This window comes from Ixodes scapularis, unplaced genomic scaffold (assembly GCF_016920785.2).
Source record: "Ixodes scapularis isolate PalLabHiFi unplaced genomic scaffold, ASM1692078v2 PGA_scaffold13__105_contigs__length_92229423, whole genome shotgun sequence".
Taxonomy (NCBI): Eukaryota; Metazoa; Arthropoda; class Arachnida; order Ixodida; family Ixodidae; genus Ixodes; species Ixodes scapularis.
The window spans coordinates 22,754,191-22,898,369 of NW_024609839.1; the positions used below are offsets into that span (position 1 = coordinate 22,754,191).

Sequence of the window (144,179 nt, forward strand, 5' to 3'; positions counted from 1 at the left end):
AAAACCAATTTGCACTTTGTAATATACCTTATGACTGCTTACTACAATTAAAGTTGCAAAGAAACATTGGCCACGAGAGGTGACTCGGCCAACGTGGCCGACAAATTCCTTGCATAATTTTCTGTTCGGGTCATTTTGGATGTTGGCCAATTTTCTTGTGAATAATGAGTGTTATGCACATATGTTTCTTCTACTCTTCAGACAGATACTTCAGTTAGATAAACCCCAGCAAAGGCAGCAAGAGAGTCTCATAGGGTCACACCAAGGATAACGGTATTCTTGTCCGAGTCCCGGGTCTTCTCACCGAACTTCACTGAACATAATGGTACATTCCCTTTCCTTAACTTTGTGGGAGCCAAGGGTGAAAGACTAGGTAGAGGGCATGACAGGCGGTCGGTGGAGAAGTCACGAGCTGGCGTGAGACAGTGCGTGGTGAGCGAGGCTGGAGCTGGGCAGGAACATCGGAGCCGGGCTGCCTGGCCTGGCCCATGCCGAACCCCGGAGCGGTCCACCAGCGAGGTTCGAAGTCCGGACCGGTAGAAACGGCGAGTCCTGGCCATCTAGCCTAGGCCATGACGATCCCAGGGTGATTCCACAGCGAGACTCGGGCACTGATAGCCCGGGACAGCCAGTCTACGCAGCGCTGGAGTGGCAAGGACGATCCGCAGGCCTGGACACTGACTCCGACTGTGAGCTCTGATCGACGGGCGACAACAAGGGTCGGCGTGCCTGGACTGCTGGCTCCGAACGACGGGCAACCGTGAGGTACAGTCATCTTATTCGCGGTCTTCTCGTTGCTGTATGTCACTCCCTGGGTGACGAGCGGAGCGCATACCGATTGGGCGGTGATTATTAGTAGCTAAGCGAACTCCATAAAGAAACCAACATTAAAATGGAAAATCCAACGTGGGGCTCGTTCGGTATGCCTCTGCTTCTAGCCGTCCCCAGGGTATCTCACGGATTCGTTGAGCGGGTTGTTCACTAACGCTAACGATGCCCGTTAAGAGAAATATGTTGGAATTTTGGCGACTTGTCTCACGGCAGAGCTCAGCGGGTGTCTCCTCGAGTCGAGTACCTAAAGGGCTCGAAGAACGAGGTTGTAGACCCGCTTTCTCGGGTACCCTAGATAAGTGGTTGGCAAGAGACGTGGAGCGCGGTTAAGATGTAAGAAAGTTGTCTTCAGAAGCAGAGGAGAGTCACGGCATGTTCGCTGGAAGGCAGGATAACGAGTGGCAGGAGGGGAAACAGCCAGGACTCGTTGCAGATTTAGGATTTAAGCTTGGGGTGATGCGGTGGGCAAGTAAGTGCTTGGCGAGGCCTGGAGTGCAGATGGGTTTTGTCAATGGGTGTTGGAAAGATTGCGGAAATGGCAGTTGACACCGGGAACACTGGCAGACAAGATTGTCAGCGGGTGTCGGGTAAACTGGCGGAAATTGCGGTTGGCACCTGGAATGCTGGCAGGCGAGTTAATGAGCACTATTATTTGTAACTGCTGGGCCAAGACGGCTAGTTGCTTTGCGTCAGTCCAACAATCGACGAAGGGCGGAGGGACGACTCTCGCTTGAGGGGGGTCGTTCCAAGAAAGCTACGAAATGATTTATATGATTATTTTGCGACTTTACTCTGGCCGGTCGTGGCAGTGACAGCAAGACTTTTAATAAGTTATGTCGTGTCACGACCTGGCCGGGAATGCGGCGGTAGACATTTAGGTGGCTTGTAGCTGTCCAGCTTGCCTTGAGGTGTGAACGGTTCAAGCAGGCTTGCTCGCTGAGCGTGAACGGTAGAAGCGAGCCTAAGGCCCACTTCAGACGGGGCAATTTCCCCCAGCAACTTAACGTCGCAACACCAGCAACACAGGCCGCCTGCGTTCACACGCTGCAACCGAATTGCTACGACTTGCCATCATCATCATGAATTTGGATTTTCTTGCACTATATAGACGCACAACTACGTGCTAAAAACATGTTTTATATCTTTGAGTGGCGTTGAGAATACTCACTCATGTTTCTGAAAAAGTTTATTTCCAAAAATGATCCATTTCAAACCAGGACCAAGTCTTCAGCTGCCATCCTCACCACCACAGGGGTGTCACGTGAAAATATTGCGTCCCTGATTGGCTGCTGCCGCTTCAAACTTCTCCAGTTTGTTTGAGTTGCTTGTCTGTTTTGAGCCGAACCTGATCTCAGAAATTCGTGCTGATCTGGGAAAACCTAGGGAACAACCCGCCAGCAACCTCAAAATTGCTAGAAACGTTGCCCCGTCTGAAGTGGCCCTCAGGGAACTGAAAACAAGGACAGTGGAGCTCTGGGTTCAAACCCACCTGGAGACGTTTCTTTTCTTTTGGCCTTTTTTTTAGTATACTGTTAACGACTTCATTTTTGCGGGCTCAAATTTTTGCGAATCGGGCCAAAGCTGAAAATTTGAAATTATTCGCGGGTTCTAACTTTTGCGAACCGAGCGTAGCTTCCGTAGTGTTAACATATTGCCCGAGTTGTTCGCGGGACGTATTTTTCTCGTTTGTAGGAGATTCGCGAAATTCGCGAAAATTAGGTCCTCGCGAAAATTTAGTCGTTTACAGTATATATATATATTTATATTTATAAATAATACTTTTTTTAAAGTTTTAACGTATAGACGCATAATTTACACACTAATTCACATTCAGGAGTGCTTTTATTCACACACTGGCTCCCTAGTGCTTCCAATAGCTTCTTGCTGAGTTATTGCAAGCTCTGCAAAGGGAGGGGCATCTTCCCACCCTTTGCAGGCTGTAAAGCTGTGGCTTGCACAGCTCAAGCAGGTCGCACCTCGCACACTGGCTCCATCATCAAGCATAGGGGCTGCATGAGTTGCGCCACACCGTAAGGCTATAGACGGTCGGGTCACAGCACCTGGGACCATTCGTCGCTGCACTCAGCTATGGTATGGTGGCATGGTCAGGGCATGAAGCAGGGGTACAACTTGGAAATGCTCATCTTCATCACAGTTGAAGCACATTTTTTTATTACTTTCGCTCTTCATGAGAATTTATTACGAGCACTAGGAAGCCGTGGAGTATTCTTAAAACGCTTCTAAACTTGAATTAGCATATAAATTATGTGCTAGTGCCTCAAAAATAAAAAAAGACAAAAACAATTTAAATAAAATTAATAAGGATAAAAATATACACCAGGAGGACTTAAACCAGAACTACACAGTCTGTAAATTTGAAATTTGACACCATAAACCACTTGGCCACCACCCAATTTTATTTTTAGGTTGTTTATCGAGGTATATGAATTTCGTTTGCAGCTGTCGGCTGCAAGAGAGATAGCCTTATTTTAATTTACTTTACTATTCCCACCAAATATGACAAATCACCAAGAATAGAAACTCATTTGTCGGCCGAGGCACTGTACTTGCATCAAGGCAAACTAGTCGGGCTTGGTAGGCTTATATTTTGTTTCATCACCCGTTTAGGATTCTGTTGTCGCTCATCAAAAGAAAAAAAAAAACTGACTAAGTCTGACTTATTCTGGTTTGCAGGTACCCTTGGCAGTAAACTCTGCTAAATGGGGCAAAATATATATTATACATTTTTTAGCAAATATGCATTGTTTTAGCAAAATGAGCTACACTTTTTGACTAAGGTGAAACAGAACGAGCCTCTCCACCTGGGTCTGTTTTCATCTCTCGCAGACACTATTTCCTGCTTTTTGTGGTTTGTATCAGACTTTTGTGTCTCTGTCCGGCCAAAGCATCTGTGTTAAACTCAGACTGGGCTCTTTAGGATATGTGCTTGTATTCTTTGCAGCAAATGGCTGCCAATCAGGAACACGGGTTTGTTCTCGGCCACCAAGAGCAAGTATTTTCAAGGCGAGCTATTGCCCGCCCATACCAGTGATGTGATGGCTGCGCCAATTGCGTCAAACTGTGCCAAGGGGCTACCCCTGCTACATTTTGTCAAAATATGGGTAATCTGCGCCAAGCCTGCACCAAAGGGCCAATTTTGGTCGTCTTTCAAAACCGAAACTAAACTAAGTACCGTACTGAGCATGCATTAGCTAGGCGGCGCAAACGGCCGCCCGACACAAAATACCCTGCATCAATCGTCCATGGTTTTTTTGTATGGTTTTTTCCGCCATGCCGTCTCTTCTTTCACGCTCTCGTCGTCTCGTAAGCGTTAGTCTCGTCTCGCGTTTTTTTTTAACGATAGATGTTGGCGTGTGTGTGTGTGCTGGGACGCTAGTGTGCTGGGTACCAGCCATGACGTGACGCTGTGAAATGAAACTATGTTTCGGCGCGGCGGGAGTTACTTTTTGAGCTGAAGCTCTCGCTCCTGAAATCAACGGCCACACGACGGTGCAGATATGGAGCTTCCTAAACTGAAACATAAGGACCAAATATGCATGTACTTGTTTAAAACATACGCTGCTACAAAAATCCCTCTCTAACTCAAAGACTGCTGTGTCAAAGTATTGATTACCTAGGTTTCTCTTGGTGGGCTTTCTTTCGAGAGGTACCCCGGTACATGAAAAATGTGTCGCGAAGAAAAGTTGAAGTGAGCTAAAGCAAAGAAGGGAATGTCTGCACGCTGAACCCACAAAGCGCGCTTGTTTGTCTCGAGTTCAGTCGTTGCACAAAGCGGCCCTGGCTCGCGATGTTTTGCATCAATGTGCTCAGGCTCTTTTTTCTCATGTGTGTGTGCTTAGCTTATGAGTATGGATCGCTGGACTCTTTTTTGTCGTATGCTTAACAGTTACATTTTGCATACAATTTTAAAAATCAGTTGGCGACGGAGCGCAGTGGCATGGTTTCGGTTTCGATCGAACAGCCGTTTCGCTCGCGCGACGAAGCACGTGACCTGCAAGCCTGCCGGAGTTGCCCTCACGTGCATGTGAGCCAACGATGCGAACATAATTGCACAACAGAGGCACCAGCCGGGACGATTGCAATTCATTTTTTACATTTAATTAGTTTTGACGAAAATCTGGCACGTCGGCATCCAGTAAAACGGTGGTAAGCGGTTTTTCGGAATTGCTTGGCAATGCCTACAGCACTGTACACTTGTGGGATGTCGCAATATTTCTTTGGAGACATTGAAATTGGACATTCATTACTACCCTAAGCTAAAGCAAAGCTTGCTCCAGCCTTGCAGAATGTTTCGAAAAGCAAAAAGAAATGTGCCATGTCATTGGCATTTCAGTTACACCATGAAAGACTCCCAGGTGGCCGAACTTGACCATAACTGGTTTATTTCGGCGAAAGTGATTCTCTTCGTGTGTCCTGCTTTTAAAACAAATATTTTTATTTTTATTACAATATCTGCTTTAAAAGCTACTTTTGCTGCTCCAAAACACTGTTTTGGCTGCTCCAAAGGCCACTTTTTCTGCTCCAAAACGGCTTAGGCCAATCACATCACTGCTATATGAGTTTCAGCATTTGTCAAGGAGCGCAAAAATCACAGCCCGGGGGTTGGTCATTGCAAAAATGTTGACTCGGAAGCGCATAGGGAGGAAGCTTTACAAAAGTATCCACCTGCCTCTACAAGTGAAACCGAAACTAAAAATCTGGGTTCCATGTGCAAAAAAAAAAAATTGTCAGCCCGAATTAACTCAAGGCGGCACGGAGCAAACAAGTCACGGTACGAGTAGGCTTGGTTCAGGCTTTTGTAGGGGTGGTCGATGACTCGGCGTTTTCTAAAAAGTTATCTTTTTCTAAAAGTGTGGTGGTCGAATATTCGGGGATGGGCATTGAGTCAGGATCTTAAGGTAAAAATTTCATCCAAATGCCAGGATTCATGTGCCTTGTCCCCCTAACGAGGGGGACAAGGCCTTCAAAATTTTAGGTTCGCAAAAGGGGTGCGTCAGTATTGACGTCTCATTTTACGTCAGGCCTTTCATTTTAGAACTCCCTATGAATGACATGACTAAAATTCGTTTGGGTGTACTTCCTCCCAGCAAGTATATGGTTCTGTCTCAAAAGGTCTTATCTGATGTTGACTGCACCTCAGGTCTCCACCGACGATTCATCAGGACGAGACCCAACCGGGACACTAGGGAGGAGCGGCTTAAGCAAGGGAGGCTACATGTACGACAGCTTCTTGCGGACAACAGACGAAAATAGATAGATGGTGAGTGTTTCAATTGCTATGCCTTTTGGCATGCAGATTCTGTTTGTTATGATTGAAGATTCCTGGAGAGTTAAATTTCAACTATTGTTAAATACCGAGCATGCGCTCAGATCGCAGAAGCGCCTACCCTCAAAGCCGAAACGATCCGCAACTAAGCAAAGGACATTCCAGACACCCATCCACCTGTTTTCAGCAATGCTCAAAATATTAAAAGAGCACATCAAGCGCCAGGTGCTTTGGCGTCTTTGCCACAATGGCGCCGGTTGCAGAGCTGACAGACCCGTGACTGGCACAAGCCATGGCATGGCCTTTGGGAACCAGGGAATCGAGATTAGAGAAGTAATGCAGAAATTGGAGGCGGGTGGTGAAGGTGAGCAGAGTTATTCGAAAACAAGGATGAAGGGGGTCCGTCGCATGAGGCATTTGTGTCCCGTGCATGTAATTATGAGTGTGCTCTAGGTGGCTACCCAAAACAATTGTTACTTGTACGTAACTAATCAAAAATATCTCTTGCAGTTTCCACGGCCCACATGCCAGCAGGTGCCAGTTCGCTCTCGTTCAAAGGTGAGGATTCCAGATTTTGTAGTTTGCTCTGAAGCAGCTATACTGAAGCCAAACAAGCGGTACGGCATATTTAATTGACGGAACTTAGAACAACTGGGGACGCTTTCACTGAAGCTTGTTTTGCTGCAATACACGCGTGTATTGCAGCAAAACAAGCTTAAATGAAAGCGTCCCCAGTTGTTCTGAGCTCCGTCAATTAAATATGCCGTATCGCTTGTCTGTCTGGCTTCAGTGTTGCTGTAGGCGACAAAACATGAGCCAAGTTTTGTCACAAGAGGCATATTATGTCACGCACATGTAATTTTGATTTTATCCGGCTTAGTGTGCTGTAGGTGGCTGGTCAAAGAAATTGGTACTTGGACGCAACTAATCGCAAATCTTTCTGAGAGTTTCCAAGGCTTAAGAGCCAGCAGGTCCCAGTTTGCTTCTCCTCAGAGGTGCTAATTCCAGATTCCTGAAGCAGGAATACTGAAGCCAAACGACCGGTACATCATTTTTAATTGACGGAGCTCAAAAGGACTGGGGGCTCGTGCATTGAAGCTTATTTTTCTGTAATACACGCGAGCGACATTGACGTATGCCCAGTTACGTCGCAAGAGGTTATCTTTGTCCCGCGCATGTAATTTTTTTAATATTTTCGGCTTAGTGTACTTTACGGGGCTATTCAGAGTAATTGCTACTTGAACGCAACTAATCGCAAATCTCTCTTCCAGTTTCCATGGCCTACAAGCAAGCAAGCACCAGTTTGTTTTTCCTCAAAGGTGAGCATTCCAGATACTTTAGTTAGGTGCAAAGCAGGAACTGTGAAGCCAGACGAGCCGATAGGTGTATTTAATTGACCGAGCTCAAAATGATCCGTGGCAGTGGAATGGAAGCTTATTTTTCCACAATCAAACGCAGACATAATTTTGAATTATCCGGCTTAGTGAAGGATTGCTACTTGTTGCAAACTAATCACACATTTTTATTTTGCAGTTTCTATATGGCTACAGCTAACAGGTGCTGTTTTCATTAAAAGGTGAGGATTTCACATTCTGTTTTCAAACTGCAAGTTTTTTAATGAGGATCCTAAACAATTAACTTTCTTTTGCAGTAAATGCCATATCCTCCAGTTCAGGAATATGTTAAATATATTTGGTATGGATAAGCCCAGTGTTTTGCTTCTTTATTCATAATTTGACAACAGCAACACTTTTTATTTTATCACTCAGAAATACACACAAGAAGAGACTGCGTTGCAACGAAATGTCGTGCTGAATGTGATATTCCAACTCATATATAGTTTTATTGGTAGCCGATATAATATATTGGATTCCAATATCCATAATACGCTAAAAACACTGGAACCGTAAACCCGTATTGGATCCCCATAGACACATGGGGATCCAATAAGGGTTTATACGGTATTGGATTCCAAAGTTTTCAGCGTATTATGGATATTGGAATCCGATAACAAACCCTTATTGTAATACAAGACAATAAATGTAATGTTTTCCAATACACTGTCCATATTGTATTACAATACAATAAAAAGATATTGTTTACCAATATCCAGAATACCCTGTTCATATTGGGGTTTTCAATAGGGTTAGCTTTATTGCACAAGCTGTTTCCTCAACGATACCCAGCCGAATGTCCTTTCTGTGGAGATCACCAATCACTCGACCATGGTGCGTGGGTCTGTCCCATTAACCCTTCCCTTTCCCCCTCCATCCCTACCTCAGAACGCGATGCCTGTGAAGTTTCGCTGCGCAGCCCCTCTCCAAACGACCAGCTTGCCCTGATCCGGTGGCTAATAGCTGCAGCAGAAAGTACTGGAGCCCTGGACTGAGGGCTCCACCCCGACCTTAGCGATTCCCTAAAATAGCTGAATAAGTTTGTGCCACTAACCACCGAGTTCTTAACTGCCGACGAAACATAAAAGTAAACGCAGGCGACTACACGGCAGTACTATATCAAAATCTTAAGCTTCTGACCTTTTCGAGGAATGTGATGTAAAGTCGGATATTACAATAAGCTCTTCTGCCGAATTTTTTTCTTTCTCTTTTACTTTCTTTGTGCAGTTCGATTAAGGTAATTAATTTACTGTAAACATTTAGTGCGTTAATAAATATTACTTCTGACATGTGCTAGCTAAATCCACAAGATAAATCACCTCATAAATTCAGTACTCTTCTCAGTGCTGCCCCTCTTTACAATAAACATTACATTGTTATAATCACATTGCTTTAATAATTAGAAACAATATTCTGAAAACGTTTTCCTTAAATTTTTTTTTTAGATTATCCCAATTTAAAACATTTGTTCTTTTTTTGCTAGTTTATTGGTGCCTGTAGCAGAATACTGGAAGTTGCCGCCAGCGTCTAGACCAGAACGAATCCACCTGATATGAGGAATCGGTCTCAGGAACCCAAGAAAATAACTTTGAGAAAGAGCGCACGTGGTATTATTATAAACGCACAAATACTTTAACAGGATTTAATAAAATATGAAGACCACCTGACATCCTATGAAATCTACCAAACCTTAAACGAAATGCAGAAGTTACGCCTGGGCCCGTTTGCTCGAAGCACTAACCGAGGCTAAAGTTAGCCGCAGTACCTAGGAGGGGGATTTTGAGATTACGTGACTGGGCTGGTAGGGATGCGGGGAAACATGGTGGTGCCCCAGTGAGTGAGCGCCGCTCGCTTTGGAACTAATATGTCGTTGTGGTTGCAATATCGGGCGCGTTAGTCAGCAACGAATAATGCAGGAGGCTTTCGCTTTGCCTTACTTCACTTAAACCGCAAAGCATGGGCAATGACATCGCCGCATTTTTTAGATAGTGTTTCGATTCTGGGCACTCCTAAGCCTAAATGAACGCGATAATTGTCGGCATGGCAACGTCTTCGGAAAGCGGATTGTTGATAAAACACAAAAGCAGACAGCGTCTCAACAGACCTTTTTTTCTAAATTATCCAAGCACCGAGGTGCATGTACGACTGTAGTTGCACGCGTCGCACGTGCTGGCGTCTGCAGTAGTAACCGTTATAAAGGAAAAAGTATAAAACAAATTTTGCCTTGCACGCGCGTTCGTTAGGGCCTTATTATGATTTTTTACTTCAAATATTTTAAAAGAGGAAGGCCAGCGCGCGTGAACCGTAGAATTACATTTCCAGCGTTCTCCTCGGGATGCTTGGATAATTTAGAAAAAAGTCTGTCGGGACGCTGTCTGCTTTTGTGTGCTATAAACAATCCTCTATCCAAAGACGTTACCGTGCCGACAATTATCGCGTTCATTTAGGCTTAGGAGTGCCCAGAATCGAAACACTATCTAAAAAATGCGGCGATGTCATTGCCCATGCTTTGCGGTTTAAGTGAGGTAAGGCAAAGCGAAAGCCTCCTGCATTATTCGTTGCTGACTAACGCGCCCGATATTGCAGCTACAACGGCATATTAGTTCCAAAGCGAGCGGCGCTCACTTACTGGGGCACCGCCGTGTTTCCCCGCATCCCTACCAACCCTGTCACGTGATCTCAAAATCCCTCTCCTAGGTACTGCGGCTAACTTTAGCCGCGGTTAGCGCTTCGAGCAAACGGGCCCTGGAGCGTAACGGACGTCACCTTTTCTATATATTTTAATAAACAAATTTACAAAACCGCCCGGTCTTACCAAAGGACACATTTTTACCAAAGATCGAAAGGACACAAAGGACACGTTTTCAGTAAAACCTATAGCCCATTTGAGATTGTTTTCGATGAAAATGTGAAATCTTTATTCGAAACTTCGAAAATTGGTCTCCGGCCGTGCTATTCGATACTTCAAACCTATGTTCGAAGCTCTCAAACTTTTCAAGCTTGTTCATAAAAAAAAAATTTGAAATCTTGACATTTTTGAAATTTCAAATTTTAGGTAAATTTGAAATTTATTAATTTCCCGAAGTTGGTTTCTCAAGAAATTTAAAATCCTCGAAATTTATTGTACAGAAACTTCTACAACTTCCATTTTTCTGATTTCGAACATCAGCGCCTTTCGAAACGTGCGTACTTTTCGAATCTGACTTTAAAAAGGTTTGACATTTTCGAACTTTTTATACCTAGAACTTCAGCAGGTTTGCGGCATCCTTAATCATTAATAACTTACTATTCTTTGTGAAAGTATTGGTGGCCATTTTAAGGGGATGAAATTGTCTACTCTTACTATGAACCTTGTTGGTGAATAGCAAACAAGCTTTTTGGAATGTCATCATCTGTTTTAAAACTCGGTGTCTGTAGCCGGCTCGAAATTTCAATGCATCGCAATTAATATTAAATAAGAATTCTACGGAAATGTGCACTGTTTTTATTCCACTTCGTAGCCTGGGACTGCCCAATTATTTATGTTCTATTTTAAGACGTTTTACCAAATTCTCAAAGAATGCAGACTTATATAAACATCAAAACACCGACAATTTTTTTTATAAGCAGACGGGGAAAGTAAGACCAGCCTAATTTAAGCTGCAATACCCCACATCGGAGGGAAATTATGAAATGACCCAGAACGGAACGAGGTTCACGGGGGTACCTTATATGGGCTGTGCATAAAAAAAACACTATGGGCCCTATAAAGAAAACCCTTCCGTAGTGAAAATACCATTTGGCGGCTATATGAAAGTAAACGGGATCATACCCTTAAAGGGACACTGACAGGGTATTTATGCTCGCTGAGGTTTTTAGTTTTACGTGACATATGAGAGCTCAACTACCCAGAACAGAATTTGCGGCTCGAAATTCGGTTTCTTTCCGCCCGAAAACCGCCGATCAAGAACTGGCCGGTTCGAGTCTCGCTCACTCTCTTTTTCGCGGTCACGGGCCGTTTTCTAAGGTATCGATGCGACCACCAAATTTAATCAAAGTCGTGGGTCTCTGAAGGCACACACTCATTATTAAAAATAGAAAAAAATTATGAAACCCATTTTTTGTGGCTTCTAAAAAGCTGTAAATACGTTGATTGAAAAAAAAAGTTCCACAGACAACCGGAAGCATTCGGTGCGTTCGTCGTTTCGCGTATCGTGGGACTCGCGGGGACGGCGATGGCAGCGGACGACGGGCGTGGGACCTCTATTTCAGAACTGTCGTTCGCGGTACCGGCGAATTCTGTCTACCGTTAAAAGAGAAATTTGGGACTGATCAAAAGAATTGGTATTCATCCCGTACGACACGCCCGGCCACCAAGCCGATTTGCACGAAGACGTCGCCGAGCCGTCGATCCCTTCTCGTGGCTGAAGACATCACTCGCGCAAACGTCAAGCACGACGTGTCTACTTCGAGTTCAATATGCACGCGTACGATTTCTTGACTAGGTGCGAATGTCCCCAAAGCGTGGGGCTTCCCGACTTCGACCCAGGAGTGCTTTTGCTAGAGAAAAATCGACAGCAAACTTTCCAACTTACAGTTTACCGGCTGAATTGTTACTAAGGAAAGAGACTTCCAGAAAAACGATGCGCCAGTAGCTCAGTGGGAAAGACGTCCGGTTTCACGCGGTAGGACCGGGTTCGATCCCCCGTGGAACTTAATTTTTTTTTTCTTCAAACATTTTTTGATGTTTACATATATATATATATATTTTTTACAATCATCACTGAAGAAACAAACAAAAAAAATAACAAACTAATGTTGTGGACGATACTTCGCTGATTTAAATGGTATAGGATTTCCGTTTTGACACCTGCGAGCTCAATGTAATCACTTTCCACAAAATGCAAGGAGCATATAAATCAGGTAACGTCCGCTTTCCGAGGTGCCCGTATATGTTCTACAGGAATTGCAGCCAGCCGTTGGTCCCGATCCCGTTGATCTTTCGGAAACTCTGTCGCACAATGCCACTTTCTTTCGGATTCAGGAAATGTGAGCCAGCTCTTCACGCAACATCTTGGGTGTATTCTTTTCGGAGCCGATCATGGAAATTCACCACGGGCACTCACTACTCATGTCCAACTCCTCAATGTACAAAACAACTCATCTTGGAGTACAGAACAACGAGCGGAACAAACATAACTGGAAAAAAATCGCGCGGCGAGCAGTTCCCGCACGCCCCATCGCACGCCGCATGTCCTGTCGTCTGCTACCGGAGAGGAGAAAAAAAAAACAAAAAAAACGCACGGTCGGGTGTAGCCACGTGACTTCCGCCACTCACTCTCTTCTCTCCACTTCTCCGACCTCCGTCGGGTTTCGGTTTCGGTTTTGAGGAGTTGCGTCTTTTGGCTTTATTAAAAAAAATACGCTACTCTGTTGCAAAATATTAAATGGGTAGTCCTCCGACACCATAATGAAGCGCCTGGCAAGGAATACATTTTTTTTTTGGGGGGGGGGGGGGGGGGGGGTGTCAGTGTCCCTTTAACAGCTTAACCATACCGGCCACCAGTTTGTCAAAGGGGTCGGTCGCACTTACGGCTCAAAGTGGTCCCCCGAATGAGCCATAACGGTTACCTATTTGGGCAAACAGGTCAATTCTTTGGCAGACGGGACAGTTGTCTGGGCAAATGGATCACTCGTTTGGGCAAAGTTGTCGGATGCTTGATCAAACCGGTGACCATGTTGCACAGACGGGTGACCGGTGACCGGCAAGCTGTACCGGTTTAATCAAACGGCTCTCCGGAGCCCGTTTAATACTGAACGTACAGATCGGGGGCATATGAGCACGCCAGTTTCAGCAGTGGCAGCCTGCTTCGGGAAAGTCGGGAGCGTCGGTTCATAGATTTACAATCGTCGCGTAACGGAAGTAATTATATTTATATTTTGATTGCGCTGATGTTCGCTCATACTTCAACAACAATAAACATTTTTTTACATAAACATGCGACGTTGCCGAGCCGATATTTTTGACAGAACTTTAAAACTTTGGCGTACTTTGTTGCATCAATTTACTTATTCAGCCCGAATCCCTCTCGCAAATTACGCGACCGCGTGGATACTTGACGCAGCGAAGGTAGCGCGCGAAGACGTGGCTGCACGAACATCGAGCATTGTGACAGCAGGCCCGCTGTTGCAGCACTCAAATTACGAGCTCGCGCTGGGTGCTTTTTTCGCTCGGGCGCAAGCCCAGCTTCTGGCCGGCGCGCGCCCTTTCCAGCGTTCAAGCGTGCTGAAAAAATTGGCCTGCTTTCAGATGCTGCAAGCGCGGCGCAGTCAGCTCTGTGGCAATCCCGAGAGAGGAGAAAAGCGCGTGCACTGCGGTTGATGCACCCTCTCCCCTAACATTGAGTGCAACTAAAAAAAAATAATTAACCCCGAGATTTTTTTTTTTTTTTGTAGAAGGGTGGAGCTGTCCCGGTGGTCCTGCGGCTTGACCTCGCCCCCTCCCTCCTCTCTGGTCAGCTCTCTCACGTGACCCGGGAGAGGAGGGCACGCTATACGTGGCTTGCACATGACGTCATTTCCGATGCCCTCCAGAGAAAAGGGGAAGAGGAGCTCTCCTCATATCAGGATCCTCCTTTGTGTCTCCCGGATAAGCAGAGACGTCGCTGTTCTCCTCGCAGAAAATTATAGATTAACCTGTCACTCAAAATTCTTACAAAAGCAGCTTCCCTCTCCTCCTTTTACATGGCGGTCAAAAGCATGCGATGTGACGTCAGTGCAAGGAGCCTATACACTGCTAAGCAAAGCTTCCCAGATCCGGCCAAGGGCGCGTTGGCAGCCGCTTTGTTTTTTATCTGATTGTAGTCCTGTGCAGTTCGAAATTCGATCGTCCTGCCTGCTTCGATCTGCCGCCTTTCCCTGCGGTCTTATTACGATGTTTCTCGACAATGTATTGGATGTGCACCAAAGCTATCACTGTTCGAAATGTCCTACACTTATATCGCCCACAAGCGATTCTGCAAAGAAGTCAGGAATTCGTGCTGTTTGGTTGGGTTCGGCATATTACAACTTGTGCGCCGCATCGTGTTGAAACTTCAAGCTTCTTGTCTTTGTGTTTGTGTGGTTGTGCTGCTTTGATTATGTCGACATATATTTTGGATTACATCTTTCAAGTCCGCTATTATTATGGTAAGTGCACTGAAACCTACTCGTTGGCAACGATTGACCGTTCTACGCGTACTCTTCCAGATTATCTATAGAATTATGCAGCGTTTAATCTCGTGGCAACCGGGAGAATAAGTTCCCCCAAAGTCTGTCATTACAGTCTGAAATTACCTCGGCTGTATAAAAGCTTCGAGTGCCTCTTCACATTTGACAGATCGCTTGCACGTTTGTACTTGTGTACGGAATACGGTGTAATAAACTTCTAGGTGAATTGAACACCATCTTTTGTGTCTGTTTTCCTGCCCATTTGCAAGCACCTGCGCGAGCACGATTTTTTCCACGTGTTTCCTCCATGTTAGAAATAGGTCTATGAGTTGAAGATAGCCCACCTTCCAGACGGTACCCATTTAGGGCTAGCAAATAATTTGCCTATCCGAATGTGGCGTTCAAATGTGTGGTCACGTGCCTGGTCGAACGGGCACCCTTTTCAAACGGATATCGTTTCCACCGGGTACCCGTATCCCATAATCGTATTTGATCCAAGCAGATCGACAGGTTTGCCACCCATTCGCTTCAAACTGGTCGATCAGTTTCCCACCCGTTTGAATTTCAAATGTTTTTTTTTTCAGCAGAGTTGTTAGCTGCCGACATCTTCTTTGGGCCCCAAGCCGCGTCCAGTGTGGGCTGCCCAAGTAGGGCTCCTGTGGGTCTCCCGAGGACAGCCCACTTTGCACTAATGGGGTAGGTACGCTCCTAGGTAGAGGTCCACTATCAGAATAACTAAACAAATGCTAGTACGTCGAAATATGTTTATAATATTTTTAACGTTTAACAAATACCGACTATTTTCAGAATTCTAGAACATGCTGAATAATCATTGGTAATATAGTTATCTATAAATGAAACGCTGAACACTCCGCTGTGTTCTTTCCTGTCTTTATTTTTCAATTCTCAATGAACATGTTTATTACCAGAGCACGCATTTTTGTCTCGGGTTCATCTTTCGATCGTTGCTGCAGCTGAAAGCTCTTGAAAATTCGACAGAGTTCATCAAAGCCACATTTACCCTGTAAATAAAAGAACCATGTTTTGCGCGAATTAGTTTTAGTAAGCGTATACACCAGGACACGCGTTGAAAATAGTTTACTACTATTAGTCTAGTCAACTATGTCACAGGAAGGTACAAAATATTATCACCAACCATCAGCGCTGTTAGCTTAAATTGGTAGAGTACGTTGATATTTTGATTTGAAGAATTGTGATAATATACAAATGTTAGTGGTTCCTTCTTACAAAATATTTTTAAATGGTCAGCAACTCCAGGGCCCCGGCTATTGAGCAATCCTAAGTAATAAAAGGATCTTGTTTTTTCACCAGAAACAAGTTTTGTCCTTATTTAAAATTTCATGCTGAACGAAATATTCTCATTTTGTTTTAATACTTAATGTCGGTTGCGGACCGATTCGCGCTGCTGCGTACGTCACCGCTCCTGCCGCGCTTTCCACGAAGGGGTACGCGACCGACCCATCGTGAGTCCAAACCGAAACTGATAAGAGCGTAGGAAACAGCCCGCAAAACAGACGAGGACCAAGAAACACACGTGGCGAGCTCTGCGATCGTCATGTGTATTTCTTCTTCGTCCTTGTCTGTTTTTCTCGCTGTTTCCTACGATAAATTCCCACCAACGCGCCGCCCAACTATCCTTTCTTTTACGATAGCTGGAAAGGGTGCCGCCATCTACGAGCAACGGCGGCAGCCAAACTGGTTGTGTGCTTGCCGCCGTCGCTTATATATGGCGGTAGGTGTCCAGAGGTGTTTTTGTCGACAAGTGTTTTGTACCGGACACGATCCTCGGGAACCTACCCTTAAAAGATCCGCTGTAATAGACTGGCGCGGTTGGTGGTTGGTGAACTAATCCCGTTTTTTTTTTCTTGTGTTTAATAGTATTGTAAAACCAATGCGTCCTACGGCTTTTCAAAAAGAAAATCCGGATTTCATAGAAGAATACAAGTTTTTAACCTAGTTATAACTCTGAGTCTTGTAGTTTCTGGTAAGTATTAACTACACACTTAACGGCGTACCCTCTATGGCTACCTATAGACGAATGAAACTTCTATTTTAGAAGTTACAAAGTCGTTCTTAAAGGTTTCACACATTTTCCGTTGCCTTAAAGGTTAAAACCGGGATTATTTTTTTTTATTTTTTTTATTTTTTTTTGGGGGGGAGGGGGGGGGGGTGTCTAGAATCAGATTTAGTGGTTACGCTGCGGTGGCAATCAGTTCGTCGAACGACGTTTCACGGACGAATCGTTTCGTCGACAGTGCGATGTTTTATCGACAGATCGTTTCGTGGAAACGAGCGCCCGCTCGTTTCATCGACAGGCGTTGCGACGTTTCGTAGACAGCTCGTTATGCAGGTCCGCCAGCTGCACCTCCGCGTGGCCCCTGCGCCTGCGCGGCGCGGGGCCTTCCGCTGGATGCATGGATGGATGAAAGATGGCCGACTGGGCCAAGAAGTGCGTAACCATCTTGGCTCACCAACTTAAACTATTTTTTTTTTTTTTTTTTTACCGTTTGCACCGATGTCGGGACTTGCGATTTGTATGGTTTCGCTCGCGTCTTCGCCCGAACCTTTGGGGAAGCGTTGCCAAAGCCGGAAAGTTTTGTTCTCGACCACTGTCCTTCATCAAATTAGGTTCTTAAAACATTCAACAATCTGCGCTGCTCATGAGGGCTACGCTTTCCCCAGCATACCTGATCGGCGCGCCTGTGCGTCACCGAATGCAACCCTTCGCGGGCTGACCGCCCGCACTGCGACTGTTTTGACGAAGTGGCAGGGTTGTTTCCAGAGAAAGTGTATCTTTCCGCGCGTCGCGTCGTTTGGTAGAATCCTCAAGAGCCACCTGAACAGTCCCCACGTCAAAATATAGATAGTTCACACGTCAAAACTCTGAAGCTCTTCAAAAAAAAAAAAGTTTGAAAGAAAAAACGAGGCATGTTCGCGGTGCAAACAGCCATTCTATCGTTGAAAATGGCATAAATCGGTTTTTAAGCTAACTGGCATCTAGTCTTAGCCGCTAGCACTAAACTTTGGAGGAGACTGAGTATTCGTTTAAGCGTAGTTTACTTTTACGGTTGTAACACATGGTTCTTCTTTTATCCAAACACCGGGTATTCAACGTACCGTACTACCAGACCGCATACGATTTTTTGACTTTAGCATATTTAGCTTCTGGATATTCAATAACACACTAGTTCTGCATATGTTATGTCTCTACTGAAATTTTGCATGTACATAAACCAACCCGTACGTGACCAAAGAACATTAGATTTAGCCGCTCTTTTATGCAAAGAGCTGGGTTACGAACTAGCCCCAGGTATCTCTCCGCTGGCATCAATAAAAAACAAAAAAACATTGAATGTCGCGTCTGAAAACCAGTCGGCTGCTGGCGACAGATCTCCTCTAGTGGTACTCCCGCCTCCAAGGCCTTGGATGTGGCGGCTGTTGTTATCAGTTATGGTTTACGTTGTGTTCTAACACTGAACGTGGGGTAATGTTTTATTTATCTATATTACCAACTGTCGTGTTTGTTTCTTTGCACTGCAAAGTAGTGTTTTCTTGGTTTACTCGCGGGCACCGTGCTTGCGGGAGTGCGAGTGTCATTGTTTTTCGTGCTTTTGTTGTTTACTTTTATTTCACATTGTTTACAGCCTCCTTCTTGTGTAATGCCTTATTTAAACGGCCCTTAAAGATAAATGACGATGAATCGAGTGCGAACAAACAGTTTTTTCGCGTATAAGTCGCAGTAGCCTGTAAAACACTGCAGCAATGTTCCTTTTGAGTGATTGAGGCTAATATAATGTTTAATTTAAATTTAAATATTAGGGTTGTAATGTATCAAGAAAAAACTCCAAGCTGTATTTTTGTTTCAAAATAACCAATCTGAAATATATATATATATATATATATATATATATATCGGTGTCTACTCCCTTTTCTGAAACTCGCCATTAGATCGAAGTTTTGCTTTTGCGCCTACGCATATTTTCCTCCACCACTTTTCTTCTTCCAGTAACTTTCGGTTCGATAAACGGGCTTCACAACTTGCAAATATCCCAATAGGCCGCGCGCAAAGTCCTGTGCGTTCTTGCTTATTCCATGTGGCACGGATGAGAGCAAGAGGGTAGCGCAGTTGCTCTCCTTGTAGACCAACTGCGCTATGTCACTTTGGAGAGCAGTTCCTTTCCAAGGTCGTCTTTTTTATAGTCTGCTATAACCGGATGTACCTTGAGCTTGCGGCATTCTTTTCGGCGCCGGGGATGAGAGAAAAAAATAAAGAAAAGAAAAAGTTTCTCGACGAAGCGTTTTAGAGTGGTGCTGTCCACGAAACGATTTTCGACGAAACGTCCCAGTGTCGACGAAACGTGTGTCCATGAAACGTGTGTCCAGGAAAAGTTGTCCATGAAACGTAATTCCACGAGACGAGTTTCGACGAAATGATAGGGACCCGTTACGCTGCGACTCTTGAGTTGTAACCTCTAAGATGTAACGTTGGGCAAGCAAGGGTAACATCTACACGATTGATACGACTGTTTCTTTTTGTTTCCTCCCAAAAAGATAACTAATACGCCTGTCAGACGGGAAAGTAAGTGTCATTTTGATCGAGTGTCATTCACCTCTCGGCGAATCAGCTGGTGATCCTGGTTCTGCGCGTGGCGCGTGCACGCGCCGCGTGGCATGTTAAACACGCGGATTGGCCTACTTGTAATGTCATTTTACTTGAAATTTATTTAACGTGCCCGTCTGACAGTTATATTAGAAAGGGAAACGAGGAGGGAAGGGCCAACACCTGCAAGAAACAGATAGAATAGGAGGGAGAGTGAACACAACCGTTTTAGTTCATCGAATTTCGAAACTATAGAGACGTAACCTCACGTGACCAGACACTTTGGCGCCTTCACCCCTTCACTGCCATCGCCACCGACACTTCAATTTTGGAGGGATTCCGGTTGTGGCCGCGCGCGGCTGTTGTGCATGGTTTCGGATGGGAACTAGTCGTCGATGCTGTTTCATCTGGACAACTCTAAGAGGACAAATCTTCACGAGGTATGCTTGACGTTTGGCTAGTGAGAAAAATGTTAATACTCGACGCAGTATTGAATCTGCATCACAGCTTCGGTTCACGTTCCTATACCGAATGTTCTTTTATGCAGCTTGGTTTTGAGTCCGAGTTGATATGCCAAAGGCAAGAGTCGGCCCTCGTGGACGTCGGGATCAATGCAGTCAACATGTTTCCGGAAATGCACGGAAAGCGCTGCTTCTTCTCTGACATTGAGCGACACTTGAAGCCAGCTGGAGCGAAGTACCTCTTGATCAACCATGTACGAAAGGTTTCAAGACTCATTTTGTGTGTTGTCTTGTGCGAGATTTCCGATAACAAGTTGAATACTTCTGATGTATATAATTTACGTATGTAACAATATAATGTTTTAGGTTGGCAAAGTAGTGAAGACTGGAACATTTATTACATGCAGGCAGACAATGTCCCCTTGTAGTACTTTTAACGAGAGACAAAATCCACATATTGTCAGACCAATATTGATAAACGATCAGCATACCAATGATTTGAAAAAAATCCACAAGCTCGGTGAGTTAATTTCTTTTTTGCCTGTTCATACCGAAGGCAGAGGTGCCTGACAAACCGCCTTTGTCTTTCCATCACATATACGAAACAGCTGTGAAGATTGTGATTTACGGCACAAAACAAGGACAACGTTCCACCGAGTGATCCGTGCACACTGTAGAAAGCCCTCGTGATCGCACTTGCGCAGCTGTTGATACTGCTCTAAAAACTGCTTTTGCACAAGGGCACTGCACCCCGACGGTTATAAACGGTAAACTGAAAGCATTGCTGGTTAAGCTGGGGCAATGAAGACTTCTGTGACCTATGTCGAGCATTATCATGCATTAAAAGATCATTCATTTTGGGAACATCATTGTGAACGGGGCGTTTCATTTTTTTGTAATTATTTTAAGGCTTTGACAATAAAGAGAGTAGTTTTCAACATTTGTTGCATTATTTATGCTACCCAAGCTCATACTTTTATGTGGGATGTTCATATTCAGCAATCAGCGAGCCTATGTAAGCGTAAAAATGACAAGGGTCAGAGTCAACTTTAAATGAGGGCCGATTATAGGGCGACGGGCGTGCTTCGTGTTTAATTTTGTTGCTAAAACCTATATTCAAGTAGGGTCTCAAATTGGTGAAAATAACTTGTTGAAAAGTGTACATAAGTAGATACTATATAACAGAGCGTAATTTTATTTTTTTTTTGGTGTTTTTTTAAGAAAGGGGGTATTTTTAAGTGCATGCGGTATTTGTCGCATTTTTATGGGGCTCGGCGGACATTAGATGAGGGGATAAACGTCCCATTTAGTTGACTAAATAATCAAAGTACGTTGATTAACTTTTGAATTAATGGCTCAATTGGCTAGGTCGCAATTGCAGTCTTTACGGGACCAAATATTAAAACCTGACCCAATTTAGACAGTTCACAAAAAAAGAAATTACAACCTTTGAGATATGTGTCGTTTAAAAGTTTGCCGTCCCTGCTTGATTCAAAGCCGCTCGCAGGAAGACGCACCTGACTATGGTCCGTAGACTTGTCACGCAGTTTTATCGAGCCTCCTCGTAACTATCTCGACGGCGTGTCTTTGGTGGACGCGCGGGCGTCAAGCTTAAATGACAGTGACGGAGGGACAGGAGTAATTACGTCACTTTACTGCGGATTATAATCAGCTTGCGGTCTTGAACCGAGCGAAGGCAATATTTTAACCGCAAATATCTGAAAGATCGTTGTATTTTCACTAAATGCCTCAATAGGATGCGACAGCAACCATTACTCACGTTATGACTGCAATAGCAACATGACGAATTAAGCCAATAATTAAAAGGTTAGTTATCAAATTTCGGTTAAGTAGTGAGCATGATGTGACGTTTATCATCTCATATAATTTCCACCGACCACACGAAAATACGGTGAAGACGTTATCCACGAAGCGATTACCGCCTTTTCTAAAAACAGTAAAGAATTCAAAAAAGCTCCGACGCAGCGGTCGCCCACATTTTTAAACCTTAAAAAATAAAAATAAAAAATAAACACGTGTATGTCAGACGCTATCTGTAACCTTTATGCAGGGGCTTCCCCGTGACCATTGCGTAGAGGGTACAGTGTTTGCAGTTACATTGTAACTCCTATATTAAAAGGTACCAATTTGCAAAAACGTACCCTCTACTAAAGGTTACCCTGCTGAGAGTGTAACAATGAAATCTTTTAGCAATCGTTCGTTTGAAGAGGAACTAGCTTTTAGCTAGTAAAAATTTGCTAACCTGTGTCTCGGTACCGTGTGGGGGTCTCTACTAATAAAGTGTACCCTTGCTTCCGTAGTCATTTTGTTGCAGAACATCTGTGAGAAAAGGAGTTGGAATAACGTGTGTTTTTAGAGATAATACAGATTGACCAGAAAATATTATACACTATAGGGGTACATTTAGTTTACATATTCGTCCCTGGATCTCAATTTTAGAATGTTGGAACTTTTAATAGGAGCTCAAAACAAGTTTCGAAGTTTCAAAGTTCATAATTTTCAAGCATTGGGCACAGACGCGTTATGAAATTAGTAGGGTCTCCAAACGTTTTGGCAAGGGTCCCGGATTGGGGACCTGTTGCAGTCTCAATATTAGATTTAGCAATGTAAGATAAACAAAAAAAACTGAATAAACAATTTTTTAACTGCAGAAATTTAAACTAGACAATGAATTCGAAAGGAAATGTAGTACATATACTTTGTTTGTAAATGAAACATTTTCACATTCATTAGATTACAAAATAATTGTGACCCCGAGATCTCAACAGCATAAATCAAATTGCATTGAAACTTTGGCATATTCACACAGGACAGAATACTAATGAAAAGAGTAGATCAGGTCAGATCGCTAAGCGCGAGACTCACGAGAACGCAAAGGAGTTTTTGTTTTTTAGTTACGCAGATATGAATCAGGGAACTACGAATAGTAACTCTGGTAATGACAATGTACACTAAATAATATGCCCAGAAAACTGGCGTTGTGATACAATTTCCTATAGACATGTGGAGATAGTGTACTCCGAGTTTTAAGTGAATTTGAAGCGAAGAGTGGTTTTGCCCGAATATTTTTTAATCGAATATAGTATAGTTTCTCTAAGCATTTCAGGTCTGCCATGCCTAAACGAAAACCCATCTGAACTCGCAGGAGGTTGTTTCGAAGCTACCCCTTGTTCATATCTAAGCTTAGTTAATTTCATTCTTGAACAGCTCGCTCGCACCTTTGCGTTAATTGCATTAACCTCATAACCTTGAAAGGCAGGCCAGACCGTTCGCCCATGTTGGCGTTAGACTGGTGGCAGCTGATAAAACCCGTTCGTTCTACAGGTGTCTAACTCCTGGTCAGATCTGTTTGTAGAGCGCTCCACCGGAAATGGAAAGGTTCCTTGTTCGATACCCGTACCAGGCGGAGTTTTTCAGTCGCACACGAATCACATATAGCTCTGTTTGGATGTTTGTGTTAGTCCTTTGTCCCACTTGTTCCCCTTCTCCAGAGATTATTATCGTTCTCATTATACGATGGGATGTTTCTCATGGCGCCCTGGGAACTCCTTAAAAAGGTTTCGCACATATTATAATTTAACCATTGTGCTAATTAATGTGCGTTAATTAGCCGATTTGAAGCATAATGGAAACAATATATGGTCTTGATGTATATAACTAGGAACAATACTGCGTTGGTTTGACACGCCAGAGTGCATCATATTTTTAAAGCCTTCGCAAAATAGCTGAAACACCCTGTAGTTGTGTAGTCAAAGTTAAATATTTCGGCTTACACTTCCAAATGAAATAAAAAACAGCTGCTCTGCACTGTAGCTTTCAAATCCAGGCAGCTTCACTCGGCTCGTAGGATTCCGCTTCAGGGCATTATGCAGAGCCTGTAACGTCATCCATAATATTCATTAAAGTGAGCAGTTAAAGCTGTTTTCCCAAGCATTGTGGAACCCGTTTGCATATCATGCTCACGCACATATTTGAAGCAATATGTTAATTAGTCATATAAACGATATAAAGAGGTGCTAGCGGTTAAACAGCGATATAAACAGGTGCTAACGTATTACTTCAATCAAATAAATCACTTGTTGCCTGCAATTCCAACTGAAACATGCTTAAAATGTACATTAGTTCCAGGAACGCAGAAAGTGTTCTGCAACAATCCTTTTTTTTTTTCTAACCCGAGCCTACGTTACTAGCACTTGCGCATAAAAATAATTATATATGCAAAAAAATATCCTACAAACAGGTAATTGAGCTAGAATATACAAACCATTCGAAGCTCATGATTCATATTTATTATGTAATACTTTTTCGCAGTGTCAGTAATAAAATATCACCAAACTTACACTTGCCCTTCATGCGATTGTAATAAAAAAAATGTTAACACAATTATGTGTAACAAAACTTCGTGCCCTACAAGTTTTCAGCTTTAATTAGTTCGAGAGTAAGAAGTTTATTTGAAGTAAAAGGTGTGCTATTTCGTTTTAAATGTAAGCAATTTGTAAGATCGGTGTATGAAAAATCATATTGGTACAGAGATCCCCAAACTCAATGCCGCCACAAGATTATCCGGTTTTGGAAGATTGTTCTATTTCTGCGTCTAACAGCCAAACTACGTAACAACGTGGTGAAGGTTTGGCTCTCCATTCACAACCCAGCCCGGGAAAAACATTCCAGCTGTTGCAGTGACCAATTTAGCTTTTGAATCGCGGGCAATAAAGTAGTAATTTTTGCAGTTTAGTGGTGGCTGTACCTTTGATAAGCACTGTCGCGGACAAAATGAGCTCGAACAGTTTTTCATACTCATCTGGCTTACCTACAAGCTGTTTTTGTTTTACAGAGCTGTGGTCGTAACTGGGAATAGAATGTGAAGTCGAGGTACTTTACCTGTGACTATTTAATAAAGGAAGATATAAGATTCATTTTGGGGACCGCAGACGTACACAGAATTGCGGGTTCAGTTGCTTCAACTCGTGTTTTGCGCGGAGGTAGATACATGAAAAAGAAAATTCATATGCTTTTGCATAAAAAAAAAAAGAAACGTGATGTGATTTAAACTAGAGTCGTAGTAAAAAGAACCCATCTGAAGCAACAAACTAAGTGGTAAATTTGGTGTCCGCCGAAACTCCGAAGTCGTGTTTGCGCCAATAGTGTCGCGCTGCGTTGTCGACCTCTCAGTAGTGTCAGCGTCCTAAAGCGGCAGCCCTAGTGGCCCGTGTGCATCATCTTTTACTTCGCTACTCTTGATTCGGAAAGTGCGAACGCCTTCACTGGCGCCACTTGATAAGCTGCCATTAGAGCTGCCGAAGATCACAAGATTACCTTCATATGGATGGCCAGGGATAAAATTATGCATCACACAATAATCTTGAACTATATTGCCATTTATAGTTTTCTTGTGGCAGCAAGACGACGGCTCGCGGAAGTTCTTTGTTGCTTTTAATATTTGCCATGCCATTATCGATAAAACGTTCGCCGTTCAACGTGCTGCAGTCGAGGCATGATAGATCGTGAGCGTCGTTAATTGATAATCACGTGTTCGTTTAGACAGGAGCGGGAGTTCCGTTGCGTAATGGAACAATTTAGAAAAAAAATATTGGGTCAAGCGAAAAACTAATTTAATTGAGCATTGTCTTGTTCCCTTTGCTGTCGATGATACACCAACGTAACTGTTTGGTTTTGCTATGCTCAAAACAAGTTTTGACTGTATAATTATTTAATCTTTTCACTGTTTATGCACCATAGGTATTTCATGGGCTAATCTCAAATTTCATGCACATCGTGTAGTTTATAAAACGATCAGAATTGTTGTCCAGGAGGTTGTTCCATTTTATGTGATATCCCTTAATCTATGACCTAGGAGCTTAGATAAAAGACAAACCAGTGTAAGATAATCGACGTATAATAAAAAAAACCATATCGTGTTCTCATCACTTCTACATAATTTAAGTGTTTAGTAAGTTTTTGCCAACAAATACTGTGAGAAAGTGTCGAAGAATAATATTAAGCCAAAACAAATGGCGACGACCCATACATTTCCATCTCCGTCAAAACTTAAAAGTGTATATTAAACAAAAGCCTATATATCTCACACCCATATATGACATCTGATTATTGCTGTTATTTTAGACGATGCTAGCTAAGATATCTTCATATTGAACAAAACATAATAAATTAAAATAAACTATTCAAAAATCCTTAAAAGTCGTACAGTTATAGTTTAGTCCTGTATACAAAGTTGTTTTTCCTGATGAAATAATTTCAACTCAAACTACAAATCCTGTGCGCTTGTCGAATTGAATATATTGAAGATTTCATTTGCTATATAATTTATGCCATAACTTGGAACATTAGAAATGGCATTATTTAAACTAGGTAAACTATTGTCAGGTAGGTACCATATTTTTAACAAAATAATTTTAATAAAAACTTGGACGACGCTTAAGCTTTGCCTTTAAAGAGTGGAACGCGATGGCGTTATCAGGCCCCGTTCGCATGGCCCTCTCATTCGCCGTGCAAGCGTGCCTTGCACGGCGTGTGTGGCCAGCAGCCAAAGGGTCGTTCGTTCGAATACCGGCTAAATTTTTTAAATAATGTTTTTAAGGGAAATGATTTACTTTATAAAGTGAAATAATTTGAGACATGCGGTGCCTTTTAATTCCCATTACATGTTATATTTTAATTACCTTCATTAGACGTATGACGTCATATGAGCCTTGTGGGTTGTTTGAAGTTCCCGCACGAGGTCATGTGGCTGTGACGTCATGACCCTATCGACCAATAAGGATTTTGGCGTCGCGCCACTGAAGCCGGCGTGACACAAGCTCCTTAATCCTATCGCGTTCATACAAAGTTTGTATATTTATTTTCCTTAAAAAAATACGTAGCAAGTTTTGCTGTTGCGCGAAATGTAAATAAGTCTGGTGTAACACACAAATGGTCGACTTGTGGCGATCGCCCAAATCTCAAAATTTATATTTGGTGAGTCAAAAATTCAAGAACTAAAATATGCCTTAAATGGGATTTCACTATCGTTCTAGTCACGAGCTGGACCGAAGCAGATATTATCAAAAGTTTTTTTTTAATCATCGCCTTTTCTCGTTTATTTTGAATTAAATCAGCCATTTATAATTGTTATGTTTTGTATTCGAACATGATTTATTTAATAACAAGATAAGCGGCGGGCGAAGCGTCGGCTTTCATGGGCCGTTGGTCTACCGTCCGTTGGTCGTGCTGCGCACGATTTGGGCGCGGTGGTGACGCGATACGCGATTGGATGGTGGCGCTACCTCCTAGCGGGCCGTGCAGTCTATACACTACAATATTAATCAAAGCGTGTCCTTCTTCACACCTTTATTTTAATTATTTGTAGACTCGAGCTGTGAACATATTAAAATTTGACCAAATCAGGGAACGCGAAAGACCACCCTCGGAAAACGAGTGCGATCATACACAGGAGGTCTAGAGTGAAATGAACATAATTAACGTTGTTTCCTGGTCATGTATTTTTAGAGGATAATAACATGCTAGGGTAAACACTATTGACGCAGAGTAGCATTTATTCTGCAACTTTAGATTTGTTCAAAATACTGGGCTGACCGTCGAACCACGCCTATATTCCCCAAGCAGAATTGGCAACGTTAACCCTCTACTGGCAGATCAACAGTATTGTAGACCTAAAATAATCTTCAAAATGCAAATCTGCAACTCTAAATTTAGTATTCTTGAGACACAAGTTCTTTATTAAATGTGATAAATATATTTAGAAATGTTGCAAGCTGGTGCTAGAATAGCGAAAAGCGCGTGCTTTTTCATACTTTGGAGTCCATCTTGAAGACCGCGTTCTGGTTGCAGTAGCGAAAAAAAATTCAGTTAAAAAAATTAACATTTGTGTAACTATGAAGAACATGCACATTAGATCCAAAATTTAATGTTTCCAATTGTTCAATACCTCTGACATAGGCATGTGTATGTATTGTTAACTGGCAGATGAAAAATCAATGTTAACCGTTTATACAGGGTGTCACAAAAGAAAATTTACACCGTCTTTTTTACCGTGACAATAAGCTAGGCATCGCCGAACGCTCATTTTCCGGCCAAAGGTAGTGCTAGAGGTCACAATCAGATGCCAAAGTTTCAGCCCGATCCTATAACTTAATCAAAAGGTATAAGTGATTTTCTCAAAATTTCAATGGGAAAATGGAGCCGATTTTCGCCCGTTTTCGGTTTCTGGTGCCGTAGAGCGCCATGTGTTCTAAAACTCCGTCGGCCGCCATTTTCCCATTGAACTTTTCAGAAAATCACTTGTAACTCTTGATTAAGTTATCGGATCGGGCTGAAACGTTAGCATCTGGTTCTGACCTCTAGCGATACCTTTGGACGGAGAGTGAGCGTTCGGCGATGCCTAGTTTATTTTTGCGGTAAAAAAGACCTTGTAAATTTTCTTTTGTGACACCCTGTATATAGTTCAAATTAAGAAGAAGAAGAAATATTGCGGTAACTTTTAGTGTATGCATCTTTGAGTTACAAAAAAGAAATAAACCAGTTGCACAAATTGTTGACGCGTTCGTTCTTATCTAGCCAGTTGAAGGTTTAGAAAAAAAGCGCGTTTGCTGGTGGTCAGGCTACTAGGAAAGCACACCCAAGCATACCCAGGGATGAAGCGCGAGCTTCTTTCTGCTTAAAGTGGGGGGCCTCGAAAGCGATTGTAATAAAAAAACTAAATGCGGCATGAATCCATTCTTGAAACAATGATATAGTTCAATCAATTACTCAATTAGTCACAACACAGTCTAAATCAACTGAAACGCGTATCGATGAAACTTACAGTAGGCGGAAGTAATAAAAAAAAAAAAAAAAATCACGATACGAGACCGACGTTTTATTGGAAAGGAACTCGTGTCGTTCGTTATTTTGTTTGTTTTTTATTGATTTTAAGCAAGTAAATAAATCCCGATTTCTTCATTTATTTGCCCGATAATATTGTCTCTTTGTTCAGTACTTCCACATGGCGTGAGAAACAAAATTTGCCAATATTTGCGCTTGCTTACAATTTTGTGGGCGTTAAGTGCACGAAGAAAGAAAAAAAATACTACCTTGTATGCGATCCTGATGCCGCCGTTGTCCGCAATATTTTCTCGCAAATTCCGCAACCCATACAGCTGTAATTATGAATGTAAAGAAATTATATTGCCTTCTTCTAAATCACAATATTGCTGTAGTATTTGCTATTTCTCTCCGAAATTCGAGAAATTGATATTGTACAGAGAATACGTTCAGGGGGAAAACATCAACTATAGACAAGCGGTGAAAAATAAGCTGATAAATTTGAATCACAAATCAATAAAAACCAGACACGTCATCAATCTTTGTCTTAAGTCAGTCTTTCTTACACAGCCCGACCCAGAGCATGACGCTTGGACGCCAAGTAAATACGAACATTATTTCAACCAATATTTTTGAAAGGGGTTTTTTGATTGAAATAACGTCATTCCAGCAATACCACAATTATAATCACAAACTAAAGGCTACCTTTCCACGCCCACCTGGTACTAAAGTCTCAGCGGCTTTCGCTGGCTTTCTTCTAAGTTATAACGTAGATCTTATCATTGGACTCCTGTGGCATTACAGTCGCTCCAGAGAGACTTAAATCTCCCGTAATTGGTGCGAAAGTACCTATTCCATGTAAATAACATACAGTGTGTTTATTTTTCAGCCGCACAATTTTTTAAATAAAGTAATAAAAGTAATATGAATGAGGTTTTCACGGCGTGTTTATATTGCTCGGCGAATATTAGATAGAAATATAACCATCACTATCATCAAGCTAATTAACTAAAAAAAGTTTTCGTTTTAACTTTTTCATTGCTTTAATTAGGATATATGTTTATGTTAAAAAATTTAATTCGCTTAACCAGCCCGTGTTCCGATATTTGTTTTCGAATTTAATACTTAACCAAACATATTTTTCATTCAATCCGACAAGCCCGCGAAAGTGGGTGCTATAGACAAACTTAACTACATTGGCCTGATAAAAGTGCTGAATTTGGGGACGAATATCGCAGAACACGAGCTGATTACGCGAAATCGACAAAAGAAAAATCGTGGCACACGAGCGCCTCAAGGCTTGTAATGTAAAGAAATATCCTTATACAGTAATTAAAAACCTCATTCACAAATTTTAGTTAGTTAGCTTGATCATAGTGATGGCTATATTGCCAACAAATATACGCCAAGCCTTATAAACAGAGTGAAAACCAGATTTATATAACTTCTTAACCCTTAATTTAATAGTTTAGTGCATCTAGAATACATACACCCTGCAAGTGTGTTTAGAAAACCGTCGTGTAAAAGCGCACTACAAATGGATGCAAGGCTCAATTAGCGTCACACTGAATGGGACTCACGGTAAATTTGCTTAAGAGTAATCGAGACCGTGGCGTCATGGCGGGATTGCGATTTCGACTTGACGTCTAATTTACTATTATGAATTGCGCGTTTTCGACATTTTTTTACCTTGATTAATCCCAAAATTGATTCAAATTTTTGCAAAAGAATAATGCAGTTTGTAATCCACTTAAGAAAGTAGATGTATTACCCGATGAAGGGTGTGAATTTCTAAATAAAACAGTTTTTTTTACATGGTGTTGGGAGTTAGATTAGTGCCGTCTTCACCATGCATTTATAAGGTTTCGTGGAAATGAAATGAAAAAATTACCGTCATGCTAAGTTGAATAATTAACTAAAAATGTGTTAGCTTTAGAATTATTGGTCTCGGGGTCATGTTGCCATTGCGGTATTGACGGCAATTATTAATAGAGTCAGACCAATTGGAGGAATCTACAAAAGCAACGGTTTTTGAGATATTAATGGATAATTGTTCGCGTTCTTTTGCCCGATTTAAAAATTGCGCTTAAAAAGAGCGCATCAAGCCCTGCCCACAATATGGTTGGAAGAGTGACGTAGTTGTTTAGGTCACGTGATCACTTGTTTTGTCGGTGCACCCTCCAAGCTTACGCTGCCGAGATAGTTACAACATTATTGAAACGACCACGTCCCTCTTCGCGTCAATACGGGCGGGGATTGATGCACTATATTTATTTTAGCGTAATTGTTTTGCAGTCCGTTGAAAAACGCGTAAGTTAGCTGACAAAAGTCTCAAAAACTATTACATTTGCACAATTTTTTTAGTTTGGTGTAGCCTCTAATTGTAATTTGCTGTAATACTGCAATTCCGACATAACCCCTACAACCAATAATAAAAAAGTTTACTGGGAGATCCTAGTTAAATAATCAACTTGCCAGGGCAATTATCTCCTCATCTAATGTCCACCGAGCTTCATAAGTATATGGTGAAGATAAGGGTTGCCTGACGCCCAACCCCCTTTAAAAAAAAAGATCTGCTCGAATAAAAGACAAACACTGTATATTGCCGGTTTTAAAACATTTTAAAGAAAGCAGGATGTGCGTTTTTATCTAACAGTAGATTGAACTGAAATCTAGGCAATTTCTAGTATCATTGGAGACTACGTACCGGCATGCCAGCTTCTTTGTCTCTAATAGCACTGTATTGATTGGTGAAACAATGGGCCTGAGATTCGAATTTCTTCCGCACATCAGGGCTCCACCAGTCGTGAAGCTTTCCAGTATCGTCAAATTGGCTGCCTGTAAAAATGAATATTGTACCTAATTACATAGCATCCCTAGGAAGAGATGTTTGTTTCTTTGAATGAACACTGGTACGCACTCAATGCTAAGATAATGTTGCCACATTCCGCGATAAAAAAGAATAAAAAGGAAGTGAACAAGGAAGAAGATTACGGTGTCGACCTAAAAATGCGAACGGATTTTGAGATGGCCCGAAAATGTCGCGGAGGGACCACGGCTTGTAAGATGGCGGTCAACAAGAGCCCAATGGTGAGCCCGCAGAATGAGAGGTAGCCTGGAACGGAAAACCTCAGAAATGAGGCGAATGGGGAAGTGAGGGAAACCTCTGAAACATTTTTTTGACACTAAATATACTGAATGTCTCGAACGTCTTGCTGCCGAGCGTCGTAGTTCGGTTCATTTATTTTACGTGTTCACACTACCTCTCATTTTAAAATTTAGAAAGTGGACACCGTTTCTTAATTTTTATTATTTTGCTTTCATGTAGTTGACGTTGTATTATGGTGATTGAGGTGTAAATTAGTTTCTTGTATATTGTATTGTTTAAATGCCTGTTTATTTTTTTTCTTCGGTAAACATGAACAGTATTGCCACGCATTTTCTTATTGTGCTGAAAAGTTTTGTTCTTGCTAATGTTTGTAGTCCGTTCCACAGGAACCTTAAATGGTCCGTAGTATCCTCTAAATTAATAATAAAAAAGTGCGAGACCCAATCGGAGGTACTTGAAGCGACGTAGGTGACTTTCGGCAGAGACTAGAAAAGCCTCAAAACCATAGTTCACTTCTGGACCCATGCGCGGCCATCGCCACTGAAGACCACTGGAAGATGCGACTTCGTCCAAGACCGTTGACGCAGCGACGATTACGCTACGGATGACCGACATATGAGCTCTAAAAGCATAACTACGATGAACATCAAAAAACACTCTTGTGGTCCTATCAAGAACACTGTGCTACTCTTCAAAAAAAAAAAAAGATACTTGTGCAGTGTTCATTTTTAATCTTGTTGAATATAAATTTTATTTATTCCAGCAAGCATGATATTTTTCTTCATTCGAGCGGTTGTCCTAAATCTTGAAAATGCAAACTCACCCAGTGGGCCGTGCGTTAGTTTACCCTCTACAGATTTAATTAATTTTACAGATTAGTATCAACCCATAAGAGTAACTGCGTCTTTGTCTTGCGTTTGCAGATCGCCAAAATGATCTTGACTAGCTCAATAGAACTGCCAGCCACTGTGTTATTAGAACTGCCACTGTGTTATTTCAAAAACGCAGCGTGCACCAGCTTTTTTGATTTTCCTGGAGAAAGTTAAGTGAGACACCCGCTGGATTCAAAACTGGCACTAACGCTGTCGCATGGAAAGCCAGCTTTTCTTCACGTTTTCAGACATAGCCTCCAAAGGCGAATGCAACTAGTACTGAAACTTTATCGTTAATGTTTATAATAATAATAATAATAATAATGTTATAACTATTTTTATTAATAATTAATAATAATATTACATGTTTATTGCACGGACAGATAAACCAGGTAGAGACACGGGTTGATCAAACCCATCTAGTGCATGTGTGATGAACATCACCTTGATGAGCATGGTGCGTGAATTCAAACAGAAAATCACAATTGTTAACAAACATTGTTTCCATATACACTTTAGTACAAAAAGTGAATTTAATATGAGTCGTCACAGTATATGTGACACCTCACTACAATCAAATCCTGTGTGGCTTGTGTGGCCGAAACCCAGCCTCCAGCGAAAGTTGGAGCGCCAAAACTACTTCATCCAATAGCAGTGATTTGACAACCTAACAGTTGCTTTCATGTGATTCAGCGCCACTATAAAGAAGGGAAAAAAACTCCCTGTGCAAATCGCAAAAAAATATAAAGCACAGTGTAAAAATGTCCAGAGATTTAGCAACAAGAAAAAAACCTGTGGTTACACATAGAAATAAAAAAAAACCAAGTATGGTTCAAAATGTCCAGTAGTTAAACTCAATGCAGATGGAGTTGCCAAAACAAAGTCAAAGTAGATATCGTAGGGCATGTTTAAGTTTTCCTTAAGAATCCGTCTCAAATATGTTGCCAGAAAATTTATTAAACATGTCCGGCGTATAAAATCGCATCAGTCTTCTACCAGACTTTGTTTACACCTTGGTACTTCAAAGCGTGTTGTGTGTCTTAGTGAGCGAGATGCAACGTGAGGAACTTCAAAAATGGTTACTCCAAAAGTATTTTAAAACAACCGTTTTGGAGAACAGAGCTCGACATAGCGGGAAATTTATTTTAGCTATTTGTTCCTGTTTGTCGGTATCTGAACCGTTTATAATACGTTTAAGTGTTTATTTAAAGCATTGTCTACTTTGTCGTGCCACAGGTCAGAGCGACCACCAATGATAGTGATTTCATATCTGAGAATGCTATAGGATAAAAGGTTAATATTCAATCATTTACATATGGTGAGACGAGATATGTTATGTTACACAATAGGCTAGATAGACGTCTGAGCATTTTGCATACAGTTCCTCGATGTGTATTCCATGACGTCACTATCGAATTTAACACCTTTTTACGTTCTGTTGTTACGATAAGAAACGGGGGTGCAACGACGCGAGGTGCATGATGACAAATGTAAGAATAGAGGCGCAGTGGGAACAAGAACTTTGAAAGGATTATGGAAACATGCGAGATTCGCTTTTGTCTTGTTAATTTTTAAAGAATAGTACTCAAACCACTTCATCAGACGATATGTATCTTTTTGAAACAAGGAAATTGATTTGTCGTATGTCATATGGGGTTACAACAGTAAAGTGCCATGGCCTACTGATGGAGATTTTTTTTTTAATATGTATTTACTGGTGTCCAACCAACAGCGCGGCCTGGCGGCCGGGGTTTTCAGAGCACGGAGTTGGGGCACGGGTCTGGTGCAGGGGACTGGTGCACCGGTTAAGGATTCGAGGCGCCGTTAATTACGACATCCGGATGCTACCCAGTCTGAGTTTGAGTCCTTGCCCAAGAAACATAATACTTTGGTGACGAGGTCGGTCGACAGGCAAGAACTTCACTGGGAAGTGTGGTCACTCAAGGCGAGCTGGAGGAATCTGACAAAAGAGCTTGGACATCCTCGGCCGAGCGTCTCAGCTTTTTACTGTGAAGCCAACGGAGTCGAAGAGCCTTTAAAGAGGAAAGCTCTGCTGTAGCTTTCCTCTTTAAAGGCTATTAAATTTAAATTAAATTTGTGGAGCCAAGGCTTATGAGGCAATATGAGTACTCGTCACACCAAGGACACGTGAAAACCTGAGCGTTGACAAGCTGATGACGCTAGTGCTGAAGCATTATGACACTCTGCCGTCAGAGCCTTTCAGCAGAAAAAAAGTTCGAGCGAAGAGACCAGCAGCCCGGGGAATCCATTGCCAGCTAAGTCGCAGCTTGAAACAAGTTGGCGGCTTACTGCAACTTCGGGACCTTGGTGACATTGGTGATTGCGACAACATCCACCACCGCGGGCGTAGGCTCGGCTACAGCTGTTATCGGCGCCGCCGGCACGAGTGACGTTAGATAATGGTACCATAAGGTAACATTAGAAAAACAGCAATCTGCTTTTGTACGCAGGTGACTAAACTTTTGATGGAATAATAATATTAATATTATTGATAATACAATAATTTTATAATGCATTAATTTTGCGTGCCTAAGCAAGACTAAAATCGATAATCTCAGCAGCTGTCAAGAACAAAATGATTCCTCTTCACGCAAATATTCATACTGTGAGGAGACAATGCTTCAGACATGTTTCTGTACAAGCGCAGTCTAGGGCAAGGTAACTCACATATTCCGTAGTTATTAGTATGGACTGTATATAAATAAATTGGTACTTACCAAGTGTATCGAGGCCGTGTGTTATTTCGTGTGCCGAAGTCCAACCAGTCGCTCCCATTTTTACAGCACTGTGTTAAATAGTAGAATGGGTAGGGACATATCTTGGTTTATTAGAGCGTAGAATTAAATTATTGTAAAGACGTACTACAATCCAGATTAAGTCGCTTAAAGAGCGAATATAAATGAATTAATATATAGTAAATATCTTATTTGAAATAACCTCTTTAGTGTCGTGCTACTTAGGATATGTGCTATTTCCCTTTAAAAAATTGTATATATTGTAAGATGATTTAATTGTAACTTTATTTCTTTAGTGAAAACGATGAAAAGGGCATGCTTAATCGCGAAAAGAGGACACCCGAACGACGAAATGCGCACCGATCGCCTTAATTAATACCGAACGACGAAACACACACCAACAGCCTCAACGAATTACAACCTTTCCCACCAATGTAAATAATGTACATAAACTTTTTTTATTTATCCTTTTAACGCAATTTAACGAAATCGTGGCGCAGAAACTCGGGAGCTAATCGCCAAGATAAGACGTTCGACGCAAGCCACCACAACCTCGGGCAACCCAAGCAACGGAACAGCGTGTACGACAGCGGCTGCAATGAAGAAGCTCGATAAGAAGCGAGGAGTAGTCTAATCCGCGATTACAAAGCTCATCAACCAGATAACAACAGCTATGAACCAACTTCCCGCGCAGCAAGGTACGTTTAAAGATACGATCACTCTTCTTGCGTTAAAAGAAAAATTGCTTTGGAAGCTCGACGCTCTGATAGCGGACCTTCTTGATGAGAGAAACATGGAAGAAGAAATGGAAGCTGGCCTCGGCGATGAAGATTTCATCAGCATAGCCAGGTCGAGAGCTTCGAGTTAATTAAAGAAACTACAGCCAAAGAACAACGAAACGACCTCTTCGGCCTCTAACAACGCGTCACGTTCAGAGGGACAAGAGACGAACGATGCGACTGTGCCAAACGTGAAATTACCGAAGCTGGGCTGCCGAAATTCAACAGAGAGCTGGCAGAGTGGCAGACATTCTGGGACCAAATTCAATCGTCTATCAACCAGAACCCCGTCTTGTCTCCCGTGGATCAGCTAAAGTACCTCAAGGGCACCTGGTCAGCCGAGCTGATGCGGTGATCAAAGGAATTCCGGTAACCGGTGACAACTACGACATGGTCATAGAGCTGCTCAAAAAAGCTTTAGTCAAGCTTCTGTCATCGTGAACGACCACCTCACACACCTCTTGAACGTAAAGTAAATCGCAACGTCAGACGCAGCGGATGAACGCCGGAGACTCTATGACAATGTGATGACCCGGATAAGGAGTTTAAAAAACCTCGGAGTGTACTCGGACTCCTATGGGGTAATACTGCATACAGTACTAAAGAAGTCTCTTCCTTCAGAGCTCGTTCTCAGATACAATCGCAGCTTGATTTTTGAAAAACAACAACAGAGCGAAGACAAAGATGAACTCCTTAGGCTTCTCAAGTTCATTGACATCGACATGGAGACCAGAGACAAGTGCCGCCAGCTGACACCCCACACATCAGAACAACAAACACCCGATTTACATCGCCTAGAACGCCACTCCGAGAGGGAAGGGCCGGCGGCAGAATTAACCAGTGCCAGGAAACCTGAACTAAGGCGCTGCGTATTCTGCAGCTCTAAGGAGCACAACTTGGAGAACTTCAGGGCACCTCGAATGATAAAAAAAAGACAAGCTAAAAGTAGAAAACAGGTGCTCTCGGTGCACTAAACTGTTGCCTCGCTCCAGAGAGAGCAGATCAACGCACAAACTTTAGTGTGTGATAAGCTCTCCGCAAAAACACTTGACCGTAATGTGTGACCCCAAGTGGGCGGCGACAAGGCAGCCGGCTAACAGCAGCGGCGACAAGGCCCGCCGAGATTGTAGTCGAGGCTTTGGAGGTTCAGGAAATCTGCGGAGAGATCCTTACTTTCACTAATGGCGACATCATCAGAAACCTACGAAGATAAGTGTTCACACTCGCTGATTTACTTGTGGGGTACTGTCAAGGGGAGCGTGGAGTGAGCATTCTAATAGGAGCAGACTACCATTGGAGGGTTACCGCCGGAAACGTACGTCGCGTCAACCTTTCATTGACCGCAGTGGAGACCATTTACGGGTGGTCTCCACAAGGGCCCATCAAGGTAAGCAACGCCGCCAACATCTGGTTGAAGACAACCGTTTTCAAGATTGACGACGACGATGAACCTCCAAGGTTGGGCCGTGGCGACCCCTTCCACTAGGCCTATCAAGGATGACACCAAATCATACGGGGACGAGAAACCTACGGTAAGGTTCGACGACAGTGGTGACACTCCTGCAAGGCCTATCATGGGTGATCGCGATCCGTACGACTTCTCCTCTGCGGGCCGCTCGCTTTCGACGTCTTCTCCGGTTGACGTTTACGGAAGACCGGTTCCCGTCCTAACCGGGGAAAAAGCGCATCAGAAAGAGGAACTGCTTTGGCGGTAGTACGACAGGGCACAGAGGCATAAGGCCTTTGAACAAGACATCTTAGAAAAGGAAGCTAGGGGATGTCCTGATGAAAAGGCCCCAATCTGGTTCGACCCACTTCCCAGGTGCGACAACGCGCCAATCACGTCTAGACCATTTGACTTCAGGAGGCCAGTATACAGGTACACACTGGAGAGAAGGCTGCTCAGGTGGGAGGCATTGCTGAGGAAGCAATACAAAAGGGTTTAGAGCAAGATGAGGGAAAACGCGCGATTGCAAGAGGCTTGAAGGCCCCCTGAGAAGCAGAGGTTTTACAGGCAGCCTGAACTGCCACAGAGAGGCAAGATATCGCTGAGGGGGAGGGGAGACAGCGAGGAGGTGACTCATGATTCACTACGCCATCTTGTTACATCCCGTCCCTACGATTACTTCGGCCTGTCCTGTTCAGGTGCTGACAGACAAAAAAGCGGCGCAGGCTGAAGAGGTGCTTCGGAGACAGTACGAGCAGTACATGCAGCAGTTGAACGGCAGGAAGGACAGGAACCAGGAGAAAGCTGTTGCACGCTTGGTGGAGTGTGAAAAGAGGCCCGTTCAGGCACCTTTGGCAGAGGTTACTTCGTCACGTGTTGCCCATTTCGGAAGACCAGTTCAGGTGGTTTCTGGAGAGAAAGTCGGCCAACAGACGGAGTTTTTGTGGCAGATGCACGAGAGGTCTGAATCAAGTAGGAACATTCAGGAGTCGAGAAGAAGGCCTGTAGAAGAAGTGCGCAGGTCTCCTCGCGAGCAGACACAGACATAGCCGCGGGCAAGAGCAGGCTATGAACAAGGGGTCCTTGAGGGAGTCGAGCCCTACTGAAAAAAACCATTTGAAATTCAAACGGGTGGCAAACTGGTAAATCAAACGGGTGCAAACTTGTCGACCCGTTTGGATCAAACGTGATTATGGGATACGGGTAGCCGTTTGAAACGGTACCCGCTCGAAACGGTACCCATTTGATACAGGTGCCCGTTTGATACAGGTGCCCGTTCGACGTTGCACGTGACCACATGTTTGAACGTGCCATTCGAATTGGGAAATTATGCGCTAGCCCTAAACGGGGATTGTCTGGTACGTTGGTTATCGTAAACTTATTTAAGACGTTCCGAAACTCATAAACCTATTTATAACATGGAGGAAACACGTAGAACAAGTGTGCTCACGTAGGTGCGTGCAAATGGACAGGAAAACAGACACAAAAGATTGTTTTCAATTCTCCTCAAATTTTATTACGTCTTCTGTAGTCAAGTACAAACGTGCAAGCGATCTGTGAAATGTGAGAGGCACTCTAAGCTTTTATACAACTGAGGAGATAGCAAACCAAACAAGAAACGAGGTAATTCTAAACTATGATTGTAGACGTTCGGGAAATTATTCGCCCGGCTGCCGCGGGAATAGTGGCTGCATAATTATATAAATAATTTGGAAGAGTAGGAGTAGAAGAACGGTCAATCGTTGCCAAGAAGCAGGTTGCAGTGCACTTACCATAAAAATAGCGGACTTGAAAGATGTAATCCGTGATAGTTGTCGACACTGTCAAAGCAGGACAACCACACAAACACAAATGAGAGGGAACAGCTTCTTGGAAGTTTCAACGCGATGTGGCGCACAAGTGTCAGTTGCCAAACCCAACCAAAACGCAAGAATTCCTGACTTCTTCGAAGAATCGCTTGTTGCCGATATAGACGTAGGACTTTTCGAACACTGATAGCTTTGGTGCACATCCAATACGTTGTCGAGAGACATCCTAATAAGACCGCAGGGTTAGGCGACAGATCGAAGCAGGTGGACGCGCTAAGTTCGAGCTGGAACTGACAACAAGCAGACAAAGAAAAAAGCGGCTGCTAGGCGCACCCTTCCGGATCTCGATGCTTATCAGCGTGTAGCTCGCGCGCGGGTGCGGGTCACGTGACGGGTGACAAGAGAGGAGGGAGCGGGCGAGGACCACAGGGACAGCCCCTCTCCCTCTCCCCAGGCATTCCAGAAAGATGCGTTTTTGTAACTTCGAAAAAAAAAAAAAAAACGCGCGCGCGCGCGCGCGCATTTTAACATTTTCGAATTTTGGAAATGGCGGCGGGGCGGCAAGAAGCTCGGCTTGCGCCCGAGCGAAGAAAGTACTCAGCGCGAGCTCGTAGTTTGACTGCTGCAACGGCGGGCGAGCTCTCGCAATGCTCGATGTTCTTGCAGCCGCGTGTACGCGTGCTACCTTCGCTGCGTCTTGAATTAAAGTGAAACGGAGTCTAAACGTACATTCTTTCACGCGGTCGCGTCTTCTGCGAGAGAGATTCGAGCTGAATAAGTAAATTGAGGCAACAAGTTTTAAAGTGCTGTCAAAAATATCGGCTTACAACGTTGCGCGTTTGCGTAAAAAAAAAAAAAGATGTTAGTTTTAGTTGCAGTATAAGCGAACATCAGCGCAATTGAAACATAAATACAATTACTTGCATTACGCGGACGATCTGAAATCGATGAACCGGCGCTCCCAGCCTTCCGGAAACATTGGCTGCCACGGCTGAAGCGCTAGGCGTGCACACGCCGCAGATCTGTACGTTCAGTATCAAACGGGCTCCGGAGAGCCATTTGATTAAACCGGTGCCGTTTGCAACATGGTCACCGGTTTGAGCAAACGTGCGACAACTTTGCCCAAACGAGTCACCCATTTGCCCAAACGAGCGACCCATTTGCCCAGACGAGCGACCCGTTTGCCAAAGGAGTGACCTGTTTGTCCAAATAGGTGACCGTTATGGCTCATACGGGGGACCCCTTTGAGCCATACGGGCGACCCCTTTGACAAACTGGTGACCGGTATGGTTAAACTGTTACCGGTATGGACCTGTTTATTTTCATATAGGCGCCAAATGGTTTTTTTCAGTAGGGAGGGGACGAGTCGCAAAAGGAACGAGTGGAAGTTTGCGCTTGAGTATGGAGGACATGAAGTTGAGGAGCAAGCTTACGCCAGAATGTCAGGGATAGCTACTTGAAGGACCTGCGCAGGACCCAGATGAAAGAAGAGACTGATCCAGTGAGAACGAACTAATTCTTGAGCCGGTACAAAGACACGTGGAAGAGTAGAGCGTCCCAGCACACAGTTCCTTAACAAGCAACCGGCAAATGATGCCCCGAACAAAGACAACGTCGATGACAAGGAAGACTATGATGACGAGCTGTAGAACGACTAGCCGGATGAAGATATCCTGCTGACCACAGCAAGCACGAAGGATACGTCATCCGATTCGAGCGAAGACAACTCTAAAAGGGACGTCACGGCTACTTTTACATCTAGCAAGGCGCCCTACGACCGGACGTTCGTACGCGACCGAAAGCAAGGAACTTCCTTCTTAAGCGCCCCGAAGGTTAAACGACACCTCTCGTCTTTATCCGGTGCCACCAATATTCAAAGACGTTGGAAATATCGGCAAGCAGCGGCTAACCACTTTAGGAGGAGATAGCGAAGGGAGTACTCAAATCAACTACGCTCAGCTCACCATTCCCGACCCCTCAAATCCAGAGGGCTCGACGAAGGGGATTTCATTAGTGTACAGACATCTATAGCCACGTCAGAGCTGGAAAACGGGACGCATAGTTCAAACTTTCCCCGGACGTGACGGACCCCGGACGCGACGCACGGTCATGCGCGGTTAATCTTCCCCATGGAAGGGTTATCAAACGACCGGTCCAGGTTTTGTATTCGCTAGACTCCCTCAACAAATGAGCAGGTCTATGCTCATTTCGTGGGAGTGTTTGTAAAACAATTTAATTAGAACTTCAGTTCTTGATTGAAAACAATGAAAAGGACATGCTAGAATGCGAGAAAAACGAAATAATAGAAGGACGAGAACGAATACCGAACGGCAAAACGCACACCGAACGCCTCAACGGATCACAACGTTTCATACAAATGTAAATATTGTACATAAACCTTTTTAATTCCTTCTCCTAACGCTGTTTGACATACATGACTATTTAGTGAACAGCGCGTATTTTGGACTAACATATTCTTATAATACGGGGCATTCAATATCCTAAAAGTCATCTATAATCGAGTTCGCCTTTACAGCTTCCTAGCCACCCGCTATCTGCATCATTAGGAAAGTATAATTACTTACATTGGAATATTCCTCTGATAAAATGGACCCTGTAGTAGCCCTGCATATAGAGCTGTAGAAAAATTTAATTATATTTAAAGTCACTACATTTTTTGCGAATTGAACAATCTTATGGCCAGGCGCTCCTTGTATTCCCAGCATGTGCAGGAATGAATAATCAATAGGTGAATAAATGGCTATGCAAACAAAAAAGTAACCAAAGTAAAATTAATACATAATAAAAAATAAAAATAGAAGAAATTAAGAATAAATGAATCAGAGCACCCTATAAAGTAAGGAATAAAGGCATTATATTGAGGTTCCTCCACAATAAGTAAACAATAAGGAAGGCAAAAGAGCTAAAGATTAATTTTATATCGCGAGAGGGCACGCTAGAAGGTCATTTCGAAACCTTGTAAGAAAATGCATTGGAGCGAATGTAACTGCAGACATATTAAATATATTAAACCTTAAAAATTCGGTTTCAGGTCAAAATTTCAAATCTGTGAAGTTTTGTTCACATACCTTTGTTTTGTAACTAAGCGCATGCACAAGATATTTTAAACATTTTTTGAACGTTTTTTTTTACCGTTTGTTGGCTTAGGCGAAAGATAGCTCTACCGCGAGAAAACCACCACAACACTTTTTTCATCGATGAGACGCATACTATTTAAAAAAAAAAAAATGTATGCGAAATGCTTGTTCACAAAAGATGTATGAGGCTCGCAAAATTTGGTTTAAAATTAATTTGAATATTATCCTATATCTTAAATCATTTTGGAATTTTTAAAATATTCCAATATAAAAAAGTGCATACAATTTTATCTATAAAACATAAACAACCGATTTCGATTGTTATATTTTTATGATCAGTATATTTTCCGTACTCATAAGCAGCAAAGTTGCTTCTATGGTCCAATCAGCATACATAAACAAAGAACAAATAATGTAACTTTTGTTACTTTAAATTATGGCTGTCTTACGATTTATAAACAACGCTATGTCTTTTCAAAAACAATATATTGTACATAAAGCTACCGTCCCCTCGGGTCTTTCAACATATTACTCAAATTAACACCAACATTTTCACTTTAACAAAATGTTATGTCGTGGAGCGATCTGAATTTCTTATTTAATGCCGCATAATCACAATTACCCAAAGCATCACTTTTTAATTGATTAAAATAAACATTAAATTTGTTTGATAGCAAATATTTCACAGCATTGCAGTTTTTTTTTGGATTTGGTTTAGCGTGCCTTATATTTTATTTGCTCTTGGGCTATTTTTGTTTGGACAAATATAGTTTATGCGGTGTAAACAGGGTGACTTTTTTCGGTTGATTTATTATTGTTTCCTTGTTGCTGATGTTCTCCTTTTGACATAATGCATTGTACTGTTTAAGGCCCAATTTTATTATATTATAAAAGAAGAAAATATAAATTGTTTAAATAAATGATAAAATGATTCCTAGATACAGAACACGGGAGAGCAAACAAAAACTGCGACCCATACGGGGGACACTAATTATCGCAATAAAACATGTCGGACAGCAGAAGGACGCTACGATTGAAACTATTCCTTACCAAATATTCTGCAATACCAGAGTAAGTTTTCCTTTATAATAATAATAATTATAAGAATAATCTTTGTTTTTATACGGGCCCTTTTGAGCCATCATAGCTTTGCGTGAATGCACATTAACGCACTCATTTCCTTATTGTCCTAACACGCTGGTCCTGGTTTGGGCTCAGGTTGTTTGGTCTACAATCAATAGTCAAAGTTTTATGAAAAACCTTACCTAGCGCATTTGTTTGAGGAATGTACGCTGCATTGACTATGGCCGGATCCTCGAGAAAACTGGAAGCGAAAGGACAAGAACACAGCTTTATGCACTTTTGAAACGGGATATTAAAGGGATTAAGACAAGGCAAGAATAAAATATCCAATAGCTATACTGCTGGGACCTATAGGGTGTCGCGATACTTTTGCTCAAATTCCTTTGTAAATAGCGCGTTAGTTTCGTAGATAAACTGATTTACTCTCGTGGCTTTCGAATCCAACCCCATTCGCGAAGGCCGCCATGTTCAGTATGTCGGTGAGGTACATTTCCCGCTGTCGCTGGCGGCGCGGCATCCCCTTGCACGCACTCGCGGCATCTCGCGCTCTAGCTTCCTCGATTACCTTCCGCGTTTCAAGCACGAGGTTCCGAGATAATGAGGTCTAAATGCTGTATCACATGCTGCGATTCTAGTCCGAAATCCGTGCGATTTGCAGTAAATGCGCGACTAAAATCGCAGTCGCACTGTCGCAGTGGCTCTGCGACTGGTTAACACCAAGTTGGTATTTTATCGCAGAGTCAGTACGATCGCTTTCTCGCCAACCAGGCGTTCATTCGCCAGCTTTCATCCGCGATAGCTCAGTAATAAGAAAACAAATTTAGACACTTCAAAGGTTTTGGTTTGATGCTTAATTATTATAAATTTCTAGTTATAGATTGTGCTTCTAAAACATTTGTTTGTTTTATTAAGACGTTTTTGTTGCATTTTAGGCAAAGTCAAATTTGTCTTGTCCCTGTCCGTTGCAACTAACCTTGGGTAGAAGAGCCAGCCGCGCCGACAGAAGTCGCGTGGTTGTTGCAGCATGTGACACCAAACATTGCGATCGCAGTCACTGCGTCGGCTGTCACACGGATTTTTTTATTTTTTTTGCACAGTCGCAGCTTGTGAAACAGGCCTAAGGCATATCTCTCACTTGGTCGGGGTCTTCTACTTCCCACATGTGTGAAACTGATCCCAGCAGCGATGAGCGCTATTTTTATAAAGAGTCTTTTGAAGTTGGTCATTTTTACATCGACCCGCTGGTGACCAGCTCCAGCCACCACGGCGAGATCGCCACGAACGAACTCGCCATGGTTCGCGTATAAGTGCACTCGACTTTGAAATAGTCCGCACACAAAGCCATCTCGTACGACGAGGAACAGCCACGGCGCCCGACACTACGCTTCTACGCCTCCCGTCGCGTAGGCTTTTACGAAACCGGGACATCGAAACCGGCGGCTGTCTTGTACATTCAAACCCACCGCACAGCAAACTTTGCTCGGCATTTAGAAGTTCTTTCGCGTTGGGAGCTGCTCATTTGATTGTAGAGAAAACCGGTGAGCCGTGGCGCCGTGGCCGAAGGACCGAGGGCAGGCCAGCCAGGTGCACGCGCACGTCGGGAGGAAGGCATAGGACAAGAGGGTGGCAGAAGCGTTTGAGGATCGAGCTCGTAGCATGGCAAGCTTGGGAGATCAGGGGGGCACGAGAAAGCCTAGAATGAGAACGCGTTTAACCACATGTCGTGACGACGTTGTTAATGAACTCCATCGTGCGACTAACTTGCGCAGCGATACCAGAGTTGCACCAGAGTTGACTGATCGCAATACGAAACTTAAAAACTTTCCTAAATTGACTTTGCAGTTACTGGAGTTCTAACAATCACAAACGTGGTGTATACACTAAGAAACCTATGAGCATTTCATTTCAAATGGGAATAAAAAATAAGAACATAAACGGGTAATAAAAACGTTGAACGCGTAAAACAAATGGGTAAAATACCAGTTTGCTCCTTTTACCCGAAAGATCAGTTTTATTTGTTGACGAAGTTTTCAAGCTAATTGCAACGAGCAACGAGCTATAAAAAAGAGTTGTGGGGTTATCCGCATTTGGGGGGAACCTAAAATATTCTGTTTTGCATACGTCGTGGGGAAATTTATTGTCTTGAGTGAAGTTAAATGTGGGAACAATTTCACTTTTTTCTTTTTAATTGTGAACTGAGATAAAGTACATCTTGCATATATAGTAATTTAAATGGATAGCATAAATTGAGAGTAAAAATAATTTACGTTTAATTTATACCCTAACTTTGTACAATAAAATACGACCTGGTGCTTAGGTAGAGCTTCGTGCACACCAGAACTTTAGACAACAATTAAAATTAGGCATATTAAGCAAAGAAAACCTGGCGCGTGACTTTTAGGTAATACTGATCGTTTTTTCTTCAAAGGTGCACTGCTATACTTATACCCAAAAAGATATTCTCAGCGGTCAAAATTAGAAATTGAGCTGGTGATCGAGTTTCACCCTTTAGAATCTTGGTGGTATGAGACTATTTTGTATTTGCGACGAGAGGTTTTGATGGTACCACGTTACGGGCACCCACCTGTGACGGAGCTGGAAGGATGTTAGGAAATGACGCGCTATTCAAGGCACGGTGTGGCTATGTTAATTCGCATCTAGGCCAATTGGCAACAGTTTATTTATTAAAAAGCGTGTATGACAGTTTTGTAACGGATCTTTCTAATGAATCAGAGCGCCTCGAACTTTCTGTTTATATTTAAAAGAGAAAAAAAAGAAAACCTTTGCTATATTCAAAAACAAGCCCGGATCTTCACATTACAGCTTGCGCGGCGTGCGTCAGTGCCATTCACAACCACTTTGATTCTTGTTTTGTTTTTTTTTCGGATCTGTAGAGGCTGCTGTAGAAAAAGCATTTGCATTCACCAGAGGAAATGACGTGCTGATGCCATAGCCGTGCTTTGGCATCAGCTGATGTCATAGCTATGCCGTTTTTGGTTTATTTTTTATGTACAAGTTTTGGTGCCCTCTCCTTTCTGTGTGAACTATCTGTTTTGTCAACGCTGTTTTTATTTCCTACTGCACTTTACTCCCTCTAATGTCTTCTTATGGGTATATAAACATTCGCGGGCTGTACACTCGCTACCTGATGAAGAGCGGTCCCCGCTCGAAACGTCGCAATAAACTTCGAATTAGTAACTCCGACAGTACGCATCCATCTCTTATATATATATATATATATATATATATATATATATATATATCACTGATCTCTATATGACAATTGCTGGATCGCGTTTGCCCGCTCCGCGAATGCGGTCACTGGCGGCCATCTTTAGGTAGAGTTATATCACCTCTAGCCAATGTAAGCTGCTGCAGCCGCTATCATCCATCCATGGCAGATAGCGTTTTGGCAGGTGGGTTGGCAGGCTGCGATCAAAATAGCGTGGGTGATATTGCGTGCTTCATTAAAATTATTTGACGAAACATGTTTTTGAAACCCGGCGTGAACAGCAGTCCGGTTTTTGAGGACCTGGTAAAAGTTTCACAAAATTGCAGCACCGGAAGAAAAGCAGCACAGCACGTATCGAAAGTCGCATCGAAAGAAGCATCGAAAGCAGACGACGGTACGGAGTCTGCTTTTGATGCGAGCTGCGCTGCTTTCCCCCGGTGCTGCGCTTTCGTAGAACTTTTGTCGGGTCCTCAAAGATGAGGCTACCGTTCACGCCGGGTTTCAAGAATCTGCTTCGTCGAACAACTTCAATCAAGCACGAAATGTCACCCACGGTACAGTGTACTAGATCTATGGCTATTTTTATGGCAGCCTGCCGCCATTGCGCTGTCCGCCATATTACTATGATGGCTAGAGATGATATAACTCTACCTAAAGATGGCCGCCAGTGACCGCATTCCGCTCCATAGAAGGAGCTGGTCAAACGCGATCCAGCAAATAGACATAGAGATCAGTGATATATATATATATATATATATGGATGCCGTTTTTGTTTTCTAATTTCTTTGTTTTTAATTGACCTGGCACAGACATATGGCTTTCTTCATACTGCAATTGCAACGTGGCAGGTAAAATATGAGGTACATAGTTTTGTTATACTGTTTTGAAACTTGTCCCACCGATTATGACGGACGCGGTCCAATGTAATATCACCAAGTTCAACATACGCGCAGTAAGAACATTATTCATAAAATGAGTATTACTTTTTTAAGATATATGAATGCACAAACGGAGTCACCCTTTATAATCTAGCCAGTGGATACTTACACATTTCTCCTGTCAACGGTTTTAGACAATTCTTTAAGATTTGCTTGAAAATTGTTGCGTAATGTCATGTTTATCAGTGATACGTAGCTCATGGAACTTGAAACTAGCGGTAGCTAAAAACGGAACAGAAAGGTATTGGTATATTATTTTCGATTTTAATAAAATAATACAAAAATCTTGTTGCAATAGATTTCTTCGAATATTCAATTCAGAAAATCTACATTCGAGTAAATTCAATATATACGTAAGCGATTAGACACACTAGGAAATAAAGTGTATACATCGAATTTTTGTTATTCAAGTATACGTAACAGTAAAAGAGACACAAAAAGCAAAATCAAAAGTAGCGATGTATAGATGATAAGAAAATAGCTGTATGCGTGTATTGCTGCGTGCGTTGCGAAGTTGTCAGAGCGGAGGAACGGGGTTTGAACTCCATGCGAACCTCGCACCATATCTTTTTTTAATACTTTAATGCTAAGCTTCCACGGCATTGTCAGCTTCGGGGTGAACGGAGTGGGGAAGGCAACTTTTCTTCGAGTTCGAGCGACTGGTTAGCCTTCTAGGAGGAGAATGGCGGTGTCCGGGTACACAAACGAGAGTCCGACCAAGAAGGGAGTCCCTCCTTTTCGTCTTCTTGAACTGTTTGTTACTGTACGCAATTTGTGAGTTGAGGAGGAAAGCTAAGAAGGAAAAAGTATAAAAATCATTTCATGACCCCTATAAGTTTTTAACGAAATTGAAGCTACCGTTCATTCTTTTAAGGTCCCCTTTTTTTCTGAACAGCACCTTGACAAGGTGAAAGGGAAGACGCTACTGTACGCATTGGGCATGCTCATTACAGTTCCCTTTTATCAAATGTGGGAGGGAACGGCAATTGAGTCTGACGTTTTTCAAACGGCTCTGTTGATAAGGATGGCTAGTTGGGCTAGTTGCTTTTCCTCTGTTGATAGCCCGTTAAAACAGCAACACAAAATTTCCTTCTTCGATTGCATGGAAGAGTGTTACCCATGAAAATGTGATTGATGGAAAAAAGTTTTTTTGAACATTAGTCTATCAATTGCTCTTTCTGTCCTGTTCCAGAAACGCTGGTACATGTTATCTTGTATTGCACTAATACATAACTTTTTAGGCACAATTGCGTGCGGTGCTAAGAGGGAATCTGTATGTGTCATGGCGAAGTGTGATGTTCCTTGAGTACTGGTTAGGCGTATATGGTCGAAAATTTGAGGTTCCAACCATCCTGGGCCTTCATGCACTGTGGCTGTCAAGAACTGGTCGCCTCCTTGTTGCCGAGGGAGGTAAACCAGCGGAAAAAAATTTTGTTGCAGTGCTTTTTGTTTTGTTTTTTTGTTTATGCCACTTAACTGATAGTGTCTACAAAACAGGTGAGACTAGAATGTTGTGAGACGCTGAAGGCTTGCCTCGGAGTGCGTGGGCTATCCTACACCACCAGGTGGGGTCTGCCAGTTGCTTGCTGGAGTTTGGTTCCCATCCGGTCCCGTTTATTTCGTTTTCATTTATAGTCTTAACATATTGCCTTCTGGCCTTATGTTTCCTTCTCTGGAAGCGTGTATTATATGCCGTACAGTCTCCGTTTTTTTTAACTATGTACATATACCCGTATTTTAATAAAAAAATTAAAAAAGCCCAAAAAGTATTGTGCTTGACTTCCACGCAAAAGGGCCGAGGTTCAATGCCTGGGAGCGGGCGTACATTTTCCTTAGTTGTGTAAATTTCGCGTTCTGGTAAATTCGAGAACCCTGTTGCCTGTTCGAAGTACGAATGTTCTACATACCGAACCTTCTAGGGCAATTGTTGCAGAAGCCACCCCGTGAACATAAGGGGCTCCGCGTGGCGAGCCGGAGTTACATCTAGACGGGCTAATTTAGCGCACCTCAACCAAGTGCACTTCAGCTCACCGAAATGTCACTTCAAGTGTTTCGGTACCACACGGGATAAATTAGTGTCAGTCCTAAACAATGACAATAACGATGGGTAAAATATTATTAGACACCTAAAATATTAAAGTAAGGCTTAACTCTTTTGGAATTATTTAGTATTTCAATAGAGACACGTTTAAATACGGCGTTACTTTAATTGACAAGTTACGTTAATTGACAATACTTACGGCAACTGGATGATTCTGATCGATTAATACATGCAAAGATGAAAAAAATAAGATGAAACAAGAAGAAGCAAACTCACTCGAAGTCGAGTGTGTTCTTCAAAATGAAGGCGTGTGGCACACTACACAAATGGCACTCATTCGAAGTGCACTCGGTTGAACTGCACTAAATTAGTTCGACTGGCAGGAGTATGTCTCGTTTGCGCGTTCGTACCTGCCGCTACGTCGACTTAGACGCCAGTGACGATATCTTGTTATTTTCTGTTGCCTTTATTGTTTTGACACAAGATCGCCACATTAAACCTTTAATTTCTTTCGTTATTTACCTCCCCATAGCTTAACATTTGTGACAATATCAACACACATTACATACTGCAGAATTATATCCGGGCATAGCTGATTTAATGTTTCGAAAACACTATCACGCTCACGCTGTTCTAAAATGATGCTAAACATTTTAAACGATAAAGACATAGCAGAAAGCAAGACTTTAAAATCATTTTTTCACGTCAATCTGAACTACCGTAATAAAAAAAAATATTGTCTCCCAATATTTCTACTGCAGTAATTCATATAGCTTCATACAATTAATTATTATGAACACTACAAAGGAGTATTTTTGGAACCAATATCTCTGGCGTTTTTACCTAGTATTGTCACCATCAACGTATAACTGTAGACAAGCTTAACATACTTAACACAAAAGAATAAAAATATTAAATACGTACACTGACGATCACACTCTTTAAATAACAATTATGTTTTCCTATTTGAGACTGTGGTCGTCCGAGTACGCCTTTGATGTTTTTTTCTTTTTTTCGCTTTTAAGTATTTATTACAACAACGTGCTCGAAATAACTAGCTTGACATACGCTTTGTCTTAAAATGTACCTAAATATAAAGAAAGTGTGTCTTGAAACATGTTTATTCATTAGAGGAGGCACGCATCGATTATCACATTCAACATTAAGTTCGAAAAGGTTTCGCTTTTTTTTTTTCAGTGCTTGTGTCCTTCAAATTCACAAAAACGATAACAAATCAGAATACACCAAGAAAGGATGCGATGAAAATATCTTCCTGCTTTCTATGCTTGTTTCTTAAGCAGTTTATCGAACGGGACTGCCGCTCTGAGACTCACGAATTAGTTTATTCACAGTTTGGGAGGTAGCGTCGCCTCATTCCAATAATGTTTCCCCCCAAAAAACGATCAGTGGCAAATGAAGAATTAAAACCTTGTCAAAACTGCAGCGTGACACTAAAGCCGAACTTATTGCGAGGCTTGATGAGATATGCGTCAGTACTCCGTCTCTCATGTTGTTAGAAAAAGAGTTAGTTTACGCCGCCAGGAGATAATTGCGAAACTTTTGTGTATTGGCCAAAGGGAGATAATGGCGGATAGTTTGTGTGCCTTGATTTAACAGACGACTAAGAAAACAAAGATAAAATCTAAAATAAAGTTGTGAGTTCGGCCCGGTGTGTATGTTGTGTATTTGACTGAAATACTAGTGTAGGTGTGAGATATTTGTGCACTGAGAAGTCAGTAAGAAATATTTAGCAAAGCAGGCTTACGTATTGATATAAAAGTTCGAGTTCTCTAGGCTTCTTGATCCAGTTAGGGTAGCCAATAAGCTGGTACATATTCTCTACCTATAAAAAAACATTGTACTCAATTAGATAGGCTAAAATAACTATTTGAATGGTCCTCTTTTACCTTCTTGATTGCCGCCTTTCTTGTGCTTGTATCAAGCCAATTTTTTTGCCGGTCTTCAAGAAGAGATATGAGTGATTGCTTCAAATATGTGATCATCTCGTTTATCTGTAAAGCAGGTTCTACATTCAAGCGCATTTTTAAACGAATTTGTATTATTTACAGTTTGCTTTTCGACATGCTATACCATTGACGGGAATACATTGTCGTGCAAAGAAGTGCCTAAATACAGGGGGAAATACAGGGATTTATACAGATATATTAGATCCCTAACATCTGAAATGTAAATCAACTACAGTTTATAACACCTGTCTTAAGCGTGCGACATATGAGCGGTTGAAGTGGGCGTCGCGGGACACTCGCCGCTCGCAGTTAGGCCCGCCAGAGGCGCACCGCGCATAAGGTCTATTAACAGTACGTAAAGCGTTGAACACATGCGCGGTGAAACTGGGCGCCGTGCGCCGTTGGCAGCTTGCCGCTAGGCGCACCACCGGCGCACCGCGCGACTTTATCTGTACGCCAGATCCGGTAAAATGCGTATGTTTCATTATTGTGTACTTTTTGGGTGCATATATCTACATTGTAAGAACAAGTGAGACGATATTAGTCAGTTATTGAATCGTGTTGTCACTAAGTTCAGATGCTACAAGTGTCTCGCACAGAAGATTCGAAAGGACAGGATATTTTCGAGATTAGGCCAAATAAATTATTAGAACTATTTGAGTGCAAACAAAGATTGTTATAAGATAGGTTTTAAATAACCAATCATGCGATTGGCACTTGAAATATTGTGCTGAACATGAAGCTCCTAAGTGATCTTAGAGTTAAGACACGAGATATTGCCGCATGCAGGGTGGAGAGGGAGCGCAAATGTAATGTACCGGCGCCAGGCATCACTTTTATGAATTCCTTCTACTAAGTACACTTAGACGATACGTGCTTACTCTCTGGAACATTCTAGGACAAATCTTCGACATACCGTGTGTAGTAAATAAAGTGCCCAGAGTGACCTTACCGAGTCAGTCTCGCAATGGTCAGCTGCCGCGCTGGCACCTCAACGCTCGCTTCAGTTTTATAGACTCCCATTTGTTATCCTTTTTTTTTAACAAGTTCGTCGATTAAACTTATATTTTCGGTTTTACTTTTCTGTTTTCATCTGCTACGGTTCTGGTGCAGGTGAGGGGCGACTTTCTATGTCCCTTCCTCATACACCCCCTTGAAGCCGTCAGATGAGATAGATTTCAATCCCCGGAAACCTCCCTTTTCTGGAGCGAGTCGAAGCCCGAGCTGCGCTTCATGCGTTCCTCCTCAAGCCCTTGGGCATCACCGCTCCACATGGTGCCATAATCCACATCAGGTGTCTGGTGTCCTTGCACCATATGCGTGGTGCAACAGCGATTCTCGAACGAGCAGTAATGTTTTCCACCATCGACCTAGTTCGTGTTTACCATAAAATTTTCATGGCTCCCGAGGACATTCCCAAGACAGCAATAACAACACCGTTTGGAATCTTCAAACTTCTTCGAATGCCTTTTGGCCTGAGGCGTGCTGCGCAGACATTTCAACAATTTCTCGACCAAGTCCTAAGAGGAATGCCTTTGATATATGCATACATAGACGTCATTCTCGTCGCAAGTTGCACCGAGCAAGAACACCAAGACCCCTTACAATGTCTCTTTCGGAAATTAGATGAGCAGGGCTTAAGGATTAACCCGAAAAAGTTCCACTTAGGAGCGTCCTGCGTTTCCTTCCTAGTCCACCAAATATATCGTCGCGGCATCTGTCCACTCTTTTAAAAATTAAAGTCTATTAAAGAGTCTTCCCAGCCCAAACAGCTCGTGACCTACGTTGCTTCCTCGAGCTTGTGAATTGCTATTGCCACTTTGTTCCTGGATGCACGAAGCTTCTCCAGCCTCTTCAAGATGTATTACCAACCGGAAAAAGTGCGCTTTTAAACTGGACAGATGCGGCAAATGAAGCGTTCGGCAGCATAAAAAAACACATTGCACGTGCTACCTTGCTTCATCATCCAAAAACAGGAGTACCGATATGTCTTGTCACCGACGCCTCGGACACTGGCATCCACCAGTTTTACAAGGATGCATGGCAACCGTAGTTTTTCTTCTCTCGCAAGTTAATCAATACGGAACGACGATACAGCCCTTTCGGTCGTGAGCTCCTGGCTGTTTACTCTGCTATCCGTCACTTTCTATATTTTCTGTAAGATCGATGATTTCACATCTTTACGGATCACAAGCGCTTGGCAGATGCCATACAATCTCACGAGCCAAACAGTCAATCTGCCCTGGAACTGCGACAAATGTCATTTCTTTCTGTGTTCATCACAGACATTCGGCACGTAAAGGGGACTGATAACATTGATGCCGACACCTTGTCTCGAGCCGTTATCGCCCAAATATCAGATAACCCAAACCTTACTCCTGCTACTCTTTTGGCACACCAACAGAATGACGCAGAACTGACCAGGTTCACCAATACACCAGGTGCATTAGTTCTTCGAGAGATCACACTACCTGGACTATCCCACCTCTTGGTGTGCGATATGTCAGCTGGTGCCCCTCGACCCTTCGTACCAATCGCCTTAGGACGATAAGACTTTGACTCCTTCCATGCGCTGACATATCTCAGTATCCGTGCATCACAGAAGCTAATAACCGTGCGTTACGTTTGAACTCATAAACATTGTCGTTCGTAACTGGGCTCGCAGCTGCTTTTCTTGCCAACGTGCAAAGGTCACGGGCACACGCACACTGCACCAGATGTTTTTTTTTTTCTTTTCTGGGTACCCGTTTTGAGCATGTCCACCTAGACATAGTCGTCCTACTCCTAGAAACACAAGGCAACAAATATATACGAACCGCCATTGACCGCCTCACCAGATGGACAAAGGTCCTCCCCATTAGCAGCATTACAACTCAAGCAGGCGCTCAGAGATTTATGCTAATCTAGATTTCACGGTTTGGCATGCCGGCCACTCTCACCACCGACCGCGGTAGGCAGTTTGAGTCTGCATTTTTCAGCGAATTCACCTTTCTTGTTGGCACCAGTCGACTAAGACTAACGACTTACCATCCAAAGGATAGCGGTCTTGATAAATAATTTAATTGCCAGCTAAAATATTCGCTTATGTCGCGTCCAGATATCACTCATTGGACAGAATCACTCCTAGTAGTACTTCTGGGCGTACGAGCAGCATTCAAGGAAGAACCGTTATGCGCTCCTTTGGAGCTGGGAAACATAATTCCTGCGTCTTCCGCAATGCTTTTTCACCCCTACGGACCCAGCGGTTTCTCCGAACCCCACCAACTATGCTCATCGGCTCAAAGGCACCAAGTCAAAACGGCTACCAACATCCCCGCGGCGGCGATCGCCGCGGCCAGTTTTCATTAGTAAGGATCTTACAAAGACAAGCTACTTTTTCGTAAGCGACCATACTGTTCGCCGCAGCCTTCAACCACATTATCATGAGCGGTGCATAATCACGAAGAGGACTCCAAAATATTTTGAAGTGTTGATCAACGGCAAGCAACAAACCATATCGATCGGCAAACTCAGGCCTGCTCACATGGAGTCCACACAACTGTCCACAACTGCTATGACTCGCTTTGACAGGAACTCTCCGCGACGCAAGGCGCATTTCTTTTTTCCACACACGTCCTACAAACTTGATGGGGAAATATTGCAGCGATCACATATAAGACCCAGCAGCGGAGGAAGAAGAAAACGCCAAACGGGCTCGAAAGTTTCTCCTCGGGTTATTAGCAGGGCAGCCATGTCATACTTCGACAGTCCGTAGATTCAGCGTGCAAATAATGTAAATAAATAGTTAGTGTATACCGCAACGCACGACTCGTTACAACCCTAACGTGATTGTTTGCCTGTGTCTTCAAGTTTTATTTATTATTCTTGAAACCGACTCATTTGTTTATTTTCATGTTGTTTAATACCTACTGAAAAACAATTAGTTAAGCAAAAACCAAAAGATAGAGGCCCAACCCTTTTTGGTTCACGTTCCAAAGAAGGGCTGGGGGCAAAATGGGGCTGAGGGCCAGTCAAGCTTCTTGTAGAAGCTTTTTCCCTTTTGCTCCACCATTTCTTTAAACAGAAATAAAGATTTTTGTTATTATTAATAATCTCCCAAACTTGTTCCGCCCTCTCTCCAAACCTGCCCCTCTCCAACCCCAATCCTGAAAGGAGTGGCTCGCTCCCCCACAGCGCCTGTTTGGCCTACTGAGCGGCACTTGCCAACCACAAGGAGGACATCCTCCGGGAAGACTAGATGTGTATGCAACACCCTAAGATATTGGTGAGCCTCACGAAGACGCCGATATAGAAGCTTATTGTTGCTTTGTTTTTTTCAATAATTTTTTTGCCCTTTTATTTATCTTTTTGGTATGTGTCCTGAAGCAGAATCTCCAAAGCCCTCTCGAGCTGCTCACTTTTTAGACGCGCGAGGGATCTCACTTCCGTGTTTAAACAATACAAATGGCACGCGTGATGGCCTACGTGCAGAGATGCATACATCACAGAGGGGGGAGGTGTGCGCGCATGTATGCCGCAGTGCACTCTGCGCTCAAGTTTCTACCCCGGTACGTACCGTAATGTCGACAGTATGCACTAAGTAGACACAACATGATTTCTGCGAAATCAAGCAAACCCGAGCAGCGTCGAAGAAAATGACTCCTCGACAGATTCTTCTCTTTCCCAAACAAACAAACTCACAAAATCATTAAAAAAACATAGTAGGGTGATTTCAGATAAGATCGACCAAAGGATGGCTAGTCGACATTTTCAAATCAACTGATGTTTTTATATGTTATTGTCTAGTGTCTGGTATGAACGAATCCAAACTTAGTTTTGACTAGAAAAAATACTTGGGAACAGGAAAAATCGTAAGGCATGAGGTGGTGGACAGTTGCATTAACGCGCACTGATGGAGGGGGCCTGTTTGAGAGTGAATAACTAAAGCGATAACATTAGGAGAACTCTAATACGTTTTAGGCGCAAACTATGGGTATAGCTTGCTTGTAATATAAAGTAATCATATTTATTTAAAGTATATTTATTTTTCTAAAAATTGACAAACATGCCTGCTCGAACGACAAATGGCAAATTTTGGAGGTCTGTATCTCATGAAATAATTTAATCATTATGATATAACTTGCAGATATTATTCTACTAATATATAGCTAATATTAAAAAATAACTAAGGTATCTGTGTGATACAATAGCTAGGATATATTTAGTCAAACATGAAAAAAAAATCAAACAAAGAAAAATTCCGATGCGAATAAAAAAAAAACACCTCCTTCGATTTTTTTTAAATTTAGGTAACCTGTTATACTCTATTTCGGCATTCATTTCCATTAAAAATATGTTGCATCATTTTATTGAGAAAGAAGATACAACTCCCCAAAGTAGGGTCCTTTTTCAAAGCCTACACTTAGCAGTGTTTTATACAAGAACTGACTCTGAGTTCCAGTTTCACGAAACCAACACACATCTTTTATGTATTTTTATTCAGATGAGGCCAATGATAACTAAAGAAATCGTTCACACACTTAAATTAAGGAGAAACTACTGTGTACAAAGAGGTATCATATTACGGACTAGTGATCCGAGAAAAGATCATGCAGCCATCGGCCACTAGGAACTTTGTTTACTTTATTCTCCTGCGACGCTATATGCTATTCCCTCTTCCGCTCTACCTTCATCTCTCTCTCTCTCTCTCTATCATATATATACCTGATATATATCCAGAATAAAAACATGTTCAAGCATTCCCTTTCTGCGTGGTTGTGTTCTGTGGCTAGCAAAAATCATTTCCTCGCTAAACTCACGATTATGGCAAAATAGTTGCCGGAAACCGCAGACGACACTCGTCGCTAGTTCTGGCAAAACAGCCGATACAATCTTTTTTTTCGCATTTCCCCGCTCGCTGTCAAGGACAAGGGGGTTCGCTTCAACCAGCAAAACATGGCCGTCGACGCCTGTTTACTGAGCAGTCATGCCTGTCGCCATCTCACTCGCTGGCGTCACGAGCGATATCAGGCACAAAGGGGCACACCAACCGGCAGCATTATCCCCAAATACTCGAGCCTCGCGTAAATACATAGAGTGTAAACGCTGTCGCCATGTTATCGTAGTAAGACCGCCCCCCCCCCCCCTCCCCCAACGGGGGACTGCAGTACGCGACGGCGTACTAACACAACGGCGACGATATCGACATCGCGGGCTCCGAATTTTCCCATAGTTCTACTCCACGGGCATTTCTCGAAACGCTTGATATTGTGTACGCCCGCCTGGAAGGATTTCAGGCGCGTAGTTAAGATAAGGCGGTTCTCCGCGGCAAAAGAAAGCAATTTCACAAATGCTTAAAAGCGGCGGCGACGCGTGTGCGGTGAACGCTTGTAGTTTTGGTGTAGACAGGGTGTGTGTGTTCTCGTTGTTGACACCAGCCGGCGATAAGGCACTGCAGGCGGTAGCTCAGTACAGCAAGGGCTAATCCGAGTGACCATCAACGTAACCCCACCGCCAACCCTTCGCGAACCGGTCGCCGACATGGCTCAGGCTGTGTCATGAACCACGTGGTAGAAGCTCGGGTACTTTCATATCAGCGCGTGGAGGGACGACAGTGCGATTCCGGAAAGTCTTTTTCGAAGGCCGCTGACCACAATGTTTTGTCTGGAGACTTTCCCTCTTTCTTCCTTTGACGTGGATCAAGCTTTGTCGACAGCCTCAGTTCTGACCTCTCTTTTCAAATGTACGTTTGCAGTGAGTGAGCTCCTCAGCCTCGGACTTGTCACTTGTGCACCCAGTAGTTCTTTCACTTGGCAATTATATGCCATCAGTTGGGGTTTAATTTCTATTATTTATGTATACATTATGAAGACGTCCTGGAGCTCCGAACGAGTGTTTTGTGCAGATTACTTTTGCAAACACAAGACTATAACAAAGCAGCCGAATTTTCGAAGTGTTGGCGAGTTGGACCTAAACTCGTTGAAGCAAATTCTTCCGCCTGACTGTTCCACCAAAGTGAGTGCGACGGACTACCTGTGCTAACATTACTTCATGCACATCACTAAGGAGATGTCGATGCGAAGCTCAGAGCAGTGCCCTGACATATTTGTGCCAGCTGAAGAAGCAATTGAAGATCTAAATAGCAGCATACTACCTACAGATGTGTCGCCGCTGAGACAACCAAGCGTCGTAAGAAGTCGGGACAGGCCTGCCTATGTGAAGAGAAAGTAGACAGAACTGGAGCAGGTTGCTGTCAAGAATATACGCTCAAGGCTACGTATTGCGTACAACAGGGACGCACCATCGGGGTCGTCCGAACCAACATGCTCCACATGCACTGAGTGAGTGGACAACTTTCGGCAGGCCTTTGAAACCGCCACCTCTCTCCGGGAACGTTGTCAACTGCTTACACCCCTGCCGTCAACACTGGCGAAGAATGAGGTTCAAAAGATGATTCCACAGGCCTCAATGTACCTCATCAGTAAATCCCGAAAACTCAAGGAAAAGCATGGCGTGTGGTATGAGCCGGATCCTTACACGAGGTGCAAGGTGAGCCCTGAGAACCTGTCTGCTGCCCTAGAGTACTTCACGAAAGACGAGCTACAATGTTCGCGCCAAAGTCCCAACCAGAAGGACGTCATCTCTGCCATGCTCAACGGAGAGAAAACGTTCGTGCCAAAGCGCTTCATGACACGCTCAATACAAGAGGCCTTCCGCATATACAAAGACAAGCATCCCGATTCCGGCGTTGGGCTAACGAAATTTTATTCGTTGCGCCCTAGATGGGTCCAATGTATTCCACACCAGGAAGTGTGCGTTTGTGTGCGCTGCGCCAATTATTATCTTTGTATTGCCGCTCTAGAAAACGTTACAGGCTCAACATTCAACACTGGTGAAATGAACTCGGCATTTCTGTGCGACCCAGCAACAGAACTGTGCCTTCAAGGAGACTGTGATCACTGCCCAAAAGGCCAGTTTCTTACACTCCAGGAACTTGATATCCCGGAGGGTGAAGAGATTGTGCTTGCAACATGGGAGTCCGGCGACCTTGTGAAAAAAACTTTGGAACCTGAGACTTTCCTAAAAGTCATCCTAGTGACGGTTGGAAGTTGGGTACTTCACAACCATTTCCGGCAAACGCAAGGTAAAGCGATCTACGATGAAAAACAGTGCATGCAACGCGGGAGCATTGTTTTTCATTTTGAGTTTGCTGAAAACTGGACCATCGTGCTTCCTGACGAAGTGCAAGCATATCACTGGAAAAAAAAAACAAGTTTCGATATTTACATGTGTAGTGACGACAAGAAAATCTACAAACAGCTTTGCCATCATCAGTGAGGTCCTGTGTCACGACGCCGCTCACGCTTGCTTGGCTCTAGAAAAAGTGAAGAAGTGGGTTGAAGACAACGTTGCGGTATACTCGTACTTGAGGTACGTAAGTGACGGCGCCGCCAGTCATTTCAAGAATCGCTACCAGCTTCACCAATTTGCAAAGGACGATTGCCCACAAGCCCAGTGGTTATTTTCTGCATCTGGACATGGGAAAAATGCATGTGACGGAGTTGGCGGACTCGTGAAGCACCAGGCCACGCTGAACAACCTGAGAGAACGTTCAGTAAGTGCAATTCAGACGGCCAGGACAATGGTGAGCGTTCTATCAAAGAAACTGAAAGGCGTGCATCTTGTATATCTGGACGAAAATGAGGTTGTTCGGTATCGTGAACAAAAAAAAAAGAAGAGTGGCTGACGGTGCGCGCCTTCCCTGGCATTCAGTCTTGGCACGCGTGGCGGCTCAGCAAGTCATCAACAGAAGGGACCTGTGACGTATATGTAGCACGGACAGTCGGATCTACTTGGAAGCAACTTTATTAAATGGGTACAGCGAGGAAAACCTTGGCGTTAAGTGCCGAATTTGATTTCCCAAGGACTGCTCATTTTGAATGCAGGGACATCTTATTTATCACATTTTTCTTCACGGGGTATTTAACCTACTGTTTTTGTTGGTGGTTACTAATAATTTTTATCTGATCACTATAAAAAAAATCCCAAAATGTTATCCTCGAGCAGGATAAAATATATCGGCTTGCCACGATTCATTCATACACCGAGAGCATCGAAGCTGCTCCAGTTAGGCACTATGGCATCCGTCACATGAAATTGTTTGTAATCGTAAATACACAGCCAACCTAAATACCTTACTATTATATCTTTGTTTTTGTGTGTGGAAGTCAAGTTATTTATTTTACTCTAGATGTAAAATATACCGGAAGGTACAACTTCACACTGCATCATCTTTTCTCATATCATTAGTCTCTAATATGATACCACTTTGTACGCTTATGTAAAATGCTGTATATAGTTTCTCCTGCCTTTTACTGTGTGACAGATCGCTCTTTTTATCAATGACCTCATCTGAATAAATGTATATAAAAGATTTGTGCAAGTTTCATGAAACTGGAACTCAGAGTCACTTCTTGTATAGGACACTGCTAAGTGTAGGCTTTGAAAAAGGACCCTACTTTGGGGAGTTGTATCTTCTTTCTCAATAAAATGATGCAACATGTTTTTAATGGAAATGAATGCCGAAATAGAGTATAACAGGTTACCTAAATTTAAAAAAAATCGAGGTTGGTGTTTTTTTTATTCGCATTGGAATTTTTCTTTGTTTGATTTTTTTCCCATGTTTGCCTAAATATATTGTAACTATTGTGTCAGTCAGGTACCTTATTTATTTTATCAATAATAGCCACATATTAGTACAATATTGTCTGCAAGTTATGTAATAATGATTAAATTATTTCATGAGATACAGATTTCCAAAGTTTGCCATTTGTCGTTCGAGCAGGCATGTTTGGCAATTTTTAGAAAACTAAATAAATTTTTAATAAATATTATTACTTTATATTACAAGCAAGTTGTACCCATAGTTTGTTTGTAAAAAGTTTTAAAATTCTCCGAATTTTATTGTTTTAATTATTCACTTTCAAACTTGCCCCCTCCATCAGTGCGCGTTATTGCAACTGTCCACCTCTCCCTGCCTTACGATTTTTCTTGTCTACAAATTTTTTTTCTGGTCAAAACTAAGTGTGGATTAGTTTATACCAGACACTAGACAATGTCATATAAAAACATCAGTTGATTTAAAAATGTCGACCAGCCACCCTTTGGTCGATCTTATCTGAAATCACCCAGTAGGTAATACACAGGTAACTCACATCAGACACCGCTTCTGGCTTGAAGTATTCAGATGTGTATAAATCTCCAAAAACGAATTTCATATTCTTCATCAGTTGACGGATGCAGTTAGCTTGAGCAGACAGCTGATTAAAGGAGGCGTCAACTGATCCCATAAATTGAGAGTATGTAGTGTAGAGTGTCAGTCTTGTGTATGGTAAAAGCTGAACAATTCGTTTCCACCCAAGATAATTAAAAAGCACTTCCCTGTAAAAAAATAATTTCATATCCAAACAAAGCACTAAGATGATACCAAATTTCATCTTTTTACCATCGACAATGTATGGATGTATTAGCAATAGCAAACATCTTACACTGGATATAGTTCAACTTCGCTTCGTGCTCACAGACGTTTTTAGCGCGGAGTACTCATTCCGAATATACGATCCCCAACGCATATCTTGCCGGTTAACCCAATGTAAACTAGGAATGTTGAAAAGAATATGTTTTTTGACTTATGCACCAAACTTTGCAATACTCTCATTCGGTAAAAGCCAGATGGGTGCATTTTTTGTTTACAGCACAATGTTTAGAACTCCGGTCTAAACTCAAAATAATTTTGCCAACTCAGTAAACACCAATCGATAGCTACGGAATTTTTCTTTTCGATCTGACTTGCCTACTTGAAAGATGGGACACGATAACGCATAGCTCACAGTAACTTATCTTTCACCTTCACCTTCTCAGGATATTGATGATTTGCTACAATTTATATATGTGTTGTGAACTAGCCTAGTGACACTTGTTCAAACATAGAATGGCCTTCTCAAAAGCACGTGCAAACGAGCGCTGAGATCCGAAGTTCGTGAGAACGAGCACCACCTGCAAGAAAGAAATTGTTTGATACATTTGACACAAGAAACTTGGTCGTTCATTTGAGTTTTTAAGAAAAAAATATGCGCTCGGGAACTTGGAGATATCTCTGTTTTATGTCATAATTAGCCCTACTTTAGAGTGGTATAGTTTTATTTTAGGAACAAGGAATACTAAAAACTAGAAATATAGGCGCGTTTCTTTTTTAACTTTCTACTTACTTGTTTGCAAACTGTATCCGATTACTTGGGTGCTAATGTAACTTCCAAAATATTATAAAAGTCTCACATTTTTTACATATTGAATAAAGCTAACCACAGGCTACCTTCGGACCAGGGCGGTGCATTTGTTTCACGATACGAATGTATTGCTATAGTATCTCAGATGTACTTTCGACTACGTGTATCTTAAATTGAGATACTTATGAAAAAGGTGTTTGTTTATGAGTAGTGGTTACATTATCAATGTATAACTTGTATCCCCGTACTCTAAGCCAGATTACGGTATCTTGTTACCTTTGTTAACGAAAATTAACTGTCTGTTATTTATGACAAACAAAACAAAACAAAAACACTGAAGTGAACATGGGAGCGCAAACTAGCTGGTGAATATTTAGAATGAGAAAAATACGAAGACTGCAGATAAAAAATGAAAGCCGCTTACAACTCCCTGTAACGCCGAATTAGAGCGCAGCTCTTGAGGAGGAGGAGGGAAGGGCACTGGGGGGGGGTTAAACTAACCAGGGGGGGGGGGGGGGTCACGTTACCTTGGGGGTCACGTGACCCCCAATGCCGAAGATGTCATCACTGACGTCACTGATGACGTCATCAGTGACGATGACGATGCGGGTACTGATGACGTCATTAGTGACGTCACTGATGACTTCACCAGTGATGATGACGATGACGATGCGAATGTCGGTGACGTCATCAGTGACGTCGCTGATGACGTCATCAGTGATGATGACGATGACGATGCGGATGCCGGTGACGACATCAGTGACGTCACTGATGACGTCATCAGTGATGATGACGATGACAATGCGGATGTCGGTGACGTCATCAGTGATGATGACGATGACGATGTGGATGCCGGTGACGTCATCAGTGGTGATGACGATGACGATGTGGATGCCGGTGACGTCATCAGTGATGATGACGATGACGATGTGGATGCCGGTGACGTCATCAGTGACGATGACGATGACGATGCGGATGCCGGTGACGTCATCAGTGATGATGACGATGACGATGTGGATGCCGGTGACGTCATCAGTGATGATGACGATGACGATGTGGATGCCGGTGACGTCATCAGTGATGATGACGATGACGATGCGGATGCCGGTGACGTCATCAGTGATGACGATGACGATGTGGATGCCGGTGACGTCATCAGTGATGATGACGATGACGATGTGGATGCCGGTGACGTCATCAGTGATGATGACGATGACGATGTGGATGCCGGTGACGTCATCAGTGACGATGACGTCATCGGGGGGTCACGCGACATCGGCGGGGGTCACGTGACCTCGAGGAGGGTACCACGTGACTTCGGGGGGTCACGTGACCCCCCACGAGGTCACGTGACCTTGGTGGGGGGCTCGCGCGGTGCATTATGGGACATTTCCCATGATGCACCGCGCGGTTACGCCAACGCCGACGGCGACGGCGACGGCGACGCCGACGGCGACGCCGCTCAAGCCGGAAACGGGCCCCTAAGAGCTGCGCTCTAAAACGACAGAGACAAAAAGATCTCTACTAGAGACATTTTACTGTATGTACCACTTTTACACACAGTCCCGTGATTTTTGCCACGTCAGATGCCAAATTTTTGGTTCAACGGTTTCAGAGTTTGTGATACGAACTCGGCAAATAACTCCCTCTTCAAGGGGTAAGGGGGGAGGAGGGAGCCTGGTGCCTTGGTATATCACAGTCACGTAAGAAGATAAAAAGAAAAATCATAAACAACAGGAACTGAGGGGGTTGGCAGAGCGATTGCTTGGACGAATAGCAAGATACGCCCCCCCCCCCCCCTCTAATAAAAACAACATACTTTTACTGTTTTCGCTTTAGCGAAACGAACGCTGTAATCAAGACGAGTTCAGCGGAGGAAGGAATCAGACTTTAACTGTAGATAACTTTAGGAGCGGCTTATCTTCCTGTACGGAACCTGTTCAGGTCTTATGCAGACTACATCTGGCTTCGTTCGATATTTTTGTGCTCTAGAGATAGTCTCACGACAAAACAAGAACCAATTCAGGCAGTTGGCCCTTATCATGCAGTCGTTGGTGTACAGTCTTTCGCTGGGGGCAATTATGCTTTTTTTGGCTGCCTTTTGGATTCTAGTAGCGCATAGTTAAAGAGCTTTAGGTAAGGGAGTGTGAATAAACTCACAGATAAAAAGAATACAAACAATGCCATTTAAAACAACCCCTACCTGCTCCTTCCCCACCTACTACTGTTCCGATATAAATATATTTCTGCACGTATGGATAGATAACCCTACTATGGAATACTCTTTTGGCGTTTTGCTAGAAGTCAGGAATAATTCGTTGCAAAGTAAAAGAAATGTATCTCGGTATTTGTCTTTTTGCCTTAAAACCAATTTATTTCGGTACCTGCGCATTTTTTTTTAAATACATCGATCTCAGTATATGTATCCCGAAATACTTCGTGGTACACATCTACCCAGCCCTACCTGGAAAAGAAATATTTTCGACTCCAGTTTCATAATATCATAACTACGTCATATCCTGGTTCCTACAAGGTAGAAAGATGCAGCTTCCGCAGGATTTCCTAAAGTAAATTGTTCAGCTCGGTAAGGGGGGAAGCTGTGCAATCACGCACATCACTTTCGGACTTTCCTCTCATCACCGGGATTAGAGTAAAACAACAATTAAAACAAGCCTATCAATACCCTGCTTTAGAAGGCGGAAACGTCTTTCCTTTGTTGTGGATATCCAGGTTACAACTTCAAACAATTTAACTTGCTTGAAAAAGCTGAATATTCATTTAGAAATCAATAATACATGTCATTACTTTGACCTTTCTCAGTCTCACGCGATTTGTTTTCATAATTATGTTATTCCAACTAGATTCGTGATGTTTAATTATCTTTCCAGAACCAGAGTCAAGTTTTCCAGTAACACATTATTCTTTTAACATACATGACTATCCTTCCATACGGAAAATGTAAACATATTTGTGTCTTATTGCTTGGTTGTTGTTGCTTCACACTATGTTGTGTTTTTTTTTTCTTATATATTTTTTACCTATTTTCTTTTTCAACGCCCATAACTCTAGTGGTAAATGAATAAATAAATAAATGGCATGTTGTGTACCCTCTACTACTGGCTGTTGCAGGTAAGAAAGAGGGACAAGCTCTTCGCACAAAGCCCTTCCCTCTTTATTTAAGCAGCACGAACGCTGGAGAGGAGGCGTGGGGACACTCGCTTACCCTCCTGCATTCACTTTATTAAAATGGGAAGTTTGAGGGGCTTTGCAGGAGAAGCTTGCGCTGCTGTGTCAACCAGTAGGCTCTAGACATTTTTTTCTGGGCAGCACCGATCTATATTAAACATTTTATAGTAAAATTCGAGCTGGCTGCACGCAGAGCCTATTTCCCCAACTTATTTTATGGCATATTTAAATGCTGATGCCACCTCATTCAAACTAGTGAACGCATGTACTTACGGCGCTGTTTGACGAATCAGTCTAGAAACACTTTTGTAGTACCCTAATCTCCATACGACGACGCTCTGTGAGTCTTTTAAAGTAGTTCTAATGGCTTGGAATGGGTGTTGGAGAATTGTTTTCCAGGGCAGTTCCTGTTCAAACAAATTGAAGCAGATAAAACCAATGAACACGGAAAAATATCCACAATTGAATTGCAACCTCATCAAAAATTTAACTTTGTGAATTTGTTTTTCCTTACCACATCGCCGGATGGGATTACAGTTGGAGGAATATATACATACATTATGCACACAAACGCTATATTATAACATCTCAGGAAGCGCGCATGCAAACATTAATAAATGCAGTAAATAATGGCACTTGAAAGCAAAGGAATTCACTTCGCAATGCAGTAAAAAAAGCGTCATTGTTCTCAACTTAAACAATTTTAGATCTCAACTGATTCTCTTGCGGAATCAATTAAATCGAGAGGCGATCAGTTGATACTCTTACAAATCGCTTACTGCAAGATTTTGTTGGTATTCAGAAAGCATTCGAAAACATACAACGCTGTAGCGTAATCATTATGATTTATTCAGGTGCAGAAACAATTATGTGCGTTTTATAATTATCACAATACTTCTCGCGCTCATTTTACAATATCGCCTCAATAAAAATATCTACAAACAAAAAATCTTAGGCAGTCATATTTATAAAATATATATATATATATGTATTTGTTGTTTAACTAGGTGCGTGGACTTAAGCTATGGCTTACCACAAAACACTTTTCACTGTGGAAAGAAAGAGCATACATTCGTCTAACTGGAGCGGGCTGGTATGTGACAAAAATTTAAAAAAAAACAAATATTGTAAGTTTTTGTTTGTTTACACAAGCATAGTTTGATTTAAAAATACTTTTGGCCACTAATTCAACCCGGCATGCAAACTGGAAATTCGGTAAGTTCAGTAAACGACAGCTAGCCTAACATTTTCAACTCGCTTTAAGTGTAGCGACCACGAAATCAAATTCCGTTTTTATCGTGACTGAAAACTTCAAGTGTGCGGGTTGAGCTAAAGTTATGTGGGTTATATTTCGGGGGAGGCCTGCACTCGCGCGAGATACTCTGTAAATAGCTTACACGGTCGGCCAGACTCAAAAATTCTCTAAAGGTGGGTTTTCTAGGTAACTCACCCCAATCAATTTCTCTACTTCCTTAAGTGTCGTCATTTTTCTGTTGTCCTTTGATTCAATTCTGCTGTCTTCAGTTGTAGCCTGAAGGTTTGAAGGCAGTATTAAATGAAGGGGTTCCATTTGAAAAGACAAGCAATACATAACGAACACGCTATAGATGATTGCAAGGAGCCCCTCTTCAAACCTTATTGTCGGCATCTTGGGTAGATATTGATTTCTATGAACTCCAGTCTAATATTCATGTGCACATCTGAGCAAGGCTTGACTACCGGGCCAATTACACAAGATGGCGGTACAATGACGAGCTGGCACGTCCTACACAAACCTAACTTGGTACAAGCTTGGTGATACTAGGGGCTAAGTTGGGCCTAACACAGTTTTTACCCCAAGGGCTTAGTTAGTGTCAGAGTACTTTCCTTTGGCCTTTATGTCTTCCCTCTGGCTTGACACATAATTGCACCAAAAAATTGCGCGACCTGGGGAAGGACGGGTCTGCAAACCTCTATAGCGATGTACGAAAAAAGATCTTGGCTCCCATTACCAATTTTGTTTTCTTATTACAGTGAGTGTGCTGGCGATCTGGTGGAAGTCAACCATATTGAGTTTGACCCGAGTTTGGGGCATGCAGAAGAAGGAAAGAGTATTTTACAGTAGAAGAAAAAGTAGCAGGGATAGACGACGTCTCTAAATCAGCTGATAGTTGTATTCAACCAACCTTTATGTACAAAACCAGAACCGTCACAGAACAACCGAACATCGCTTTAAAACGCGAAGAGTATATTTGCAGCTGACTTTCCATGCCAGATCTTGTCAATGCACTAGGGTGTATAGTTCATATTGAAGGAGTGACTAATCATTTAATCAGAGACACCATCACTGTGACGCAGTCACACAGGGTAGAGCAACGACCATTTCTGCTACGCTGTGATCTACGCTACGTGCTCTTGTGCGTATTTTTGTATCTTGAATTTTAGTATAAACGATCACCACTGAAGAATAAGCGCTTAGTTGCTACAATGTCACTTCCCGAGTCGGTAGCGATGAGCCGGTGCAACGAATACAGTGGTGACGAGGATTAACAAATAAATTACAAGGCCGGTATTTCGTCATCGGAAAATAGGCATCAATAAGGCAGCTTGAACACGAGTGAAGAGAGGGCTCAGATAGTGATGTCCTTCGGCGATGAACAGGATAAGTTGTTTTCTTACCGCATCCTGATTAAACCATTTTTTAAGAGAACGCCGTGACAGATCCAAAGAAGAAGCTAAAGTTACCGCGCAAAACTCGATCTCGACGTTTTATGGACTGGCTACTTTCTGTTTGGTCACTCTTGTATCGCCGTTAACGGTGACTAGGATGTCCATAGCGTCAGGTGTCAACGTTCTATAGACCTCCTAAATTTGGAGGCGTTTGTTATTCCTTCCTAATACATCATCAGGGACATTTTAGCATTAGGCGAGTCTATGGACATCCTAGCTCTTGGTGAGTCTAGGGACATCCTATTTATTTTTATATTCTTTGACCTTAAGGCCTAGTTCACACTTACAGCTAATTCGCTGCCGCCGAAGAGGAATCGGCCGCGGCAATGCACTGTACACGCTACGCCCGGCGACCGAATTCTTGCAGATTCGCCCGCCGATTCGCAAGTGTGAACCAGGCCTAAGTATCATGGGTGCGAAAGAGCTATGTGACTCTTTTTGTAATTTGAAAAACTTGGAAGGTGTAAGACAGGAAGAAAAACATCACAGAAAAGAGAGGCCAAGGAAGAGAAACACATAGAACACAGAAGCGCTGACTCGCAACTGATATTTATGAGAAAAAAAAAAGGAAACGACGTTTATACGTAAAACAAAAATTACCATGCACAATACATTCATACAATGACTATTCACAAAAATATTACAAAAGTGCGAGAACTAAAATAAATTCTGCAGGGACACTTAAGACTGTTTGCGCCTGGGAATACGAAAGGCTTGGTGAAATGTTTTCGATTGATGTTTTCGACACGCGTTAAAGTTCTTTCTACTAATTTGGTGTCTTTGTTAGCGTATACGTTGACCACAGACCGGAAACATTTGGACCATTTTGCTGCAGAACGATGATTTTTTTTCCAGGCTATGCGATCCCCTTTGTATAATAATTGTACGTCTGTCGTGATGATGTCATTTTCTGTTGCGACAATGTCTTCGTCAGTAGAGGGACATACGTCTGTCGTGTAATCTTCGCGCCTTAATGGTTATGGCAGTGTCGGCGCTGGTGGGATGGGGTCAATTGAGAGGATCATTGCCTTGAGGTAGTAGAAACAGCACGGATGAAATCCGAAGAGTAGGAGACGCGCAAGAGGCAGCGCGCTCATTTTATACACTCATAACGTGGCGCCACCTCCTCCCCATTGCCTAAGCCGTCAAGTGACCAACGACGCACGCAATGTGTCACACGTGGCGTGTGCAATGACGCACGCATTAGGCACAGATTTAGTCAGCCAGAACTGTGGAGCCAGCGTGGCGCCTGGAAGCGTGCTCGCCTGGTACCCCTGAGGCACAGGTTCGATACCAAATTTTCCTTTCAAATTTATAACTCTACTTTGTTTACGGAAAACGTACTGAGAAATATGACGTCAATCCGAGCATTTGTGACGTGCTTTAACACGTTGCGTTGTCGTCCATTTTTGGTGCCATCACTCGATCACGCCGCCAAAGACGCCGAATTTGCACGTAATGGGGCACATAATTGTTTCGTGTTTAAAGCTATAGGTGCACCCGAGCAGGCCAGACCACAGAGCCTGGTAACACTTAGTTTTTAAAAGCACTGGCTAGAGGCTAGAAAGAACTCTTCCTTCTCATGCAGCGTAATTGATTGCTTGCAAACACTACACTCTGTTAATTCTGATATATGGTACGCTTCCGGAGCTTCTCCGTTAGTCCGATCTGAAAACTTTCCTATAATTGTCCTTTGTTTAAACTTCGGTGTGCATCGGTTGGCCTAACAGTGCAGTGGAAGGTGTCATTCTATGGTGGCATGCCGCGGTAGCAAATTACTCATTTATTGTAATTAATTTACACTGCTAATTACTTCAAAAAGACTGAAATGTAATTAAATTACATTGCACATTATTAATACACAAAGTAATGAATTGCAATCACAAATTACCGAGAAAAAGTTACGAAATTACTTTCAAATTACTGTTTCATATATTTTAAAGGAATAGCTAAAGAAAAAGAAAGACGCACTGTGCTTTGCATTTGCAAAGCAACAACCGTCAATTCCGCATCAAGCCAGTGGGCAACACCAAAGAGAGATACCAGCATGCGCTCCCAAACCTAACCGATTGACCTTAGGTCTGTCTGTGCTGTGGGTTCACGTTTTTTTCGAAATACCTACTGCGCACGCTGTCGATCCCCGGATGCGTCTTGGTTTGGATTGTCTTGCTATTGATTGTTACTGTGGGCTGTGTCTTCTTCGTGTGAACTTCGGGGCAAGATAATCTTTAAGGGGGACAAAACCCATGTTTGGGGAAGCCTACACTTGGTTACAGCAACACAAACCCGGCAGGATTTAGGTGGCACGACCCTCAAGTCCGACCAACGCGCACATAAGGGCACCAAGTCCGACCGTCACACCAGCCAGCGGCCACTAACGAAAACCGCATTTGTCCTTTTTTTTTCGTTATTTTTTAAAGCTTTATTTTTTTACAAATGCAAGAGCTGCTTCCTTTCTTGTTTATTCCGAGAAAAAAAAACTTGCATGAAATATCCGATAAGTAAATACAATTTTAATTACAATTTCCGCCACTAGGGTAATTCATTACATTAGTAAATTACCTGCGTCAAAAATGTAATGAGATCCATTACAAATTACTCTCAAAAGTTAGTCAATTAGAGTAATTTTATTACTGCCACCTCTGGTGGCATGAAGTGAATAATAGTATTCTCGGAGGAGGTCTTTCACACAGCGCTCCGTCTGCCCTACATCGCTTTTAACGAACATATGGAGTAATTTGTACACAAGGCCTTTTGTGCATCGCTTCGCGCATCCGGGTTTTGAGCGCTTTTCTATTTTTGAGCCCAGTTGAGAGCAAATTCTGGCCACCTTCGGGGGGCTAAAAATACCATCGGAACCTCATAGTGATTCGCCACTTTTTTCAGATTGTGTGATAATTTGTGGACGTATTGAACCGCCATCGAGCGACCCCTCCGCTCTATAAGACCTTGCGTAACAAGGACCTTATTACTCCAGTTTAAACCTGCTCTGGAAATGCTGAACAGTGTAGGCGTTTCAATTTAGCTTTAAAACTATATTTTACTTTGTGGGAGCATGACTTCACCTGCGCCCACACTAAAATGGACCAAAGCTACTCACCCTTCCTACAACTTTGGAATGCGATGACGTATCGTGTAGGATACCTCCTACTGTACTGTCACGCGTGCCGATTCACACACAAGTTTAAACAAAGGAGAATTTTAGGAAACTTTTCAAATCGGACCAGTGGAAGCGTACAATACAGTAAAATTAAGCGAGTGTTTTGTCAGCCGGCCATTCATGACGCTGCTTGAGAGGAAAGTGCTTGTTCTAGCGAGTTCTTTTAAGGAATAAGCGTCTCCTGAAACAGCGAATCGCCCTGCTTGTGTGCCCTTAGAGATTTATATTTTTTTCTTAGTTTCTTACTGCGTTTGTAAATATTCATGGTGGAAATGTATTGTGCTTCGTATTTTTTTTTTTTTATGTATGAACGTTGTTGTTTTCTTCCTCTCATAAGTATCAGTAACCAGTCAGCGCTTCTGGGTTCTATGTTTGTCTCTTCCTTCTCCTGTATTTTGCGCGCTGTTTTTCATCGTGTCTCGATACCAACAGGCCCTACTCACCAGATTTCTCGGAAGGTGCCCACAGCGACACCCAGCTTCTTAAGCAATTATTTTTTCTCTCAAAATCTTAGTAATTACGTTTTATCCATAGATGTGGGAGTAGCATATGAAAATATGAGAAAATAAAATCTCGCGTGCACACGCGTACTTGATCTTATCTGGACAGACCCAACATCACGGAATATTTTTATTTTTCTATAGAACAAGAAAAAATATAACACAGAATTGCTGCTGCCGTTACGTTGATCCTCGACGAATCGTGTTACAATTTACTGCAGGGGTTCCCACTCAGCGAAGGATGAAAATTCCGACATCGCAAATGCTGGAATTTCTGTGTTCGAAAGCCTGCCGTTCTCCCGGGCGTCGGAGAATTCGAATGCAGCCACCACAGCTTTCTTGAATCGCTCTTTATGGCCAACATACTATTCGCTCAGTGCTCGCGAAATTTAGATCTTGAGCTGAAGTATCACGAGCAGGGAGCATCTTGAACCTTCAGACAATGTTTGCACCATACATGTATGTGTGGTTGCATTACTTTCTTAGCCCGAGCGCATATTCTAAGTAGTCGTGAACTAGCAGGCGACACAACTACCAGGTGCATCCGGGAGTTGAAAAATATTTCTGATGCATTTCAAGCGTTAAACTATTCTTGTAGATTTTAGGAGTTGAAAGCTCTTGCGGCCAGCCCAATTAGCAAAGAAAAAAATATGGGTTCATTGAGCTTCGTTTTACAGTGAGGTCGTAAGCTTACTACTGAAAGAGGCACCCGGATTAGACATAATCATTGACTTCTTAAGGTTGTTTGGAAAAACACAAAACGGATATACAAGTATGTGGGAGTTTGTCTCAAAAGGGCTAGCGTCCTCAAGCCACAGTAAAAAATTCGCTTACGTCCCATTCTATTTTCCAACATATAAAATAGTTATATTAATTTTGCAATAAATTTGATAAGCTTAACTTATTAACTTAATAAACAATAAGCTTTAAAAATAGTAAAAGGCATAGGTTCGGCGGTCGGAAACAATCACCAAATTACGACCGGCCGAAGTTTTTAAGCCTTGTCTGTACGCGCTTATTTATACCACCTACCAGCACACGTAGACACCGAAGATGATCTAAATAAATTTAATGAACTCCCTGTAGTATCCATAACGTCTATTATTTTCCCTTTCACACATGTCTGTCCTTTACAGGCACTTACTTTGTTCCGAATCTTGTGTTTTTTTAATATTTTTTTTTTCATATCATGCTGACATTACATAATATCAAGTCACTTTCTCCGTATTGTTATGTAGTTTTGGCTCTAACGCCCACCCCACCCGTATGTAATGCCCTCCCTCGGACAGCCTTTATGATAATAAAGACTGTCCGAGGGAGGGCATTAAAGTGGGAACTTTACACTTCAGGTACTCTGCAAAGATTAATTGGTTCTAGCGGTTCCTATTTCCTTGTTTCTCTCAGGTAAACGTTACGAGTTTAACTAGTTATTTTACGCATCCGCACCATTCGTGTATGTATAGAAGACTTCTTACCTTCATAAGTTCAACTTCGAAACTATATATTGTGTCTACAATAGAGCGCATCTGTTGTCTATACTCCGGATATAAAAGGTTAGTTATATCTTCAATGAACTTTTTGTACAATGCCTTCTTTGGGTTTGAAAGGTCACGAAATGCTTGCTCCGTCAAGGGTTCGAAGCGGGGAACATCCATCTGAAATTAAAAAAAAATGCATGCTCAGAGTGTACGCTTATTTTGCATCTTGTGAAAAAAATCGCCTTTGTGAATAGTTCGGACATATTTCTAGGGATATATTCCTTACTGCGGTGTATATAGTTTTGCACCCATGAAAGGTATAGAGGGCCCAGTTTATGTCCTCAATAAATAATTTCTATACAGGGTTCACCAAGTTATATTGCCACGCGCGTCACCGAGCGAGCGCGTGCGTGGCCGAATGGGATCTGTATGTTTCGTGTCGAAGTGCAATCTTGCTTGAGTGTGGGAGAGGAAGAGATAGTCGGAGCCTTTGAGGTTCTGACCATCCTTGGATTGCACGTGTGTGGAGGTCAAGAGCGGACCACCTTCATGTTGTCGAAAGAGAGAAACCTGCGTGGAGGCATTTTTGGATGGTTTTGTCTATGGCAGGCTCGCTGAAAGCGACTACGGAGCAGGAGGGTCTTGGGTGTTGGGAAACACTGGAGGCTCGGCTCGGAGTGGGCTGCTTCTCTGCCGTCGCCAAGTAAGGCATGCGATTTGCTTTTCGGCGGTTTCCCGGGTTCATACTATCTCTCCAATTGCGACCTTTGAACTGCGAATTAGACATGCGAAATATTGTGCCACTTTGTGTTACTCTGCAGAGTGCGTTATGTTATTTTGTGGTTCTACTGCACTTTGACTGCAGGAGGAAGTGTGAACGAATTTTTTAAGAGGTACATGCAGTTCAGTTTTAAATTAAAAAGAAGGGGGAAAAAAAGTGCGTGGCCGAATGGTTACCGCGCTTGACTGTCGCTCAGAAAGTCTAGGTTCAATTCCAGTAAGCGAAATGTTCTTTTATTTATTATTTTAACTTGGCGTTCTCGTAGGTAACACATGTCACATGTGAAGTTTCTCGACAGATAAGATGAGAGACGCCGCTGACGCCGCCGAGTTTGTGTGATCGCAGGACGGCCACTACGGCGACGACGATGCTCGCCTTCTTCGATGTGCTGCCGACAGATGGCGCAACGTAAGAAAGAAGAGGATGCGGCGAGACGGTGACTGTATCGACCATCTCCGTACAGCACTAATTGGCAACCAGGCCATTACTTCACGTTCATATGCAAGGCGACGCGGAGTTCTGGGAAAGAAACCTTGAATATAGAGGCAAGCGATTCTCGGAGCATTAGAGAAAAGTGTACAATACAGAGGCCCGCGTTCTTACTGAAGGAAGTATACTAAAAGCATTCGGGAGATTGTCAGCTAAGCTCAGGTCCGACTCGGCGCCCCCCGCTGCGAAGCTCGGCGCGTATCTTCTGTGCTTGGGGGAGGTAGGTGTCCACTGCCGATGCCTCGCTGTTCACGATGAAGCTTAAAACGTTTAGGGACTTGTAGGTTGTAAGTCATGTTCAGGTATACAGACAGGTGGCTCTAATAGGTAGTCGTAAAGCTGCGCCCACGATAACTTCGGCAGATTTGTCATTCCTTTGAAGAAGAAATGCTTCTTTCTGACTTAATGTTTAGATACCTCCAAAATTGTAATTTTCTTTTTACCGGGTCAACAAGGTATACAGTGATTGAATCGCGCGTGTGCGGCCATTCTGCAAGCTGCACAATCCTAAGCAACCATAGTAATCAAATGACAAGGAAATTCATTGATGCCAAAGATATTGCTAGGCTTGACAATATATATGTCAGTACTCTCTCCACGTTGTCAACAAAAAAAAGAGTTAGTTTACCTGGGCTAACGGAGATAGTTGCGAAAACCTTGTGTGATGGGTTTCGTATATTGGCCACAATGAGATATTTGCGGACAATTTGTGTATATTGGATTAACATACGAAAAAGACAACAAAAGATAAAATAAAAATAGAGGTGTGAGTTCAACGCAGTGGGTAAGCTGCGTGTTTGTAAAAATACTTGTGTATGCGTGAAATGTGTGCCCTGCAAAGCAAGCAATATGCCCCACGAACTCGCCGAAGCTGCAGTTTTGGAGTCACAATATTATTTGTCATTCAAGTGAAATTCAAGAGGACGCAGTTACTTACGAATATTGTATGGGTACTGGGGTTGAAATAATTTACTTCCACAGTAATTCCAAAGAGTCCATTCCAACCTTGTTCATTAATCACATAATATTGATTTTTAGGTCGGGAGGTGGTCAAAACAACCTTGGGCCACGATGCGAAACCACTGTCTTTAAAAACTGCTTTAAGGTTCTTGATCTCATTCACTTCCGTTGTATCTGCAAGAAACATCCATATGACACCACAGTGACCATTTAGGTTAACTTTTGAATATTGCTTGTGTCATATTGTTAGGCCACGTGTCTGTATCTAGTGCATTTATATCAAATTTTGTAATGTGAATGCCAGTGTAACCGAGTAAGAAATAAATGTATAGTTCACCCGGAAAATGAAACGGAGGCAAGTTTTTTGGTTGTCAAACAACGAAAACAAACATGGCCTTAGTAATTCAGGCTTCCGCGACTACTTTTATGTGTTATAGATTCATTATTGTACCGAAGTTGCGTCTAGTCTTGAGTGTAATACTTGCGAGCAACCCGTTGGTGCAAACCGTTTGACTAGATTGCCTGGATGTTAAATCGTCTACCCATTAACACCGCGCGGCGGCCAACCGCAATCGTTTATACGAGCGGCGCTCCACCGCTAATAAAAGGCCGGCGCCGAAGTATGTGCGCAAGTCTTTGGGCCGGGCGCGGGCCGATGACAGTCAATAAATGACTACGTGTGGTTGAAGCGGTGCGTTCTGTCATACTCCGAGGCGCACAGCAGCAAGGGGAATCCTACATACTTCAACAATAATTTTAAAATAAATAGATTAGGCTACTTAGGCATTTCACATGACATGCAAATACTACACTACCTAATCTCCCTTACAAGGAGCGTGGCTCACGCTACCCTATAAAGTATTTGAAATGTTTTGCTACAAATAAAATTCAATTGGATGTCATTTGTAATGAACAGGTGTAAATCATTCACTACGGACAGTTAATAATAATTTGTCGGTGTATTATACGCCAACATATATCTGGTGCTTACATAATCTAACATTAAGGAGCCATATAGTTACAAATTATCTGGTAAAACCTTTGAAGCTAATAAATGGTCGCAGGCGGTGACTTGCATGCTCATTAATATCAGGTATGTAAGCATAACGTCCAACCAAACCCTAACTAAGGATCCAACGTTTGGAGGCCTACTCTGCCTTTTTCTTCTGGGGTGCCCCTGGCTCTGGCCGTTGATGAGCAGTTTGGTTTTTGTCTGCTTTTAAGCTGGTGTCTTTCTCTCTGGAATTTTATTACAGATCGACCCCCATAAGAAATAACTCAAGGTGACGTCTACTGCATATCATAATTGAATTGTTCGGCTTTCTACGTCGCCGGGAATAAAAACTTTCCAGCGACCTCGCTTCTCCACCACGAGCACGGTGACCCCAAAGGATGTAGAAGCAAGTGCGATAGCACTGCAAAGCCTGTAAAATCCGGACACACAATAGCAACAGCAACGTGCTGGCCTAGACTGTGGCGCGTCTGGTGCTTAACCGAGTAGCGTGGTTTTGAATCCAGCCTAAAATTCTTCAAGCTTTATTTTTTTTTAATGCAAATCAATTGGATTGGAAAGTGAAATCATTTGAACTATGCGGCGACATTTAATTTGCATTACATGTCCTCTTTTTAATCACTTTTCTTCTACGCGTGACGTCACGATTCACGTGAGCGTTGTCGGTTGTTTTAAGTTTCTGCGCGACGTCACGTGGCTGTGACGTGTATCGATCAATCTTGGTTCTTAAGCCACCGACGCCGGCTTTTCTACGACATAAGCTCATTAACCCTATCCTGTCAAAGTAGTTAAAGAAAGCGCTTCTTCTTTGGATTACAGTTCAATCAAAGAACAATAAGAAAGGTGAACAGTTCTTCAGGCATTCTGCCCAGTAACTACGTGGCGTCATCAAAGATTTATACATTGATGTATGTGCAGAAGCGGCGACTGTCCTTTCAAAGGACTCACCCATAAAATACGGAACGTGTTACAGGATTAAGCTAAGCAATTTCGGCGAATTTCGTTTTAAAGTGTTCAGCTGAGCAGGATACATTTATCAGCAATTTGAATGTATCACTTTTTGTGTCCGTATTTTGTCCTGTCAAGTTCAACTGGGCATTTTTACAAAAAGGGACCGAACTGGTTTCTGAACGTTGGAATTCAGCTTATAAAATGTGATTAGAATTCGCATTTATTGTTCTTCGTCACTGCTTAACCAGGTAGAGAGCGGCCGAACCTTTACATTCAAGCCTGTTAAATTTAGAATAAAAGCACGCCAACCAAAAATTTAAAGTAGGATCAGCCCAACAGCCCTTAACCTCGGCATAGAATCACACAATCTGAAAGTTAAACAGTTAAATCTTTTCTCGTACAAAGCGAACACGGATTTTGTCAGTTTGTTTTTATAACTTAACGAATATTTTACACGTTTTGTGCACCTCAATCAGAGAAATATATTAATAATCACGTACCCGGTTTTTTGCAAGATTTGAAGATGTAATACATTTTTGTCCGAGGCGATTGCGCCCCGCCTGGTGGTGTGTAGGTATTGATAACACCTAAACGAAATAGAACAAAGCTGTAGGTTAGCTGTTGCACGAGATATTTCATTGAGTTAATTGTTGCAGAATACAAAGCACCTTCTCAAGACCGCTTGACAGGGTGAGGCGTAGAGATAATTGCGCCATGAGTTTTCTAATAAAGAACGCACCTTAGATAAACAAAAAGCGATGTAAATTGTTTACATCTTGAATAAATATACTCTTCACTTTGTCGGTATGAGTGAAAAACTGGCATCATATATCAGAAAACTGGAAGAACCTTCATGTCATATTCGCGTTGTGCTCTCTCGCAGTCAACAAAACTAACGCAAATCTGTTCGATGGCTGAAGCTTTGCCCAATTCCTCTACGCCAACTCACGCTGACACTTACTAAGAAAACGTGATAATATTAATTTACTCTGGATGTAATGAAATATTTAAATCCTTCAGAATCTCCGTGGACGCTGGCTAAAAAACGTCTTGAAGGCTGAAAAAAGCCTATCTCTGTCTTCTAGTTAGTACGGTGTATATTGTGTTGCCGAATGCCACGAGGCCTGCGAGTGGAAGAGATTCAGCACTCCAATGTTGAAGAAAGGAGGATGGTTTAAATACATTTTAATATTTATTCTGACTACCTTATGCACGCCGGCCTTATACCATTCCGTTAATAAAGGGCTGATCTAGATACATTTTCTCTGCGGCTTATGGTACCTTGTCTACCTCTTGTTAAGCAAATCTTCTCTTCGAATTGACCAAACTGTTCTCATGTTTGAACACAATGGTGCTGACCAAAATCACTCGATTCTGAAAAAGTACTGCATTGCCTTCCCTAGCACCTAGCTGGACATAAACATATACTAACAGACGGAAGACCTGAACGTCGCAGTCTGATTGGCTGATGGGTTTCTATTGACATGGCGACCGACATTTTGATTTTTTGATATCTTCGAAGCTTGAAAAACGTCGTACTAACCAGCGCAACGAAATCGCTCCGGAGCTTCCTCGTACTGGAAGGACTCCTCGCCAGTATAAGCGTACTTGGCACTGTGTATCAAGTCACTTACCAATTATTCTTTTTTTGACAGATCTCTTACAACGTAGTTTATAGCAGGAAAATTCTTTTTTTAAGGCCAACAAGCACCGACACCCCATGATGGGGCAAAGCGAAGATGTTCGCTTGATTCGCCGGGGTGTGAATAGACAAATATTCGTATAGACGAAATGTCTTTATAAAGCAACCTGTGACCGGAAATTTGCGACGGCTCACCAAGAATGGAGAAACCGAAAAGAAACCGCTCATTTCAGCAGCCAAAATGGCCAACATGCGGGATCTTGGCGGTACTTCGCCTAGATCTAGTGATTCTGGGGCCGACCTGATCACGCTGTTGCCACCAAAATAGAAAGACGGACGGAGCAGGCCGTTTGTGGGTGCTGTTCGTTCAAACCCGAAACTGCTGGGACGTGTCGCCCAGTGTTTATGCCACCCTACCGCCAACTAGACTCTCGGGAAAACTGGAAAGTGTTTCGCGCTCCACTGCACTTTATAGTATAAATAAAAAACCCGGCTGTCCCGAGGTTACTACGAGGCATGTTTTCTAATTTTCGAGAGTTGCGTCTGCAGTGAGCATTCACATCCTCCGTAGCTGTTAATGCTATCTGCTCGGGGGGGGGGGGGGGGGGGGGGGGGAGTGGCGAGGCGGTTTTTCGATTTGCCTCCCCACCGGACGCCCTCTTATGCCATTGGAACTTCCACAATCTTAGCCGAACAACGCCAGTAGGGTCCGTGGCACTCGTTTTTAGGCGTAACGTGTTAAACATTGGCATGGTCATTATTCATTGATTTACAATTTATTATTATTTGTTTTAATACACGATCTCAAGCTTAAACGTGTGAACCTTCTGCAGTGCAAGTTCTATGCTTGATAGTCTAATAATATTCCTTTTAGAAAATTTCCAGGAGAAGTCTTGGTTATCCCATAACGCTCTTCGGGGGTAACGGGAATTGCGGGGTTATTTTTATCTACCCTTGGACGGACCCAGACTCTTCGTGTGTTTTGGCTACGGCATAATCTATTCTCCCCTACTATCGTGTGTTTAACACGCACGAAAAAGAAAACCAGCAAAAAAAACCGTCATCACATCCCCTATTGTGCTTGCGTGTTACCTTCTTTGCGTTTAGAAATTACATTAGGAACAAATACCAAGTGTGTCTTATATGTATGGGTGATCTCTTACGTATACCGTGCATCAAGCAGACGCTGTTGTCGACATATATTATCGGGAGAGAATGTTTTTTTTTTTCTTTTTGACACGGAATCTGACACAAACTTGTTATTCCCACGCCCTGGGTCGATTCATCTCAGAATGCGCTTACTGGGAGCTAATAAAGAACGCTGTGCCCAAAGGTACGTCGCACGTATCCGATCCGGAACGCGGAGTCTAAAAATACGTCGGATGTACCCGGAACGTCTAAAGGTACGTCGGACTTACGCGGAACGAGCAGTCTAAAAGTGCGCTGGACGTATCCGGAACGAGAAGTCTAAAGGAACGTTGGACATATTGTAAGCACCCCAATTCTGTACAAGAAAGTAGGAATCGGGGACATGCGCTGTCTGCTCTCCATCAAGGCTGAGCGTCCGAACCGTCGCTTGTTTCCTTTCCGCTTCTCTTTGCACGTCTTATCTACGCTTCTAGTTTTGTTCCCACCTTAACATGCCGGCAGTGCACCACCTTTGGTCCCTAGCGCTCGGTTTCGTCACCAGTTGGTAGATGGCGACACACAACGGAACTTGCGCTACCGCACAGGCGCGTTGGAATATAGACACAAATAAGGCGTTGTGTGTTCTGTTTCTGTTTTGTCGCCGTTCGTTCGACTCCGTCGTCTGACTTGCAAGCGCACCTCTATTTTCTTTACGTTGTTCAGGCCATTTGTTCAGGCGTTCAGAACTTTGCTTACCCCCTGAGTGCGATGAGGACTTTGTACACAGTGAAGTTAGAGCGAACGGTGAACACGTACCCAAAAGGCCACAGAAACCAATCCAAGGGCACCGCGACCCGTAAAACGTGTACGGGAATGCGCAATATTGCGAAAGTCGACATCCGAAACTCAAGGAGAAAATCCGTGAGTTTGAATACAGCTAACTGGACGGGGACACCAAGGACTCGTCGAGTCGTAGTGAGAGTAACTGGTTAACCGTGCTACGAGGTGAGAATTGACGGCAAGCGGGATAATTCTCTCCAGGGAAAGTTTTATTTCTTCTGTGGCATTTAGCTTATGAATTTTCTACATTCAAAAAATAATTCTTGCACAAATTTGGAAAGATCGGAGCATCTCTTGAATGTAAACCTCCCCCCCCCCCCCCCCCACCTTTTCCTTGAACATCGCGGGGTGTAAAGAAAGGAATGCTTAGAATGGAGCTAATTACGGTAACAATGAGAAATAAAGATGGAATGAGAATTGCCAGTGTGGTCTTAGTAAGGCACGCTATGACCCGCTATGATACGAACCTTCCCCGTCGCGGCTACGTCCGACGCATCTCTCGGTACCGCGCACGTCCGACATGTATCTTAAGGCTCCGGGGTCAAAATGCGTCCGACGTACCTTTAGACGTTCCGGGTACATCCGATGTACCCTTAGACACAGCGAATATAGAAGAGGTATGGGTACCCAAATGGCTTGTTCTTAAAGGGATACTTCAACAAAATTTGAAATATTCCCGTCGTGTTCAAAAATAGGTTGAATATGATCCACAATATCCGTAAATGACAATCGCACGTTTGTATTTTGATCCTGGTGGCTGTATTTTTCGTTATAAACGGCCCACTCTGGCAAGCGCTCGGAGAAGGCCCAGCTTAGAGCACGTTACATCCAACGCAATCCTGACGTAGGTCGTCTCAAGACGAGCAAAGCTACGGCGAGGCTGGCGTCGAGAGGATGGCCTAGTCGTTCCAGCCACCGAAGCGGCTGCTTTTGTACGAATTTTGAGTGACGGGTTAATCTTCTATAATCTTCTAGGGGGACAATAGCGACTTCTGCGACACACAAAAAAGATTCTCGGGAAAAGGGGAGTTCCTCCTTCCCCCCTTCTCTCGCCGTGGCCGGAGACGAGACAACCTCCGTCACTAGCTGTCAATGTTCCTAGACGAGCATTACAAACGAGGCGTTAGCGACATCCACCAGGTGCTCTTTGCTAATCGTTTAATTTGTTTTAAAATCCCTTTTCGAGACTTTTTTAACGAGACATTGGTATGTTCCATGTGATACTGCTCTTTTGAACACATATAGACCAAAAAATGAGCGCCGAAATTTCGTTGTAGTATCCCTTTAAGGTTTCCGTATAAAATGGGGGCCGAGTCAAAGGTGTGCCGCATCAATCATACTTGCATAAGCCTGATTCGTAATTTTTTTATAGTTAGTATTATCAAAGGTTACGTTATATAGCAAAATAATTGCTATTTACCTCATGGTACCCGCTCTATCATTTAGCTTGAGGATTTGGATATCCGCAGTATCATTACTTGTCTCAGAGGGACGTAAAGGCATAATATACAGAGATGTTAAAACGTAAAGAAAGCAAACGTAGGCATTGGAGCGAGAGTGAAAACATTATTTTTGAGAATTCCTGAAGTGCAAATACAATACGATAATATATGATAATGCTCTTCGTTCTGCTTACGTTCCATTTCCTCTTCCAACTTCATCATGGTTTGAACAAATCTGTTGACTGCAGTCCTTTGCGGTGGAATCGCTGTTTTTGAGATATAATTACCACAGGCGAATTCATAAAAGTCATCGCATGGGTTGACGGCAGAATTCATGCCATTTAAAATTCGTGTTGCTGAAAAACGTAAAATAGAGATATTCAAGCATCTGCTTTTTTTTTAAATCTCGCAACTGCATTGACATATAATATTAAAAACTTATTTGAGGTATCAGACACAATATGTATGCATAGCTCGAACACTCCTAGAAAGCACGTAGGTAATTCGTCTTCATCCTTTACCTTTCACTTTTCGAATATTACATACACGATATTCTGCCCGTAAGGATATATGTTTTCAAAACTATCACATATATGCAAACTTCTTTATCGCATATACTATAAGCTGAAACATCCCTTGGTGGTTGCATTTATCTACATCAGAGATTCGAAGATAGCTCTGGTCTGAGCAGGGAGTGGAATGCGATGGTAAGATCGCATATTTTGAAAGATTTAAGACATTTAGAAATAATAAAACTTGTTGGAACCGAAGAGACAGCAAATGCCAAATCGGGTAATTCATGTCATATTGATCGTAATGGTACGTATTTTTGTTCGCCCGATAGCGATTTTCCCTGTCTTAAAGCAACGCATCCGATCCATTCCTATCAGAAATCGACACTCAATCTCTCGAACTTTCTCACTGTAATATGCGAAACATCTTGCAGTTTCAATCAATATTTAGAAGTTAGAAATTTCATTGCTCTACAATTAACACATGCTCATTACTCCACCTGTTGCAACGTGCAATGTTATTGAGAAGGGGCATGGTAGGCTATAAGAAATACCTAAAAAAAAACGTTAGGTAAAAAATACGTCTTGTACAAAATAGGTCTTTTTATAAAAATACAAGCACGGTGGGCTTTTTCGCTTCCCGAAACGACTTTTCAATATTGCCTCATTAAATTTAAGTATTTTTTTCCTTATGCATTTCATTCGTTAAAGGATTTTGAAGATTAAAGTTGGAGCTAATTTCTATATATTTCTTTGTACACAATTAAGTCTGCGCGAGCGCGATGGACGATTGGTGTGTTTATTTACTCTTGTCAGAAGCGATACCTTTAAAGTCTTCAAATTATTACAAATGCGTTCTTCCTTTAACGCTGTGTGAATGAATTATTATATAAAAAATACTACGATTTAGAAGCCTTTACCAGTTTCTTTGCACTCTTCCGTAGTGCAAACATCCTTATGATCTGTGAGAGAAAGAAAAAACAAAAAGTCAAAATATGTCAGTCGTGCTTAGAATCATAATTGTTATTTTTTCAAGCGTGATGGCGGAAAACACAGGAGCCCAAACAGGAGGATTTTTATATTTAATGAAATAAAAAAATTCACGACAAATCATTGAAAAAATTAAAATGTAAAGCACAACGAATACAAGAGCAATCTTGCAACGAGGGACGTAAACTAGACCTTTCTATAACATTGACTGTTCATAGTGTAATCAAAGAAACCCTTAAACTTTTAGCTGGAGAGGAGCTGTAAGGGTTTCTTCTTAACACCGCTCTATAGCTTTGTCGATATTAGTCCAGTTGTAGATGAAAATACGAACACCAACCACAAAATTATTTAGGAGGGTAGGCGTGCTCGTCAAGGCCGCATCAGTAGCAGACCAAGTGTGAAAAGGGCAAGTGGTCACAGAGTAATTTGTTTCGGGGGTGCTCGCCAAAGGGCTGAAAGATACAAGGTCGCACGGAACGGCGGCGCTCCTATTCATTTCACTCTACATGGGCATGCAAGAGTGGGAACATATCACAATTCGCAATATTAACTCCGGCTTCAGTGTGTTGGAGTTGAAGTGAATGCATTATCAATGAATCGTGCTAAGAAGTATGCAGGGTAGGGTGTTCCATGTAACTTTAGCCAAAGTTTGAAAATATTTTGTTGCATTGAGAATGACGAAACCAAAAGAATAAGGTTTTTTGGTTCTTTGGCGCAAGTGAGCCTATTTTTTGTTTTTTTTTCCCAATGAAATATTAAGATGAAATAATGACTTTTAAAATATTCAAATCAGAGCAAACGTTCCCTTGACAAAGTCGTGCAGCGCTTTCAGAAATATCCCATTCTGCGGTTTTTGTCAAAAAGCCCCTAACGCGGTTTGTTTTTCCAGACTTCGTGTACAGCCCGCAAATTACGGGAAAAGACGCTACTGCGCTCTCGCGCGCCTTGTATTCGCAACTATCACGACCTATAGGGGGCGCACTGGTGCCTATCAAAATGGCTGTCATCTGGATGATCGTCGTAGAACAGCAGTACGAGGCGGGATCTGCAAGGCGTGAGTAATTCTAGTTTTGCTATGTACGAGCAATATTAGAGCCCTAGTTCATTTTTTTCTTTCACGTCAAGAAGGTGTAAGCGAGCATCTTTATTGTGGAGCCAATCATCCACAAGCTAGGGAGCGCGATTCTCACACCGCGGTATCACCATCGCTGAAAATTGCGAATTGTAGAGCTCCCAAACGTGACTTCAATTAATTAAGCCTGCCTGCTGGCCGGGCGCGCTGCCGCTGCCGCTGCGAAAACAAATCCAAAACAAGGCCATGATTGTGACGCTGGCCGCGAGATACGCGACACCGAGTTGTTTCAAAGTTCGCGTGTGTAAATAAAGTGCGCTGCCGTTTGTTATACCAAAAATCACAGTGTTAAAGCTAGAAAAAAGATTGCTTATGCTTCTATGTTTACATGGCGGAGAGATGGGCGTCATAGCAGGCGGAATAGTAGTTAATTCGTAGCTTGAAAATTTCGCTCAAAAACTCTTTCTCTTCACACGACGCTTTCAGGCAAGTTATCCTGTGAGACAGTGCAGGAGTTGCATCTTGTCAATACATTTGCTGTCGCGCACTTCAGCGATATCTCCGAAACTCCACCACAGACTTTCATTACCTTGGCCTTCAAAGCATCTGGCGTTCTGGTTTCTGCCGTGACCACATTAGCCTCGCACAGGCTTGACAACTGCCGCTTGCTGCCGCGGGCTGCCGGCCAAAACCAGTTTTCAACCTCAGCGGCTCGACCCTCGGTGCCGTCCAAGCAACCGGCCGGAACACGGTTGAGGGCTCGCCATTTATTGCCGCAAAAAAAGAAAGGATTCTGTGCGAGGTGGAGTGGATACTGACGTTGCGATGCCATGGCAATGCCCAAGCCACTTCTCCGCGCGTCTTTAACGTTTTCAAGGAGCGTAGTGTAATTTCGTTTCCTCTGCAATCCATATTTTTTTCCAATGTTTTCCCGACGGAGCGATTCCTCGAAACTGTGCGACGTTTCCGTTTTTTTATCACAAGACGTACCAAGGATAAATAGATAAGAACGCTAAGGACAACTGCTTGAAAATGGTCAAAGACCAATTCGGAATAACACATGAGTTTCTCCGTGGCACTTGTCGCATGTCGCTGCGTTGTGAGGGGTGTCGTGTTGAATTGGTGACACTCTAAAAAGTAGACTTCATCTCCGGCGCGCAGCCGGAGCAGCAAAGCACTGACCTGTCCTTCGGTGTTTCGGTAGCACCAACACGGCCGGACTCAGAACCTGCGTCTCCTTCTCGTGAGAGCGTGGCAAAGTTTCAAGATTAACAAGCTGGCTAAGATGATCATATTCGCGCTGATAAACACATCATCATCGACACCTGCCGTGTAAGCAGCGAGTGCGGTTTCAATGCTCATATATGCGAAAGATTGGAGCCGAAACGGAAGGAACTAAGAGCAGGGGACGAAAGCGCAGGACATCCGGCGGATAGGCGCGCGCGATCTCAAGAACGCGAGGATCAGTGCTTTCACGGGACAATAACGCGAGGAAAACGGAGGCCAATGTGGCCACCGGCAACCCCGTTGCCGCTAGTGTGATCAGGTTTTAATGTAGCCCCACATAAAAAAACATCGAGGGGTAAGATCGCGTGGCCCTGCTGGCCAGGACACGGCCCGTTGCGCCATATTCATTGTCCTGGAAAGGCACGGTTCAGCCGTGGTTGTGCTTGACTGCAGCTGCTGGCGGGAGCCCCTGCAGCTGTAGTGTCCCATTCGCATGCTGATACGTGGTATCAGCATGTCAATGAGACATCACAGCTGAAGTCATCGACTGGCCCTTTTAACGCATCTTCGCCCAGTCAAAGTCGTGTCCAAAATACTGGGCCCATGAGTGTGCCGTTGCATTTGCCGCACCAAACATTGGACACTAGTACTGGAGGCGAACCTTCGCAAGCTAATGGGGATTGGTGTCATTCTATTAATGTCCGTTGCAGATGAGTCCGATTCGTCAGTCCACAGCATTTTGTTCAAAAAGTAGGAATCGTCCGCTGCTTTGATCAATACGCAGTTTCAACACTCGAGTCTACACTTGAGATTCCCGGTCACAAAGTTCTGGTGCAACTGGACCTCGGAGGGGGGAAGGTTGCCACATTTCAATGCTCTCCACGTTGATGACGTAGGCACTCAGGTCTCTGCGCTCACGTCACGCATGCTAGCACGCCGGTTAGCCACCGTGAACACGTAAACATTGCTTCACAGACACTTTGTGAACCTACCGGTCTGCCTCAATGCCCCATAATTATTCAATATCGCCATTGGCCTGCGTCGCGTTCCAGGGTGCCAACTGTGAAAGATCTTTGCGGATTGCCTTCTGTTTCTGTCCGCAGACCCGAGGGCGTCGACCATGATTGATTTTTCTTCATTAAAAAAGCCATAGTGAGTCTCCTAGTGCGAAAATAACCTATCTTCACGTAAGACGCACCAAAGAGGAAATGGCTCTGGCACTGGCGCCTATGTCTCGCCTTAGCAAAGTAATTTTTTAATGTCGTTATCTCTGCTAGCCTTAACAGCGCAGTATGCGTCCGTGCCATATTCTTTTTGTCTCATTGTTTAAAAACAATCCCGGCTTCTCTGTCTTCGGCGTGTGAACCGGCTCTCTCTATCCCAAGCAACCTCGCAATTTCTTTCTTTTTACGCAATGGAGCTACACTTACTCACTATACTTCGCTTTACATTAGGTCCGAGCGCGGCCAATGTTATGAGCCGGAGGACGTATCAAACAGCGCAAAAGGCACCATGTCATGGCGTGCTCTTTGCGCTCGACAGGAAAAGCCGGTGGAGGAGCACGCACAGAAAGACGGCGAACATCGGCTTGTCCTGTGAGTGTAGGGAGCACGCAGTGCAAAGCAGGAGCCCTACTCTGGACACTTGGCGAAAAAGTCGGCGAGAAATCCGGATCATGACTGGCCGGCGCTACACTTGGCCTTGGCGCCGGCCAATCATGGCCGCCGGATTTTTCGGCGACTTTTTCGCCAAATATCTACATTGGCGCCCCAAGAAAACTCGCTTCGCGTATCTCGCGGCTAGCTTACCGTAGGATTGACTGTGAAATGTTGCAGTGTTTTTTTAAGTTATTAATGTGATGACGAAACTGATGAAGGGACAACAGGTAATATATTAGGTTTCTTCGATTTGCCTCAACTGGCTGAAAATGTTCAGCAGTGCGGGAACTGGGGCACTCAATTCAACCGGAAGTGTCACGGCCGCTGCACTGGTGCATTCGATTGATCACAGCTCTGAACGAGTTCAGACCCACTTCCTCAAAACCTTGCACCAGCTCCGGGGTTAGTTTAGCGGCCGTACAGAAGCAGATGTCGAGAGCAGGCGACGAGACTAGACGACACTCCTCGTCCGTATTTGCTCGTGGTACCATTTCTCGGGGCTCTTGCTGTAATATTGCCGCGCGCTGCCTACTTGACACCGAAGAGAGAGACTGACGACCTGCTGCAATCAAGGACCTAGGGCCCCAATGAAAGTGTTACGAGTTTTGTGGAAGACGTCCTTCGTCTGAGCTTCCGCGCCGACCCTCAGGCCAGCGAGGAAAAGAAGCTGCGTATTTTGATGCGTGTTGTGAAGGATGACATCTTCGGAGGCCTCGTTTGCAACCCGCCGACCACCGTCGAAGCCTTCATCATGGAGGCAAGCAACATCGAGCGCGCCCTCCAAGCGCGCGCTTCCCACTACCAGCGACATCCAGGCGTCGCTGCCAGAGGTCGGCATTCTAGGTCGCACTCACTCACCCTCACCCTCACAGCCACACTCACCTAGGCCCCTCACTCTCCCTCACCCTCACAGCTACACTCACCCTCAGCCCCTCACTCATCCTCACCCTCACAGTCACACTCACCTTCAGCCCTTCACTCACCCTCACTGAACCTCACGGCCCTCACGCACTCACCGCCCTCACGGCCCTCACCGCCCTCACGCCCCTCACTCACTCATGGCCCTCACGCCACTCACCGCCCTCACGCCACTCACCGCCCTCACGGCCCTCACCGCCCTCACGGCCCTCACGCACTCATAGCCCTCACGCCACTCACCGCCCTCACCGCCGTCACGGCCCTCACCGCCCTCACGGCCCTCACGCACTCATAGCCCTCACGCCACTCACCGCCCTCACCGCCCTCACGGCCCTCACCGCCCTCACGGCCCTCACGCCACTCACCGCCCTCACGCCACTCACCGCCCTCACGCTACTCACCGCCCTCACGCCACTCACCGCCCTCACGCCCCTCACCGCCCTTGCGGCCCTCACACCCCTCACGCCCCTCACGTCACTCATGGCCCTCACGCCACTCAGGCCAGCTTCAGATGGGGTAATTTCGCCCAAAATCTTTACGTCGCAACACCAGCAACACGGGCCGCCCGCGATCACACGCAGCAACCAATTGCTGCAATTTGCCATCGTCATCATAAAATTTTATTTTTCTTGCACTATTTAGACACAATTACGCGTTACAAACGTGTTTTTATGCATTTAAATCTCGTTAAGAATACTAATGCACCTTTCTGAAACAGTTTATTTAAAAAAAAACAATTTATTTCAAACCAGAACCAAGTCTTTGGGTGTCATCATCACCGTCACCAGGTGTCACGTGAAAATTTTGCGTCCCTGATTGGATGCAGCCGCTTCAAACGTATTCGAATTGCTCCGAGTTGCTTGCTTATTTCGAGCCGGACCCGATCTCAGCGATTCGTGTCGATCTAGGGAAAGCTAGAGAACAACCCGCCATTAACACCAAAATTGCTGAGAAAGATGCTCGATCTGAAGGGCGCCTCACGCACTCACCGCCCTCACGCACTCATGGCCCTCACGGCCCTCACCGCCCTCACCACCCTCACAGCCCTCACAGCCCTCACGGCCCTCACGGCCCTCACCGCCCTCACAGCCCTCACAGCCCTCACTGCCCTCACGTCCCTCACGGCCCTCACCGCCCTCACCGCCCTTACCGCCCTCACCTCCCTCACGGCCCTCACGGCCCTCACCGCCCTCACGGCCCTCACAGCCCTCACGGCCCTCTCCGCCCTCACAGCCCTCTCGGCCCTCACGGCCCTCACTCACCCTCACTCACCCTCACGCTCATGAATTTTCCTGGTTCAGAAACTCACTCACCCTCACCTCACCTGTGAAGATGAGGGTGAGTGAGGGTGAGTGAGGGCCCTCGTGAGTGAGGTTTGCCGAGGTATGGTCGCTGCACCCAAGCTCCTTAACGGCGAAAACAGTCCGAGTACGCCGGACATCCGGGAAATTATTCGGGAGGTCCTCCGAGAGGAACTGCGAAGGTTGTTGCCAACCGCCAGTCGTCCGCCAACGCGTTCCATCGCCAAGGCTGTCCGAGAAGAAGGGCATCGGGTTCTCTGACCAGAGGTTCACGTCACCACGATGGCACCGGACGAACCGACGTTGAGCCACGCCGCCATGGCCCGACGCCCGCCGCAAGCTCCCCGCCAAGCCACGGCGCCACCCGGATGTGACGTCCAAGCGCCGCAGTACCACCGGCAACAGGAAGAGCAGGCGCACGTTCGCGCAGAGCAACCGGCGCCGAGGAAGACAGATGTCTGGAGGACGGCCGACCGACAACCGCTGTGTTACCACTGTGGGGAAGCTGACCATGTGTACCGCCGATGCCCATACCGACGACTCGGGCTGCGCGGGTTCCACCCGAACGACCCACGCCCCAGTTATGGTGAACGCCCTCGGGAAATCGACGAGTACCTGCGACAACCTCAGTCCCCCAAACCTGCTTCCCGCCGAGAGTTCCGATCGCCGTCGCCACGGCGTCCAGCTTCGCCGATGCACCGACCCCGACGTGAAAGCCTGTCACACCTCGCTTCTCGCCGGGGAAACTAGGCGCGGCAACCCCTGAAGGTGGAGTTGACGAAGACGACCGACACCAAGATCCTCTACGAACGTAGGAGGGCCCCCACTCGAACGCTACCAGAGATCGAAACGACGCCCCTGCAACGGTGTCGAATAACCTAAACGTCGTCATCGACGGTCACAACGCATCAGCACTCGTGGACACCGGAGGAGACTACTCAGACTTCACAGCAGCAGCAGTGGCGCTAAGACAACCTCGTCACTAAAACAGTCATCTGCTATATCACAGGCACAAAACGAAAGCTGCAAGTCACCACAAGGCAGAGGACGCCAGCAGAAACAGAAATCTTCCTGGGATTGGTCAACTTGCTGCCTTCCACCAGGGGGCCAGGCTACAAAAAGACGAGCTCGACCAGGAAGCTCCACTTCACAGCGGCAGCAGTGGCGCTGAGACAACCTCGTCACTAAAACAGTCATCTGCTATATCACAGGTTGGAAAAAGTTTATTATACTTGTCCTTTTGTTTATTTGCCGCCTTTCCTGCTGCTGCTGCTGCTGTTGTGTCAGTGATCTTGTTTTTTTCTAAATTGCTACTTCACGAGTGAAATGGCCAACGGTACCGATGACATTTGTATGTTATGTAAAGTTATCGTCTCAGACAAAGATAGAAAAATGGTGGGTTCTGAGTGTGAGCTTTCGTACCACGTAGGTGATTGCTCTGGAATAGCCGAATCAACTTTCAAATCGATAGGTGACAGCTGGCATAAACAATGGCGCTCTCAAACCTGCAGGCTAAATAGGCAGCGAAGTGGACAGATCGCTAAACAAAAAAGTGACTCCGATCTGGATCCCTCGGCGGTCATGATGACACTCGCAGCAATGAACAAAAAGCTAGACACTCTTATAGATCTTAAAGACACAGTGGATGGAATAGAACATTCAATTCAGATGCTGTCAGACAAGTATGACGCAGTGCTAAGCCACATGACCGAACACGATAAGGAGATAAAAGAACTGAGGAAAAGAGTTCAATTAGTTGAAAAAAGCGATGCAAAGGCAGAAATCAAAGAACTAAAGAAACAGGTGAATGAACTTCAATGGCGGTCACGTCGACGAAACCTTGAACTACACAATGTACCGATGGCTGAGAGAGAGAACGTACTGGAAAAGGTAAACAGTGTGGCAAGAATGATGAACGTGCCAGGGTTGACTGCTACTGATATGGTGTCAGCTCACAGACTTGCCTCGAAGTCTGATAAGGTCCTTGGAATTATCGTGCGCTTCGCAAGCCAGATAACACGGGATCTATGGTTCCGTAAGCGCTTGAGCCTGAATGAAGCGAAAACAAACGTCTTCCTCTTGGAAAATTTGACGGGGCATGAACGATCGCTACTTTGGACTACGAAAGAATGGGCAAGGGCAAACGCTTACAGGTATGCCTGGTACAGGAATGGCAATGTACTCTTGAGGAAACAAGATGGAGGGCGCGTGCTCGTAATCAGGAACGAAGATGACTTGCGGAAACTGGAGTAGAAATATTGAAGATTTGTCATTATTTTGATTTCTTTCTTTTTGAAATGGCTAAACAAATTAGTTTCTTGCCGAGTAAGGTTGGGAACGTGTTTAGGTCCTAAACCAGCGGTGTATTTTCCCTGGTTCATTTGAACGCGCAGTCCTTGCGTAATAAATTTGATCAGTTAGATGCATTTTTGCAGAGTTATGATGTTTTTTTATGTTATCATGTTAAAGGAAACATGGTATACTCCAGATGATACTGTTGAAATTTTAAGTAACTATGAAAACTATAGTTTATGTCGAAATTCTAAAAGAGGAGGGGGAGTTTCTGTGTACGTAAAAAATACCCTACATTGCAGTATTATAGATGAATTTTCGGTAATTACCCAGGATTATAAAGTTTTGACGTTGCAGCACGCGCATAACGTTTTTTGTGTCGTGTATCGCCCTCCTGGTGGCAGCATGTCTTGTTTTTTAAAATATCTAGATGAACTCTTTCTTTTTATCGGTGAGAACAACCTGAAGCTTGTTATGGGGGTTGATTTTAACATCAATATGCTTTTGCCATCAACACAGCAATCAGAATTTCTCACGCTTTATCGGTCGTATGGTTATATCTGTACCGTTTTTCAACACACTCGTTATAGTGGTGCGAATGAAACATTGTTAGATATTTTCTTAAAAAATGTATCCGAAATCCATGCGCATGCTGGTGTTATAGGGGCGACAATAAGTGATGATCTCCCTACTTGTATGTTTATAATTCTAGATAATATCAAACACAACAAAACATGTGTGGCTAACCTTCATTAACGTGATATTAGTACAAAAAATCTCGAATCTTTTCAAGAACAAATTAACACAACAGACTGGAGTGCGGTTCTGTCTAAGGTGTCGGCAGACGAGGCATACGAGAATTTTCTTGAAACGTTTTGTGATATATATAACTGTGTATTTAAGTACAAAAAGCATATAGTTAATAAAAAGTGTAGAAAACCATGGGTCACAGCAGAAATATTAAAAATGATGAAGAAAAAAGATGCACTTTATAGAAAATTTATGCGTACAACGGATCCAGTTGTATTGTCAAGTTTTAAGAGTCAAAGAAACAAGATAACAAGTGAGCAACGGCGGGCCAAACGCTAATACAATTTTTTGCTTTTTCGGGATGAAAAGAGAACGGATGTTTTGCGGAAGAAGTTAAACTCGATATTGCATGAAGGACGTCAGTTTGGAGAAACAACCGAGCTTACGGTTGACAGGGATATTAAAAAAGGTAAAGCTCTTGCAGACGCGTTCAATGATTTTTTTGTCGACATAGTTAACAGCATTCACTCTGCTGAAGCTTCAAAATATGTTAAATATCTTTCTGACAGCATATTTCTGTCTCCAACTAGCGAGGAAGAAGTTATTCAATTTTTATGAGTCTAAAAAACAGCAAAATTTCCGATTCTCAGAACATTTAAATAAAGCCCATTAAATATGTTATAGAGTCTATTGCTCTTATTTTGACTCGCATATTTAATGTATGTCTTGAGACCGGTGCTTTTCCGCGTAAAACGCAGATAGCAAAGGTTTCTGTCATTTATAAAGCAGGGGATAGGGACGATCTTAGTAATTACAGGCCAGTGTCCATTTTACCAATATTTTCAAAAGGATTGGAAAGAATCATACATAAAAGACTTTAAGCTTTTTTTGAGAAACACTCACTTCTCAGTCCCCGGCAGTACGGGTTTCGGAAAGGGTACTCGACGGAGTTAGCGTTACTTAACCAAAAAGAGATAATTTTAAACAATATTGAAAAAATACTTCTTACACTGCGAATCTTTATCGATTTTTCAAAAGCCTTTGATCGCATTATTCATGAAACTCTTCTTCAAAAACTAGAACTTTCTGGTATTCGGCGAATAGCCCTGAAAATACTCGAGAGTTACTTACAGCTTCGCTTTCAAAGTGTTGTAATAAGTTGCCAGCGTTCCGAGTCTAGAAAACTTAATGCAGGTGTTCCACAAGGTAGTATTTCAGGGCCTCTTTTATTTAACCTGTATATTAACGACATAGCTAACATTGCCGATGAGCCAAACATGATAATCTATGCAGATGATGCTAGTATATTTTTTGCAGGGTCCGATATTTCGGACATCATCAAGACAGGTAATACATTTTTAGAAAAACTTTATACGTGCACAGTCCAGAACTCTTTAGTGACAAATGGTAATAAAAGGAAAGCTGTTGTTTTCAGGTCAAAGGGGGTAAAAATTAGCGAAAATGAGATTTTCTCCTTGGATTCACGTGGTATAGAAATTGTGCAGAACGTCAAAGTTCTTGGTGTCACATTTAATGAATACATGCGATGGGATGAAACAGTTCAGATGATAGCGAAAGAACTATCGAAGGTGGTGGGTATAATTTATAAGCATAGAAAAACCTTACCCCAGTCTGTACTTCCACTTCTTTATACGTCTTTATTCTACTCTTGTTTTAATTAGTGTTTCTTGGTATGTGGAAATACAACTTCCGCAAATATTCATCGTATTCATATACTTCAAAAAAAGTGATTCGTATTTTGTGTAGTGAAGCACATGGGACAGCCACACGGCACCGTTATTCAAGAAATTAGGAATTGTCCCAATCACGAATCATTATGAGTATAAACTTGCCCTGGCCTATAAAGCAGCGATAAACCACCCGGGAAACAGTCCTCTTTCTATTTCTTCCCTTCACTCACAAAACACCTCGTATGCCACCGGCCATGCCGACGCCTGGACGGTCCCGCTCTCGAGAACAAACTACGGAAATCAGATGGTGAGATACCAGCTGCCCAAATTGTTAAACTATTTTTTGTCGCGGAATATTACAATTGAAAACTGTTCTAACAAACGCATACTATCTTTACCAGTTTCGTGAGAAATCTGATTGTGTACTCTTGAGAGCGTTTTTTGTTTTGAATGTCTCTTCTGCTGTTGCTGTTGGGGGAGGAGAGGGAGCTGTCAAGCAGTTTTGTACTGCTTTTTCCCTCTTCCCTCTCTTCTTGTATGAAGAGGAATAAAGAAACTTGAAACTTGAGTGAGAGGCTTTCCAGCCGCCTTCGAAAAGTCACGGCGCCGTGGGATGGGCCTCAAATACGAACCGCCGGAGGGCACCTCATCACACCGGTCGGGAGATGCACTGCTCGCGTCGAGATCCACGGTGAGACGTGCCCTGTCAAGTTCGTCGTTCTGCAAGACTGTTCGAGGGACGTTATCCTCGGAATGGACTTTCTCTGCAAGTATGGCGCCTTCATCGATCTCGGAGCGAACCGGGTGAAGCTATGAAAACCTACTCCACCACCGGAGGAACCCAAAGCGACGTCATCCGCGGTACAAGTTCTCATAAACCACGTGAACCTACCACCGCGGTCAAGTGTTTCCGTACCCGTCGGGGTCGATAAGACTTTCTGCGGCGACGTTTTGCAGAAAAGAAGCCTGCAGTTGCTTGTAGGAAGAGGGATTGCACGGTGAAGAAGCGAAAGTGCGAGAACTGCAAAAATGCCTTGACAACAGACTGCAGGATTTCAGCTTCCCCCGGCCATGAGTATCACCATCTCATCAAAGACATTGACAGAGGAGGCCTCCTGTACTCTGCAATGACCACAGTCAATGCTGTTGAGCACAACTGCGTTGTTGTTGAGCAAATTTCCAAGCCGGTGGACTTCTTAACGATGACTAACCAAGGCCAGCTGGTCACGGACCTCACACTGCACTTGCTGGTCGACAAGTATTGCTCCTACTTCAATGTGTGTGAACAAGGACACAAGAGTGAGCTCGTGCTGACGCAAGTGTTGTAGTTATCTACAATCATTCTACGAAAAAAACTTTCGCAACAAGCTCAACGACAAAGTTGTAGAAACAACAAATCTAAGAAAAAAAAAACTGGCCACGTGAACAAAAAGTGACGTGAATATCTTAGCATGCACAGTGATCACCGTTTTGTTCGAGACATTTAACGAACGAGTCAATAAACACGCGTTTGCGCCGAAAAACTGGAGTAATTGCTACCCTTCAGCGCTGCTCCGCGGCGCGCGTCTGGCTTTGCCAAAGCCGACTAGCGTGACGTCACGTGCGGAGCCCCCCGGCCTTCCACTCTCGGTGGCTTTGGCCGAAGGGGGCGAGGTGGGGAAGGGGGGGAGGGAAGGGGGGGGGGATAAATCGTGTTCCTCGCATGTTTTAAGCGCGAGACACATGCCCGTCCAAACTGCCAAACAGTCCGATCCGACATGCGAACTGCCGGAATGACGTTCGGGGGCGAGGGTCTTCGTAGCACCGGAGAGCGTCGAAAACCTTCGCCCCCTTTGGTCTCCGAACGTCGTTCCGGCAGTTCGCACGTCGGATCAGACAGTTTGGACACGCATGTTACGCTCTGATTTCAAGCATGTCGCGCCGTGGACGAGCGGGGCGCGTTGTCCGCGGAAGAGCGAGCGCGCTGCTTGTAGGAATGCCCTGCGGGTAGGAATGGTTTGTCATTCCTACAGGTGAGCAGACTTAAGTGTACTGTAATTTTATGCTCCGTCTTACCTTACGTTGAACCACGGAGGGCGCTACAACCAATAAAAGCAACACAATGCCGTTTGAGTGTCCCATGACTTTCGAGAGGCCGCAGTGACGTCACTCGATACACTTTATTGGCTGAGGCGCCTCGTGACATCCGCTACAGTCCATTGCAAGAGAAAACAGAGTATAGTGATGTCTAGAGTATAGCACTGCACGGGCCCAGGCCAGCCCGAAGGCCCAAGCCCGGCCCGGCCCGTGGGCTGGATTCGAGCCGGGTAGCACGCATTTTCTCGAGCTCGGGCCGGCCCGGGCCGTGGCTGGGCAGTCGTGTGCTGCAAATTCTAAATTGTTGATATGAAAAAATGTGCTCATTCAATCTTTTAGGTTCAATGAAAACAAACAAGCGAACTGCAAAATAACTACGGCGCAACTAAAGAAAATTGACGTCTTGAACTCGGAATGCCTTTACGTGGATAAAAGGAATCATGGATTCCTCCAGCATACTGTGAAAGTGCTGTCGAGAAAACGAGTTCACTCCAGGGTATAACATGAGAATCTTTTTCCTCTGCTTTTCAAAAAAAGAAAAAAAAAACGCGAGCTTGACTTTGTATTTTCTGCAGGGGCCTTACTATACTACCAAGAGATAAGCTAACTACCATATACAATTTTATGCTCATACAGCCTCTTGAATATGCACTTACGTGATTACGATTATCTCTACAAAGCATTTAGAGAGAAATGTTATCTGTGAATTGAATTGAACAACAAAAGTCGAATTACTCTTTAAGAAATGCATAAATAAGATATTGCCGACTTTTTTTTAATAATCACTTATGAAGCGCATATTTCGACATATTCTTGAAAATGCATCATCTAAGTCGGGATATTTATCGCGTCAAAAAAAGAAAAAAACTCGATCTAAGTTTTAAAGACATTCAAATCAAATATGCTCGCTTTATGCTTAGACCGTTTTTAGGTTAAAACCTGCTAACCTTTTCGGGCTCATGTATATAATCTGTAGGGCTCGGGCCGGCTCAGGATTATATTTCAAAAAGTTTCTCAGGATCGGGCCGTGCTGAAGCCTCTGTCTAAAAATTCTGCCGGTCCGGGCCCGGCCCGGGCAGTGTCTCGTCCAGGCCGGGCCAGGCCGGGCCTGGCCTAGAAATTAAATATTCTATCGGGCTCGGGCCGGGGCTGGGCCCTGCCTCTACCGGGCCGGGCCGGGCCGGGCCTGGAAATTCTGGTCCGAGCAGTGCTCTAGTCTAGAGAACTGAATCAAACGATTTTGTCAACAGACCGCACCTGTTAAAGGGGTACGGAAACGAAATTTTAGCGCCGATCTTTCTGCATAAATATGGGCTAGGGAGATCACCACCTTGGAAATATGAATATCGCGCAGTAAGACACAGGAGAACCCATTTTAAACCTAATTAAACAATTTCAAATTCACATCTGGTGGATGGTGTGAAAGTTTACGTGACATCACCTGTGGCATAGGAGCAGCGCCGTTCTGCGGAAATACGGCGTGCCCGCCGAATTAGCTTAGGCCTGAACGCGTTTGCAAAGCCTTGGTGGAGAAAGCCCATGCGTAGTTGGCCACAGTGAGCTCGTTCTCGTTGCGGCTCTTTGCACGACACGACCCGAGCATGCTTCTGGCACGAACGCTATTTGTTCCTGCGAGTCACGAGCTGCGAGCCGACGCTAAAAAAGATACGTTTGAACTACCAGAGTATCAGCAATAGCCACGCAAATACCTCTTCATACTCGGATCGGACACTCGCGTTTGATCGAAGTGCTGGATTCGCTCTGTTAGACCACGTTTCGGTAAGCGCTTCTGGACCGATCTTTTACGATTGCAAATCGATACTGACGTGACACTCGGCAAAGAAAGGTTGGACCGACATCGCGTAGTTCCCAGAAACAGCTCGACAGTGACGTAGCGTCAAGTCAGAATAAAGATGTCATACTAATAAGAAAATTTACATACCGCGTTGCGAAGGTAATCCGTATGGCGTTTATTTGAGCTCTATATCACACAAAACAAGGAGATAGAATCAATGAGAGTCCCTTTCCGACGACAGCGTTCGTCACCGCTGTCTCGGAAAACAAGGAGATCGAGATGACAACGGGAAAAGATTGACCTCTGAAATTTAGTTCAGGGATCAAACTATTCATCCGGGAAGGATCCACAAGGGTCGCGCGTGCATATTCCATTCAGCAGAACGGCCGGTCGTGGGCAGACGGTCTTGGCCAAGGAACCCCGGAGCAACGGTGCGCCGAGTCGGTGTTGCTGCTGGGCCTACTATATTCTGCAGAGCTCGCTTGGTCGGTGGACGCGTGGCCATTGTATAGCTCTTCTCGGGTGTTTGTGGATCCTGCGTTCTTGATCGTCGTGGTCTGTTTCAAGTACTTCTTTTGTTCTTCCTGCTTGAAGTCGGGACGCGCGAGAAGAGCACGTAGAAAAATAAATGCCCGTTGGTCGTCGCTACCAAGTAACTGAGCGACGCTGTCGGCCATGTTGATTTGATAGTAAAAAGTGTGTAAGACAGCTTGGGAGCTGTTGTTGAATTCTGTCGTAACCTGCGTAAAAGTTACGACAATGTCGTTTCGGGAATACGGGTTTTCTCTTAAATTTGTCGCACGCACTTTTTTCATCGTAAGTTCGTTTTGAGAATCCGGCCTCAGAGCTGGTTTTGTCAGTGGTGCCGAGGTTGCCGACTTGTCGTGGTGCAGCGTGCGTGCAGCCCTTGCACATCTTAACGGCCACGTTGTCACAGGTCGGAAATCGTCGACGCGCCACCAAGTGTCAACGCTTGTAACCACGATATCCACGCCGTAGTCTTTCCCGTCTGGCACAAGTGACGTCACGAATGCGCGTAATATCCCAAGACGCTTCGCGCTCTCCGATGGCTGATTTCTGAGCGCGCGCCCAATGGGGCCCCTCAGGGTGAAAAATATAGCCATCCGTTCAAAATACAAACGCGCTATTATGATTTCCGGATATCATTGATCATATTAAACCTAAATTCTGACCATAATAGGTGTATTTCAAGTTTTGCTTCAGTATCCCTGGAAAGAGCACAGTGCAGCGCAACCAGCCATGTACAACACTCTAAAGACTGAGCGCGACGCAAAGTTCAGCTTTCATAGGCAAAATAAGCCACATCACTAATGAAAAAAAAGCTCACAAGCTCTTGTACAACGCTACGGTGTGCCTGGGTGATAATGCGTTCAAGTACGGCTACTTTGGGTGCCGTGCTGAGTACCGCTAGCCGTTCAGACAGGAACCCTCCAACGGTAATGGACAGCAACATAGACCTGACTAAAGGTTTATATTTTCCTAAATTTAAAAGCAGGGTGCCAAAAATTTTAATAAAAAAATCAATGAATCAATTCTGTCTTTAATTTTATTCAGATGCATTTGATTTAGGCCAAGTAGATGGATTTAAATCCCTGTAGGAGGACAGTGATTCTTTATCACAAGATGTATTTTGAACATTTCATATTTACTGATCCATTCGTCTATGACCAATAGAAATGCCGAAGGAAAAATAGCTGTAAATAAATTGTTTGTGTGATCCACGCCATATTAGAAGCAAAACTTGATTTCTATTTTGATAAAAAAAGAATTCTTACTATTTTCGTATGTTGATTTCATTGCAATAAGATGTTGCGGAACTGACGAATAAAATGGAAGGTAGAAACCAAGCCGAACGCTCCTATTTACTAAGAAGAGCACTGTTTTTTTCTCATGTTTAGCCGTTGATTGAGGATTTCTTTTTAAATTTAGATAGACAACAAATGTACAGAGCAAGCCTCAAATAACAGACAACCTGTAAATAAATAGTCCGGGATTGTTTTGTGAGGATGTTTTTATATAGATCAACACAGTAAAACTTATCTAATTTAAACCACGCAAAAATCGTGATTGAGATCACAATTTAAATAATCCTTACGCTTATTCTCTACTCTCAATAAAACAATTCAATTCAATATTTTCTTTTGGATTATGAATTACCGGTTTTCAAGGGTTTATCGAGGGAAGTTGAGAAAAATTAAATACGTTTTTGTTTATTTCTAAACAACATTTTCACAATTCTCACAATTTTAATATAAAAAAAAACAGAACAGGTTTTTATCTACGTCAGTTATGCCAGTTGGCGTGCTTTATATATGAAAATGTTTACGTCGCTGAATTGGTTTTATTTTTCATTCCTGTGGGGGCATCGAAGTTTTGTCCACGCGCAATTGAAAAAACAGTCGTTGTTCCGCCTACTTTAAGACGCGTTTTTTTTTACAAAAACAAAGCATTATTTTTGAACCGTAAGGTTTGTTTTGTTTGTGCACATGTTTTGCGACCTATTACAAAACTTTAATTAAAAAATAGGTCTGACGCCCCTATGATTTTCCTAGTCTGAATATACCCTGCAGTGGTTAAAATAAATTGATCTCACCCGAAACACATAATGCTGACGTAAATAAAATAAATCTAACTTAGATCAAATAGATCCGAATAAACCAACTTGATCTCGTTTATATTATGTCTTCCTCTAAATTTACAACAATATCGGTATATTAAACAAAATTGAGTGCAGCTAGCTAGGAGGTCATAAAGTGACCTGTTTCTTGGACCTGAGCGAGTACATTGCATAAATATTTGATGATAAGCACATGTTCATCTAAAATTATAGCATTTATAAAGTTTCCGCACAAAAAAAAGCCTCCGATTCGAACTTTATAGCCAACAGGGATATCTTCTGATTTCTACGAGTTTGATGGTTTGTTCAAGGGTTCATTACCATAGCTCCCGAGGTTAACATGGTTTCTTGTTTGTATTAAGTACATGTTGAAGAGATTCTTTTTTTAGATATAATCATTTGCATCATAACTGCATCAAGCACTTTACATGCTCACAAGTAAAATATTTTATCATACGTTTTCTCTAGTTTACCGGCAATCAAAAGCCACAGCCACGTAAACCCTTTGGTTTCTTACCTTTCGGAGGTACGACTATGCTCCACCCGACTTGCAGCGCTGCAAACAGCCACCATAGTTCATTCGCTTGCATCTTGGCTTCCACAACTGCGTGTGTGTTCGCAGTAGCAAAGAGGCCTGAAAATACAAAGAAGATATTTAGAACAATTCAAGAAATATAAAAAAATGGAATCGATTACCTGTAAGCAGTAAACACATTTCGCAAGGAAAATTAAATAATATTCTAACTAACTTAAGTTTATGCGTTTATCAAAGGTAACGTGCTTCATTTAAATAAATGCATCCAAATAAGAAACGTGCAATATTCCTATAAGTTAGGTTATGAAGAGTTAGCAGAAATTCTACAGAATTGATACTAACCAAAAGAGCAAGGAAATGTGTTCTGTCTATCTTACATCCGCACATTTATAGCGAAGTGTGCCTCAGTGTTCACATGTGTAGAAAGATGTGACCTTTAACAAATGTTGCATGACATTTCAACTTGTTTGCTGATGAAAAATAATATTATAATAAAATGAAGATGATTTCTTAATGGATTGTTCAGACGGAAGCTTGAGCGAGTCGGTGAGAGTTCATATTAGTAGCAACGGCGCGTCATAAACACATCCAAAAGAACGCACATGGAAAGACAAACAAAGAGCTGATTATCAACTCATGTTTATTTTACTTGTTTGTATAAAGCAAGACAAAGGTATAAAGAAATATAAAAAAACACCCAGAAAATCTTCGCTTATTACACTGACTACTTCGTCAGGTAGTCTACTTCTTTGGCAGATGACAAAAAGAAAGGTACGCTGACACACTTGTCAAGTCGCTCGCATTTTTGGCCTCTACAATTTATCTAAAGAGAGGGTCGCCATTGCGCGCCAACACAGTGCAATTTTTTAAATGGGGGCTGAACCACAGTTTTTGCAGTGTATTTCTAGATGATCAGATAAAGTCTGCTTTGTGTTGTTTTGATGTTCTCGCTGCCGATTGTGGAGCTTGGATCTAACATTCTAACATCCATTTCGGTTGATTCCGGAAAAATAAACATTCATTCATTCATTCATAAAAAAAAAAAACATGGCCACCTTGGGAGCATCATTGCGATACTCTGCTCCGAGTGCGGAGCATGTACAATTAATCTACAGCGTGCTAGAGTAACTGTATATACAGTTACTCTACTGCGTTTTTTAGTAACTGTATAGGCTCTGCTTGCAGAGCTAGTGTATTGCGTTCCTTTTCTTTACCCCGCCAACTACGTAATGGTGGAAAACCGGTCACGTCTGCCGAGCTGGATTCAATCTCCGTGGGAAGAGCGACCTTGCAGGCGACGACAGTCGGGCGGAGCATGTTTCTAGCTTTGGGTTTGCGAAATATAATACATCCTGCACTAAACTTGAACAGACAGGAAGGATCCTTGACCAGTGCCTTGTCCGATATACACCAATTCAGTTTCCCCGCTAAAATTTGCGGAAAATCCATGTCAATGACCAAAACACCCTCAAATGTCTCGTGAAATTTAGCGAAAAACAAAATTAACGTCACCTAGCCTTGCGACACTCGACGCATTAATGAATATTCCTTCCTAAATCTGGCATGAAAATTGACTTCACGTGATCCATACACAAATTAGGTTTCCTCGCTAAAATTAAGCGGGAACATTCACGTCACGTGCCTTGGTGACATGTGGCATAAGAATAAAATTTTCCTGCTAAATTTGTCAGAAGAATTGACAAGTGATATATACACAAATTTAGCTTCCCCACTAAATTAAGTGGGAAAGTTACCATCACGAGCGCTGTCGACACGTGGCACACCAATGAAATTTTCCTGCTGAATCTAACAGGTAAATTTAATTCACGTGCGTTATTCACCGATTTAGTTCCCCTGCTAAATTGAGCTGGGAAATTGATGGCACGTGAACTGACGACACGTGACACAGCAATAAAAGTTCCCCCCTAAATCTAGCACAAAAATTGGGACTCACGTGACCAATTCACCAATTTAGTTTCGCCGTTAATTTCAGCGTGGAAATTGAAGCCACGTGTCCTATATACCCAGTTTCCCCGCTCAAAGTAGCGGAGAAATCGATAAAAATAAAAGTTATTGTTCACTTCCCGAAACAACAGTTTAATGTCTTCGAAATAGTTTTAGAGGATTGACACTTAAACGATGTATTTATTGCATTATTGAACTCTGGAGATTAAGGTCCTAGCCAATGTTTCGCTACTAGTAGTTGGACTGGTGAGGACTAGGGATGCCGCGAATTTTTTTCGAACCGAACTTTCGACTGTCGAATTAAGCGGTTCGAAAGGTTTGAAAGATTTCGAATTTTCGAACTTTCTGTATTGTAAGATTCAACGGAAGTCAAATTTTCGAACGTGTTAAACTAAGAAGTTCCACGCTTTTCGAACCGTCGAACTTATAACGCTAAAAAATTCGAAACTTTTCGACCTTTGGAACTTATTACGGTGCAAAATTCGATGCTTGCGGAACTTTCGACCTTGATAGACCAAAATATTTGATGATTTTCGACTTTTAAAACTTCTTGCACTAAAAAATTTGAAGCTTTTCGACCTATCGAACTTCCTACGCCAAAAAAAATCGATAATTTTCGAACTTTCGACTGTATTAATCTAAAGAATTCGCAAATTGTCCAACTTTCAATTCCTGAAAAGTCAAAACTTCGACGAACTTCGAACTTTTAGCGTAAAATTTCGAAGTTCGTCGAACTTCGAAAGACCGGCGAGCGGTTTGATTTTGATTCAAGCATTGGGTAGATTCGTTTTTTGTATTTTTTTTTGGCATTTTTACATGCGGTGTTGCATTCCTTGCGAAAAACGAGCCGTTTATTTCAATTATCTGGCATGCTTGGTTTTAAAGAAAGGGATTCCCGAAGAAGCAAGGAAGGACAATTGTCGTTTGTGCCATATTTGAAGCGTGCTTTAGTCGAAGCTTATTATGGTTGAGATGTTAAACTTTTTAAGAATGATCCATGTATAGCTTTGGAAAGTGTTGCCTTAATATGTGATTATTGTTATTCAAGATAAGTTTCGAAGAAATGTCCAAACATGTATCTACATGCAATTATGCCCTAAACTTGGTATTTTTTTCGTCTAAGTTGTTTGAGGTATCGCAGTTAAATTAACACTACAGACAGTACCTATCATTGCCATCTGCAGCATACAAAATAATGTATATATTGTTTTCTCACGTTAAGGAATAAATTAACTCATGGGAGAAGATATCTAATATTGTTCAAGTTCAGCATGTCATCAAAAAATAAACATTTGTTTTTTCGCTTCACGTTCTTGCGACGTGTTTCTTTTAGCCTGTTCACATTTTGGTAAGAGAAACTTCTTTCGAAGTTCTGAGCCTCTGAATATGCAAGAATACAATACTTCTGGCGAATTCTTGATAGTTTTTTTTCTCCAGCTTTTTATCCCTGCATTTATTGTTATGTTTATTTTTAATATATTTTTATCAATGGCACAGTTATTTAGGTCGTAAAGACATAGCTGTGAACTTTCGAACCACTAAGCATGTGACAAGTAGTGCCTTCTGACAGCGAGTTTTCGAGAATGACCATCTACTCGATTTGTTATGCAGTGAAGAACGACAGTAGCTATACATATGCATAAATAATTTCAGATTAAACTAAGCTCGACCACGCCCTATTTCCCCGTATTCTTTTCTTTAACAGTCCGAAATATCTGGAAGGCGGAAAGGAGGGCTGCAGCCCCCCCCCCCCCCCCCCCCCCGTTTTTTTTCTTCCGACGCCACTAGTATGGTAGAACGCTCCTCGACCTCGAGTTGTGTCGGCTTCTGTGCTTTTTGCGAGGCGTTTCCTCCGTCCCGGAAAATAAATCTTCAGGACAATTACAAACTTAATGTGCTATATGTCAGCGTCACTCGGGCGGTGCTTGATCGGATTACTACCAGCGTGCAAGGGGGTAGGGAGGTAGTTTGCCAGGTCGCTTCAAGGTTTTTCTAAGTTTCAACCTCCTGCCCGCTCCTGGCCGTTTCGAACTTGATGAGTATCGTAGTACAGTGCGTTTGTGTGATCCCTACTGTGTAATAACACTAAAGACCCTCCCCACTCCCTCCCTCCCCCTCCCCCGGGGCTGGCGGTTACAATTAGTGATCTATGGTCACACGTCACTCTGCACTGGCAAATATTCCAGCACATCCCGGACAGTCGTCGTCTCATTTAATTGGCTGACCCAACTTCGCGGAGTCTAAATATCACACCCGAACTTTTCTAAACATGATTTCGTGAAAACTAGTGAGTCGTGAAAACATTATTTGAAACTGAAACTGTGGAGGAACATGAAAACCGGACTTCGAACTCTGAAAACTTGGAAATAAAAAAAATTCAAAATCTTCGAAGTTTCTTTTTTTTTTTTTTTTAGTTTAGCGCTAAAAGAGAATCGAAACCTTCGACCTTTCCGAACTTTATGCAGAAAGAAGCTCGAAATCTTCAAATTTTTCGAACTTTACGTCTATAAAAATTCAAAGCGTTCGATTTTTTCGAATTTTATATCCCAAGAGTTCGAAATCTTCGCATTTTTCAAATTTCCGATCCCAGGAAATTCGAAATTTTCGAATATCTCGAATATCAAGTTAGGGAAGTTCGAAAACTTCGAATTTATCAAACCTCAAGTAAAAAAGGTTTTCGAAATATTTGAACCGGAAATTTTAGAAACCGTGAAAGCTTCGAACTTTTCGATTTCGAAACTTCACTGTGATCGAAAGTTGCGAATTTTTCGATTTCGAAGCTCGGTCGCTACGAAAATATGAAAACTGTTTCGATTTCGAACCTCAGTTCGCTTCGAAAATATCGAAACCTTTCGAAATCGAACCTCGCGACATCCCTAGTGAGGACGAAGCGGTTCAATAAGACCTTGCTGTTGTATCGTTGTAACATGTCGTTGACATATGTCCGAAGGGCAAGGGGGAGGCGCTGGACGGGCAGCTCGTTCCGCACCAATTCTTTGTATTGCTTTTGATGTAAGCAGCCAATCGGCGTTACTGTCCGGGTAAACAGTCTACAGTCGCGCTCCTGTGGGATAGTAACAAGCCGATATTGCGAGCGGACCCAGGCACGGTACGTAGCCTTCGCTGGGAGTCCACTCTCGCAGACCACCGCTATGGGCTTCCTGCACTGAAGCTTTGGACAAACGGTGGCGCCTTCTTTTTGGGTAGAACAAAATCACCAGATTGCACCTCGCACTACTTGTAACGCCCTTGCTAAGCTCTTTTTTTTCATGTTTTTGTAGTAATGAAGGACGCAAGAACACCTTTCCACACCTGAAATCGGCTAGGTTCGACGCCGTAGAGCAATCGAAACTCTGAGATGCATTCCACCAGCGCTAGAGTGCGCGTCTTCTATCTTCGCGTGGTGACGTCAGAGTATCTGGCGTCGCGACGCATCTTTTTTTCTCTATTATGGAACGCGTGAAATGGCGTCTTTTGACCCGCGCCACTGTGGCTCATGCTCATAGCGTCTGGTCTTCGACCTGAAATACGACGGCGGTCGACTTTTCGCTTTTTCCTTTTATTTCCCTCGTGACTGCGTTCAGCGCCAGAGCAGGCACATTTCTAGACGTATGACAGTTTGATACGCCCACGTTTTACTACCCAAAATTAGTTTTTTTTTGCAACGCCGCCTGAGCAACGAAGAACACCTCTTGTGGCAGCACAGAGGGGAAGCAGGTTGGTTCCAATATTATGTTTTACACCAAGTCCCGATGAGCAGCCGAAGCAGTGCCACAATGCGTCGTCACGGCCCTGGTCGTGTTTGTGCTTCTGCTGTGACCGGCTGAACCAATAGCGCGCAATTATTACGCCCTAATTTTTTTTTTATTCTGAGTGATTGGTCTGGCCGGTGATAGAAAACCTACAAAGGCGACAAGCTCTGTGACAGTACACTTCTTTTTCCACGACTCGATTACCTCCATTGCGTCGTAGTGTTGTCAGCGTTGAAATGTAGTGTGAACGGAGGATAGATGACACATCCCAAAATACATCCCAAAATCAAAATAGAGCAACCAATTGTGTGCTTGACTTCGAAGAGTGAACGTAGCGAACGTTCAGCTTGAATGCAGACGACAGAAGTTGCAAGCCTTTTATTAAGAGCGATTTCGAAAAACAGGAAAGGCTCTACCTCTCTAAAGCTGAAAAAAATAATTTGTCATAAAAAAAAAAATTCTTCTGCGATGCAGATACAATCGACCCCTAAGGGATGATGTCACAGCATGGCGCTTCGTTCCAAACAGTCGCTAGGACCGTTGCAATGGACGAATGCATAGGCGCTCGACGTGAAGTTACAGATTGTCGGATAAAAAAAATCTTGAGCTATTCCACTCTGTAAAGAGAAGCTGTTTAGCGCACGGCACAGGCCTGAAACAAAATATTGAAGAAAGGTTCGAACATATTTATCGTATTGTTCAGTGGTCATCGTGACGGAACGTACGCACACACATTTATTGAAATGTCTTAATCGATGATCAGTACTTGTCTTGATCGGTGGGTCATTATTTGTCTTGATCGGTGGATCATTTTGTCGTGATGGTGGTGACGATGGCCTTGTGGTCGCAATGGTAGACATTGATCGTCTCGGCTACAACCTTGGACACCGTTCTTAGCTAGAGTCAAGTCCATACGCAACCGGTGGTGAATGGTGAGATTTGCGCAATTTGTGTGGCACATGAAACTGAAGCATTCCAACACAAATTGTAACGAGAACGCCACCCGGCGGAAAGTAGACACGCGCGACGGGACCGCTGCGACGGGACCGCTACCCCGTGAAAGCGGAAGGAAAGGAAACTACACACGCAAGCGCTTGGAACGACGACAAAGAGATAGCGGTGCGAGCGTAGGCATGGCCGACGCGGGTCGCACCGCGGCAAAACTTTTAAAAACCTTTTTTATCTACTTGAGAGTCTACTGATCTTGAAAATGGTGCCGATTGATAAATAATCTACTGAAAATGCATATCCAAGTGATGAGACGAATAAGCTTTTGCGTAGAATGAAGCGATTTTGCATCAAACTCGGGGCCTGAGTTTCTATTGACGCCGACGAAAAATCCACGGAATCCTACTCATAACCAGCTTCATTGTAAAATTAAATGTTTTTGTTATGCCCGAGTCCCACTAGAGTGACAAACAAAAACAAACAACAGCGGCAAGCCTCAAACACATGCAGCATGCTAGCGATGGTACGTTTGGCAGGCGTTTTAGTCGTTTGGTGTTCGTGAAGTAAGCGCAAGTGATTGCAAGCTTGCCAAAGCTACCTTCGCGTGCACGATGCTCTTGTTTTGAGCATAGCCTCCTTTTGACCACAAAGCCTGTCGAATCGCGAACGATTCTGGTTTGACGCTTGTCGCTGTCGTTTGTTTTTGTTTGTTGCTCTACTGGAACTCGGGAATAAGCGTTGTGGCCTCTCAATATCTAATTATGAAGACTTTTCTATCATCTCTGTGCCATAAATCGATAAAAAGCCCGTAATAGAGTTTCCCAACTGGCTTTGCCATGCTAGCAGACGATGCAATAGCTTCGCGGCTTAAGTGTTTTTTTTTTTTTTTTTTTGAAGGAGTACACGAGCGCGTTGAATGAAGTTAGTGACGATCAACGCAACATTTATTTTCGGGGTCAACTTTTTGTGCGATTTCGGAAGCGAACGATACCCGTGCACACATTTGATCGACGCTTGTGGTGGTCGAGCGCGCGAATGCCTGCCCTTGGAGATCGCTTCCGCAATAATTGAGAAGAAAAAAACACCGTGGAGCCGAATAACGGACGACGACGACGACGTGAAATCTATCGAGGCCGAAGTGCAGCTCAGCACAAGTTTCAAGTATTTCTGACAGCACAGCTGCTTTAGTGTAAATATGTGTGATTAAACGAATTGTCCGTAACATATATATATATATATATACATTGTGTCTCAGGTTGAAACAGATCGATAAACGTAAAACGGAAAATAAAGATTTATTCTACAAACTTGAGCTTAGAAAAGAAAAAAAAGGATGAGCGTCGACGGCGGCGGCAGCGAGCGACGATGCGTCGGCGTGACAACTGGGTGTGAATTGACAAAGCTCCGCTTGGCTCCTCATCTAGCTGCACTCAGCATCTGGAGAATTCGGCCTAAAATTCTTGTCAGTAAGCATGGGAGACTGAGTAGGCAAGGTCATTCTGGACTCCTTATTGTTTTTAAACTCGGGGTAAGAGTAACCTCGAATCTTCTAATAATATAATAATATGGACGCGTCCCTTTTCAGTCATGCACGCTTGGGGTCTTACTTAAAACGAAAGAATCCGAAGGATTTGTTTTCTCATCTTGATGATTACGAGGCAGGTACGAGACACGCGCCCATATTTTGAGTCTGGAAAACGATGTTTGGGGTCTCCAACCGGCTAAGGGTAGAGTCAAAATAATGGTGCTTTCATTAGAATGCACATGAACCGCAAAATCATGAAAGGGGACCGAAGCTGCTTTAATATCATGTGCTAAACAGATGCTTTCATCACTGTATTTTTAGCAGATCTTCATGGCTGTTATAATTTTTGCCAGACAGTATCCCGTATCGCACTGCAAAGTATAATTCGTTTTTATAAAATTGAAATAAATACCAAATCAAAATCATATTATTGTGCAAGCGGTTCGAAGTGTTGCAGAGGGCATACTTATGTCATTCCATGTGCGTTCGTCATGCGTCTGTCGTTTGCAGCAGGCATCTCGAGACGGCTCGAGGGCCGGATGTTGCTGTAGCAAATATTTCAGAAACAGCCGATTCTCGGAACACCACTTTCGTGCTAAGTGTGAGATCTAGGCTTATGCTTTCTATTATTTTTAGACGTTTGAATTCCACATCCGATTTTTGACCGATCGTTCTTTCGGTTCGAAATCTACTCCCATGCATTCGTCCATTACAACGCCCCTAGCAGCGGTTTGTTTGGAGCGGTAACTTCACACTTCCGAGGTCAATGAGAGTTGTATTTGGCAAGGTTTATAAAAATAAGATATTAGTTTTACTTTAGGCAGTAATATATTGTCAAATACTATTGCAATTTTACAAATACACACTACGTTAAAAAACAATATTCAGCAGCAAGACGTAATTACGGTTTTTGTGATTTGTACAGGCCCTGAATGGTACTAGGGTGACGTATAGCTTTCGCTGTTTGTCAACTTATGCTGGAACAAGGTATCAATGGGAATCCATTTTCTAGATGTTGAGTCGGAAGGTCGTGGAGCAATGCAGAACAACCGTGTTTGATTCAGCTCTTTTCAGACGCTATTTTTTCTTTCAGTAAAGCATAGTTTTATTTTATGCGTTGAGGCGTTATTGCTGCTTCGCCTGCCAGGTCGCTAAATGTCAGCGCAGACATCCGGGTAAACTAAGAAGCCATTGACCAAATAAGCGGGGAGGCCAAGCGGGTATTGGACGATGAACTGAGTGGTCGGGTGAATGCTGCTGCTGTACGTCATAGTCTTGTTTACGGTCAAATATCTTTATTTCGATAGTGCTCGAGGAGTTCAGAGGCACCGGTATTTATGACCTTTACTATACATTCCGCAGCTGTGCATGTTCGAATCAAAGATCGTGAAAGTGGCTTCACAGCAGTCTTAAAGGAATTAGCGGTGATTTCCACGCAGTTAGAAAATAAATAAGTTTCCTTATTTCACCAATATCAACAAACACTTTTTAAACGCTACTGTAATGCACGGATTGGTTAATACTCAATAATTCAGTGATATCAGCGAGAATTATCCTTCTGATGTTCGAGTGTTTACTAGCGGTTTCAAGAAAAATGGAAGGTTTTACGAATATGATAATAGTTCGAGAATATTTTGGTACAATGCAAAGTTATACGAGCAGTTAATTTAAAGATTTCAAATGTGATACACGCACATTTAAAGAATATGCCTTCACAAAAGTAACCTGTTACTCAGAAAAACACGAGCTCAGCAGCTCACGAAGAGCAAAAATCACGAGTTATCTCGAAAGTAAACTTGAGGAAGAAAACGAGAAAGGACGGACAAACACAAACTTCCAGATGAACTGAGTGGTCGGGTGAATGCTGCTGCTGTACGTCATAGTCTTGTTTACGTTCAAATATCTTTATTTCGATAGTGCTCGCGGAGTTCAGAGGCACCGGTATTTATGACCTTTACTATACAATCCGCAGCTGTGCAGCAGGGACACCACCTCGCACTTTAGTTTAAGCATGGACATGTGTACTGGAGGTAGGAACCTCGTTCAAGCAAATGTTCTCTTCCGTTTGAATATGGCCATTCAAAAACCGTCGAACGAATTTTCGCCAACACGGCACTTATATCAGCGCTGCGCCAATCATGCCACCATCACGCTTACGCTAGCTTTCCAAAAACAGATTACCCGCCTTTATGACTTTGAATACCCAGATGTCCTTCTTGGAGCCGTATCTAATATTATATACAGGAAATGTTCTCGACGGTCTCCAAGTACCGGGCGACAAAAACAAACTCCACGAAAGAACTTCGTGGTAGTCCCCCCTACATCCACGGTGTAACCCACCGACTCAAAAAGATCGCTGCACGACAAAATGTCCGGGTCGTCTGCTGGGCACCGAACAAAGGGAACCTTATGTGCCCCAGAGTAGATCAGGCCAAGAACCACAAGAAAACCTGTAACACTGCGCACAGGACTAAATAAGCGACGCGCCAGACTGGTGTTGTGTACCAGACCCCAGTGGCATGCGGGATTTGCTACATCTTGCAGACGGGACGCAGCATTAATGACAGTCAGGGAGCACGCGGCGTCACCACAGGGAACGGGGGCTGGGCACCGTTGCAGCCCATTGCCGCATGTGTGGGTGCAGGCCAAGCTTTAGCAGCGTTTCTATTCTTAAAAGACAGAGATATGCAGTGGCGCGCGAAATTATCGAGGCCCTGGCCATTGAGGAAACCGCCGATGACTGCGTGAACATGACCTCCGTCACGGTCAGCAAGAAAGAAAGGCAGTTTTTGCTATGTCGCACAGCCCCATGAAAGGTAATAAGAGAGGTATGTGTCGGTGGTAGTTTGTGCGTTGGGTCAGGGAGGTGTAAGTGACCACATTTATTTTTTGAATTTAATATAATTTAATTTATTTAGCAGTGTAATGCAAGTATTTAGGTTGATTCATTGGCATTACTTTAGGTGTGAATCTTTGGGCTAAAGTGATGGAGAAGAAGTATTAAGTCTCAGTTGACAGTCAGCGATATTTCTCTGTTTCCCCCTGTCTGTATTCTGCCCCTTTCGTTTCAGCTGACCGTTTTCTTTTGCATTATGTACAAACTAGCTCAACTTCAGCCTGTTATTTAGAAGTTAGTAACTGCTTGTCACAACATTCACTAGTTTTTAGTAACTAGAGGTAGAAACTGCCATTTGTAGCATTATTAACTGACAAAGCTAGTACCGGTTACTAATCAAACATCTAACATTAGCTAGTAACCGGCACTAACTCTCACAAGAGCTACACTCTACAAATATAGGGCTTTCCTTTCTCCCTAAACGGCGAAACAGAAATGTCCAATATATTACTCTACAAAAAAAAAAAAAATTCCTTGGGCCTCGTACGCGAAATACCAAAGTTTTTGCGTGTAGCATTTCAACGTCAAGTTCCACAGAGCGTGTTTGGTGTAACTTCCACCAAATGGCGTTTTAAGCGGAAAACAAAAGACGCAACTGCGCTGCCTACATTTTTCTCCCCATTTGAGCTAAAATGATCTAATGGGCCAGTTGGTTATACAGGATACACACTGCAGCGCAAAGAGCAAGCAAAAGTAAAAGACGTAGACTGGACAAGCGCTGAACTAACAACTGACGTTTAATGAAAAGAATGTAAAGGAAAATAAATATGTTACGGGTATATTTAAATTTAAAATTAAGGCAATGTCGTACTGACTACATAATTAGCCTCTGACGTGTTGTTCATTTTAAAACTGATACATATTATAAATCACTTATTCTCATAAATATAGTCATTATACTAAATAGAGGAGACATTCAAAGTCTGCACGTAAAAGAAGAAGATGACGGTAATTCTATGACGATGTTTACGCATAACAGAAAGAAAAAGGTAAATCAGGGGCACCAATTTATAAAAAATGTAACATCTTCACCGACAGGGCTATCGATGCCGAACTTACGCAGGCCTGTCCTTTTGACATAATCACTTGTGCCTCATATACTTCTCTAGTCCTTGGGTCATAAAACTTCTTGAGTACTTTCGTGGCAGACAAAATTGTGGCGCAACCACAGTCCCTCACATGCACGGCTAGATGGCCCCCAGGGGAAGATTTAAGGGATACGGCATGCCACCCGAGTCTCACGTTGGCACACCTCCCTGACTGTCCCCCATACACTTTGTCACATGATAACGGGATTTCGTGAATGATGCTGCTGCGACAGCCAACTAACTTCCGTGCATGATTCATCTCACATTAGTCATAATAGTCTTGGTGCTTGTCCATCTTTGCACGCAGTCTTCTAAGTTTGTCAGGTGCAGTAAGGAGGATTCGTACCTCAAACCTCGCGGCCACTCGTTTTAGGTTGTGGGACATGCGGTGAACGAAGAGCATTACCACAAGTCAGAGGCTAATTATGAAGTTTGTTCGACATTCCTTCAATTAAAGTTTAAAAATGCCCGTAAGTTTTTTCTTCTCCCTCACAACCTTTCCATTAAACGTCAGTTGTGAGTTCAATGCTTGCCCTTTCTACGTCTTTTACTTGTCCTTGTCCTTTCCGCTGACGTGTGTATTTCACCATTTGAGCTCTAAATACGCACACCATGCCGAAATATACAATACAGCTGACTGACATGAACAAACAATAGAAAAAAAAGCAGCAAAACAGTGGAGCCTATGACGCATTCTACTCTGCAAATTTCAAGTTCACCCGATCGCTATGCACTCTTACTTTTTTCTATTCGACTTGGGCGGTTACTGTTGTATTTGTCGCATAAACATTTTAAATGCTGGCGGTATATTAAGCCTGCATAAGATATCTTAGGAATTCTCCGAGCGTATCGTTTATATAGCTTAATCCAGCCTTATAAAAAAAACACAGTAAATTAATTAACCAAAATCTTTTATTGATCTCTAATACTTTTTTAAATTTAATTATGTTAAAATACAGTATTTACTGTAATTTCTCTTAGAGGCTACGTCAATTATTCCATTTTAGTTAGGTAATAAATTACCGTGACCATTATTCTCTCACATTTTCGAAAGTTTAGGTCGGGGGCGTAGTGTTCACTCAATATGTCATAAAAAACATAATTGTTAGACATACGAAAAATGACTATGTACTACAGTTTATACATATATTTTATATATTAAGTCTTCCACCTTTCTTAGATTTATTTATTTATTTATTTCACAATACTGCAGGCCAGTTCTCTGTCCAGAGCAGGAGGAGCAAATTATAGAAACACGAAAAGGCATGTAAATACACAATAGCAGAAAACACAAGACCAACACACCAAAACAATCTTGGCCAACAAATATAATAAATATATATATATGACTATATACCATATATAAACAAATAGACAATAACAATGCTGCAAACAAATTAGGTTAATTAAGTAAATAGTCTTCTATAGCCTGATTGAAACTAGACGTTTGAAAAATATCTTCCGAAAGTGAATTCTACTCGGAAACTGTACGAGGAAAAAAACTGTTCTTAAAAGCATTTGTCTTGCAGACAATAAATTGGAGAGTGTGTTCCTTACTCTCCTTCTTGTTCTAAGCGGAGTTACGTAAGTGGGTGTTTCCTTGTTTACTTTCTGTGTTAATATGTTATCAAGAAGTAATATCAGAGTAATTTTTTACGTGATTCTAGCATTGATATGCGATTCTATTTCATAAGTTTTGTGGGGTAGTCTAGTGTCCTGTATTTACCGAATGTGAATCTGACCGATTTTCTTTGAACACTCTAAATCTGTTTAATGTCATACTTTCAATGTCTGGGTTCCAAATGACTGCGGCATGCTCAAGTTTTGTTCTAATTAATGCGTCATGTGCAAGTATCTTAATGTTACTTGAGACGTGTTTGAGGTTGCGCTTTAAAAACATTTTAAAAAAGCTGCGGAGCAAATATTCAAAAGTTGTTTTGACCATGTTAAAGAGTTAGTAATTGTTACGCCTCATTATAGATAGCTAGTAACGTCTGAAATATCACAACTAAGTAAGCGCTACACAACTGAACTAATATTCATTTTCCTCGTAATTCTCGAAAGCAGTTTTCTTGATCTTCAACTTCAAGTCCCAATTTTCCCACCATTTTTCAATTCCAAAGATAGATTCTTGAAGCGCAACATGATCGTCACCAGAGTTAATCTCTTTAAATATAATAAAGTCGTCCGCGAACAACTTTATCGAAACCGACTGCGGCACTATTTCATAAAAAATCAATAACATATATTAGGAAAAGAAAACGCCCTAACACAGTTCTTTAGATCAGTGGTTCTCAACCATCAATGTTACGCGGACTCCTTGTGGATTGGCGGAGATGATAGAGGATCCCGTTCGTGCTGAGAGGAAATAAAAGTGATAGGTTAAGTATAATAATAATTTAGTAAATGAATATTACTAAGGGCTAGTGTGAAGTAGCCTCGTTTATTGACATACACACGAAAAACGCGCTCGAAAACTGAAGCACATTCCAGGACCTGAAAAAAGACAACTTTTTTGCCGGGCTTGACTGATGAGGCAGGGCTTCGCGGAACCCTAGAATTCCTTCGCGGAGCTTTGGAGTCCGCGGACCCCCATTTGAGACCCGCTGCTTTAGATACATCAGATGTCACAGCAAGAACCTCGGAAACATGACCGTCAACATCAACAGTGTTATATTTCTTAAATATCCTGCAATTGAAATGATAATATAAGAAAGCAAATCTAAGTGATCTAGCTTATAAATCAGTTTTCCAAGTGGTACCTTGTCAAAGGCCTTACAAAAAATCTAAAAAATTACATCAACTTGCCCCAATTCATCGAGTATCGCGGAAAACTCATGAACTGTCGTCACAAGTCGCGTGACGGTAGACATTCACTTCATAAATTCATGCTGAATAGTCGATAAAATACAACCTAAGTTGAAAAAAGAAAGTTATAATAAAACAGTTCACCACGTGTTCTTGTAACTTGCAACAAATACAAGTCGTTGATACTGGCCGTTTAGTTCACACTAAACATTTATCTCTTTTTTTCGAAATTCGGTGTTAAGCGCGAAACACATGTACGACGAAACCGTCCGATCCGACGTCCGACCACGCAATACGACGGTCGAAGGCGAGAGGTTTCAACGCTCTCCGATGCCTTGAAAATCCTCGCCCTCCAAGGTCATTCCGGCAGTCCACAGGTCGGATCGGAAGGTTTCGACGTACACGTGTTTCGCGCTTTACTCAAGCTCTGTTCCATTCGTTAGGCACTTCACCGGTGAGTAACGAAACTTGAAAGATATTTGCTAAATATTAAACCCACTGCTCAGTGTAGCGCTTTAAAAAGCATCGGGGAGACTATCCGGACCTGAGCTTTTCTTAACTTTCAGCTTACGTGGCATGGTCAAAACCCTTTCCACTGAAACGGACGAAATCACGTTCCTTTCTTGCATTCAACACACTTTGAAAGTACCGATTGAAAGCTTGTACTATTTTCCTATCCTCGGGTACAAACTCCCTATATAGTTTTAGTTTTTCCGGTACTTCTTTCTTTTTTTTTTTTTGTTTCATAGGTAACGCTTACATTTTTGTTGGTTACTTTTAATAAATTCAAAAAGTATTACATTAAAACAGTTTGTTCTTGACAAACTTATCTTCACCACCGATTCCTGTTTTATTTCCTGAAATTTCCGTGTTCAGGTGTAATGTTGCCTTCTGCGTTACTTTATTTTGCGTTTAATCTGAATAATTTCCAGACTAACCCGAGGGGTTTTGCGATTTTTCTGTACTTTCCTCGAAGGGACACAATATTCAATAGAAAACTTTATAGGATCCTAAAACTTCACCCATAAACTACAAACATTATCGTCAGAGGTAATATTTAATTCAGCATCCAGGTAATTAATAATGTTTTCGTTAGTACCTCTTTCGAATTCTTTAATATTTGGAAGGGAACGATTCCTTGCGCTTCCAGTCTTTTAGCAATGAAACAAAAATATTACGAGTGATGATCTAAAATACCGGGCTCCAACACTAAGCACACTCTCAGAAAACGTTTGACTAACAAAAAGAAATATCTAGAAGAGCACTCTCACGAGCGCCCTCGCGAACGCTTTTATCAAGGTTTAAAGGGGTTATGACACGCCAAAAATAAGATATAGATGACTATACTGCTAGGACCCAATGTATGTTCCTAAAATACTGCTACATTTGGTTTGAAAATAGAGCAATAGTTTCTGTGAGAAATCGTTTTATATGCTGGTATCTCGGCGGGGTGGATCTGGGCGGTGCGGAAGGCTGGCTACGTAGCCAGCCTCCCGCGCGGCGTCCTTGCACGCACTCACAGACTTGGCTCTCACGGCGTCTCGAGCTTCAGCTTGCTCGTCTACCTTCTGCCTTTCGAGCATGCGGTCCGTGACGATTACGTCTACGGCATCACGTGCCTTGTCAAAGCGTTCGATATTGATCGCAGCAGCGATCAGAGTGATTGCTATCAAGAGATGTTGGAAGCTGTTCATTTTTGACTGCGACCCGCTGGCGACCAGCTCCAGCGACGGCGAGTTACGGACAAACTCGCCGAGGTCACCGTCGTCCGCCAATATCTCGCAGACGCATGCAGGGTGGAAGGTTAACGGGCCGGGGGTGAGAGCGAGAATAGCTTTCGGGTTACCGAGTTGCCTGAGTGGTTTTGATCGTCCCGGCGGTGAGGAGAGCTTGTGAGATCACGGGGACGCCTGGAATGAGAGAGCATTCATGATCATGTGGTTCGCGGACACCATGGTGTGACTAACTTGGGCAGTGCATGGTCGCCAGATGAAATAATGAAAATTTGTAAATTGGTTGTTACAATTCCAAGAGCTCTATGACTTGCGTAACTTGGTGTGTATACTAAGTAGCCTGTGAGCATTCCCTCAGGAATAATCTATCCGTTTAATTTTCGTGTCCTAACCCTTTTAAGGCTAGAATCATGCCCAACATAACATAAATGCTGCCTGAAGGATCTGTAGCCTACTGCTTCCAATCGAAAATGGGTAAATTCAAATCGCCCATTTTTAAAATCGCCTATGCTGGGCCAGCAGGTAATCGTATAGACTATCAAGAAACAAATATGTGACGTTTGGAGCTTGATGAAGAGCACACACCAAAAAAATGTAATTCCATAATGACAGTGTTACAAAAAAAACTTCCATGGCCCTCAATTTGATCAACTACGGAAACATTAACATGTGATTTTGCAAAGACCGACACGCCTCCACCACATCAGCCACGATCGCGTCTGTACACATGATAACCGGGCTGAAAAATTTTATTACCCTGAATTCCTTCACCTAACCAAGCTTCTGTTAGTACCACTAAACGAGAATCGTGTAAAAGCCGTAAAATTTCAAGACAATCGACCTTGTCAGCAATACTTCTGGCGTTCAAAGATAGACGGGTAACTGGTGCGCCGAAGGCTGCAATCGGTATGGAAAATAATTTGAAAATATTCGATTATTACACTGACTACTTCGCCAGGTAGTATGGTTCTTTGGTACATAACGAAAAGAATGGTACGCCAACACACCTGTCAAATCGCTCGCCTTCATTCTGACATCTATAATTTATCTATTAAGAGGGTCGCCAGTGGGTGTAACAGAGTGCAACTTTTTTTAATTGGGGACCAAACCACAGTTTCTGCAGTGCATTTCTAGATGATAAGATAAAGTCTGCTTTGCGTTGTTTTGATGTTCTCGCTGCCGATGGTGGAGCTTGAATCCAACATGGCCACCCTGGGAGCACCATTGCGATACTCTGCTCCGAGAGCGGAGCATATAAAAGTACTCTGCTGCGTGCTAGATTAAATCCCAAGCAGCACAGAGTTGGCCAGTCATCGGCCAATGCCTGGCAATGGTCCATGGCAAAGTGGCCAGACAGTGGCCAGAGACTGGCCGGTGCCTGTCCTTTATCTGGCCACTGGCCAATGGCCACTGGCCAACGGCCACTGGCCATCAGCTTTCGGCCAAGCATTGGCCAATGAATGGCCACTCTCTGGCCACTGGCCAAAAGATCATCGCCAGACATTGGCCATTGCTTGGCCAAGATTCGTGCTGCTTGGGAACTGTATATACAGTTACTCTACTGCGTTGTGCAGTAACTGTATAGGCTCTGCTTGCAGAGCCAGAGTATTGCGTTCCTTTTCTTTAACCCGCCAACTCCGTAATGGCGGAAAATCGGTCGTGTGCGCCGAGCTGGATTCGATCTTTATGAGAAACGCGCCCTTGCAGGTGTTGACTGTCGGGCGGAGCATGTTTCTAACTTTGGGTTTGCGAAATATAATACATCCTGCACGAAACTCGAACAGACTGGAAGGATTCTTGACCATTGCCTTGACCGATAGACACCAATTCAGGTTCCCCGTTAAAATTAGCGGAAAATCCATCCCAAACGACCAAAACACCTTCAAATATCTCGTGAAATTTAGCGGAAAACAATTAACGTCACGTGACCTTGCGACACTTGACACATTAATGAATTTGCCATGCTAAATCTGGTGTGAAAATCGACTTTACATGATCCATACACAAATTTGGTTTCCTTGCTAAAATTAAGCGAAAAAGCTTCACGTCACGCGTCTTGATGACATGTGGCATAACAAAAATTTCGTGCTAAATCTACCCGAAAAATTGACTTCACGTGACATATACATAAATTTTGCTTCCTCACTAAGTTAAGTGGGAAAGTTGCCATCACGTGCGCTGTCGACATGAGGAACACCAATGAAATTTCCCTTCTGAATCTAGCAGGTAAATTGAATTCAGGTGCGTTATACACCGATTTAGTTTCCCTGCTAAATTGAGCGAGGAAATTGACGGCACGTGATCTCACGACACGTGACACACCAATAAAAGTCCCCCCCCCCCCCCTAATTTAGCAGAAATATTGACCTCACGCGACCAATTCACCAATTTAATTTGCCATTAATTTAAGCGTGAAAATTGAAGCCACGTGACCTATATACCCAGCTTCCCCGTTCAAAGTAGTGGGGGAATTGATAAAAATAAAGGTTCTTGTTTACTTCGGGGAAACAAAAGTTTAATGTCTTCGAAAAAATTTTAGAGGATTGCAACTTCAACAATGTATTTATTGTATTATTGAACTCTGGAGATTAAGGTCAAAGCAAATGTTTTGTTACTACACTCCATTTAACCTTATGTTGTACCGCAGCGAAGGCTAGAAGCGCGAGCTCATAGCGATGGCAGCTGCCCTTGGTGGACGACAGCTTGTGCCGCCGAGATGTGCCCTAGAGCAAGGAGCTCGCGCTTGTAGCCTTTCCTGCTGTACAACACAGAATAAAACAGAGTATAGTAGTGTGACTGGTGAGGACAAGGCGGTTCAATAAGACCTTGCTGTTGTATCGTCTTACCATGTCGTTGACATATGTCCGAAGTGCAAGGGGGACGCCTTGGGCAGGCTGTAGTAAGGGGCAGCTCTTTCCGTCACAATTCTTTGTGTTGCTTTTGATGCAAGCAGCCAATCGCCGTTGCCGCCCGGGTCAACAGTCCACAGTCGTGCTCCTGTGGTATAGTAGCAAGCAGATAGTGCGAGGGAACCCAGGCACGATAACGTAGCATTTACTGGAAGCCCACTATCGCAGACCACAGCTATGGGCTTCCTGCACTGAAGCATTGAAGAAACGGTGGCGCCTTCTCTTTGGGTTGTACAAAATCACCTGATATCACCTCGCACTACTTGTAACGCCCTCTCTGAGTTTTTTTTTTAATGTTTATTTAGTAATGAACCACGGAAGAACACCTTTCGACAACTGAAATCGGCTAGGTCTGACGCCGTAGAACAATCGAAACCAGCGCAAGAGTACGCGTCTTCTATCTTTGCGTGCTGACGTAATAATATCTGGCGTCGCGACGCGTCTTTTTTTTTTCTCTCTATTATGAGACGCTTGAAACAGCGTCTTTTGACTCGCGCCACTGTGGCTCAGGCTCATAGCGTCTTGTCTTTGACCTGTAATACAACGTCGGTCGACTTTTCGCTGTCTCCTTGTATTTCCCTCGTGATTGCGTTCCTCAGAGCAGGCATGCTTCTAGAGGTGTGACAGTTTGAGACGCTCACGTTTTACTACCCAAAATTAGTTTCTTTTTGCAGCGCCACCTCAGCAACAAAGACGACCTCTTGTGGCAGCACAGAGGGGGAAGCAGGTTGGTTCCAATACTATGTTTTACACCAAGTCCCGAGGCGCAGGCCAGACAGTGACACAATGGGTCGTCACGGCACTGGTCGTGTTCGTGCCTCTGCTCTGAACGGCTGAACCAATCGCGCAATTATTACGTCGTATTTCTTTTTTTTTTTTACTCTGAGTGGTTGGTTTGGCCGGTGATAGCAAACGTACAAATACGGCGACAAGCTCTGTGAAAATACACTTCTTTTTCCAAGACTGATTACCTCTATCGCGTCGTAGTGTTGTCAGCGTTCGAATGTAGTGTGAACGGAGCATAGGTGGCACATCCTAAAATACATCCCGAAATTAAAATAGAGCAATCATTTGTGTGCCTGACTTCGAAGAGCGAACGTAGCGAACGTTCAGCATGAGTGCACGCCTTTCATTAAGAGCGATTTCGAAAGACAGGAAAGGCTCTACCTTTCTTAGGGTGAAGGAAATAATTTACCATCAACCAAAAAAAAAAAAAAAAAAAAACTTCTGCTGCGATGCAGATACAATTGACCCCGTAAGTGATGACGTCCCAAGATGGCGCTTCGCTCCAAACTAGGGATGCGGCGGATTTTTTCGAATTGAAGTTTCGACTATTGAATCAAGCGGTTCGAAAGATTTCGAATTTTCGACTTTCTATATTGTAAAATTCGGCGGAAGTCGACTTCTCGAACTTGTTAAACTAAGAAGGTCGACGCTTTTCGAACCGTGAAACTTATGACGCTAAAAAATTTGATCCTTTCCGAACTTTCGAACTTATTACGCTGCAAAATTTGATGCTTGTCGAAATTTTGAACTTCATATACCAAAAAATCGATGATTTTCGAACTTTCAAACTTTTTGTACAAAAAAATTCGAAGATTTTCGAACTTTCGAATTTCCTACGCTAAGGAAATCAATAATTTTCGAACTTTCGAACCTATTTTTCACGAAAATTCAAAAAGTTACGAATTTTCGAATCCTCACATGTCAAAAGTTCGACGAACTTCGAACTTTTAGGGCAAAAGTTCGGCGTTCGTCGAACTTCGAAAGACCGGCGGACGGTTTCATTTGAATTGAAGTAGTGAGGTACATTCGTAATTCTTTTTTTTTTTTTGCTCGAATTTTTACATGCGGTGCTGCGTTCCTTACGAAAGACAATGCCGTTTATTTCAATGCTCTGGCGGGCTTGGTTTTGAAGAAATAAATTTCGTAAGGGGCGGAGAAGGACGACAGTTTTCCGACGATTGTCGTTTGTGCCATATTTGAAGTGCGCTATAGCCGAAGCTATTTATGGTAGAGATGTTAAACTTTTTTTAAGAATGATCTATGTATAGCCTAGGTAAGAGTCGTCTCAAGATATGATTTTTCTTATTTAAGATAAGTTTCGAAGAAATGTCAAAACATGTATCTATGGGTAGTTATGCCCTAAACTTGGTAATTTTTTCGTTTAAGTTGTTGGAGGTATCGCATTTAAATTAACACAACAGACAGTACATATCATTGCCATCTGCAGAATACAAAATAATGTGCTTATCGTTTTTTCACGTCCAGGATTAAATTAACTCATGGGAGAAGATATCTAATATTGTTCAAGTTGAGCACGTCCTTAAAAAATAAACATTTGTTGTTTTTTTTTCTTCACGTTCTTGGGACGTGTTTTTTTTTTTTTTTTTAGCCTGTACACATTTTGGTATGAGAAACTTGTTTCGAAGTTCTGAGCTTCTGAATATGCAAGAATACAACACTTCCGACGAATTTTTCATAGTTTTTTTTTTCAGCTTTTCATCCCCGCATTTATTTTTATGTTTATTTTTTCATTTCTTTTTATCAATGGCACACTTATTTAGGCCGAAAAGACATAACTGTAAACTTCCGAACCACTAAGCATGTGACAAGTAGTGCCTTCTCACAACGAGTTTTCGAGAATGATCATCTACTCGATCTTTTATGCAGTGAAGAGCGACAGTAGCCATACATATGCATAAATAATTTCAGATTAAAATTAGCTCGACACGCCCACTTTCCCCGTATTGTTTTCTTTAACAATCCGAAATATCTAGAGGGGGGAAAGGGGGGCTACAGCCCCCCCCCCCTTTCCCGTTTTTCTCCTTCCGACGGCACTTGTATGGTAGAACGCTCCTTGACCTCAGGGTGTGTCGGCTTCTGTGCTTTTTTGCGAGGCGTTTCCTCCGTCCCGGAAAATAAACCTCCAGGACAATTACAAACTTAATTTACTATATGTCAGCGTCACTCGGGCAGTGTTCGATCGGATTACTACCAGCGTGCAAGGGGTAGGGAGGTAGTTTGCCAGGTCGCTTCTAGGTTTTTCGGAGCTTCAAGCTCCTGCCCGCCCATGGACGTTTCGGACTGGATGAGTATCGTAAAACAGTGCGTTTGTGTGATCACTACTCTGTGATGCAAGCTGAAGACCCTCTCCCCTCCCTCCCTCCGTCCCTCCCTCCCCTCCCGGGGCTGGCGGTCACAATTACTGATCTATGGACACACGTCACTCTGCATCTGCACTAGCAAATATTCCAGCACATCCGGGACACTCGTCGCGCGGAGTGTAAATATCACACCCTATCTTTTCTAAACCTGATTTTGTGAAAAACAGTGAATCGTGAAAACATTATTTGAATCTGAAAATGTGGAGGAACATGAAGACCGGATTCAAACTTTGAAAACTTGGACCTAAAAGAAATTCAAAACCTTCGATTTTTTTTTAAATTCAGCGTTAAAAGAAAATCGAAATCTTCGAACTTTTCCAACTTTATGCAGAAATAAGTTCGAAATATTCAAATTTTTCGAACTTTATGTTTATACAAATTCGAAGCGTTCGAATTTTTCTAATTTTATATCCAAAGAGTATCGAAATCTTCGAGTTTTCGAACTTAAGATCCCAGGAAATTCGGAATTTTCGAATATCTGGAATTTTCAGGTTCGGAAAGTTCGAAAATTTAGAATTTATCGAACCTCAAGTAAAACAATATTTGAAGTATTCGAACCCGAAATTTTAGAAACCGTGAAAGCTCCGAACATTTCGAATTCGAAACTCCACTGTGATCGAAAGTTGCGAATTTTTCGAATTCGAACCTCGGTTGGTACGGAAATGTCGAAATTTTTCGAATTCGAACCTCAGTTCGATTCAAAAGTATCGAAACCTTTCGAAATCGAACCTACGCTGGTTCGCGACATCCCTACTCCAAACAAACCGTCGCTAAAACCGTTGTAATGGACGAATGCATAGGCGCTCGACGTGAAGTTAGAGATTGTCTGATAAATAAAAATATTGAGCTATTCAACTCTGTAAAGGGGGATGACCAGAGAAGCTGTTTAGCACACGGCACAGGCCTGACACAAAATATTGAACAAACGTACGAACACATTTATTGCATTGTCAGTGGTCATCGTGACGGAACGTACGAACACACATATATTGAACTGTCTTAATCGGTGGTCAGTATTTGTCTTGATCGGTGGGTCATTATTTGTCTTCATTGGTGGATTATTTTGTCATGATGGTGGTGACGATGGCCTTATGGTCGCTATGGTAGACATTGGAAACTTGGACAAGTTCTTAGCTAGAGTCAAGTCTACACACGACCGGTGGTGAGTGTTGGGATTTGCGCAATTTGTGTGGCACATGAATCTAAAGCATTCCAACACAAATTGTAACAAGACCGCCACCCGGCGGAAAGTAGACACGCGCGACGGGACCGCTACCCCGTGAAAGCGGAAGGAAAGGAAACTGGTCACGCAAGCGCTTCGAACGACGACAAAGAGATAGCGGTGCGAGCGTAGGCATGGCCTGGTCGCACCGCGGCAAATATTTGAGAAACCTTTATTATCTACCTGAGAGTCTACTGATCTTTAAAATGTTGCCGACTGATAACTAATCTATTGAAAATGCATATCCAAGTGATGAGACGTATAAGCTTTTGCGTAGAATGAAGCAATTTTACATCAAACGCGGGGCCTGAGTTTCTGTTGGCGCCCACGAAATATCCACGGACATCTAGTCATAAGCAGCTGAGAGACAAACAAGAACAAACAAGAGCGGCAAGCCTCAACCATATGCAGCATGCTAGCGATGGTGCGTTTGCAGGCGTTTAGTCGTTCGATGTTAGTGAAGTAAGCACGAGTGATTGCAAACCTGCCATAGCTATACCCTCGCGTGCATGATGCTCTTGTTAGAGCATAGCCTCCTTTTGTCCACAAAGCCTGGCGAATCGCGAAAGATTCTGGTTTGACGCTTGTCGCTGTCGTTTGTTCCTGTTTGTTGCTCTACTGGAACTCGGGAATAAGCGTTGCGGCTTCTCAGTATCTAATCATGAAGACTTTTCTATCATCTCTGTGCCATAAATCGACAAAAAAAAACCGTAATAAAGTTTCCCAACTGGCTTTGCCTTGCTAGCAGACGACGCAATAGCTTCGTGGCTTAAGTGGTTCTTTGTGAAGGAGTACACGACCGCGTTGAATAAAGTTAGTGACAATCAACGAAAGTTCTATTTTCGGGGTCAACTTTTTGTGCGATTTCGGAAGCGAACGATACCCGTGCACATCTTTGATCGACGCTTGTTATATGCGAGCGCGCGAATGCCTGCCCCTAGAGCTCGCTTTCGCAATGCTTGAGAAGGAAAAAAAAAAAACGTGGAGCCGAATAACGGACGACGACGACGACATGAACTCTATCGAGGTCGAAGTGCAGCTCAGCACAAGTTTCAAGTATTTCTGACAGCACAGCCGCTTTACTGCCTATTCACAGTGGAAGCGGATCCGCGTTCGAAAAGCGGTTGCGAACGCGGTTGTATAAAGATCCAGTACAGTTGCACGCGCACTTGACGTCATCGAGTGCGCACGCAATCTGGATCTTTATACAACCGCGTTCGCAACCGCTTTGTGAACGCGGATTCGCTTCCAGTGTGAATGAGCGGTTAGTGTAAATATGTGTGATCAAACGAACTGTCCGTAACATATATATATATAAATATACATAGTGTCGCAGGTGGAAATGGATCGATAAGCGTAAAACGGAAAATAACGATTTATTCGGCAAACTGGTGCCTAGAAGAAAAAAAAAAAGATGAGCGTCGATGGCGGCGGCAGCAAGCGATGATGCGTCGGCGTGACAACTGGCTGTGAATCGACAAAGGTGCGCTTGGCTCCTTATCTTGGTGCACTCAGCATCTGAAGAATTCGACATAAAATTCTTGTTAGTAAGCTTGGGAGACTGTGTCGGCAAGGTCATTTGGCCTCTTTATCTTTTAAACTTGGGGTTAGAGTAAACTCGAATCATAGGCACGGAGACGCGTTGCTTTTCAGTCATGCACGCTGGGGGCCTTAAAACTAAAAAATTAGAAGTTTTTTTTTCTGACTTTGGTGATTACGAGGCAGGTAGGAGACACGCGCTCATATTATAAGTCTGGAAAACGGTGTTTGGGGTCTCTAACCGCTAGTGGTCGAGTCAAAATAATGGCGCTTTCATTATAGTGCTCATGAAACGCAAAATTATAAAAGGGGACCGAAGCTGCTTTAATATCATGTGCTAAACAGATGGTTTTATCACTGTATTTTTAGCAGATCTCCATGGGTGTTATAATTTTCGCCAGAGAGTATCCCGTATCGCACTGCAAAATATAACTCTTTTTTTATAAAATCGATGAGTTTTGTTAGGCCTGTCATGTTCCAAATAAATACAAAATCAAAATCATATTATTGTGCAAGCGGTTCGAAGTGTTGCAGAGGGCATACTTATGTCATTCCATGTGCGTTCGTCATGCGTCTGTCGTCTGCAGCAGGCATCTCGAGACGGCTCGAGGGCCGGATTTTGCCGTAGCAAACATTTCAGAAACAGCCGATTCTCGGAACACTACTTTCGTGCTAAGTGTGAGATTTAGGCTTATTCTTTCTATTATTTTTAGACGTTTGAATTCCACATCCGATTTTCGACCGATCGTTCTTTCGGTGCCTAATCTAGTCCCATGTATTCCTCCATTACAACGCCCTTAGCACCGGTTTGTTTGGAGCGGTAAGATCACGCTTCAGAGGTTAATAAAAGTTCTATTTGGCAAGGTTCCTAAAGAATAAAAAATTAGTTTTACTTTAGGCAGTAATATATTGTCAAATACTATTGCAATTTTACAAATACACACTACGTTGAACGACAATATTCAGCAGCGAGACCTAGTTACTGTTTTGTGATTTGTACAGGCCCTGAATGGTACTAGGGTGACGTAGAGCTTTCGCTGTTTGCCAACTTATGCTGGATGTCGATGGAAATTCATTTTCTGGATGTTGAGTCAAAAGGTCGTGGAGCAGTCCAGAAAAACCGTGTTTAATTCTGCTCTTTTCAGACGCTATTTTTTTTTTCTTTCAATAAAGCATAATTTTATTTTTTTTGCGTTGACGGGTTATTGCTGCTTCGCCTGCCAGGTCTCTAAATGTCAGCCCAGACATCCGGGTAAACTAAGAAGCCGTTGACCAAATAAGCGGGGAGGCCAAGCGGGTATTGGACGATGAACTGAGTGGTCGGTAAATGCCCCAGCTGTACGTCAAAGGCTTGTTTATGGTCAAATACGTTTATTTCGACAGTGCTCGCGGAGTTCAGAGGCACCGGTGTTTATAACCTTTACTATACCTTCAGCAGCTGTGCATGTTCGAATCAAAGATTCTGAAAGTGGCTTCACAGCAGTCTTAAAGGAATTAGCGGCTATACCCACGCAGTTAGAAAAAATAAGTTTCTTAATTTTACCAATATCAACAAACTCTTTCTAAACGCTACTGTAATGCACCGGATTGGTTGATACTCAATAATTCAGTGATATAAGCGAGAATTATCCTTCTGATGTTCGAGCGTTTACTAGCGGTTTCGAGAAAAATGGAAGGTTTTACGAACATAATAATATATTGAGAATATTTCGGTGCATTGCAAAGTTATACGAGCAGTTAATTTAAAGATTTTGAATGTGATACACGCACATTTAAAGAATGTGCCTTCACAAAAGTAACCTGTTACTCAGAAAAACACGAGCTCAGGAGCTCACGAAGAGCAAAAATCACAAATTATCTCGAAAGGTATTGATTGCTTCGCAAGTCAAGGGTGCCCGGCACCTCCAGGCTTGGGCTGCGCGGTAGAAGCACTACGGAGTACGAATCTCCGGCTAGGTGTCTCAGCTAAGGTAGGAGGTTTCGTAGTCCTTAATTTTGGGAAATACAAAGAGAAGGCCACTGCTGCCGTAGCAAAAGAACTTCATCCAGGTTGATGCGAAACGGAGTCAAAAAACTAAGCTCGCCGTTAACAGGCTTCTTGAAGAACACAACTTAACCAAATAGGGCACCAAAGTGAAAGCTACAAAGGGCGGATACCTCGACGTTTTAGTCTTTGCCAAAACAAATAAGGTAGGGGTACCGTTTCGTAACAATGTCTCGGAGAGGAAAATCTGCCTATCTCATTGCTTGGTGCAATGCGATGGTTCATTTTAAATTCACCTCTCATCACAACTTACTGCTTATCTTGAGGAACATGGGTCCGAGGTAGTTTCTGGATTTTCCATCGACACCCAGGATATGTTCTATTCAATACCCCACACCAGTGTTATGCCCCACGGCGTAACACCTGTTCAAACCCCAGCAGGGATTAGCATAGACACCTTCTTGGAACTGCTCGGGGTATATTTAATTTCGACCGTGATCTCGTTGGAGGTATAGAATACGTCCAAAAAAGTGGGATCTGCATTGGTTCAAGGGTGGCGCCAAATCTATGCGATCTGTTCTAGGCGGCGTGTGGTAGGCACTTCCAGTCTATTCTGAACTATGCCAAAATCATAGCCATTTTTAAGTAGATGGACGATTTCCTCATCTTGTGCTGCACAGACGTCGGAGTGAAGAAAACGGATGCAGGAGCACGATCATGGAAACATTCATGAATGTGGCCCCGACCTGGTCTACACCCTGGAACTGCCCGTGGGCAAGTCTATTGGGTTCCTGGACATCGCACTTTAGTTTAAGCATGGACATGTGTGCTGGAGGTAGGAACCTCGTTGAAGCAAAAATTCTCTTCTGTTTGTATATGGCCATTCAAAAATGAAAGCCGTTTACAACTCCCTGTAACGCCGAATTAGAGCGCAGCTCTTGAGGAGGAGGAGGGAAGGGTACTGGGGGGTGGGTCAAGTGACCTCGGGGGGCGGGGGGTCACGTGACCTTGTGGGTCACGTGACCTTGTGGGTCACGTGACCTTGTGGGAGTCACGTGACCTTGGGGCGTCACGTGACGTCGGGGGGTCACGTGACCTGGGGCCACGTGACGATACCGATGACGTCATCAGTAGCGTCACTGATGACGCCATCAGTGATGATGATGACGATGCGGATGCCGGTGACGCCATCAGTGACGTCACTAATGACGTCATCAGTGATGATGACGATGACGATGCGGATGCCGGTGACGTCATCAGTGACGTCACTGACGACGTCATCAGTGCCTATGACTTCAACGGGGGGTCACGTGACCTCGGGGGGTATCCCCAGGTCACGTGACCCCAGGGGGGGTCACGACCTGGGTAACCATCGTGACCCTCGTGAGGGTAACCCTAGTAACCCTTGTGAGGGCAACTCTCGTGACCCTCGTGAGGGTAACTCTCGTGACCCTCGTAAGGGTAACTCTCATAACCCTCGTGACCCTCGTGAGGGTAACCCTCGTGAAGGTTACCCTCACGAGGGTTACTAACCCTCGTAACCCTCAAAAGGGTTACCTTCACGAGGGTTACCCTCACGAGGGTTACTAACCCTCGTAACCCTCGTGAGGGTTACAAGGGTAAGTAACCCTCGTGAGGGTAACCCTCGTGAGGGTAACCCTCGTGAAGGTAACCCTTTTGAGGGTAACTAACCCTCGTAACCCTCGTGAGGGTTACGAGGGTAAGTAACCCTCGTGGCCCTCGTGATCCTCGTGAGGGTAAGCCTCATGAGATTAACCCTCGTAACCCTCGTAACCCTCACGAGGGTTACGAGGGTTGCGATTACGCCGACGCCGACGCCGACGGCGACGGCGACGCCGACGCCGACGGCGACGCCGCTCAAGCCGGGAACGGGCCCCTAAGAGCTGCGCTCTAAAACCGTCGAACGAATTGTTGCCAATACGGCACTTATGTCAGCGCTGCGAAAATCATGCCACCATCACGCTGACGCTAGCTTTCCAAAAACAGATTGCCCGCCTTTGTGGCTCTGGGTATCCAGATGTCCCTCTTGAAGCCGTATCTGATATTGTATACAGAAAATGTTCTTGACGATCACCAAGTACCGAGCGACAAAGACAAACTCCAGGAAAGAATTTCGTTGTAGTCCCCTACATCCACGGTGTAACCCACCGACTCAAAAAGATCACTGCACGACAAAATGTCCGGGTCGTGTGGCGGGCACGGAACCAAAGGAACCTTATGTGCCCCAGAGTAGATCAGGCAAAGGAACACAAGAAAACCTGCAACACTGCGCACAGGACTAAAACCGCCACATGCCAGACTGGTGTTGTGTACCAGATCCCAATGGCATGCGGGAGCTACTACATCAGGCAGATGGGACGCAGCATTAACGACACTCAGGGAGCACGCGCCGTCACCCCAGGGAACGGGGGCTGGGCACCTTGCAGCCCTTTGCCGCATGTGTGGGTGCAGGCCAAGCTTTAGCAGCGTTTCTATTCTTAAAAGACACACTTATGCCTTGGCACGTAAAATTCTCGAGGCCCTGGCCATTGAGGAAAGCGCCGATGACTGCGTGAGTATGTCCTCCCGCCGCGGTCAGCGAGAAAGAAAGGCAGTTTTTGCAATGTGGCACAGCTCCATGAAAGGTAATAAGAGGGGTATGTGTCGGTGGTGGTTTGTGGGTTGGGTCAGGGAGGTGTAAGTGACCAGATTTAATTTTTTTTAATTTAATATAATTTATTTAATTTAGCAATGTAATGTCATTATTTAGGTTGATTGATTGGAATTACTTTAGGTATAAATGTCTGGGCTAGAGGGATGGAGAAGAAGTACCAAGTCTCAGTTGATAGCTATATTTCCCTGCTTCCCCCTCAGTGTTTTGCCCCTTTCGTTCCAGCTGACCGTTTTCTTTTGCATTATGTAGAAGCTAGCTCAACTTCAGCCGGTTATTTAGGAGTTAGTAACTGCTTGTCACAACATTCACTAGTTTTTAGTAACTAGAGGTAGAAAGTGTCATTTGTAGCGTTATTAACTGACAAAGCTAGTACCGGTTACTAACCAAACATCTAACATTAGCTAGTAACCGGCACTAACTCTCACAAGAGCTACACTCTACAAATATAGTTTTCCTTTCTCCCTAAAAGGCGATACAGAAATGCCCAATATATTACTCTACAAAAAAAAAAAAAAATTCCTTGGATCTTGTACGCGAAATACCAGAGTTTTTGCGTGTAGCATTTAGACGTCTAGTGCCACAGAGCGTGTTTGGTGTAACTTCCAGGAAATGGCGTTCAAAGTGGAAAACAAAAAGGCGGAACTGCGCTGCTTGCATTTACCTCGCCATTTGAGCTAAAATGATCTGATGGGCCAGTTGGTTATACAGAATACACACTGCAGCGCAAAGAGCAAGCAAAAGTAGAAGATGTAGACTGGACAAACGCTGAACTCACAACTGACGTTTAATGAAAAGAATGTAAAGGAAAAGAAATAGGTTACGGGTATATTTAAATTTAAAATTAAGGAAATGTCGTACTGACTACATGATTAGCCTCTGACGTGTTGTTCATTTTAAAACTGATACATGTTATGCGTGCGACAGCCCTCATCAGCTCTGCGCACTGAATGAGGGCAGTCGCATGCTCACGCGCTCCCTTGCTATCGAAGATCGAAGCGATATGCCGTTCTCGAAGGACGGATACGGTGTGTTTTCCGAACCTTTCATCGTCCGAATGCAATTCCTCCGATGCTCTGGGGATTGTGGTTTTTGCTTGCACTGCAAGTGCATAGGAGTCATAGGCGACGAGTATGAGTACTTCATGAAGACTGGTTCCAGTACGTACTGTACAAGTGCAAACCTTGCACAAAACGCAATGGCTCCGACGAAGTGAGTGTTATCTGTTTAAAACCGCCCCTCGGAACATGACGACGCAGCAACGGCGAGCGCCTCAAGTAGCTGCAGCGCGTGCGGCTCTGTGAACAACCTCCTTCAGGCACTGCACCACAAGTTTGATTCACTAATCAAAGAAGTGACCTCTGTCAGGGTTGATAACGCGTCCTGCACTTGCATCTGGCCCGGAATACGGAGCTACTCCGTCGCTTCACCGCCCAAGCCGTACTGCCGCCCCCGACTACGACACCGCTTCAAGTGCCCAGCCCTGAACCAGCGAAACCAGCGAGCTTCGAGTCGGCGCTTGGCCAAGACTCTCAAACCGACGGCGGCAAGGCGACGCCTGGAAGTATTCGTTCTACCACACACAAGTCTTCGTCGAAATCTACCGTGACTGTGGTTTCCTCCGCACTGCCAGTCCAGCTGACGGGCGAGGTAGAACCGAAAGACGCTGATGGATTTACGCTCGTCCAACAGAACAAACACGTCAATCCTTCACCTTGAACCTGCGCAAGCAGTAAGATGTCGTCAGTCCCTAGACCACCAAGGCTTAAGGCACTTTTAGAGCGCAGCTCTTAGGGGCCCGTTTCCGGCTTGAGCGGCGTCGCCGTCGGCGTCGGCGTCGCCGTAACCGCGCGGTGCATCATGGGAAATGTCCCATAATGCACCGCGCGAGCCCCCCCACCAAGGTCACGTGACCTCGTGGGGGGTCACGTGACCCCCCGAAGTCACGTGACTCCCCTGAGGTCACGTGGCCCCCTCCTCGAGGTCACGTGACCCCCGTCGATGTCGCGTGACCCCCCGATGACGTCATCGTCACTGATGACGTCACCGGCATCCACATCGTGATCGTCATCATCACTGATGACGTCACCGGCATCCACATCGTCATCGTCATCATCACTGATGACGTCACCGGCATCCACATCGTCATCGTCATCACTGATGACGTCACCGGCATCCGCATCGTCATCGTCATCATCACTGATGACGTCACCGGCATCCACATCGTCATCGTCATCATCACTGATGACGTCACCGGCATCCGCATCGTCATCGTCATCATCACTGATGACGTCACCGGCATCCGCATCGTCATCGTCATCATCACTGATGACGTCACCGGCATCCACATCGTCATCGTCATCATCACTGATGACGTCACCGGCATCCACATCGTCATCGTCATAATCACTGATGACGTCACCGGCATCCACATCGTCATCGTCATCATCACTGATGACGTCACCGACATCCGCATTGTCATCGTCATCATCACTGATGACGTCATCAGTGACGTCACTGATGTCGTCACCGGCATCCGCATCGTCATCGTCATCATCACTGATGACGTCATCAGCGACGTCACTGATGACGTCACCGACATTCGCATCGTCATCGTCATCATCACTGGTGAAGTCATCAGTTACATCACTAATGACGTCATCGGTACCCGCATAATGACGTCATCGGTACCCGCATCGTCATCGTCACTGATGACGTCATCAGTGACGTCAGTGATGACATCATCGGCATTGGGGGTCATGTGACCCCCAAGGTAACGTGACCCCCCCTGGTTAGTTTAACCCACCCCCCAGTGCCCTTCCCTCCTCCTCCTCAAGAGCTGCGCTCTAATTCGGCGTTACAGGGAGTTGTAAGCGGCTTTCATTTTTTGTTTCCCGCCTTCTTCCAGGCACTTCGTGCGATGATGTAAGAGCAGCTCTTAATGCCTTTCTGGAAGGAAAACCTTTTACCTGCATCAGGTTGAAAGCAAAACATGATAGTTAGTCTTCTTTCCACATAACTGTGAGTGAGGAAGACTTCAACACAATTAATGTGGCGGACGTCTGGCCAATGGGCTCTCATTTCAGACCATTTTTGGAGCGGTATGGGGTAGTGATGATTGTGACACAATTACGACAAATTAGATCACAGCATGAATTGTTCACTCTTTTACCAAAATGTACGCGGGTTGCGCACAAATGCTAATATATTCTTTAACAACGTCTTTCTAAGTGGTTTCGATATTATTTCACTAACTGAAACTTGGTTGAACAGTTCCTTCGCAACAAATGATTACTTTCCCCCCGAATACACAGTCTTCCGCCGGGACAGAGAATATGAAAATTTGACTGGTAAACTTCGGTGGCGGAGTCCTCATTGTAGTTAAAAATCACTTGCATGCGGTTCGCAGGTTTGATCTTGAGTCAGACTGCGAATCCGTTTGGATTGAAATAACTCTCCGTGATAACACTAGCCTTCTAATCAAAACATTTTATTTTCCTCCTAATTTAATGCATCTATGCTTTCTGATCAGTTGAGTTAGATATAGTGGGAGACAAGTTAGATGTAGACCGACACAGTATACTCATACTTGGTGACTTCAACGTTTTTGATATAAATTGGAGTCCAGAACACTCAGCTCTGCCCACTCGTCATGCCTCACCAAAGGCAAATATTATTTTGTCTTTTATTAACTTTCAGGGACTGAACCAAAGGAATAGTCTTAAAAACCATGCAGGAAATGTCCTAGATCTTGCTCTATCTAACTTTGCCATCGTCAGCCTAGTGTGTGTCCTTAACCCATTGGTATCACCCGATGTTTGGCACGTCCCATTTCTTGTCTCCCTTAAGCTTTTCGTGGGGAACGTGAAGCAAAAAATAAATCCTGACTTGTTCTCCTTTTCAAGAGGCGATTGCTTTGGTCTATTTAAATATTTAGATAACGTAAACTGGGCACACATATACAACATGACTGATGTAAACTGTGCGGTAGCAGCGTTTACTAAACATATCGTATCTGCACTTGAGCGCTTCGTTCCTAAGAAACGTCCCCAAACAACTGGGTATCCTCACTAGTATTCTTTCCAGCTGTGATCAGCTTTAAGATCCAAATTGCATTATCATAGGAAATATAAGGCTTCTGACTCAGCGTTCTGGTACGCCAAGTTTTCCGAATCACGTGCGCAGGCAAAGTCTTTGTTGCAGCGCGATAAGAGAGTGCACCATGAGTCTGCAGAGCGCAGTTTATATCGTGACCCATTGCGGTTCTGGAGCTACGTCAAGAAGCGTACAGCCACAACTGCATCGACAACAAACATCGCTGACTCATCTGGAATTCCGATTTGTGAACCCGAAGATGTAGCGAACGTTTTTGTGAGCTATTTTGCCTCTGTATATTCTTGTAGCCGGAATGGCTTATCTGCGCCTGACGTTGGCGACAGTGGTAGCGATTGCCTATCAATCCCATTATTTGAAATCGCTGACATTAAACTTGCAACCCAAAAATTAAAACCTAAGTTATCGGTCACATTTGACGGTATCCCGAGTTTTATTGTCAAAGGATGCTCTTCCATTTTCACACCCATTCTAACGCATATTTTAAACCTTTCATTATCGACTTGCACTTTTCCTTCGATTTGGAAAAACGCGATAACCGTGCCCATACATAAGAGAGGAAGAACAGATGATCCAAAAAAACTATAGACCCATTTCATTATTATGTCCATTTGCAAAGGTTTACGAAATGGTACTTTCGGGACATATTTCGAGCTTTTCTAAACATAAGATCCTGCCCTCACAACACGGTTTTGTGCGCGGAAGATCCGTGGAATCGAACTTGGTGTCTTTTCTTAATTTCGTTTCGCCTATTGTGTGTCAGCGGGGTCAGGTTGACACTGTATATTTTGACATGTCTAATGCATTTGATATGGTTCACCACTCGCTACTTTTACAAAAGCTGAAATCGTACAGTATGAGTACTACACTATGCACATTGCTTCACAATTATTTGTCCGATAGACAGAACTTTGTACGTATCCTCGGTCATCTCTCCCGGCCTTTTGTCACCATGTCTGGTGTTCCCCAGGGGTCCAATCTGGGACCGATTCTTTTTAATGTTTTCATAAACGACCTTCGCTCATGTGTTCTACATTCAGAAATCCTGCAATACGCAGATGACATCAAGTTATTTAGGCAGATAGTATCTGTAGAGGACTGTGTGAAACTAATGGATGATGTAAAATCAGTGAGCAATTGGTGTAGTCTCAACAGGCTGACACTTAATCCCACTAAGACTGTTATTATGTAATTTGCTAAGAGGCTAAGTCCTTTTCATTTTTGTTACCAACTCGGTAATGCCCCATTGCACAGGGTGGATTGTACTCGTGATCTTGGAGTTTACATAGACTCTTCTCTGTCATTTAATACACATGTCAATAACATTGTCAACGCGTCTTTTCGTACGTTAGGTGTGATATCCAGAATTACACGCGAGTTTTCCATGTCGACCTGTATTATGCAGTTATACTTTTCATTAATTGGGTCTAAGCTAGAGTTTTCCTCAGTTGTGTGGAATACTATTGGGCGTACGCACCAAGAGTCGATTGAAAATGTCCAGAAACGTTTTTTTCGAATTTTTTACGACCGCTATGTTGGTTGCACTGTTTCCTTTGAATATAGAAGACTTTTAGAGCGATACAATTGTTCTACTTTGAGTGCCAGACGACGCGACAGAGATCTTATATTTTTGTTCAAATGCCTTCACGGAGTCATTGATTGCCCTGACCTAACTTCATCGATAAATATGCATGTTCCGAGAAGACTTCCGCGATTTTCTCTTCCATTTTATGTTAATGAATTCTTCCGAACCTGCCCCATGACACGTATTCAGACCTTGTATAATACTTTCAATGATTCTTGCATTGACATTTTTAACCCACCTTTTGCAGCGTTCAAGTTTTCTCTTACAAATCTATAACCATCTTTGTAGCGTTCAAGTTTTCTATTGTCAATTTGTAGAATTATACTTCTTTTTGCGTATGTTAACTGTGCATCATTATCAAGGCTTCAAGCTGTTCATTAGCACAAAAAATAAACAAATGAATGGATGAATGAATGAATAAATCACTTATTCTCATAAATATAGTGATTATACTAAATAGAGGAGACATTCAAAGTTTACACGTAAAAAAAGAAGATGACAGTAATTCTGGGACGATGTTTACGCATAAAAGAAAGAAAAAGGTAAATCAGGGACACCAATTCAAAAAAAATTTAACATCTTCACCGACAGGGCTATCGATGCCGAACTTACGCAGGCCTGTCCTTTTGAAATAATCACTTGTGCCTCATATACTTCTCTAGTCCTGGGGTCATAAAACTTTTTGAGTACTTTCGTGGCAGACAAAATTGTGGCGCAACCACAGTCCCTCACATGCACGTCTAGATGGCCCCCTCGTGAAGATCTAAGGAATACGGCATGCCACTCGAGTCTCACGTTGGCACACCTCCCTGATTGTCCCCCATACACTTTTCCACATGATAACGGGATTTCGTAAATGATGCTGCTGCGACAGCCAACCAACTTCCGTGCATGATTGATCTCACATTAGTCATGATAGTCTTGCTGCTTGTCGATCTTTGCACGCAGTCGTCTAAGTTTGTCAGGTGCAGTAAGGAGGATTCGTACCTCAAACCTCGCGGCCTCTCGTTTTAGGTTGTGGGACACGCGATGAACGAAGAGCATTACCACAGGTCAGAGGCTATTTATGAAGTTAGTTCGACATTCCTTTAATTAAAATTTAAAGATGCCCGTAACATCTTTCTTCTCCCTCACAACCTTTCCATTAAACGTCAGTTGTGTGTTCAGGGCTTGCCGTTTCTACGTCTTTTACTTGTTCTTGTCCTTTCCGCTGACGTGTGTATTTCATCATTTGAGCTCTAAATACGCTAACATGCCAAATATGCGATACAGCCGACTGAAATGTACAAACAATAGAAAACAAACACAACAGCAGCACAACAGTGAAACCTATGACACATTCCACTTCGCAAATTTCAAGTTCACCCAATCGCTATGTATAGCACTCTTACTTTTTTTTCTATTCGACTTGGGCGGTTATTGCTGTATTTGTCGCATAACTACGTAAATGCTGGCCGTATATTAAGCCTGCATAAGATATCTTAGGAATTCTCCGAGGGTATCGTTTATATAGCTTAATTCAGCGTTTACAAAAAATCCACAGTAGATTATTAACCAAAATTTGTAATTGACCTTTAATACTTTTTTAATCAATTATGTTAAAATACAGTATTTACTGTAATTCCTCTCAGACGCTATGCCAATTATTCCATTTTAGTTAAGTAATAAATTTCCGCAACAATTATTCTCTCACATTTTCGAAAATTTAGGTCGGGGGCGCAGTGTTCACTCAATTGGTCATAAAAAACATAAATGCTAGACATACAAAAAATTACTATGTATTACAGTTTATACATATATTTTATATATTAAGTCTTCCACCTTTCTTAGATTTATTGATTTATTTATTTCACAATACTGCAGGCCAGTTCTCTGTCCAGAGCAGGAGGAGCAAAGTATAGAAACATGAAAAGGCATGTAAATACACAATAACAGAAAATACAAAACACACCAAAACAATCTTGGCCAACAAATATAGTAAATATATATATATGAATATATACTACATATAAACATATAGACAATACTACTGCTTCAAACAAATTAGGGTATTTAAGTAAATAGTCTTCTATAGCCTGATTGACATTAGACGTTTGAAAAATATCTTTAGGAAGTGAATTCCACTCAGAAACTGTACGAGGAAAAAACTGTTCTTAAAGGGCAACTCCGCTTCATTTTTGGTTTTAAAAAAACAATGCAGTCCTCTTCAGTATCGCATAGGAAGACCACACGTCAAATATTACCACGCAGTTCTGTCTAAAAGTTTTTTAAACGGTCCGTCAAACTTTGCACCTCGCCAAGTTGCCGAAATCGGCTGACTCGAGCGGGCGAATTCAGGCGCAACCAACAGCGCAGTCAAGGCTACGGCATGGGCGTCATCATCATGGCCCCCGTTTGCTTGTTTTTACTTCTCCGATCGAGCGTAGCGCATGACGTCAGCAATGTTGCCTCTCGGCGCTCAGCGGTGTCCACGTGTTTGGCCTACGCGCCTGGGCAGCGTGCTTCTTGGAAGCAGACCAACCGCCCGCCGTTGTCCCGCCGTTACCGCCGTCTTCCGCGTCACAACCACCGTCGTCGTCTCACCTTTTGTGATAATTTCCTCTCGGAGTTTTGTCCACACTATGGACACCACGTGCGCAGAGTCGCAGACTTATACCACTGTTGTGCAGACGTCGTCGAATGCCGTAGACACCAAAACGTGGCGAAGAGTGCGGTGCAGACGACACTCGCTCCTGCCGCACGCCCGTTGCTCCCATCCCGCCCGTCGTTGGGCCGAGGATCACGTGACATCTCGTACCACGTGATGGCCATGTACTTGGCGGCCCGAGGCCAATGTTGCCGGACGGAGCCGAAGTTTCGGTTTCGATTTCCGCTCGTGTTTAAAATTAGATTTAAAAATATATATCCCATTTTCGCGAAGCAAACGACGTAGTGTCTTTTACTAGGGCTTTTTAATTCGAAATCACTCATTATCCCGAAATCTTCGGAATGGAGCGGAGTTGCCCTTTAAAAGCATTTGTCTTGCAGACAATAAATTGGAGAGTGCGTTCCTTGCTCTCCTTCTTGTTCTAAGAGGAGTTTCGTAAGTGGGTGTTTCCATGTTTACTTCCGGTGTTAATATGTTATAAAGAAATAATATCAGAGTCATTTTTCTACGTGATTCTAGCGTTGATATGCGATTCTATTTCATAAGCTTTGTGGGGTAGTCTAATGTTTTGTATTTACCGAATGTGAATCTGACCGATTTTATTTGAACAATCTAAATCTGTTTAATGCCATATTTTCAATGTATGGGTTCCAAATGACTGCTGCATGCTCAAGTTTTGTTCTAATTAATGTGTCCTGTGCAAGAATCTTAATGTTACTTGAGACGTGTTTCAGGTTACGCTTTAGAAAACATTTTGAGAATGCTGCGGAGCAAATATTCAAGATATGTTTTGACCATGTTAAAGAATTAGTAATTATGAAGCCTAATAATGGATAGCTAGTAACGTCTGGAATATCGCAGCTAAGTAAGCGGTACACAACTGAACTAATACTTATTTTCCTCGTAATTCTCTAAAGCAGTTTTCTTGATCTTCAAGTTCAAGTCCCAATTTTCCCACCATTTTTCAATTCCAAAGGTAGATTCTTGAAGTGCAACGTGATCGTCACCAGAGTTAATCTCTTTAAATATAGTACAGTCGTCCGCGAACAACTTTATCGAAACCGACTGCGACACTATTTCAGCGGGATCATTAACATATATTAGGAAAAGAAAACGCCCTAACACAGTCCTTTAGAAACATCAGATGTGACAGCAAGAACCTCGAAACATGACCGTCAACATCAACAGAGTTATATTTCTTAGATATGCTGCAATCAAAATGATAATATAAGAAGGCAAATCCAAGCGATCTAGCTTATATATCAGTTTCTCAAGTGGTATCTTGTCAAACGGCTTACAAAAACGTCTAAAAAATTACATCAACTTGCCCCAATTCATTGAGTATCGCGGAAAACTCATAAATTGTCGTCACAAGTTGCGAGACGGTAGACATTCACTTCATAAAACCATGCTGCATAGTCGATAAAATACCCCCTCAGTTGAAAAAAGAAACTTATAATAAAACCCTTCACAACGTATTCTTGTAACTTGCAACAATTACATTTTAATTTGTATAAACACAAAAACGATAAAAATGCTTTTTATGTTTTCTATTCGTCCCTTCACATGGCCCATTAGCTAATAAATTCCCTCCCACACACCCACTTCTTTTCCCACCCGATCTCCTCCATTGAGCTGGAGGTATGGCTTTCTCTTCTGGCTTTCTCCAGACTCACGCGCCTCGTGGCTGAACTCGATTCCGAATATAACGTGAGGTGCGTTTTGAAGGACATAATTACGAAAAAAAAAAACTCGCTTTATATTCATATAAATACGGTATAAAAAAACTTCAGCCGTTTTGTTTTTCTCCCGGTTTCTAAATCACTCAATCCCGATCTCGGGTACAAATCTGAAACGTATGACATAAAACCATAACGGTTGTACACAAATTGCAATGTTATTTTTTTTTTGCACAGTCTCTAAAACATCAATTGACAGCTTTACATTGACAGCTTTACCAATGCATATTCTAGCATTTGTCTTATGATGGTTTTATAAGCAGGCAGTTTAGTTTCAGGTGAACACAGGTTAATATTTCGTTTTAAAAACCAGAGCTTCCGCATTGCTTTACGAGCTATAAACTCAATATGTGCACTCCATGACAAATCAGAGGTAATTAAAACTCCGAGGTATTGATATTGTTTAACAGTCTCGAGTGGTACTTCATTGATAAAATATATAAAAAACAAAGAATTGTTCTTCCACGTCACGGCCATTTGAACACACTTTTTACAGTTCAGAACCATATCCCATTTTATGCACCATGAACCAAAGATAGAAAATAACTTAATTCTTCTTGATCAGACGGGTTGTTTACCTTAGCAAATAAAACACAATCGTCAGCAAAAAATCGGCTTTGTACATTGGGTATGGAGTATCTTTAAATTGTTAAAAAAAATTAAAAACAAAAGTGGCCCAAGGACCGAGCCCTGGGGCTCGCCCGAGAAAACGGGTGACTCGGGGGAAAAAACAAAGTCAACACTAACACACTGCATTTTGTGTTTCATTCCTCTTGGATGCCATTTCCTATGTGTAATGGTCTTGCATTAGCATTTTGTTGTCTCTCTTCTGCAAAAACACCCAAGTTTAATTAAGACCGGGTTCTTTCTTATACATGCAGGTCTTGGCGGCAAGCACCAGCCAATCAAGGCCAGAAGTTTGCTCTTTGCCGCTCATCGCAAGTGCTTTCAAGGTGAGTGATTGATGCCTATCTGAGTTGTGTGTTTTATTTCTCACTGACACTATATTTCCTGTCTTTATAGTGGTCTTGTGTCAGGCTTTTGTGTCTCTGTCCGGCTAAAGCATCTGTATTAGACTAAGACTGGGTTCTTTAGGATATGTGCAGGTATTCTTCGCAGCAAATGGCTGCTAATCAGG

At 43.3% G+C, this 144,179-nt stretch overlaps 1 protein-coding gene across 1 annotated transcript; it reads right to left on the bottom strand.

Moving 5' to 3' along the window:
• Positions 1-15,596: 15,596 nt before the first annotated feature.
• On the bottom strand, positions 15,597-102,842 carry LOC120844442 (neprilysin-1-like). Its single transcript, XM_040216232.1, has 20 exons — positions 102,733-102,842; positions 84,728-84,769; positions 83,490-83,651; positions 78,744-78,830; positions 76,258-76,454; positions 74,048-74,227; positions 67,654-67,734; positions 66,477-66,610; positions 61,947-62,172; positions 51,694-51,798; positions 51,552-51,629; positions 47,855-47,967; positions 43,758-43,816; positions 41,980-42,031; positions 35,343-35,410; positions 31,331-31,461; positions 28,893-28,958; positions 23,577-23,678; positions 22,046-22,122; positions 15,597-15,722 (listed from the first exon to the last, which is right to left on the bottom strand). Exons 1-20 carry the CDS (start codon positions 102,803-102,805, stop codon positions 15,623-15,625), a joined length of 2,133 nt encoding a protein of 710 aa, XP_040072166.1. The 5' UTR covers positions 102,806-102,842; the 3' UTR covers positions 15,597-15,622.
• Between the last annotated feature and the right edge of the window lie 41,337 nt (positions 102,843-144,179).

Bases quoted from the DNA above. Each gene is read 5' to 3' on its own strand.
- LOC120844442 (XM_040216232.1), bottom strand. From the start codon at position 102,805: ATGCAAGCGAATGAACTATGGTGGCTGTTTGCAGCGCTGCAAGTCGGG. The intron at 84,770-102,732 runs GTAAGAAACCAA...TTTCTCTCACAG, and splicing joins CATAGTCGTACCTCCGAAAG to ATCATAAGGATGTTTGCACT. The intron at 31,462-35,342 runs GTAAGTACCAAT...TCATTTTTACAG, and splicing joins ACACGGCCTCGATACACTTG to GCAGCCAATTTGACGATACT.